Genomic DNA, 136,411 nt, shown 5'->3' on the forward strand with positions numbered 1-136,411 from the left:
GGAGCCGCCGGGCGCGTAGGAGCAGGGGGCCGGGAGGGAGCCGCCGGGCGCGTAGGAGCAGGGGGCCGGGAGGGAGCCGCCGGGCGCGTAGGAGCAGGGGCCGGGAGGGAGCCGCCGGGCGCGTAGGAGCAGGGGGCCGGGAGGGAGCCGCCAGGTGCGTAGGAGCAGGGGCCGGGAGGGAGCCGCGTGGCGCGTAGGAGCAGGGGCCGGGAGGGAGCCGCCGGGCGCGTAGGAGCAGGGGCCGGGAGGGAGCCGCCAGGTGCGTAGGAGCAGGGGCCGGGAGGGAGCCGCGTGGCGCGTAGGAGCAGGGGCCGGGAGGGAGCCGCCGGGCGCGTAGGAGCAGGGGCCGGGAGGGAGCCGCCGGGTGCGTAGGAGCAGGGGCCGGGAGGGAGCCGCCGGGCACGTAGGAGCAGGGGCCGGGAGGGAGCCGCCGGGTGCGTAGGAGCAGGGGCCGGGAGGGAGCCGCCGGGTGCGTAGGAGCAGGGGCCGGGAGGGAGCCGCTGGGCGCGTAGGAGCAGGGGCCGGGAGGGAGCCGCCGGGTGCGTAGGAGCAGGGGCCGGGAGGGAGCCGCCGGGCGCGTAGGAGCAGGGGGCCGGGAGGGAGCCGCTGGGCACGTAGGAGCAGGGGCCGGGAGGGAGCCGCTGGGCACGTAGGAGCAGGGGCCGGGAGGGAGCCGCCGGGCGCGTAGGAGCAGGGGCCGGGAGGGAGCCGCCGGGCGCGTAGGAGCAGGGGGCCGGGAGGGAGCCGCGTGGCGCGTAGGAGCAGGGGCCAGGAGGAGCTTCCAGGTGGACCCAGCCAGGAAGACCCTGGCAGAGCCCAAGGGCAGTGGCAGGGCTGGTGCGACCGCAGACAGGGGGCCCTCGCTGGCCCCCCACAGTCGTCCAGCTGAAGAGGGCGGAGCCGGCTCCTGCAGGGCACCGCTGTGGCTGGCCCAAGCCAAGGGGGGGCCAGTGTCACGGCTGCGGCTGTACCCGGCAGGGGGCCGACTTCCCCAGGTCACAGGCGGAGTGACCCTGCTGAGCTCGCTCTCGGAGGGGGGGGAGATGGAGCGGAGGGGGGGGCTGTCCACTCCGCTGGGCAGTGGCTGGTGCTGCGTGGGCTGGGGGTGACCCCTGCTGGCTGGTGTCTGTAGCACTGACCGGGGGGGGGCCCTGAGCACCAGCACTAGGCCATGGCCAGCGGCTTCTCCCCTGGCCGGGGGGAGGGGTCTGACAGAGGGGGGGCTGCCGGGGGGAGGGGTCTGACAGAGGGGGAGCTGCCGGGGGGAGGGGTCTGACAGAGGGGGGGCTGCCGGGGGGAGGGGTCTGACGGGGGGGCTGCCGGGGGGAGGGGTCTGACAGAGGGGGAGCTGCCGGGGGGAGGGGTCTGACAGAGGGGGGGGCTGCCGGGGGAGGGGTCTGACAGAGGGGGAGCTGCCGGGGGGAGGGGTCTGACAAAGGGGGCTGCCGGAGGAGGAGTCTGACAGGGGGGGGCTGCCGGGGGGAGGGGTCTGACAGAGGGGGGGCTGCCGGGGGGAGGGGTCTGACAGGGGGGGCTGCTGGAGGAGGGGTCTGACAGAGGGGGGGCTGCCGGGGGGAGGGGTCTGACAAAGGGGGGGCTGCTGGAGGAGGGGTCTGACAGAGGGGGGCTGCTGGAGGAGGGGTCTGACAAAGGGGGAGCTGCCGGGGGGAGGGGTCTGACAAAGGGGGGGCTGCTGGAGGAGGGGTCTGACAGAGGGGGCGCTGCCGGGGGAGAGGTCTGACAGAGGGGGGCTGCCGGGGGAAGGGGTCTGACAGAGGGGGCGCTGCCGGGGGGAGGGGTCTGACAGAGGGGGGCTGCCGGGGGGAGGGGTCTGACAGGGGGGGAGCTGCCGGAGGAGGGGTCTGACAGAGGGGGGGGTGCCGGGGGGAGGGGTCTGACAGAGGGGGGGCTGCCGGGGGAAGGGGTCTGACAGAGGGGGCGCTGCCGGGGGGAGGGGTCTGACAAAGGGGGAGCTGCCGGGGGGAGGGGTCTGACAGAGGGGGGGCTGCCGGGGGAAGGGGTCTGACAGAGGGGGAGCTGCCGGAGGAGGGGTCTGACAGAGGGGGGGCTGCCGGAGGAGGGGTCTGACAGAGGGGGGGCTGCCCGGGGGAGGGGTCTGACAAAGGGGGAGCTGCCGGGGGGAGGGGTCTGACAGAGGGGGGGCTGCCGGGGGAAGGGGTCTGACAGAGGGGGCGCTGCCCGGGGGAGGGGTCTGACAAAGGGGGAGCTGCCGGGGGGAGGGGTCTGACAGAGGGGGGGCTGCCGGGGGAAGGGGTCTGACAGAGGGGGCGCTGCCGGGGGGAGGGGTCTGACAAAGGGGGAGCTGCCGGGGGGAGGGGTCTGACAGAGGGGGGGCTGCCGGGGGAAGGGGTCTGACAGAGGGGGAGCTGCCGGAGGAGGGGTCTGACAGAGGGGGGGCTGCCGGGGGAAGGGGTCTGACAGAGGGGGAGCTGCCGGAGGAGGGGTCTGACAGAGGGGGCGCTGCCGGGGGGAGGGGTCTGACAGAGGGGGGCTGCTGGAGGAGGGGTCTGACAAAGGGGGGGCTGCCGGGGGGAGGGGTCTGACAGAGGGGGGGCTGCCGGGGGGAGGGGTCTGACAGGGGGGGCTGCCGGGGGGAGGGTCTGACAGGGGGGGCTGCCGGGGGGAGGGGTCTGACAGAGGGGGGGCTGCCGGGGGGAGGGGTCTGACAGAGGGGGGGCTGCCGGGGGGAGGAGTGCTCTGGGGAAGGGGCAGACTGGGCTGGAAATCGTGAAGCGAAGGGATTGAGCCGGGTGCTGGGGGTTGGGGCAGGGCCGGCCCACGACATTTTGGCACCTGAGGCGGGGAGCTCAGATGTCGCCCCCCTGCCCCTCGCTTGGGGCAAAGCTTTAAAGGCCTCTGGTGCCCCCCCTCCAGCGCCGCACCCCCAGCTCTGCATGCGCAGCAGAGAGCGTCCATCCGCGCCAGAGAGATGCAGGTTTCTACACTCGGGGTCCTAGTGGAACCCCCCAAAGTCTGGCACCGGAGGCGGCCGCCTCAGTTTGCCTCATGGTAGGGCCGGCCCTGGGTTCAGGGGCCTGTGGACCCTGCCCCGAGGGGTCTGAGGCTGCCTCTGCCCTCAGTCCAATGCCCACATCCAGCCTGGGCTGTACCTCGGAGCAGCAATAACCCCTCCCTGTTCCACTCCCCGGTGGAGTCACATCTGGCTGCAGACGGGGTGCAGGGTCAGGGGGCTCCCAACGCGCCATCACAGGGGCCTTGTCCTGTGGGCCGGGGCGAGGTGCCAGGCCTGTGCCGTGGGGCAGGAGCAGCGCAGGGAGGGGAGGGGAGGATGAGGGCTCTGGGGGAGCCCTCCAGGGCAGGGCAGAGCTGGGGAAGGGGAGGGACGGGGCAGTGGGGTGCAGAAGTGACAGCAGCAGGTTGCCTGGGGTCTGTACGGCCCATGGTTAGTGGGGGGAATATTCAGGGGGGCCCATGAAGGACTCAGCCCTGCTCAGGCATCTGGCACTGCCCAGCAAGGCAGATCCCAGTTCCCCGGCATCCGCACAGCACGCACCTTGCTGCACTCGTGGGCCCGATGCCTGTGCTGCCCATGCTGTGAGCCTGATCCCTCTGGCACTGGGACACCCCCGAGGGGCACAGGGAGAGGCCGAGGGGTGCTGGGGATGCTGAGGGGCACAGGGAGAGGCCGAGGGGTGCTGGGGATGCTGAGGGGCACAGGGAGAGGCCGAGGGGTACTGGGGATGCTGAGGGGCACAGGGAGAGGCCGAGGGGTGCTGGGGATGCTGAGGGGCACAGGGAGAGGCCGAGGGGTGCTGGGGAGGCTGAGGGGCACAGGGAGAGGCCGAGGGGTGCTGGGGAAGCTGAGGGGCACAGGGAGAGGCCGAGGGGTGCTGGGGAAGCTGAGGGGCACAGGGAGAGGCCGAGGGGTACTGGGGATGCTGAGGGGCACAGGGAGAGGCCGAGGGGTACTGGGGATGCTGAGGGGCACAGGGAGAGGCCGAGGGGTGCTGGGGAGGCTGAGGGGCACAGGGAGACGCCGAGGGGTGCTGGGGAAGCTGAGGGGCACAGGGAGAGGCCGAGGGGTGCTGGGGAGGCTGAGGGGCACAGGGAGAGGCCGAGGGGTGCTGGGGAGGCTGAGGGGCACAGGGAGAGGCCGAGAGGTGCTGGGGAAGCTGAGGGGCACAGGGAGAGGCTGAGGGGTGCTGGGGAAGCTGAGGGGCACAGGGAGAGGCCGAGGGGTGCTGGGGAGGCTGAGGGGCACAGGGAGAGGCCGAGGGGTGCTGGGGAAGCTGAGGGGCACAGGGAGAGGCCGAGGGGTGCTGGGGAGGCTGAGGGGCACAGGGAGAGGCCGAGGGGTGCTGGGGAGGCTGAGGGGCACAGGGAGAGGCCGAGGGGTGCTGGGGATGCTGAGGGGCACAGGGAGAGGCCGAGGGGTGCTGGGGATGCTGAGGGGCACAGGGAGAGGCCGAGGGGTGCTGGGGAGGCTGAGGGGCACAGGGAGAGGCCGAGGGGTGCTGGGGAAGCTGAGGGGCACAGGGAGAGGCCGAGGGGTGTTGGGAAGGCTGAGGGGCACAGGGAGAGGCCGAGGGGTGCTGGGGATGCTGAGGGGCACAGGGAGAGGCTGAGGGGTACTAGGGATGCTGAGGGGCACAGGGAGAGGCCGAGGGGTGCTGGGGAGGCTGAGGGGCACAGGGAAAGGCCGAGGGGTGCTGGGGAGGCTGAGGGGCACAGGGAGAGGCCGAGGGGTGCTGGGGAAGCTGAGGGGCACAGGGAGAGGCCGAGGGGTGTTGGGAAGGCTGAGGGGCACAGGGAGAGGCCGAGGGGTGCTGGGGATGCTGAGGGGCACAGGGAGAGGCCGAGGGGTACTAGGGATGCTGAGGGGCACAGGGAGAGGCCGAGGGGTGCTGGGGAGGCTGAGGGGCACAGGGTGAGGCCGAGGGGTGCTGGGGAGGCTGAGGGGCACAGGGAGAGGCCGAGGGGTGCTGGGGAAGCTGAGGGGCACAGGGAGAGGCCGAGGGGTGCTGGGGATGCTGAGGGGCGCAGGGGACAAAGGGATGAGGTGAGGCAGGCTGGGGACAGCATCCCGTGAAGGAGGAAGGAGAGCAGCGGTGAAGTGACCAGGCGGGGCAGAGAGGGGGACAGCAGGGGCACACAGAGGGATCCAACAGCATCTCCCCCAGGGCCAGGCGGGGGCCTCTCCTCCAGCAGGGAGGCTGCCCTGCAGGCTGCAAGGCCGCACACCAGAGCTGGCTGCAGGAGGTGGCTCCATGCTAGAGGGGCCGGTCAGAGCATCACCAGGGTTGGCGGCTGGGGCTGGGGCTGGTGCTCTGGGGTGGGGACAGGCCCTGGGAATGGAGAGTGCCAGGTCCAGGGGGTGACAGGCTGCACTTGGCACCATGCATGGCCCAGGGGGCAGCTAAGCGCAGGGGCCATGTGGCAAGGGGGCTGTGTCCCCAGAGCCAGGCTGGGGCATCTCCCTGTAGCATGTCTGGCAACTGCCCCGGGGTCGTGCTCGAGTCGGACACAGGCCCTGGGATCCCTGGTTGGCGGGTCAGGTGGGTCCTGCCTCAGCACCATGGGGGTTGGGGCTGGACTGAGCCGGGCAGTGGGTGCCCCTGAGCAGAGTGACAGCAGCACTAGCCTGAGATGGTCTGAGATCAATAGGATGAAGTTTAATAAGGACAAATGCAAAGTGCCCCACTTAGGAAGGAACAATCAGTTTCACACACACAGAATGGGAAGTGATGGTCTGGGAAGGAGTACGGCAGAAAGGGATCTAGGGGTCATAGTGGACCACAAGTTGAATATGAGTCAGCAGTGTGATGCTGTTGCAAAGAAAGCAAACATGATTCTGAGATGCATTAACAGGTGTGTTGTGAGCAAGACATGAGAAGTTGTTCTTCCGCTCTACTCTGCACTGGTTAGGCTTCAGTTGGAGTATTGTGTCCAGTTCTGGGCACCACATTTCAAGAAAGATGTGGAGAAATTGGAGAGGATCCAGAGAAGAGCAACGAGAATGATTAAAGGTCTAGAGAACATGACGTATGAAGGAAGGCTGAAGGAATTGGGTTTGTTTAGTTTAGAAAAGAGAAGATTGTGGGTGGACATGATAGCAGTTTTCAGGTATCTAAAAGGGTGTCACAAGGAGGAAGGAGAAAACTTGTTCATCTTGGCCTCTGAGGATAGAACAAGAAGCAATGGGCTTAAACTGCAGCAAGGGAGGTTTAGGTTGGACATTAGGAAAAACTTCCTACCTGCCAGGATGGTGAAACACTGGAATAAATTGCCCAGGGAGGTTGCGGAATCCCCATTTCTGGAGATATTGAAGAGTAGGTTAGATAAATGTCTCTCAGGGATGGTCTAGACAGTATTTGGTCCTGCCATGGGGCAGGGGACTGGACTCGATGACTCTCGAGGTCCCTTCCAGTCCTAGTATTCTATGATTCTATTATTCACCCTGAGATGGGGTGAGTCATGTTCTCTCAACCTCTCATCATTCTTGTTGCTCTTCTCTGGACCCTCTTCAATTTCTACCCATATTTCTTGAAATGTGGTGCCCAGAGTGGGACACAATATGCCAAGTGAGGCTGTCATGCTCATGAGGGTTAGCCAGCAGCCTGGGGACTAAGGGGTTAACTATGTCCCTTACCTAGCCAGGTGGCGTGGCCAATAGGAATGTCAGTAGGAATTTCAAACTGGGAGAAAGGAGTTTTGGGTTTTCCCTCCTTTGTCTCTGGACAGTTCTCTCCAGCTATTGAGGGGGACAGACACTGTGTCTCCCTCCAAGGAAAGACTCTTGCTTCACTTTCTGTAGGTAGGGTCAAGTTTACATAAAGTGTCAGGTTTCATTGTTTTATGGTTGGGGAAGGGGATCTGCTGTCTGGGCACTTTTTAAGAAATGTTTTGGCTTTTCTTTGTAACTAAGTTCTAGGCCCATGGAGTTCTCCATGGCTGCATCTAGACTGGCAAGTTTTTCCACAAAAGCAGCTGCTTTTGCGGAAAAACTTGCCAGCTGTCTACACTGTCCGCTTGAATTTCCGCAAAACGAGGTGTACCGGTAGTTCGGAATAGGAATCCTAGTCCGAACTACCTAGTTCGTGCCCCGTGTAGCCGCGGGGTTCGGACCAGCAGGGTTTTAAAAATGGCGGCTCCCCGCTTATGCAAATGAAGCCTGGGAAATTCAAATCCCGGGCTTCATTTGCAAGTGCAGTATGCCTACATTACCCTCCTAGTTCGAACTAGGAGGGTAGTATAGACATACCCTGACTTCTTACTGTCTGAAATCAGTGCTTCTTGTGGAAATACTATGCTGCTCCCGTTTGGGCAAAAGTTCCTTTTGCACAAAGCTTTTGCACAAAAGGGCCAGTGTAGACAGCTCAGATTTGTTTTGCGCAAAAAAGCCCCGATCGCGAAAATGACAATCAGGGCTTTTTTGTGCAAAAGCACGTCTAGATTGGCACAGACGCTTTTCCCATGGCAATGTAATTTACACAAGAGCCTTTGGTGAGGGACCTTGCCAAAGGCTTTCTGAAAATCCAAGTATACTATATCTACTGGATCCCCCTTGGCCGCAAGTTTGTTAACCCCTTCAAAAAACTCTAAGCGTATGTCTACACTACAAAGTTAATTCGAACTAACAGACGTTAGTTCGAATTAACTTTGCTAGGCGCTACACTAGCGCTCTGCTAGTTCGAACTTAATTGGAACTAGCGGAGCGCTTAGTTCGAACTAGGTAAAACACATTCTACGAGGATTAAGCCTAGTTCGAACTTACTAGTTCGAATTAAGGGGTGTGTAGCCCCTTAATTCGAACTAGTGGGAGGCTAGCCCTCCCCAGGTTTCCCTGGTGGCCACTCTGGCCAACACCAGGGAAACTCGTCTGCCCCCCTCCCAGCCCCGGACCCATTAAAGGGGCACGGGCTGGCTATGGTGCCCGTGCTAGGTGCAAGCCTGCCAGCACCCAGCCAGCAGACCCTGCACCTGGCACGGCTAGAGCCAGCCACCCGATGCCCCCCAGCCCTTCCCCTCTTCCCGGGACCAGGCTGGCAGCTCTCAGGAGCTTGCCCAGGACCGCAAGAGGCGGGCACCCGCCTGGTCTAGTGCGGACATCGTGGACCTTGTCCACGATCTCCGCACTAGGCACAGGAAAGTGGCCATCTAGGGCAGGAGAGCTGCCAGCCTGGCCACCCAAGAGCAGGTGTGCATGAAAATCAAGGGGGTCCACTGAGACCCCCGACCCTGAGCCCTGAGCTTACAATGGCTGTACTGGGTCAGACCAAAGGTCCATCTAGCCCAGTAGCTTGTCTGCTGACAGCAGCCAACCCTAGGGACCCTGGAGGGGATGGACCGAAGAGAGTGACCAAGCCATTTGTCTCGTGCTATCCCTCTCTAGCCTTCCCCAAACTTTGGCAGGGACACCACTCCTACCCCCTGGCTAATACCACTCCATGGACCCAACCTTCATCACTTTATCTCACTTCTCTTTAAACTCTGTTCTAGTTGTAGCCTTCACAGCCTCCTGCAGCAAGGAGTTCCACAGGTTGACTCTTTGCTTTGTGAAGAAGAACTTTCTGTTTCTAGTTTGAAGCCTGCTACCCATTCCTTTCCTTTGGTGTCCTCTAGTCCTTCTATTATGGGAACTAATGAAGAACTTTTCTGTATGCACCCTCTCCACCCCACTCATGCTTTTAGAGACCTCTATCATATCCCCCCTCCATCTCCTCTTTTCTAAGCTGAAAAGTCCCAGTCTCTTTAGCCTCTCTTCATATGGGACCTGTTCCAAACCCCTCATCATTGTAGTTGCCCTCCCCTCTCCCACCCTCTCTCGTCCTCTCTCCCACCTCCTTTTCCCAGTCTCCCCCAGTTTTGTTCAATAAAGAGAGATTCTATTTTTGAACACAATTGTCCTTTATTTTGTACATCAGGAAGGGGGGCTAGGGAGGGGTAAGTGGAAGGAGGTGAGGGAGGAATGGGGTACAAGCCCCCGATGGGGAGGACTAGGCTGGCTCTGTGGGCTTCTGGGTGTGGAAGCTCTCCTGCAGCCCCCTAATTGCCCCCTCTCCCCAGATGGCAGCCTGTGGCAAGTGCAGCCGGTCTGATGGCCGAGTGCTGTGATGTGCCCAGTGTGGGTACTCCGGGCACTCCAAGCCAGGACTGCTTTGCAAGCGGGGCACCCCTGAGAACTGTCTGTCCGGGGTGGGGGTCGGGTCCCTTTAAGTACAGCCCTCGGCTAGCCTGAGACAGCAGCTCCACGCTCTAAGTCCTCATCTGATGCCCTGCCGGCACTGCTGCTGGTCATCCTTAAGCCCTGTTCAGGGTCCACTTAATGTGGACATGCTAGTTCGAATTAGGAAAATGCTAATTCGAACTAGTTTTTTAGTCTGGATGTGTTAGTTCGAATTAGCTTAGTTCGAATTAACTAATTCGAACTAAGTTAGTTCGAATTAGCGCTGTAGTGTAGACATATCCTAATAGACATAATTTCCCTTTACAGAACCATGTTGACTTTTGTCAAACAAATTATGTTCTTTTACAAGCCTAATTTGCCTGGCACTGAAGTTAGACTTACCGGTCTGTAATTGCCAGAATTGCCTCTAGAGCCCTTTTTAAATATTGGTGTCACGTTGGCTACCTTCCAGTCATTAGGTACGGAAGCTGATTTAAAGGATAGGTTGCAAATCACAGATAATAGTTCAGCAATTTCCCATTTGAGTTCTTTTAGAACCCTTGGATGAATGCCATCTGGTCCCGGAGATTTTGTAACATTAAGTTTTTCTATTTGTTCCAAAACCTCCTCTAATGACACTTCAATCCGGGACAGTTCCTCAGATTCATCACCCACAAAGGATGGTGCAGATTTGGGAATCTCCCTAACGTCCTCAGCCATGAAGACTGAAGCAAAGAAATCATTTAGTTTCTCCGCAATGGCTTTATTGTCCTTGATTGCTCCTTTTATATCTCGATCATCTAGGGTGCCCACTGGTTTTTTAGCTGGCTTCCTGCTTCTAATGTACTTAAAAAACATTTTGCTATTTCTTTATGAGTTTTTGGCTAGCTGTTCCTCAAAATCTTTTTTTGCTTTTCTTATTACTTTTTGACACTTGATTTGACAGTGTTTATGTTCCTTTCTATTTATCTCACTAGGATTGGACTTCAACTTCTTGAAAGATGCCTTTTTGTCCCTCACTGCTTCTTTTACATGGTGGTTAAGCCACGATGACTCTTTTTTAGGTATCTTACAATGTTTTTTAATTTGGGGTATACATTTAAGTTGGGCCTCTGTTATGGTGTCTTTAAACGTTTCCATGCAGCTTGCATTGATTTGGCTCTAGTCACTGTGCCTTTTAATTTCTGTTTAACTAACCTCCTCATTTTTGTGTAATTCCCCTTTTTGAAATTAAATGCCAGAGTGCTGGACTGCTGGGCTACGTCTACATTGGCATCCCTTTCCGGAAAAGGGATGCTAATGAGACGAGTCGGAATTGCAAATCCGCGGGGGATTTAAAAATCCCCCGCGGCATTTGTATTTACATGGCTGCCGCTTTTTTTTGGCTTGGGGATAAGCCGGAGAAAAGCGCCAATCTAGACGCGATTCTCCAGAAAATAAGCCCTTTTCCGGAGGATTTCTTATTCCTACTTTCAAGCCTTTGACAAGGTCCCTCACCAAACGCTCTTGCGGACTCCGTGCCCGCAACTACACGTGGCGCGGACTCTGTGCCCGCAACTACACGTGGCACGGAGTAGGTAATTCGAATTAGGCTTTCTAATTCAAACTACCGTTACTCCTCGTGGAACGAGAAAGTCTAATTCGAACTACCTACTCCGTGCTGCGTGTAGCCGTGGGCACGGAGTCCGCACTAATGGGGATTTAAAAATGGCAGTGCCCGGCAAGATGCAAATGAAGCCCGTGATATTTAAATCCCGGGCTTCATTTGCAACTTCGAATGACTATATTAACCACCCTAGTTCGAAGTAGGGTGGTAGTGTAGACATACCTGAGGGACTCCAAAAAGATCTCACCAAACTGAGTGATTGGACAACAAAATGGCAAATGAAATTTAATGTGGATAAGTGTAAAGTAATGCACATTGGAAAAAAATAACCCCAACTATACGTACAGTATGATGGGGGCTAATTTGGCTACGACAAATCAGGAAAGAAATCTTGGAGTTATCGTGGATAGTTCTCTGAAAATGTCCACGCAGTGTGCAGCGGCGGTCAGAAAGGCTAATAGGATGCTAGGAATTATTAAGAAATGGATAGAAAATAAGACCCAGAATATCTTACTGCCCCTGTATAATACTATGGTACGCCCACACCTTGAATACTGTGTACAGATGTGGTCTCCTCACCTCAAAAAAGATATTTTGGCCTTGGAAAGGGTTCAGAAAAGGGCAACTAAAATGATTAGGGGTTTGGAACGGGTCCCACATGAAGAGAGGTTAAAGCGACTGGGCTTTTCAGTTTAGAAAAGAGGAGACTAAGGGGGGATAGGATAGAGGTCTATAAGAACATAAGAAAGGCCGTACTGGGTCAGACCAAAGGTCCATCTAGCCCAGTACCCTGTCTACCGACAGTGGCCAGCACCAGGTGCCCCAGAGAGGGTGGACCGAAGACAATGATCAAACGATTTGTCTCCTGCCATCCCTCTCCAGCCTCTGACAAACAGAGGCCAGGGACCCCATTTTATCCCCTGGCTAATAGCCTTTTATGGACCTAACCTCCATGAAATTATCTAGCTTCTCTTTAAACTCTGTTCTAGTCCTAGCCTTCACAGCCTCCTCTGGCAAGGAGTTCCACAGATTGATTACACGCTGTGTGAAGAAGAACTTTCTTTTATTAGTTTTAAACCTGCTCCCCGTTAATTTCATTTGGTGTCCTCTAGTTCTTTTATTATGGGAACTAATAAATAACTTTTCTTTATCCGCCCGCTCCACACCACTCATGATTTTATATACCTCTATATAAGGATGGCAGGAGAGAAATTGCTTGATCATTGTCTTCAGTCCACCCCCTCCGGGGCACCTGGTATTGGCCACTGTGGGCAGACAGGCTACTGGGCTAGATGGACCTTTGGTCTGACCCAGTACAGCCGTTCTTATGTTTCACTGTAACACAAGGGACTTACAAGCCACATCCTGTATAGTAAGCAGAAGCAAAACTATCATGCATGTGCCTGGGACCTTTCACCTAGAGAGAAAGGTCAATGCTCATATATTTGGGACCTTTCACCTTGACAAAGCAACCGTCAATGGCACTGGGGTCCCACGAATACCCGCAACCTTGGAAACCCCGAATATCCAGTTTAGACCAGACTGAGGGACTGGGAGGGACAGAAATAACAAAAGGCCGCTGGTGACGAATTGACAGGCAGGCGGATAAACTGAGATCAGTGATCTATTGACCTAGAGGACAAAGGCATTTCCCCATTGGTAAGCAGTCCTGTGGCACTCAGAGACCAGCGCAAGGATATCTCTAGTATCTCCCGCTCTTATGGGCCAACCCACTTCCTCTGATGAGAGGCTCTTGAGTGAAGCAGGCTTGGCCCGCAAGCGCTCATGGTACTAGCTGCATCTTTTTCTTAGGCTCTGAGGGGCCACACGACTTCTGGCTGGTTTTCAATTTGCAGACTAACACGGCTCCCCTGAGACCATCGGCATGTGCAAGGGAGGAGAAAAGGAAACACCCCTTGCCGGATGTGCATCAGACCCACCAGTGGCGGCTCAGCATGGTGCACCAGGGCCATCCCAGCCACGGGGCAGGGGCAGGGGCAGGAGCAGGAGGCGATGGTCCCGGCGATGATGAGGAAGGCGAGGGGGATGGAGAAGATGAGCAGAGTGAGTACGTGGGGGTGGGACTCTGGCCATACATTCCCTCACTAGCTTATGAGACCGGGGTGTTGGGACTGAGCTACCTGTATTAATCAGCCAGATCTGTAGGGGACCCTACATGTGAGTGTTGCAACTGTGCACCCCAGGGCACCCAGCCATCAACGATTAAACACATGTGCAGCCATGTAGCTGCAATGGAGTGTTATGCCTGGAGCCTCAGTGCACCCTGCCAGCCACCCTCCCTGAAAGCAGGAAGCGCCTTTGCCTGGCTGTCGCTCAGCAGCGCCAGAACGCTGTGGCTGAAGCGGATTCCGAGGCAGGGATGGCGTCTTTGCTCTCAGTTTTCACATTCGTGCTGTGAGATCAGGCCCGGGGGGGTGGTTCTTTCCTTTGCACTGTAACGTGATGCTCCTGCTTCCATATTGCTGTTGTGCCTGTGGCACAAGGAAATCCCTTCTGGTCTGTGTGTAAGTGAGCCGTGTGTGTAGGGAGAGACGTGTGTATTGCCCCTTTTTCTCCGAAATAACTACTACGGATACAGACACGCGAGAGGTGCAGTTTTATATTCTTTCCTCAGGCACAACATTAGCTAGTTACAGCACTGCCAAGGCCTGCACCGCCGTTGGGTATCCCAGGCCTGCACTGCCGTTGGGTATCCCAGGCCTGCACTGCCGTTGGGTATCCCAGGCCTGCACCGCCGTTGGGTATCCCAGGCCTGCACCGCCGTTGGGTATCCCAGGCCTGCACTGCCGTTGGGTATCCCAGGCCTGCACAGCCGTTGGGTATCCCAGGCCTGCACTGCCGTTGGGTATCCCAGGCCTGCACTGCCGTTGGGTATCCCAGGCCTGCACAGCCGTTGGGTATCCCAGGCCTGCACCGCCGTTGGGTATCCCAGGCCTGCACCGCTGTTGGGTATCCCAGACCTGCACTGCCGTTGGGTATCCCAGACCTGCACCGCCGTTGGGTATCCCAGGCCTGCACTGCCGTTGGGTATCCCAGGCCTGCACTGCCGTTGGGTATCCCAGACCTGCACCGCCGTTGGGTATCCCAGGCCTGCACTGCCGTTGGGTATCCCAGGCCTGCACTGCCGTAGGGTATCCCAGACCTGCACCGCCGTTGGGTATCCCAGGCCTGCACCGCCGTTGGGTATCCCAGGCCTGCACCGCCGTTGGGTATCCCAGGCCTGCACCGCCGTTGGGTATCCCAGGCCTGCATGGCGCGTTGGGTATCCCAGGCCTGCACCGCCGTTGGGTATCTCAGGCCTGCACTGCCGTTGGGTATCCCAGGCCTGCACTGCCGTTGGGTATCCCAGGCCTAGATGGCGCGTTGGGTATCCCAGACCTGCACTGCCGTTGGGTATCCCAGGCCTGCACTGCCGTTGGGTATCCCAGGCCTGCATGGCGCGTTGGGTATCCCAAGCCTGCACTGCCGTAGGGTATCCCAGACCTGCACTGCCGTTGGGTATCCCAGGCCTGCACCGCCGTTGGGTATCCAAGGCCTGCACCGCCGTTGGGTATCCCAGGCTGCTCTGCCGTTGGGTATCCCAGACCTGCACCGCCGTTGGGTATCCCAGACCTGCACCGCCGTTGGGTATCCCAGGCCTGCACTGCCGTTGGGTATCCCAGGCCTGCACTGCCGTTGGGTATCCCAGGCCTGCATGGCGCGTTGGGTATCCCAGGCCTGCACTGCCGTTGGGTATCCCAGGCCTGCACTGCCGTTGGGTATCCCAGGCCTGCATGGCGCGTTGGGTATCCCAGGCCTGCACTGCCGTTGGGTATCCCAGACCTGCACTGCCGGTGGGTATCCCAGACCTGCACTGCCGGTGGGTATCCCAGGCCTGCATGGCGCGTTGGGTATCCCAGGCCTGCACTGCCGTTGGGTATCCACGGCCTGCACTGCCGTTGGGTATCCCAGACCTGCACCGCCGTCGGGTATCCCAGGCCTGCACCGCCTTCGGGTATCCCAGGCCTGCACCGCCGTTGGGTATCCCAGGCCTGCACTGCCGTTGGGTATCCCAGATCTGCACCGCCGTTGGGTATCCCAGGCCTGCACCGCCGTTGGGTATCCCAGGCCTGCATGGCGCGTTGGGTATCCCAGGCCTGCATGGCGCGTTGGATATCCCAGGCCTGCACCGCCGTTGGGTATCCCAGGCCTGCACCGCCGTTGGGTATCCAAGGCCTGCACCGCCGTCGGGTGTCCCAGGCCTGCACTGCCGTCGGGTATCCCAGGCCTGGACTGCCGTCGGGTATCCCAGGCCTGCACCGCCGTCGGGTATCACAGGCCTGCACCGCCGTCGGGTATCCCAGGCCTGCATGGCGCTTTGGGTATCCCAGACCTGCACTGCCGTTGGGTATCCCAGACCTGCACTGCCGGTGGGTATCCCAGGCCTGCATGGTGCGTTGGGTATCCCAGGCCTCCACTGCCGTTGGGTATCCACGGCCTGCACTGCCGTTGGGTATCCCAGACCTGCACCGCCGTCGGGTATCCCAGGCCTGCACCGTCTTCGGGTATCCCAGGCCTGCACCGCCGTTGGGTATCCCAGGCCTGCACTGCCGTTGGGTATCCCAGATCTGCACCGCCGTTGGGTATCCCAGGCCTGAACCGCCGTTGGGTATCCCAGGCCTGCACTGCCGTTGGGTATCCCAGGCCTGCATGGCGCGTTGGGTATCCCAGGCCTGCATGGCGCGTTGGGTATCCCAGACCTGCACCGCCGTTGGGTATCCCAGGCCTGCACCGCCGTTGGGTATCCAAGGCCTGCACCGCCGTCGGGTATCCCAGGCCTGCACTGCCGTCGGGTATCCCAGGCCTGGACTGCCGTCGGGTATCCCAGGCCTGCACCGCCGTCGGGTATCCCAGGCCTGCACCGCCGTCGGGTATCCCAGGCCTGCACCGCCGTCGGGTATCCCAGACCTGCACTGCCGTCGGGTATCCCAGGCCTGCACTGCCGTCGGGTATCCCAGGCCTGCATGGCGCATTGGGTATCCCAGACCTGCACTGCCGTTGGGTATCCCAGACCTGCACTGCTGGTGGGTATCCCAGGCCTGCATGGCGCGTTGGGTATCCCAGACCTGCACCGCCGTCGGGTATCCCAGGCCTGCACCGCCGTCGGGTATCCCAGGCCTGCACTGCCGTTGGGTATCCCAGGCCTGCATGGCGCGTTGGGTATCCCAGGCCTGCATGGCGCGTTGGGTATCCCAGACCTGCACCGCCGTTGGGTATCCCAGGCCTGCACCGCCGTCGGGTATCCCAGGCCTGCACCGCCATCGGGTATCCCAGGCCTGCACCGCCGTCGGGTATCCCAGGCCTGCACCGCCGTCGGGTATCCCAGGCCTGCACCGCCGTCGGGTATCCCAGGCCTGCACTGCCGTTGGGTATCCCAGGCCTGCATGGCGCGTTGGGTATCCCAGGCCTGCACTGCTGTTGGGTATCCCAGGCCTGCACCGCCGTCGGGTATCCCAGGCCTGCACCGCCATCGGGTATCCCAGGCCTGCACCGCCGTCGGGTATCCCAGGCCTGGACTGCCGTCGGGTATCCCAGGCCTGCACCGCCGTCGGGTATCCCAGGCCTGCACCGCCGTCGGGTATCCCAGGCCTGCACCGCCGTCGGGTATCCCAGGCCTGCACCGCCGTCGGGTATCACAGGCCTGCACTGCCGTTGGGTATCCCAGGCCTGGACTGCCGTCGGGTATCCCAGGCCTGCACCGCCGTCGGGTATCCCAGGCCTGCACCGCCGTCGGGTATCCCAGGCCTGCACCGCCGTCGGGTATCCCAGGCCTGCACCGCCGTCGGGTATCACAGGCCTGCACCGCCGTTGGGTATCCCAGACCTGCATGGCGCGTTGGGTATCCCAGGCCTGCACTGCCGTTGGGTATCCCAGGCCTGCATGGCGCGTTGGGTATCCCAGGCCTGCACTGCTGTTGGGTATCCCAGGCCTGCACCGCCGTTGGGTATCCCAGACCTGCATGGCGCGTTGGGTATCCCAGGCCTGCACTGCCGTCGGGTATCCCAGGCCTGGACTGCCGTCGGGTATCCCAGGCCTGCACCGCCGTCGGGTATCACAGGCCTGCACCGCCGTCGGGTATCCCAGGCCTGCATGGCGCTTTGGGTATCCCAGACCTGCACTGCCGTTGGGTATCCCAGACCTGCACTGCCGTTGGGTATCCCAGGCCTGCACTGCCGTTGGGTATCCCAGGCCTGCATGGCACGTTGGATATCCCAGGCCTGCACTGCCGTTGGGTATCCCAGGCCTGCATGGTGCGTTGGGTATCCCAGGCCTGCACTGCCGTTGGGTATCCCAGGCCTGCATGGCGCATTGGGTATCCCAGGCCTGCACTGCCGTTGGGTATCCCAGGCCTGCACTGCCGTTGGGTATCCCAGGCCTGCACGGCGCGTTGGGGATCCCCGACCCTGCACCCCTGTCCACAGCCAGATGTGACTCAGTCAGCCAGAAGAGTAGAGAGTTTTATTGCTTCTCAGAGCTATAGAGCAGCATAGGAGCAATGTTAACACCGGAGCCAGGGTCAGCAGCCCATAGTCCCTTGGGGGGAGGGTTCACCCATCCTAGCCCAGCCGAGACTAACATCTCCCAGGCTCTACCCCCCAGCCTGGGGACAGTCCCTGCCTCCCTCCCTTTGTCTCTCCCCGGGGAAGAGCCTTGTTCTCTGCTCAGGCTGAGACTTGAATGTCTATGGCTAATACAGATGTGGGGTGAGCCAGTGGGAACCCGCCTCCCAGCACAGCCGGGGGGGGGACAGTGGGGTATGTCTACACTGGCGCTTCTTGCACAAGAACACGTCCACACTGCCATGTGGGAGCTGTGCTTTTGTGCCAGAGGGCCCATGGCAGTGTGGATGCTTTCTTGCGCAAGAAACCCCTGCCTCGCGGCCACACTGCCCTCTTGTGCAAGAGCTCCTGCGCTAGAGGGCTTACACCTGTTAGAAAAGAGCACAGCGCTTGTGCAAGAAGCCCTCTCTTCCCACGCTGTACTGTAAGTTTCCTTGCGCAAGAGCAGGCTGGCTGTGGATGCTCTGCGGACTGTACTTGCACAAGAAGCCGCGGGTGTAGACATAGCCCGGGGGTATGTCTAGACCACATGCCTCTGCGACAGAGGGGTGTAAATGAGACATACCGACATAGTCAATGAAGCAGGGATTCAAATATCCCACGCTTCATTCGAATAAAAATGGCGGCCGCGTTTTGCTGACTCAGCAGTTTGTCGGCAAAAAGCGGCAGTCAAGATGAGGAAAGCCTTTGTCGGCCACTCCTGTGAGCCTCGTTGCACATTGCAGAGGGATGTAGTCTACACATACCCGGGGTTACAAGGCACACAGCCCCCCGCGACGCCACATCTCTCCTGCCACGGCGCTGCCCTGCAGGAGCCGGCTCCGCCCTGTTTGGCTGCTGCACGGCTTTGTGGGGCCGGTGCAGGCCCCCTCTCTGCGGCCGTACCAGCCCTTCCGCTCCCTCGGGCTCTGCCCAGGGGCTCTCTGGCCCGGCCCATGAGTTCCGCGAGCCTTTCCCAGAAAGCCAGGATGTCCCCCACCCCCGACGCTCCATTGGGGGGCGTCTCCCCCTTTCTCAGAATCCCCAGGGGGCCCTTCCCCCTTCTGCACCAGGCCTCGGTCAGGAGGAACCTGGCAGGCCCTTGGTGCACCTCCCTGTGTGCAGACAGCAGGTGGGGCAGGAACACATCCCAGTCCTGCAGGTGCTGGTGCATAAAAGCCTCCAGCATCTCCTACAGGATCTCCTGCAGTTAGGTCAGCTGCACGGGGCCCACAGAGTTACCCAGCGAGCGGCAGCCCTGGACTCCGTTCCACAGGGACTTGCCCATCGCTGCCCAGGTCACACGCCCCTTTTCACTTTCTCTTTCTGGGAAATTAATCTTAAGCAAACACGGCATCTAGGTCTGTGACGAGCGAGTCAGCGAGGATCTGGCTCAGGTCCCAGCCCCGCCTCTCTCACGGGCTATAGACAGGGACCTGACTGGGAGACCCAGACACCAGACCCTGCAGGAGATCCCTCTGCCACCCACACGCGGCTTCCACTCCCAGTAACAATGGGGGGAATCGGCGTCTCTCTGTCCATTGTCCTGGCTCTGGTGACCCTGAGCGTTTCTCTAGAGAGAAAGGTACCGGGTGGGATGAGGGGCTGACAGGCTCGGGGCTGGTCTGGGGCAGGGCGAGGGACCGAGGGGGCTGGGCGCTGGCTCTGGGGCAGGGCGAGGGACCGAGGGGGCTGGGCGCTGGCTCTGGGGCAGGGCGAGTGATGAGGGGGCTGGGTGCTGGCTCTGGGGCAGGGCGAGGGACCGAGGGGGCTGGGTGCTGGCTCTGGAGTAGGGCGAGGGACCGAGGGGGCTGGGTGCTGGCTCTGGGGCAGGCGAGGGACCGAGGGGGCTGGGTGCTGGCTCTGGGGCAGGGCGAGTGATGAGGGGGCTGGGTGCTGGCTCTGGGGCAGGGCGAGGGACCGAGGGGGCTGGGCGCTGGCTCTGGGGCAGGGCGAGTGATGAGGGGGCTGGGTGCTGGCTCTGGGGCAGGGCGAGGGACCGAGGGGGCTGGGTGCTGGCTCTGGGGTAGGGCGAGGGACCGAGGGGGCTGGGTGCTGGCTCTGGGGCAGGCGAGGGACCGAGGGGGCTGGGTGCTGGCTCTGGGGCAGGGCGAGTGATGAGGGGGCTGGGTGCTGGCTCTGGGGCAGGGCGAGGGACCGAGGGGGCTGGGCGCTGGCTCTGGGGCAGGGCGAGGGACCGAGGGGGCTGGGCGCTGGCTCTGGGGCAGGGCGAGGGACCGAGGGGGCTGGGCGCTGGCTCTGGGGCAGGGCGAGGGACCGAGGGGGCTGGGCGCTGGCTCTGGGGCAGGGCGAGGGACCGAGGGGGCTGGGTGCTGGCTCTGGGGCAGGGCGAGGGACCGAGGGGGCTGGGCGCTGGCTCTGGGGCAGGGCGAGGGACCGAGGGGGCTGGGCGCTGGCTCTGGGGCAGGGCGAGTGATGAGGGGGCTGGGGGCTGGCTCTGGGGCAGGGCGAGGGACCGAGGGGGCTGGGTGCTGGCTCTGGGGCAGGGCGAGGGACCGAGGGGGCTGGGCGCTGGCTCTGGGGCAGGGCGAGTGATGAGGGGGCTGGGGGCTGGCTCTGGGGCAGGGCGAGGGACCGAGGGGGCTGGGTGCTGGCTCTGGGGCTGGGCGAGGGACCGAGGGGGCTGGGTGCTGGCTCTGGGGCTGGGCGAGGGACCGAGGGGGCTGGGCGCTGGCTCTGGGGCAGGGCGAGGGACCGAGGGGGCTGGGTGCTGGCTCTGGGGCAGGGCGAGGGACCGAGGGGGCTGGGCGCTGGCTCTGGGGCTGGGCGAGGGACCGAGGGGGCTGGGTGCTGGCTCTGGGGCAGGGCGAGGGACCGAGGGGGCTGGGCGCTGGCTCTGGGGCTGGGCGAGGGACCGAGGGGGCTGGGTGCTGGCTCTGGGGCAGGGCGAGGGACCGAGGGGGCTGGGTGCTGGCTCTGGGGCAGGGCGAGGGACCAAGGGGGCTGCGTGTTGGCTCCGGGGTAGGGCGAGGGACCAAGGGGGCTGGGGGCTGGCTCTGGGGCAGGGCGACGGACCGAGGGGGCTGGGCGCTGGCTCTGGGGCAGGGCGACGGACCGAGGGGGCTGGGCGCTGGCTCTGGGGCTGGGCGAGGGACCGAGGGGGCTGGGCGCTGGCTCTGGGGCAGGGCGAGGGACCGAGGGGGCTGGGTGCTGGCTCTGGGGCAGGGCGAAGGACCGAGGGGGCTGGGTGCTGGCTCTGGGGCAGGGCGAGGGACCGAGGGGGCTGGGCGCTGGCTCTGGGGCAGGGCGAGGGACCGAGGGGGCTGGGTGCTGGCTCTGGGGCAGGGCGAGGGACCGAGGGGGCTGGGTGCTGGCTCTGGGGTAGGGCGAGGGACCGAGGGGGCTGGGTGCTGGCTCTGGGGCAGGGCGAGGGACCGAGGGGGCTGGGCGCTGGCTCTGGGGCTGGGCGAGGGACCGAGGGGGCTGGGCGCTGGCTCTGGGGCTGGGCGAGGGACCGAGGGGGCTGGGCGCTGGCTCTGGGGCAGGGCGAGGGACCGAGGGGGCTGGGCGCTGGCTCTGGGGCTGGGCGAGGGACCGAGGGGGCTGGGCGCTGGCTCTGGGGCAGGGCGAAGGACCGAGGGGGCTGGGCGCTGGCTCTGGGGCTGGGCGAGGGACCGAGGGGGCTGGGTGCTGGCTCTGGGGCAGGGCGAGTGATGAGGGGGCTGGGCGCTGGCTCTGGGGCAGGGCGAGGGACCGAGGGGGCTGGGTGCTGGCTCTGGGGCAGGGCGAGGGACCGAGGGGGCTGGGCGCTGGCTCTGGGGCAGAGCGAGGGACCGAGGGGGCTGGGTGCTGGCTCTGGGGCTGGGCGAGGGACCGAGGGGGCTGGGTGCTGGCTCTGGGGCAGGCGAGGGTCTGAGGGGTCTGGGCCATCCCAGGTTTGTGCCGGCCGAGGGGGCAGGACCATGTTCCAGGGACCATGTCTGCAGCGGGGCCAGAGCTCCCTTGCTGTGTCGATGTGCTGACGGTGGCAGGCAGGGGCCCTGCAGGTGCTGGGGGGCCCAAGTGGGGCGTGTCCCGTGTCGAGGAGACCAGGCGCTAAGGATCCCACCGGTAATGGGGTCGTGACAAGCCAGGAACAGGCTGCTCCCCCTGCCCAGTGCAGGAGACGAGGGGATCCAGCCCAGTGGAACCCAGGGGACGTGGGTCAGACACTGGGGGCAGCAGCTATGTCCAGGGGCCCAGCTGATCAGCCCTCCCCCCCACGGGGAATGTGCAGGAAGCATTAGAAAGGGGCGTGGAGTGGGGCTGGGGCTGGGTCAGAAAGAGGCAGGGAGGAAGGGGACGGGGAGGGGTGGGGGCAGAAAGAGGTGGGGCGAGGGGGGCAGGGGCAGAGTGGGAGGCAGGAAGAGGCGGGGTGAGGGGTGAAGAGTGGGGGCAGGAAGAGGCGGGGTGAGGGGGGCAGAGTGGGGGGCAGGAAGAGGCAGGGTGAGGGGGGCAGGGGCAGAGTGGGGGGCAGGAAGAGGCGGGGTGTGGGGGGAAGAGTGGGGGGCAGGAAGAGGCAGGGTGAGGGTGTAGGGGAGGCATAGGGGGCAGGAAGAGGCACGGTGAGGGGGGCAGGGGCAGAGTGGGGGGAGGAAGAAGCAGGGTGAGGAGGGCAGAGTGGGGGCAGGAAGAGGCAGGGTGAGGGGGGCAGGGGCAGAGTGGGGGGCAGGAAGAGGCAGGGTGAGGGGGGCAGGGGCAGAGTGGGGGGCAGGAAGAGGCAGGGTGAGGGGGGCAGGGGCAGAGTGGGGGGCAGGAAGACGCAGGGTGAAGGGGCAGGGGCAGAGTGGGGGGCAGGAAGAGGCAGGGTGAGGGGGGCAGGGGCAGAGTGGGGGGCAGGAAGAGGCAGGGTGAGGGGGCAGGGGCGGAGTGGGGGGCAGGAAGAGGCAGGGTGAGAGGGCAGGGGCGGAGTGGGGGGCAGGAAGTGGCGGGGTGAGGGGGCAGGGGCGGAGTGGGGGGCAGGAAGTGGCGGGGTGAGGGGGCAGGGGCGGAGTGGGGGGCAGGAAGTGGCGGGGTGAGGGGGCAGGGGCGGAGTGGGGGGCAGGAAGTGGCGGGGTGAGGGGGCAGGGGCGGAGTGGGGGGCAGGAAGTGGCGGGGTGAGGGGGCAGGGGCGGAGTGGGGGGCAGGAAGTGGCGGGGTGAGGGGGCAGGGGCGGAGTGGGGGACAGGAAGTGGCGGGGTGAGGGGGCAGGGGCGGAGTGGGGGGCAGGAAGTGGCGGGGTGAGGGGGCAGGGGCGGAGTGGGGGGCAGGAAGACGCAGGGTGAGGGGGGCAGGAGCAGAGTGGGGGGCAGGAAGAGGCAGGGTGAGGGGGCAGGGGCGGAGTGGGGGGCAGGAAGACGCAGGGTGAAGGGGCAGGGGCAGAGTGGGGGGCAGGAAGAGGCAGGGTGAGGGGGACAGGGGCAGAGTGGGGGGCAGGAAGAGGCAGGGTGAGGGGGCAGGGGCGGAGTGGGGGGCAGGAAGTGGCAGGGTGAGGGGGCAGGGGCGGAGTGGGGGGCAGGAAGAGGCAGGGTGAGGGTGGGGTCTTGGGGCTCAGTGGGGGATGTGGAGTCTGTAAAATATTGAATCAAGACGGGCGCTCGGGCTGCCGGACCCTGGGGGCCACAGGTCTCGGTGTCACGTCACCGGCCGCAGGCCAAGAGGCTTCGCCAGGCCCCCTGCCCCAATGTCTCTGGTCTGGGGGCCTGTGACGTAGTGGGGGTATCTGGCTGGTTTCTATGCTGCTGGCTCTGGGGTGGCCCCACTGGCTGCCATGGGTACCAGGACCCAGCAAAACAGGATGAGTCACTATGCAAACCAGTGGCCAGACACCCCCCATGGAGCGGAACAAAGGAAGGTGAATGCTGCCCTGGCTGGGGGGCAGGGCTGGAAGAGGGTGAGTTTAGTTGGTGTCTGGGAGCATGGAGGAGACAGCCTAAGGAAAGGGGCTGGAGTTTAGGGGCCCAGTCTCCCCCATCTCAAGGGGGCCTGAGGCATCCTAGCCCAGCTCTGTGACCAGATTCCATCTGTGCTGTGCTGTATCCTGGAGAGGCAATAAACTTCCTCTATTCCACCGGCTGGTGCAGTCTGTTTGTGCCATTTCGGGGTGCAGGAGACGGGGGACCCCCCAACGCGCCGTCACAGGGCCAATTCCCATTCTGACGTCTCTGGGCGTCTCTGCTTCCCGCCCTGTGAGGTCGGACTCCGGCTCCTCCTGTCCGCTCAGGCTGCCTGGCGCGGGAGCGGGCGGGGACCCAGGCCTGGGTGTCAGTAACGGCGCACGCGCCCCACGGCGAGACCAGGGGCTCTGCAAAGTCCCCCCCACGGACCGGGCACGGGGCCCCTGCCAGCCAGCTGGTGCCAGACAAGGCCAGGGGCTCGCCGCTCACCTCAGAGCACAGGGCCGGGGGTTCGTCTGACGCCCGCAGCTCCCCGGGGTTCCAGGACCCAGGCCAGGCCCGTTGGCTCTGTTGGGGTCCTGGGGCCCCGGCCTCACGCCGTGCGTGGGAACACGTCTGCTCCCCTTTCAGTGTGACCTGTCCGGCCTGTGGCGGAACGAGCTGGGCTCGCTGATGGAGATACATGACGTTAACGAGGCGGGAGAATTCTCCGGCGAGTACCTCACAGCCGTGACGGCCACCAGCAACTGTATCCGCATCTCGCCCCTGAAGGGAGCCCAGCATCACACGAAGGCAGAGACGTCTCCGGTCTTCAGCTTCACTGTGAACTGGGAGTTCTCAAGTACGTGCCATGCGCTGCGCTGGGCTGGGGGTTCCCGTCGGCGTGAGCGGGGCACGCGGAGCGATGGTTTCTTTTCTTGTCGGGACAGAAATCCTGGTGGGGAGGGTGTGGCTGGCTGCAGCCAGTGGGTTGAGGGGTAAAATCGCCTGCACACGGCCTGACGCGCCCCTCACTGGCGCCTGTGCCCGGGTCCACTCGCCCCCTTTCCGAGGGGCAGTAGCATCTTGGCAGGGCTCAGCAAACAGCCACAAGGAAGGTCCCAGCCCCAGGAACGCAGCCTCTCAGGCAGGGCGGGAGCAGCTCAGAGGGGGGCAGTGTTCGCCCATGGGCTCCGTATGCGTTTGCCTGTGGTCTCTGGGCACCTTCGCTCAAGGGCTCTGGGTGCTCTTGAGAGTGGGCTCTGTGTGTGTTCGCTTATGGGCTCTGTGTGTGTTCGCTTATGGGCTCCAGGTATGTACATGTGGGTCTGTCTACACTACAAAGTTAGCTCGAACTAACTTTCCTAGGCGCTACACTAGCGCTCCGCTAGTTCGAACTTAATTTGAACTAGTGGAGCGCTTAGTTCGAACTAGGAAAACCTCATTTTACGAGGATTAAGCCTAGTTCGAACTAGCTAGTTCGAATTAAGGGCTGTGTAGCCCCTTAATTCGAACTAGTGGGAGGCTAAGGCTTCCCAGGTTTCCCTGGTGGCCACTCTGGCCAACACCAGGGAAACTCTATGCCCCCCTCCCGGCCCCGGACCCCTTAAAGGGGCACGGGCTGGCTACGGTGCCCGTGCCAGGTGCAAGCCTGCCAGCACCCAGCCAGCAGACCCTGCACCTGGCACGGCACAGAGCCACCCACCCGATGCCCCCCAGCCCTCAGCCTCTTCCCGGGACCAGGCTGGCGGCTCCCAGGAGCTTGCCCGGGACCGCAAGAGGCGGGCACCCTCCTGGGCTAGTGCGGACATCGTGGACCTTGTCCACGACCTCCGCACTAGGCACAGGAAAGTGGCCGTCTAGGGCAGGAGAGCTGCCAGCCTGGCCACCCATGAGCAGGTTTGCATGAAAATCAAGGGGGTCCACTGAGACCCCCAACCCTGAGCCCTGAGCTTACAATGGCCGTCCTGGGTCAGACCAAAGGTCCATCTAGGCCAGTAGCCTGTCTGACCCAGTAGCAGGGTCTGCTGGCTGGGTGCTGGCAGGCTTGCACCTGGCATGGGCACCATAGCCAGCCCGTGCCCCTTTAAGAGGTCCGGGGCCGGGAGGGGGGCAGACGAGTTTCCCTGGTGTTGGCCAGAGTGGCCACCAGGGAAAGCTGGGGAGGGCTAGCCTCCCACTAGTTCGAATTAAGGGGTTACACAGCCCTTAATTCGAACTAGTAAGTTCGAACTAGGCTTAATCCTCGTAGAATGAGGTTTACCTAGTTCGAACTAAGCGCTCCGCTAGTTCCAATTAAATTCGAACTAACGCAGCGCTAGTGTAGCGCCTAGGAATGTTAGTTCGAACTAACTTTGTAGTGTAGACATACCCCTGGAGAGCTTTATCCATGGAGGGACCCGGGGGCAGTGAGACCGGCGAGGGGCCTGGCGTGTGCGGGGGGTGGAATGAGGCCCGAGGGGGCTGCCCCTGGGCAGGGCAGAACCGCGCCGAGCTGGCTATGGTCAGTGTTAGAAAAGAAGAGGTGGCCCAGAGGCGGGTGGGGTAACAGGGCCCCCGTGTTGCTGATACTTGTTCCACCTCAGATTTCACCCACATGGGATGCGAGTGAGCAGGAATGTGCCGGAGTGCATCTTTTATCTCCGCTAGTATGTGTGATGGGCCGGGCCAGGTCTGGGCACAGCTGAGGGCGTCTGCTCAGGGCGAATTGCTCAAACTCAGGGCTCCCTACAGCCCCTGACTGGAGACCTTCCCGATAGGCCACACCAGTCACACCGAGCGCTCCAGCTGCCAATCCGGCCAGCAGGAAGCCTCACGAGCAAAACCCCTCGGACATCCCAGCTCTCCCAGTGCCATAGTCAGCCCCGGGCCTAACACAGGTGAGGGGTTACAGAACCCATCGCACCTACCCCGAACAGGTTCTTCAGGTCCCAAGAAACCAGCCACAGATCCCAGGTCAATTTACCCTCTGGATCTTACCCACAAGGTCACACTGGGCCAGTCCTTTAGAATCTACCATCTAAAGGTTCATTACTAAAAGAAAGAAAAGCCTGAGAGTGAGGTTGTTAAAGTATCCTCCGTTACATGCAGCGAATCTCCCAGTCCTCGATGCAGGCTCTAGCAGAGATGTTACAGCTGCTGGCTTAAAAGTCTCTGGTTACATCCTATGTCAGGACGGGTCCACAGTTCTTCCTGGCTCGTTGTTACCTGCAAGGCTGCTTCTGGGGTCAGGAGCTGAATTCAAGACCAATGGAGGGTGCCTGGGAACATGCCCTCCCAGGCAACACTGCTGTCACCGGCACACAGTACCCTGCACCCCCGGATCCCTGGGGCCACATGGAGTGTCCCTCCTTCTGACTCCTGCCTGCTCCCTCGCAGACTCCACCACCGTCTTCGTGGGCCAGTGCTTCGTGGATGAGAAAAGGAAGGAAATTCTGAAGGTTACATGGCTGCTGCGTGAGAAGGTCGGGTCCCCAGGAGACAGCTGGGGGGCCACCAGGTGGGTGCTGGGCACAGCCTGGCTGGGAGCCAAGGTGCTGCCTATGGAGCGGGACGGCAGGGCCTGGCCCCGTCACACCCCAGAGCGGTGTCGAATCCCCCAGCGGGTTAGGCTGGGACTAGGCCCACGTCTGCCCACAGCTCTTCTCCCCTAGGGTCGGGGGTAGGAGGAGGGAGCGTGGGGAGCCGGGTCAGAGCGCAGGGACCCGGAAGAGGGCTCTTTTATGTGAGGAGGGCTTTAAACTAGGTTTGACGGGGGCAGGTGAGCAAAGCCCACAGGTAAGTGCTGAATGTGTGGGACTGGGAGATGGGTTGGAAATGGGGGGGACTACGGCCTATAATGGCAAGGAGAAAGGAGGGTCAGGGCACAACAGGGAGGCAAGATCAAATCAGTATCTTAGATGCCTATATACAAATGCGAGAAGTATGGGTAATAAGCAGGAAGAACTGGAATTGCTAACCAATAAATACAACTATGATATCATTGGTAATAAAGCCGTAGAGCAGTTTTTAAACTAAGAGATGGGGGAAAGCCGATTGGTGCGGAGATGCACGTAAATCGGAGAGACTTCTCTTAGAGGAGAATCCGTTGATAGAGATTCTCTAAGCTGTAGTCGGAAAGAGAGGAAGGGAGAGGGCAAACCATTGGCCAGAGCTGACAAACAACCGCATAGAAAGGAATCCAATGCATCAGGGAAGGGCAGACAAATAAGCAGTGGCAAATTTTTAAAGTGCTTGTACACAAATGCTAGGAGTCTGACTAATAAGATGGGTGAACTAGAGTACCTCGTATTAAATGAGGAGATTGACATCATAGGCATCACTGAAACCTGGTGGAATGAGGAAAACCTGTGGGACACAATCATACCGGGGTATAAAATATATTGAAAGGATAGAGCAGGCCGGGTGGGTGGCGGAGTGGCACTGTATGTGAAAGATAATGTAGAATCAAATGAAATAAAAATATTAAGTGAATCAACATGTTCCATAGAATCGCTATGGATAGTAATTCCATGCTCCAATAACAAGAAATTAGCAGTAGGGATATATTACCGACCACCTGACCAGGACAGCAATACTGACATTGAAATGCTGAGGGAGATTAGAGAGGCTACCAAAATAGAGAATTCTATAATAATGGGGGGTTTTAATTACCCCCATATTGACTGGATACATGTCACCTCAGGAAGAGAAGCGGAGATAAAATTTCTCAATGGCTTAAATGACTGCTTCTTGGAGCAGCTAGTGCAGGAACCCACAAGGGGAGAGGCAATTCTCGATTTAGTCCTGAGTGGAGTGAAGGATCAGGTCCAGGATATAACCGTTACAGGACCGCTTGGGAATAGTGACCATAATATAATAACATTCAACATTCCTGTGGTGGGAAGAACACCTCAGCAGTCCAGCACCCTGGCATTTAATTTCAAAAAGGGGAATTACACAAAAATGAGGAGGTTTGTTAAACAGAAATTAAAAGGCACAGTGACTAGAGCCAAATCCCTGAAAGCTGCATGGAAACTTTTTAAAGACACCATAATAGAGGCCCAACTGAAATGTATACCCCAAATTAAAAAACATAGCAAGAGACCTAAAAAAGAGTCACCGTGGCTTAACCACCATGTAAAAGAAGCGGTGAGGGACAAAAAGGTATCTTTTAAGAAGTGGAAGTCCAATCCTAGTAAGATAAATAGAAAGAACATAAACACTGTCAAATCAAGTGTAAACATGTAATAAGAAAAGCAAAAAAAGATTTTGAGGAACAGCTAGCCAAAAACTCAAAAAGAAATAAAATGTTTTTTAAGTACATTAGAAGCAGGAAGCCTGCTAAAAAGCCTGTGGGTCCCCTAGATGATCGAGCTATAAAAGGAGCAATCAAGGACGATAAAGCCATTGCGGAGAAACTAAATGATTTCTTTGCTTCAGTCTTCACAGCTGAGGATGTTGGGGAGATTCCTGAATCTGCACCGTCCTTTGTGGGTGATGAATCTGAGGAACTGTCCCGGATTGAAGTGTCATTAGAGGAGGTTTTGGAACAAATAGAAAAACTTAATGTTAACAAATCTCCGGGACGGATGGCATTCATCCAAGGGTTCTAAAAGAACTTAAATGGGAAATTGCTGAGCTATTATCTGTGGTTTGTAACCTATCCTTTAAATCGGCTTCCGTACCTAATGACTGGAAGGTAGCCAACGTGACACCAATATTTAAAAAGGGCTCTAGAGGCGATCCTAGCAATTACAGACTGGTAAGTCTAACTTCAGTACCGGGCAAATTAGTCGAAACAATAGTAAAGAATAAAATTGTGAATCATGTAGAAGAACATAATTTGTTGGACAAAAGTCAACATGGTTTCTGTAAAGGGAAATCCTGTCTTACTAATCTATTAGAGTTCTTTGAAGGGGTTAACAAACATGCGGACAAGGGGGATCCAGTAGATATAGTATACTTGGATTTTCAGAAAGCCTTTGACAAGGTCCCTCACCAAAGGCTCTTGTGTAAATTACATGGCCATGGGATAAGAGGGATGGTCCTTTCCTGGATTGAGAACTGGCTAAAAGACAGGAAACAAAGGGTAGGAATAAATGGTAAATTTTCAGATTGGAGAGGGGTAACTAGTGGTGTCCCCCAAGGGTCAGTCCTGGGACCAATCCTTTTCAACTTATTCATAAATGATCTGGAGAAAGGGGTAAGCAGTGAGGTAGTAAAGTTTGCAGATTATACCAAACTGTTTAGGATAGTCAAGACAGAAGCAGACTGTGAGGGACTCCAAGAAGATCTCACCAAACTGAGTGATTGGGCAACAAAATGGCAAATGAAATTGAATGTGGATAAGTGTAAAGTAATGCACATCGGGAAAAATAACCCCAACTATATGTACAGTATGATGGGGGCTAATTTGGCTACGACAAATCAGGAAAGAGATCTTGGAGTTATCGTGGACAGTTCTCTGAAAACTTCCACACAGTGTGCAGTGGCGGTCAAAAAGGCAAATAGGATGCTAGGAATTATTAGGAAAGGGATAGAAAATAAGACCCAGAACATCTTACTGCCCCTGTATAAAACTATGGTACGCCCACATCTTGAATACTGTGTACAGATGTGGTCTCCTCACCTCAAAAAAGATATTTTGGTTTTGAAAAGGGTTCAGAAAAGGGCAACTAAAATGATTAGGGGTTTGGAACGGGTCCCATATGAGGAGAGGCTAAAGAGACTGGGACTTTTCAGTTTAGAAAAGAGGAGACTGAGGGGAGATATGATAGAGGTCTATAAAATCATGAGTGGTGTGGAGAGGGCTGATAAAGAAAAGTTATTTATTAGTTCCCATAATAGAAGAACTAGAGGACACCAAATGAAATTAATGGGTAGCAGGTTTAAAACTAATAAAAGGAAGTTCTTCTTCACACAGCGTGTTGTCAACCTGTGGAGCTCCTTGCCAGAGGAGGCGGTGAAGGCTAGGACTATAATAGAGTTTAAAGAGAAGCTGGATAAATTCATGGAGGTTAGGTCCATAAAAGGCTATTAGCCAGGGGATAAAATGGTGTCCTTGGCCTCTGTTTGACAGAGGCTGGAGAGGGATGGCAGGAGACAAATCGCTTGATCATTGTCTTCGGTCAACCCTCTCTGGGGTACCTGGTGCTGGCCACTGTCGGCAGACAGGCTACTGGGCTAGATGAACCTTTGGTCTGACCCAGTACGGCCGTTCTTATGTTCTTATGTTCTTATGGTATTACAGAAACCTGGTGGGATGGGACGCATGATTGGAATGTTGGTATGGAAGGGTACGGCTTGCTCAGGACGGACAGACAGGGAAAAAAGGGAGGAGGGGTTGCCTTGTATATTAAAAATGTACACACTTGGACTGAAGTGGAGATGAACGTAGGAGATAGCTGTGTAGAGAGTCTCTGGGTTAAGCTTAATGGGGTAAAAAATGAGGGTGATGTCATGCTAGGAGTCTACTACAGGCCACCTAGCCAGGTGGAAGAGGTGGATGAGGCCTTTTTTAAACAATTAACAAAACTATCCAAAGCCCAAGATTTGGTGGTGATGGGGGACTTCAACTATCCAGACATATGTTGGGAAACTAACACAGCGAGGCACAGGCTATCCAATAAGTTTCTGGACTGCATTGGAGACAACTTTCTGTTTCAGAAGATTGAAAAAGCTACCAGAGGAGAAGCTGTTCTGGATTTGATTTTAACAAATAGGGAGGAACTAGTTGAGAACTTGAAAGTGGAAGACAGTATAGGGGACAGTGATCACGAAATAATAGAGTTCATGATCTTAAGGAAAGGTAGAAGGGAGACCAGCACAATTGAGGTAATGGATTTCAGGAAGGCAGATTTTGATAAGCTCAGAGAACTTGGGAAGCAAGACTGAAAGGAAAAACAACTGAGGAGAGTTGGAAGTATTTCAAAGGGACATTGTTAAGGGCCCAAAAGCAAACAATTCCGCTGTGTAGGAAAGATAGAAAATACGGCAAAAGACCAGCTTGGCTTAACAAGGAGATCTTGCATGATCTCAAAATAAAAAAGGAGTCGTATAAAAAATGGAAACTAGGACAAATAACAAAGGATGAATATAGGCAAGCAACACGGGAATGCAGGGGCAAGATTAGAAAGGCAAAGGCACAAAATGAGATCAAACTAGCTACAGGCATAAAGGGAAACAAGAAGACCTTTTATAAATACATTAGAAGCAAGAGGAAGACCAAGGACAGGGTAGGCCCACTGCTTAGTGAGGAGGGAGAAGCAGTAACAGGGAACTTGGAAATGGCGGAGATGCTCAATGACTTCTTTGTTTCGGTCTTCACCGAGAAGTCTGGAGGTGTGCCTAACGTAGTGAATACAAGCAGAGAGAGGGTAAGTTTAGAAGATAGGATACACAAAGAACAAGTTAAAAATCACTTAGGAAAGTTAGATGTCAGCAAGTCACCAGGTCCTGATGAAATGCATCCCAGGATACTCAAGGAGCTGATAGAGGAGGTATCTGAGCCTTTAGCTATGATCTTTGAAAAATCATGGCAGACAGGGGAGATTCCAGAAGACTGGAAAAGGGCAAATATTGTGCCCATCTATAAAAAGGGGAATAAGAACAACCCAGGAAACTACAGACCGGTCAGTTTAACGTCTGTCCCAGGGAAGGTAATGGAGCAGGTAATTAAGGAAATCATATGAAAACACTTGGAAGGTAATAAAGTGATAGGGAATAGCCAGCATGGGTTTGTGAAGAACAAGTCATGCCAAACTAATCTGATAGCTTTCTTTGATAGGATAACGAGCCTTGTGGATAAGGGAGAAGCGGTGGATGTCATATACCTAGACTTTAGTAAGGCATTTGATACGGTCTCACATGATATTCTTATTGATAAACTAGGCAAATATAACTTAGATAGGGCCACGATAAGGTGGGTGCATAATTGGCTGGATAACCGTAGTCAGAGAGTTGTTGTTAACGGTTCTAAATCCTGCTGGAAAGGGATAACAAGTGGAGTTCCGCAAGGGTCTGTTTTGGGACCCGTACTATTCAATATCTTCATCAATGATGTAGATATTGGGATAGAGAGTACGCTTATTAAGTTTGCAGATGATACCAAACTGGGTGGGGTTGCAACTTCTTTGGAGGATAGGGACATAATTCAAAATGACCTTAGCAAGTTAGAGAAATGGTCAGAGGTAAACAGGATGAGGTTTAATAAAGAGAAATGCAAAGTGCTCCACTTAGGAAGGAACAATCAGTTCCATACATACAAGATGGGAAGCGACTGTCTAGGAAGGAGCATGGCGGAAAGGGATCTAGGGGTCATTGTGGACCACAAGTTGAATATGAGTCAACAGTGTGACGCTGTTGCAAAAAAAGCAAATATGATTCTAGGTTGTATCAACAGGTGTGTTGTAAGCAAAACTCGTGAAGTCATTCTGCCGCTCTACTCTGCACTAGTTAGGCCTCAGCTGGAGTACTGTGTCCAGTTCTGGGCGCCACATTTCAAGAAAGATGTGGAGAAATTGGAAAGGGTACAGAGAAGAGCGACAAGAATGATTAAAGGTTTAGAGAACATGACCTATGAAGCCAGGCTTCATGAACTGGGCTTGTTTAGTTTGGAAAAAAGAAGATTAAGGGGGGACATGATAGCGGTTTTCAAATATCTAAAAGGGTGTCACAAGGAGGAAGGAGAAAATTTGTTCCTCTTGGTTTCTGAGGACAGGACAAGGAGTAATGGGCTTAAAGTGCAGCAGGGGAGGTTTAGATTGGACATTAGGAAAAAATTCCTAACTGTCAGGGTGGTCAAATATTGGAATAAATTGCCAAGGGAGGTGGTGGAATCTCCCTCTCTGGAGATATTTAAGAACAGGTTAGATAGACATCTGTCAGGGATGGTGTAGACGGAGCTTGGTCCTGCCTTGAGGGCGGGGGGCTGGACTCGATGACCTCTCGAGGTCCCTTCCAGTTCTATGATTCTATGATTCTATGACAAGCACAAAGCATGGCCTTGCTGGCCTTCCCAGGAGGGGGCGGCTGGATGTGCAGCCCCCAGGGTGCCTCTGGGTGAAAGTGGGGCCAGGCCAGGGTGGGACACTCACAGCCACTCTGCGTCCCTGGGCAGCTGGGCCCCCCCAAATGAAGCACTGCTAGGAATTGCCTGCTGCCCCTCCCTGCCCTCCATGCTCCTGCTGAGGCCCTGTGAGGTGTAGACTACAGGAGGGGAATTCCCGGATGGGGGGCCCAGGCAATGGGGGGACAAATGCTAAGTTCTGCACGTAGGAAGGACCTATCCATGTCACACACACAGAATGGGACGCGACTGTCTAGGAGGAGTTCTGCAGAAAGGGATCTAGGGGTCAGAGTGGACCACAAGCTAAATCTGAGTCAGCAGTGTGATGCTGATACAAAGAAAGCAAACCTGATCTGGGCTGTATTAACAGGAGTGTTGTGAGCAAGACACAAGAAGTCATTCTTCTGCTCTACTCTGCGCTGGTTAGGCCTGAGTTGGAGTCTTGTGTCCAGTTCTTGGCACCGCATTTCAAGAATGATGTAGAGCAGGGGTGTCCAAACTTTTTTCAAAGAGGGCCAGATTTGAAGAAGTGAACATGCGTGAGGGCCGTCCCCGCACTCTCAGCCCCAAGGCGGAGGGCCCGCGGGGTGGGAGGCGGGCGGAGAGCGCAGGGCACGCCAGCCTCACGGCGGCCCGGGAGCAGGGCGAACCCGCAGCCGAGCGGGGGAGCGGGGCTGCGGATGTGCCCTACAGGGCAGGCTCTAGGACCGTGGAGGCCATGGGCGGCGGCGGCGCGGCCGGAAGCGGCGCACTGGGCGCGCCAGTTCAAAAGAGCGCCAGGGAGCCAGGAGAGGGGGAGGAAGCGGGGGCCATATTAAATCGGAACACGGGCCGCAATTGGCCCGCGGGCCGGACTTTGGACATGCCTGATGTAGAGGAATTGGAGAAGGTCCAGAGAAGAGCAATGAGAATGATGAAAGGTCTAGAGAACGTGACCTATGAAGGGAGGCTGAAAGAACTGGGCTTGTTTAGTTTAGAAAGGAGCAGACCGAGAGGGCACATGACAGCGTCTTTCAAGCATCTAAAAGGGTGTCACAAGGAGGAGGGGGAAAAATTGTTCCCCTTGGCCTCTGAGGACAGGACAAGAAGCAATGGGCTTAAACTGCAGCAAGGGAGGTTTAGGTTGGACATTAGGAAAAAGTTCCTACCTGTCAGGGGGGTTAAACACTGGGATATCCCTGGAGATATTGAAGATCAGGTTGGACAGACACCGGTCAGGGATGGTCTAGACAGTATTTGGTCCTGCCGTGAGGGCCGGGGACTGGACTCGATGACTCTCGAGGTCCCTTCCAGTCCTATGATTTTATGAATTGTCACGTCTGGCCCTTATCTTCATGACTCCCTTGATGCTCCTGGTTCTCCTTGTATGAGGGTTCCCCAAGCGCAGGCCCTGGGCCAGTAACCCCAGCTCTGTGCTTCTCCACAGGGTCGGCACAAATGATTTCACCCGGAAACAAAATCGAGAGCGGGGGAAAATCCTTCAGAGTCATTCTCCACAGTGTGACACTCCTGCTCCACTATCACCGTGAATATGCTGTCTGCCCCACGGCTCCTGTGCCCGCCCCACAACTCCTGTGCCCGCCCCACGGCTCCTGTGCCCGCCTGGTCTCGACTGGATCTGGCTCTCTGGAGAGCGTCTCGCCCGGCTGTTTGCTGGGCTGCAGTCGCCGTCTGTCTCCATCTCCCCTCACTCTCCAGCTGCCCTGTCCCCCACGGCAGTTCAGCTCCTTTCCCCATAAAGCTCTAGCGAGGGAGGCAAACGAATCTCTTGTGTTTTATCGTCCTCGGCTCTTTCAGGCGTGACCTGACCTGCCCCTCGCCAGCTCCTGGCAGCTGCTGGAATCTCTCCCAGGAGCTGTGGCCTTTCGGGGACACCCTGGCAGCTTGGTTGCCCCGGCTCTTGCTGTTCCTCCCTCTCTGATGGCTGGGGGCAGAAAAGGCACCGACCGGGGCAGGAAGATTGTGGAGGCTGTTCCACATTCTGGCATGATAAATGCACAAGCCCCCCCAAAACCTGATCTCTCCAGGCTTTGGTACAAAAACTTCCCCCAAAATCCTAATGCCCGGACTTTGGAGAATAAGACCGGGTGCCACCATCCAAGCATTCCAAGAGAAACCAGGGAAGAGATGACTTGGGAAACCTCCTCCCTAAAGACCTCAGGGGGACCTCAAGCTCGTTTCCCCCAAAGCGCTTGACAAAGAAAAGAGCAAATACAGCTCCCGTCTGTGGGAGCTGCCCCCTAGTCGGAGGCCTGCAGATCCCACTGACCGATTTCCCAGGACACAGAACTGAACCAATACCAGGTTAATTCAAAAAAAAGAAACAAACTTTTATCATCAAAACAAAACCATAGTTGCAAGCGTGAGAACGTCACTAGGTGGAAAAAAGCCACTAATTAATCGAGCCTCACGGGAATCCGCGGGCCCAGGACTTGGTTCAAAGGAGAGGAACCCACTTTCAGCAGCACACTCACCATTTCCACAGTCCCAAACCGGGAAAACAATGACGCCTGACGGGTTAACTAGCTGTAGCCTACCTACCTATTGTGAAAAGACTTTTCTTGGCGAGAGACACCTCCCATCTCCGTTACCTGGAGGGAAACCGCCCTGGCTCACACAAAGGAGGGAAAAGTTAAAAATTCCTTTGTCCCAGTTTGAAAGCCCTGCCTGCATTCCTATTGGCTGTCCAGATACCTGGCTAGAGACAGGAGACAGTTAACCCCTTAGTCCCCAGGTGCTGGCCAACCCTCCTGGTTATGACAGATGCTGCTGCCCTTCTCCATGGCCTCTGGGCGAGCCCAGGCCTAGCCCCGCCCGGCACCCCCAGCCCCAGGCTCACTTCTCTGGGCGTCGCTCCCTGGTGAGCCTGGTGTCCGGGTACCAAACACACGTTCTGGGGGGAATGTCCCACCCTCTGGTTTGCAAATAGCTCTCAGGCCCCACGTGCAGACAGGTCCATGCTCCCCAGTGACCCGGCCAGGCAAGCGATGGGAGCGGCCCCAGGCATCGGCCGTGAGGGCTGCCCAGCGAATAGATCCCCCGCTGTGGCTCAGCAAGTCAGCGCCCCCCCCCCCCCCGCCTGCCGCGCTGCCTGCCCACCCCCGGCTCGCCCGGCTGCTTTGCTGTGCCCAGAGCCAGACACAAAGGCCAGGAGGGCCCTTGGCAGGTCACTTAGTCCAGTGCCCTGCGGTCATTGCTCCTCATTCTGCCACCCGCCCCCACGGAGAACAGCCTCTTTGGAACCCCCTGCAGGGAGGTGCAGGCTGCTCTCAGATCCCCCCTCGCTCTGCTGCACTGCAGACTAAACAAACCCCAATCCCTCAGCCTCTCCTCTAGGCCATGTGCTCCAGCCCCGAACCATCTTCGTCGCCCCCACACTCAACTCTCCATTGCGCCCACGTCCTCTCTAGAGTGGGGGGCCCAGAACTGGACAGAGTAGGCCAGATGTGGCCTCACCAGAGCCGAATAAAGGGGAATGATCACTGCTCTGGATCGGCTGCCAATGCTCCTTACCCAGCCTGTACCAATGCCTGGGATTCTTCCGACCCAAGGGCAGGACCCTGCGCTTGTCCTTGTTGAGCCTCAGCTGGTCTGGCCCTGGGACTGAGAGTGTCAGATCAGAGCAAATGGCTCGGAGCCAGGGCTACTTACTGCCCAAGTCTGGGGTCCTCATCCATAAACTACTGAATGGGTCACAAAAGCCACTATGCCAGCACGGAGCCTCCCAAGCAAATCCCCTCACACACCCCAGTGCTCCCTGTGCCCCCTAACCCCCCCTTACACAGGGGAGAGGTTATAACCCATCCCCCACCTCCCCTCACACACCCCAGTGCTCCCTGTGCCCCCCAGCCCCCCTTACACAGGGGAGAGGTTATAACCCATCCCCCACCTGCCCTCACACACCCCAGTGCTCCCTGTGCCCCCTAACCCCCCCCCTTACACAGGGGAGAGGTTATAGCCCATCCCCCACCTCCCCTCACACACCCCAGTGCTCCCTGTGCCCCCTACCCCCCCCTTACACAGGGGAGAGGTTATAACCCATCCCCCCCTCCCCTCAGACACCCCAGTGCTCCCTGTGCCCCCTAACCCCCCCTTACACAGGGGAGAGGTTATAACCCATCCCCCACCTCCCCTCACACACCCCAGTGCTCCCTGTGCCCCCCAGCCCCCCTTACACAGGGGAGAGGTTATAACCCATCCCCCACCTCCCCTCACACACCCCAGTGCTCCCTGTGCCCCCCAGCCCCCCTTACACAGGGGAGAGGTTATAGCCCATCCCCCACCTCCCCTCACACACCCCAGTGCTCCCTGTGCCCCCCAGCCCCCCTTACACAGGGGAGAGGTTATAGCCCATCCCCCACCTCCCTCAGACACCCCAGTGCTCCCTGTGCCCCCCAGCCCCCCTTACACAGGGGAGAGGTTCTAACCTATCCCCCACCTCTCCTCAGACACCCCAGTGCTCCCTGTGCCCCCCAGCCCCCCTCACACAGGGGAGAGGTTCTAACCCATCCCCCACCTCCCCTCACACACCCCAGTGCTCCCTGTGCCCCCCAGCCCCCTCACACAGGGAAGAGGTTATAACCCATCCCCCACCTCCCCTCAGGCACCCCAGTGCTCCCTGTGCCCCCCCAGCCCCTCTTACACAGGGGAGAGGTTATAACCCATCCCCCACCCCCCTCACACACCTCAGTGCTCCCTGTGCCCCCCCCAACCCCCTCACACAGGGGAGAGGTTATAACCCATCCCCCACCCCCCTCACACACCTCAGTGCTCCCTGTGCCCCCCCCAACCCCCTCACACAGGGGAGAGGTTATATCCCACCCCCCACCTCCCAAGAGGCTCTTCCAGTCCCAAAGGCCGAGCCCCAGTCCCAGGGCAATTTACACCTTGGATCCCACCCAACCGAGCAGCCAGCGGACCACAGGAGCAACACAAAGGTGTCCTAGCCTCTGGCTCAAGGGGCTACGTCTACACTGGCAGCTTCTTGCGCAAGAACTCTTCTGGCTACGTCTACACTGGCATGTGCTTTTGCCCAAGAGCATCTATGGCAGTGTGGACACTCTCTTGCCCAAGAACGTGCCGATGGCCATTTTAGCCACAGGGCTTTCTTGCTCAAGAAATTCCTGTTGCCTGTCTACACTGGCCTCTTGCACAAGAACAGTTGCTCAAAAGGGCTTATCCCTGAGCGGGAGCATCGTCATTCTTGCGGAAGAAGCCCTGATTTCATACATGAGAACGTCAGTGCACTTGGCAAGAACACACGGCCAATGGAGACAGGCAGCACATTTCTGCGCAAGAGCGGCCGCTTTGGCGCGAGATCACGCCAGTGTAGGCACAGTCAAGAGGAGGGGTCATCAGGATGCTGTGTCAGGGTCTGCACTGACTGGCCAGAGCTGTAAGTGGGGCGTTTGACATGGGGTACCGAGAAAGTTTGGGTAAGTGAACCTGTTGGACTAGTGAGCCTGAGAGGCAAAAGACATTGCTCAGTCCTTTTGACGCGTGGGGAGAGGGGGCTATGAACTCTGTTGTGGTACATGTGACCTCTCTCTCTCTCTCTCTCGTTAAATGTTTCTTTCCTACACTCAGACTCAGTGCGGGCCTGTGGCGGAACGAGCTGGGCTCGCTGATGGAGATACATGATGTTAACGAGGCGGGAGAATTCTCCAGCGAGTACCTCACAGCCGTGACGGCCACCAGCAACTGTGTCCGCAGGTCGCCCCTGAAGGGAGCCCAGCATCACACGAAGCTGAGGGCCCAGCCAACCTTCGGCTTCACTGTGAACTGGGAGAAGTTCTCAAGTACGTGCCGTGCGCCGCGCTGGGCTGGGGGTTCCCGTCGGCGTGAGCGGGGCACGCGGAGCGATGGTTTCTTTTCTTGTCGGGACAGAAATCCTGGTGGGGAGGGTGTGGCTGGCTGCAGCCAGTGGGTTGAGGGGTAAAATCGCCTGCACACGGCCTGGCGCGCCCCTCACTGGCGCCTGTGCCCGGGTCCGCTCGCCCCCTTTCCGAGGGGCAGTAGCATCTTGGCAGGGCTCAGCAAACAGCCACAAGGAAGGTCCCAGCCCCAGGAAGGCAGCCTCCCGGGGGGGCGGGAGGAGGTTGGGAGAGGTGCGGGGTGGGGGGGCGGGTTTTCGCCTGTGGGGTCCAGGTGAGCTCACCCAAAGTTGACATTGGGCCACACACTCATGTGGAGTTGCCATGTGGGGCAGGGAGATGGAGGAGCCCAGTGTCCCCTGGCCTGCAGGCCTCTCGCCTGGCCCTGCTGCGTGTCTCCTCTCACCAACCAGAAAATGGTGTCACTGTGCTGAGCCCTGTGCACCATGTCCTCCCAGCCCCCCCTCACACAGGGGAGAGGTCATAACCCATCCCCCACCTCCCCTCAGACACCCCAGTGCTCCCTGTGCCCCCCAGCCTCCCTCACACAGGGGAGAGGTCATAACCCATCCCCCACCTCCCCTCAGACACCCCAGTGCTCCCTGTGCCCCCCAGCCCCCCTTACACAGGGGAGAGGTTATAACCCATCCCCCACCTCCCCTCAGACACCCCAGTGCTCCCTGTGCCCCCCAGCCCCCCTTACACAGGGGAGAGGTTATAACCCATCCCCCACCTCCCCTCACACACCCCAGTGCTCCCTGTGCCCCCCAGCCCCCCTTACACAGGGGAGAGGTTATAACCCATCCCCCACCTCCCCTCACACACCCCAGTGCTCCCTGTGCCCCCCAGCCCCCCTTACACAGGGGAGAGGTTATAACCCATCCCCCACCTCCCCTCACACACCCCAGTGCTCCCTGTGCCCCCCAGACCCCCTTACACAGGGGAGAGGTTCTAACCCATCCCCCACCTCCCCTCAGACACCCCAGTGTTCCCTGTGCCCCCCAGCCCCCCTTACACAGGGGAGAGGTTCTAACCCATCCCCCACCTCCCCTCAGACACCCCAGCGTTCCCTGTGCCCCCCAGCCCTCCTCACACAGGGGAGAGGTCATAACCCATCCCCCACCTCCCCTCACACATCCCAGTGCTCCCTGTGCCCCCCAGCCCTCCTCACACAGGGGAGAGGTCATAACCCATCCCCCACCTCCCCTCACACACCCCAGCGCTCCCTGTGCCCCCCAGCCCCCCTTACACAGGGGAGAGGTTATAACCCATCCCCCACCTCCCCTCACACACCCCAGTGCTCCCTGTGCCCCCCAGCCCCCCTTACACAGGGGAGAGGTTATAACCCATCCCCCACCTCCCCTCACACACCCCAGTGCTCCCTGTGCCCCCCAGCCCCCCTTACACAGGGGAGAGGTTCTAACCCATCCCCCACCTCCCCTCACACACCCCAGTGCTCCCTGTGCCCCCCAGACCCCCTTACACAGGGGAGAGGTTCTAACCCATCCCCCACCTCCCCTCAGACACCCCAGTGTTCCCTGTGCCCCCCAGCCCCCCTTACACAGGGGAGAGGTTCTAACCCATCCCCCACCTCCCCTCAGACACCCCAGCGTTCCCTGTGCCCCCCAGCCCTCCTCACACAGGGGAGAGGTCATAACCCATCCCCCACCTCCCCTCACACACCCCAGTGCTCCCTGTGCCCCCCAGCCCTCCTCACACAGGGGAGAGGTCATAACCCATCCCCCACCTCCCCTCACACACCCCAGCGCTCCCTGTGCCCCCCAGCCCTCCTCACACAGGGGAGAGGTCATAACCCATCCCCCACCTCCCCTCAGACACCCCAGTGTTCCCTGTGCCCCCCAGCCCTCCTTACACAGGGGAGAGGTTATAACCCATCCCCCACCTCCCCTCACACCCCAGTGCTCCCTGTGCCCCCCAGCCCCCCTTACACAGGGGAGAGGTTATAACCCATCCCCCACCTCCCCTCAGACACCCCAGTGTTCCCTGTGCCCCCCAGCCCTCCTCACACAGGGGAGAGGTCATAACCCATCCCCCACCTCCCCTCACACCCCAGTGCTCCCTGTGCCCCCCAGCCCCCCTTACACAGGGGAGAGGTTATAACCCATCCCCCACCTCCCCTCAGACGCCCCAGTGCTCCCTGTACCCCCCAGCCCCCCTCACACAGGGGAGAGGTTATAACCCATCCCCCACCTCCCCTCAGACACCCCAGTGCTCCCTGTGCCCCCCAGCCCCCCTCTCACAGGGGAGAGGTTATAACCCATCCCCACCTCCCCTCAGACGCCCCAGTGCTCCCTGTGCCCCCCAGCCCCCCTTACACAGGGGAGAGGTCATAACCCATCCCCCACCTCCCCTCAGACGCCCCAGTGCTCCCTGTGCCCCCCAGCCCCCCTTACACAGGGGAGAGGTCATAACCCATCCCCCACCTCCCCTCAGATGCCCCAGTGCTCCCTGTGCCCCCCAGCCCCCCTTACACAGGGGAGAGGTTATAACCCATCCCCCACCTCCCCTCAGACGCCCCAGTGCTCCCTGTGCCCCCCAGACCCCCCTGACACAGGGGAGAGGTTCTAACCCATCCCCCACCTCCCCTCAGACACCCCAGTGCTCCCTGTGCCCCCCAACCCGCCTCACACAGGGGAGAGGTTATAACCCATCCCCCACCTCCCCTCACACACCCCAGTGCTCCCTGTGCCCCCCAGCTCCCTTACACAGGGGAGAGGTTATAACCCATCCCCCACCTCCCCTCACACACCCCAGTGCTCCCTGTGCCCCCCAGCCCCCCTTACACAGGGGAGAGGTTATAACCCATCCCCCACCTCCCCTCCCACACCCCAGTGCTCCCTGTGCCCCCCCAGCCCCCCTTACACAGGGGAGAGGTCATAACCCATCCCCCACCTCCCCTCAGACACCCCAGTGCTCCCTGTGCCCCCCAGCCCCCCTCACACAGGGGAGAGGTCATAACCCATCCCCCACCTCCCCTCAGACACCCCAGTGCTCCCTGTGCCCCCCAGCCCCCCTTACACAGGGGAGAGGTCATAACCCATCCCCCACCTCCCCTCAGACACCCCAGTGCTCCCTGTGCCCCCCAGTCTCCCTCACACAGGGGAGAGGTCATAACCCATCCCCCACCTCCCCTCAGACACCCCAGTGCTCCCTGTGCCCCCCCAGCCCTCCTTACGCAGGGGGGAGGTTATAACCCATCCCCCACCTCCCCTCAGACACCCCAGTGCTCCCTGTGCGCCCCAGCCCCCCTTACACAGGGGAGAGGTCATAACCCATCCCCCGCCTCCCCTCAGACACCCCAGTGCTCCCTGTGCCCCCCAGCCCCCCTTACACAGGGGAGAGGTTCTAACCCATCCCCCACCTCCCCTCAGACACCCCAGTGCGCCCTGTGCCCCCCAGCTCCGCCTTACACAGGGGAGAGGTTCTAACCCATCCCCCGCCTCCCCTCAGACACCCCAGTGCTCCCTGTGCCCCCCAGCCCCCCCTTACACAGGGGAGAGGTTCTAACCCATCCCCCACCTCCCAGCAGGCTCTCCCAGTCCCAAGGGCCCAGCCCCAGTTCCAGGTCAGATCCCACCCCACCGAGCTCGCTGGGCCCGTCCTGTAGCATCTGCCAGGGGACGGTTCATTAACAGAGAGAAAAGGCTGAGAGGGGGCCGGCTGCAGAAAGCCCCCCCCCTCCGCCGTGATGGCGCGTCGTGGGCCCCGCCCTGCATCCCGTCCACAGCCAGAGGGGCTCCCAGCCTGGCTGGAGAGCTGAAGGTTTGTTGCTTCTCCAAGATCCAGCGCAGCGCGGCTCCACGTTGCCACAGGGGCCAGGGCACAAGAGTGGACAGCCCCACTCCCCCCCCCCCCCCCGTCCCCAAGGGCTTGGGGCAGGCGCTGAGTGGAGAGGAACAAGCTGCCGGGGTCACAGCCCCTGGGGCCCGTCCCGACTCAGGCTGGTCAGCAAACCCCTCCCGGCTCTGTCCTGCGAGGCTGCTGGAGCAGAGGGCAGGGAGACGAGAGGGAGGGGCCCCCAGGACCCTGTTGCCCCTGGGCCATGCGGAGGGGAATCCTCTGCTCTCCTGGCACTTCCCAAACTGGAGCCGGTCACGTGATCAAGTGCCCTGTCCGTGCCCCGTAGGGGAGCAGCCCTGGGGTCCCTGCTGGCTGGCGGGGTCCCAGCCGCGTCCCCAGGTGTGTGCTGGCCACGCTTAAGGGCCCTGGTCCGGGCAGGTCGCTGGTCACTGGGGACCCGCCCCTCTCGCTAGGTGGGCGACACCTGCCGCTGCCCCCAGACACGATATTCCAATAGCAGCCAAGAGCCGGTAGCTGCAGCACGCACGCACACACACACACGCGCGCCTGAGCAATGCACATAGAACCAGCCCCCGGCTACACGTGGCAGTTTAATGTTAATCCAAACTAAATCCTTGGTTCGGATCTACTTTTACTCCTCGTGGAATCATTTAGTTCGGATTAACTTTAAACTGCCGCCTGTAGCTGTGGGCAGTTCGTTCGAACTAAGGGGGATTTTAAAAGGTGGCCAGACGGGAACATGCAAATAAAGCCCGGGATATTTAACTCCCGGGTTTCATTTGCAAATCCGGTTGCCTGATTTCCCTACCTAGCTCAAATTAATGAGCTAGTGTAGACATACCCTTAAAAAGTATCATAAAGAGGAGGAAGAAAAATTGTTCTCCTTGGCCTCTGAGGTTAGGAGGAGAAGCAATGGGCTTAAATTGCAGCAAGGGAGGTTTAGGTTGGACATTAGGAAAAACTTCCTGCCTGTCAGAGTGGTTAAACATTGGAATAAGTTGCCTAGGAAGATTGCAGAATCTCCATCGCTGGAGATATTTAAGACCAGGTTAGACAGACACCTGCCAGGGATGAGCTAGGGTAACTCAACTGTGGAAGCCCCAGGGGCCACACTGATACGTACAGAACATGCTGAGGGCCTCAACGTAAGCGTGGTTGCATATGCAAGCAAATATACACAAATAGCTTCTCTCACACTGGCAGGCACGAATACAAAGATTAAGACAAGACTACACAACACACAGACCCCATTTCTGTCAGTTCTGCTGATATTAATACAATGCAATATTTACCCCATTTCTACCCATGTGGCAGCACTTTTCATGAGCAATGACAGTCCAAGAATTTCACTACTAAAACACATCTCAAGAGAAGATCAATACACTGACGACTTTTTTGTTTTGGCTCCCACTCGCCAGCCACGTGTTGATCCCCACAGAAACCCAAACTGCACCGCGGGGCGCAAACAAACTGGCCGTGGGCAGCATACCAAGCTATTAATAAATATTTTATAACCCTCTACCTTTTCTCTCTGCTGCCATGTCTCCTCCCCTTGCTCCATCAGCTCCCCTCACCCTCCTTTGCTGGCCTGACTCCTGCCCTTCTCATTGCCCTCAGCCCCCCCTCCACCAGCCCTTCTCTCCCCCCTGTGCCCACTCCTCCAGTAGCCCCACTCTGATCGTGTGAGCTACCCTCCTCATCCCCTCTCCTAACATCTCCCTCTGCAAACCTGCCCTGCCTCTCTCCTCTGGTGCTGGTCCCTCCCCTGAAGGTGTCTGCCCTTCTGCTTCACCCCAGAATCCCCTGGCACCTGCACCTTCCCTTACCCCTGCACCCTCCTGGTGCCTCCCCCTTCCCTCACTATCCCTGCCCCCTTTGCCCTCTTTTTCCCTGATGCCCACCCCCTCACCACTCTCTGCCCCATTCCCACATATTGCTGGAGCAGGGCCTCTGGCTCTGTAACTCTCCGGCACTTCTGGGTTCAGGGGCCCCCCTTAGGTGTGGGGCCCGATTCAGCTGAATCGGCCGAATTGGCTTAAGGCCGGCCCTGCCCCTAAGTAACTTCTTCCAGTGTTTCACCACCCTGACAGGCAGGAAGTGTTTCCTAATGTCCAACCTAAACCTCCCTTGCTGCAGTTTAAGCCCCTTGCTGCTTGTCCTAGTTGGAGACTGGAGGAGGAGTGTTCCCCAAAGAGGAGTGTGACGGCGTGTCGGGCACCCCCGATCCTGCAACCCCGTCTGCAGCCAGATGTGACTCTGCCAGCCAGGAGAATACGGAGGGTTTATTGCTTCTCCGAGGTTTGATGTGGACATCGGAGTGAGGGCCCAGGCAGCCTCAGACCCCTTGGGGTGGGGTCCACAGGCCCCTGAGCCCCCAGTGCCCGATTTAGTCTCTTCGCTTCATGTTTCCCAGCCCATCCTGCCCGGTCTCCAAACCACCGAACACACCTCCCCCAGGCAGCCCCCCCTCCCTTTGTCAAACTCCTTCCTCTGGCCAGGTGAGAACCGGTTGGGCCATGGTCTATGTGACATGAGGCAGTGCTTACAGACACCGGCCAGTAGTTTTGGGTCACCCACAGGCCACAGCCCAAGCATAGTGACCAGTGAATGCCCAACCAGCCTGAACAGCACCCCCACTACAGCACAGGGGCCCTGGCAATGGGGGGCCCCTCGCTGGGTTGACCCCAAGGCTGAGGCACTCATATGGGCTCTGTGCGACTAGTTTGTGGTCTATTTGGGAAGGGCCACCAGTCAGGGGCTAGAGAGAGCCCCGAGTTTGAGCAATAAGCCCTGAGCGGACACCCTCAGCAGTGCCCAGACCCAACCCATCCGTCACCCCGCCCCCAACCCAATGTTAGAGGCATCGGTGCACAACCAAAAGGGCTTGTTGAAATCTGGGCTGGCCAGCTCGGGTTCCCTGGCCAAGGCATCCTTTATGCTCTGGAACCCTCCTCATGGGCTGTGACGACGCGTCGGGATTTTCCCATCTCCTGCACCCCGAAATGGCATGAACAGACTTCACCAGCCAGTAGAATGGAGGTTGTTTATTGCTCCTCCAGCACAGCGCAGCACAGATGTAATCTGGTTATAGGAACTGGGGCTAAGAGGCCTCAGTGCCCCCCTTGAGATAGGGGAGTCCCAGCCCCCTCCCCAGCTCCTTCTTCCCTGCCTTCCAGCCAGGAACTAACTCCCCCTCTTCCAGCCCTGCCCACAGCCAGGGCAGCATCCACCTCCCTTTGTTCCTCCCCATGGGGGGCCGCAGGTCAGACAGGTTTTTGAGTCACCTTTGCATAGTGAGGTTTTCCCTGCTGGGTCTTGCTCCAGACAGCAGAGGTCACCACAGCCCAGCAAGTACCCCCACTACGTCACCACAGCCCAGCAAGTACCCCCACTATGTCACACGGGCCTCTGACCACACCACCCGGTCCGGCCTCTCCTTAGTGAGGTCCGTGATCAGACCTACGACCTCACTGAACCCCTCACAAACCTCCTGTAGTAGTTGGCCAGGCCCACAAACGCCTGGACCTGCTTCTTTGTTTGGGGAACCGGCCAGTTGTTAATGGTGCCCACCTTCAGGGGCTCGGGGCGCACCGCCCCACTGCCCACCCTGTGCCCAGATAGGTCACCTCAGCGGCCCCCATCCTGCATTTGGACACCTTGACAGTCAGGCTGGCCTCCCCGAGCCGCCACCGCACTGCCCCTATGTGATTGAGGTGTCCCACCAGGAGTCGCTGGAAACAGCCAGGTCGTCAATATAGGCCATGGCGAAACCCCCCAGCCCTTGCAGGACCGCGTGGATCAGCCGCATGAAGGTGGCCCCAGAATTCCGCATGCTGAAGGGCAGCACCTTGAACTCATACAGGCCAGACTCCACTACGAACGCAGACTTCTCCTGCGCATCCGCATCCAGGGGGATCTGCCAGTACCCCCAGTCAGATCCAGAGTACTTATGAACTCCCCCCTCCCCCCAGCGTGTCTAACAGATCCCTGGGGGTGGGGAATGGGTCAGGCTGTGTGATAGCATTCAGCTTCCTGTAGTCCACGCAGAACCTCATGGTCCTGTCCTTGTTAGGCACCATCACAGTAGGGGATGCCCAGGGGCTCCGGGATCTGGTGATTACACCCATGGCCAGCATGCTCTCCACCTCCTCCTGAATCTGCCTCTGCATCTCCCCCTTGGCCCTATAGACTCTGCTGGGTGCCAGGCGGGGCCCCGTTGTGTGGATTGAATGTGACATCCTGTTGTGACGGCACGTTGGGGGTCCCCCGTCTCCTGCACCCCGAAATGGCACAAACAGACTTCGCCAGCCAGTAGAATAGAGGTGGTTTATTGCTCCTCCAGGATACAGCACAGCACAGATGTAATCTGGTTACAGGAACTGGGGCTAAGAGGCTTCAGTGCCCCCTTGAGATGGGGGGAGTCCCAGCCCCCCTCCCCAGTTCCTTCTTCCCTGCTTTCCAGCCAGGAACCAACTCCCTCTCCTCTTCCAGCCCTGCCCCCCAGCCAGGGCAGCATCCACCTTCCTTTGTTCCTCTCCATGGGGGGTGACTGGTCAGACAGGTTGAGCCCTTCTTTGCATAATGACTCATGGCCTGTCCTTCTGGGCCGTGGTACCCACGGCAGCCAGTGGGGGTTACCCCAGAGCCAGCAGCATAGAAACCAGCCAGGTACCCCCACTACGTCACACCTGTCTGTGAGCCCCGGCCTGTTGGAGAATGTTCGCCGGTGGTGCTTTAGCAGCGCCAGCAACTGCTCCCTCTGCAGGGAAGTCAAGCCCTCCCCCATCTCTGTGCTCTCGAGGGGCGTCTCTTCCTGACCCTCAGCCACCATATCCACCAAAGGGACTGAGGGTACGTCTACACTACCCCGTTAGTTCGAACTAGCGGGGTAATGTATGCATACCGAACTTGCTAATGAAGCCCGGGATTTGAATTTCCCGGGCTTCATTAGCATAAAGCCGGCGCCGCCATTTTTAAAAGCCGACTAGTGCGAACCCCGTGCCGCGCGGCTACACGCGGCACGGGCTAGATAGTTCGAACTACGTAGCCATTCCGAACTATCTGTACTCCTCGTTCCACGTAGGCTACGTAGTTCGAACTATCTAGCCTGTGCCGCGTGTAGCCGCGCGGCACGGGGTTCGCACTAGCCGGCTTTTAAAAATGGCGGCGCCGGCTTTATGCTAATGAAGCCCGGGAAATTCAAATCCCGGGCTTCATTAGCAAGTTCGGTATGCATACATTACCCCGCTCGAACTAGCGGGGTAGTGTAGACATACCCTGACATGGCTTCCTCCATAGCGCAACAGATCATGGTCATGTTCACCTTCCTTTCCAGGTACGCCTTCATCCTGTTCACGTGCACCCTCTGCACCCCGCCCCGTCCACCGGCCTTCCTCACGTCATAGGTCACTTCATTCACCCTCTCCACTACCTCATAGGGCCCGTTCCAAAGGTTCTGCATCTTATTCCTCCTCACCAGGTCCAGCACCAACACCAAGTCCCCTATCTCGAATGCCCTCTCCACGGCATCCCTGTCATACCAGGCCCTCTGGGCTGTCACTCAAATTCTCCTGAACTATTCCCATCATCTCCTTCAGCCTGTCCTTGAACTGAGTCTCATACTCAGTCACTGGCTGCCCTGCCACTTTGATATTGCTCTCCCAGGCATCCTGAATCAAGTCCAGAGGCCCCCGGACCTGTCTCCTATAGAGCAGCTCGAAGGGAGCAAACCCCGTGGAGTCCTGGGCCACACTCCTGTAGGCATACAACAGATACAGCAGCAGCACATCCCAGTCGTTCTGGCGCCGGTCCACATACATCTTCAGCATGGACTTCAGAGTCCCGTTGAACCTCTCTACTAGCCTGTTCGTCTGCGGGTGGTAGGGGGCAGCCTTCAGGTGCTTGACCCCGCACAATTCCCACAACTGCCTGAACACCACGGACATGAAATTCGACCCACGGTCAGACAGGATTTCCTTGGGGAAGCCCACCCTGCTGAATACAGTGAACAAGGCTGTCGCCACCGTCTCTGCCTCCATGTTGGACAGAGCCACGGCCTCCGGGTACCTTGTAGCAAAGTCTACCACTACCAGGATGTACTTCTTCCCATTCCTGGAGGGCCTCAGGAGCGGGCCCACAATATCTACTGACACTCGGGCAAAGGCCTCCCTAATTATGGGCAGAGGCTGCAGGGGCGCCTTGCGGGGCCCCCTGGATCTCTTCTGCTTCTGGCACAATTCACAGCTTCGGCAATACTCCCTCAGGGTATGTCTACACTACCACCCTAGTTCGAACGAGGCATACAGATAGTTCGGAATAGGAAGCCTAGTCCGAACTATCTAGTCCGTGCCGCGTGTAGCCGCGGGCACGGAGTCCGCACTAGCGGACATTTAAAAATGGCGGCGCCCGACAACATGCAAATGAAGCCCGGGAAATTCAAATCCCGGGCTTCATTTGCAAGTTCGTATGACTACATTAACCACCCTAGTTCGAACTGAACATGTGCCTGTCACACGTCTTGCCCACATCCAGATGCCCTGCGAATGGACCGTCATGGGCCAACCTCAACAATTCCTCATGATACGCCTCAGGCACCACCAGCTGCCTGCGAGTCGCTGCCTGGGACCCCTTCTTCCCCGGGAGGGGCTCCCTGTGTAGAAGCCCCTCTTGTATGAGAAACCTGCCCCTCTCCTCAGTAGCAGGGGCCTGGTTCTGTGCATCCCTCCTGGCTCTCTCCAGGGACTCATCACTCTGCTGGGCCTTAACGAACTCCTGCTGCGTGTCACTCAGCACCAGAGCTACATCCGCCCCTTCGGACAACCACTCGTTGTCCTCCGCTTGGGACACACCCTGGGCCTGCTTACCTTCCCCCCTGCTACCCACCAGGGTGTCTGCTGTGCCCCCATATTCCTTCTGTGACCTGGTCACCACGTTAACCTGGCTATGCACATCCACTATGTCGTTCCCCACCAAAACATCCAAAGAATCAAGTCCCGGCAGCCACCATCACCTGCCCTCTAAATTTCCCCCACTTGAGGTGGACCTTAGTCACGGGCAGGCTCACCGAGTACTCAGACAAAGCCATTATCGGTACACTTTTCCCAGGTTCTATGTCCTCCGGTCTCACCAGGTGCCCCTTACCTAGTGTGATGTCAGAGCCTGTGTCCCGCCAGCCCCTACATTCAACCCCATTGACTTTCGCCTCCCCCATAAACTTCTTGCTGCCCTTCCACGCCATAGTCCTGACATACCAGGTAAGCTCACTGCCCCCCCCCCCCCCCCCACCACCACTACAGGTAACTGGGTTAACATTGGCCACTGCAGTGCTCACATCTGGACTCAGGGTGGCATCAGAGGCCTCGCAGGGGTCTGTGTGACCTGCTTGTGTGCGCACCGTGACAGAGTTGGTGCTTATGGAGCGGCCGGGAGCTGCCGGCCTCGGGCTGCTCTTTAGGTCTGGATAGTCAGGCCTTATTCGGCCAGACCTGCCACAGTGATAGCACTTGGCCTGCTTATCCCTGGGGAGGGCACCCCTGCTCTCGGGGCTTCTCTGAGTCCCCTTGGATTCAGGGCTGGGTCTGCTCCTGAACCCCTCCCTACGTCTAAACCAGTGGTCCCCAACCTTTCGTGGCTGCCGGGTGCCCAGGGGTGGGGCCGTTCATGCGCCCTGAGCCCAGGGCCGGCACCATGCATGTGCCGCGCACCGGGGGCGGGGCCAGCCCAGATGTTTCAGTGGGCATGTTACGCCTCTATCCTTAAGGCAGGGGAAAAAGGGGGGGTAGTCCCCCCCTTTCTATCTAGCTATACGCCGGACACAATCCGTTTTCTCAATTGCCAACTTTTAATTTCCAATACACGCACCGCGTTGCCGATCCCGAACAACACGACCGTGGTGCCAATGACCACCCTCTCGGGGAAGGGTGAGAGGGAGGGGGTCCAGGCCCGCCCTCACTCCGGACCCCGACCCAGGGCCCTAAAGCCCGGACACTAGTCCCAGCCAATGACGGGGGGGGGGGTGTTTGCGACCCTAAACTCCCCCGTACTCGGGTTCCACAGCCCAGCCCTGGGTCACTTCTCCCTCTTCCCCCAAGTCCCCCTGTTACGCCTCACTGGCCCCCGGGGTTGTACCTCACCCAGGGGCGCCAGTATCCGCTGCCCTCCGGTCCCCCGGTGTTCTCCCCGTCTCCCGGGCCGCCCCTCTGGACGGGCGCCCCGGCGTTTAAATCTCCCGCCCGGCGCCGGGGAATGACGCCCCCCCCGACGTCCATCGTGTGCGCCGCCTGGTCCCGTCGCGGGGGTGACGTCACGCCCCGCGTAGAATTGAACAGACGCCGCTCCCCTGGGCGGCGTCCGCCGGCCGCCCCGAACCGCGTCTCACGGTGGTCGGGGTGAGCTCGTGCCGCGGTCGGCTCCGAGAGTGGCGGGGTGGCCCCGCCACACACCTTCCCCCTCAAGACCGAGTCTCTCCTTACCGGCCCGCCCTCTAATGTTTCGTCTATACGTGACAGGCAGTCCGCGTTCCCGTTCGCGGCTCCTGCCCGGTGTGTCACCTGGAATTGGTACGGTTGCAGGCTCAGGTACCACCTTAATACTCGTGGGTTGGTCTCCTTCATCATCTGCATCCACTGCAGTGGCGCGTGGTCCGTTACCACGGTAAATTTCCCCCCTACAAGAAAATACCGCAGTGAGTCAATTGCCCATTTCAGAGCCAGGGCCTCCTTCTCTATCGTTGCATACGCCTTCTCCCGGGGAAATAACTTGCGGCTCAAATATAAAATAGGATGACCCTCGCCCCCCTCCTCCTGGGTCAAGACAGCCCCTAAACCGGCTTCTGACGCGTCAGTCTGTAATACGAAGGGTTTATCAAAGTTTGGCTGTGCCAGCACTGGCGCGCATACCAACCGTCCTTTTAGCTCTTGGAAGGCTGTCTCACACTCTGGGGTCCATCTTACCCGGTCGGGTTGTCCTTTTCGGGTGAGGTCTGTGAGAGGGGCGGCTATCGATGCGAAATTAGGTATAAATCGTCTATAATACCCTGCCAAGCCGAGAAATTGCCTTACCCGTCTTTTCGTAGTTGGGGTGGGGTATTCGCGTACGGCCTGAACTTTGTCTATCAGGGGTCTGAGCTTCCCCTTCCCTACTGTATATCCTAGGTACGAGACCTCGGACTTCCCAAACTGACATTTTTTTGGGTTGGCAGTTAGGCCTGCCTGTTGTAGGGTTGTCAATATCGCCCTCAGGTGTTCCAGATGTTCTTCCCAGGAATTGCTGTACACGATAATATCGTCGATATAGGCGGCTGCGTAGTTCTGGTGATCTTTCAAGACGCGGTTCATCAGTCTCTGAAATGTCGCTGCGGCCCCGTGTAGTCCGAACGGCATTTTCGTAAACTGATATAATCCGAAGGGGGTGGCGAACGCCGTCTTCACCTGTGCTTCTGCTTCCAGGGGGATCTGCCAGTAGCCTTTTGTCAGGTCTAATGTTGACAGGTATATGGCCCCTCCCAGGCGGTCCAGCAGCTCATCTATCCACGGCATGGGGTAGGCATCAAAACGGGATATGGCATTTACTTTTCTGAAATCTATACAAAACCTAACGGACCCATCGGGTTTAGGCACCAGGACAATGGGGCTCCGCCACTCGCTATGGGATTCTCGTATCACTCCCCATTCTAGCATAGCTTGTAGCTCCTCCTTTACCGTACCCCACAGTTTCCGGGGAAGCGGGCGCATATTGTCCCGTACCACCTTCCCAGGCTCCGTCCTAATTTCGTGTTGCACTAGTGTCGTTTGCCCGGGGCGGCTGGTCAGCACCTCCTTGAACCCCTCGAGGAGGCCTCGTAGCTGTTCTCGCTGTGTGCGGGAGAGGTCTTCGCCGACCTGTATCCCGTCTAGCCTGATCTCGGGTTCTCCCCAGGGCCCGAACTCGATGTCGGTTGACCGGGGTTCTACTAGGAGGGCCTCTCGGGGGTTCCATTTCTTTAACAAGTTAACGTGGTAGATTTGTGCCTCTACCCGGTTTCTATTCACCCGGACCTCATAGTCGACAGGCCCCACCCTCCTCAATACTCGGAAGGGTCCCTGCCAGTGGGCTAACAATTTCGACTCCCCGCTGGGCAGTAATAAGAGGACTTGGTCTCCGGGCTCGAACTCCCGTATCTGGGCCTTCCTATCATAGTTCTCTTTCTGTCGGTCTTGTGACTTTTTCAGGTTCCCTTGGGCCCACTCTGCCAACTCGTGCAGGGTCCTCTTTAACTTGCCTACATATTGGGCTGTCCCCAGCGCGGTGGAGTTATCGGCCTCCCAGCCTTCCCTTACCAAGTCCAGGATGCCTCGAGGTCGTCGCCCGTACAGTAACTCGAACGGAGAATATCCCAAGGATGACTGGGGAACCTCTCGCACCGCGAACATCAGAGCTGGGAGAAGTTTGTCCCATTCGCGGGGGTCGTCCTGCGCAAATTTCCTCAACATCCCCTTCAGGGTGCGGTTAAAACGTTCCACCAGGCCATCGGTCTGCGGGTGGTATACCGAGGTCCGAATCTTCCGTATCTGCAACACCTTACATAACTCCATCATTACTTTGGACGTCAAATTCGTCCCTTGGTCCGTTAGCAGTTCTTTGGGTAAACCAACCCATGAGAACAGCTTTACTAACGCCTCAGCTATTACGGGGGCTGTGGCCCGTTTTAGGGGTATGGCCTCCGGCCAGCGGGTCGCATAGTCCACGATGACCAAAATGAAACTATGCCCCCGTGCGGATTTCTCAAGAGGCCCTACCAAGTCTAGTGCGACCCGCTCAAAGGGGGTCCCTACCACGGGGAGGGGGACTAACGGCGCTGGGGGTACCCGATTGGTGGACGTCTTTTGGCACTGGGGACACGAGCCACAGAAGTCCTTAATTTCCTGGTAGACCCCGGGCCAATAAAATCGTTGCAATACCCTCTGCTGGGTCTTTTCCGCCCCTAAGTGTCCGGACCACGGGTGCTCGTGGGCTAGCTCTAAGACCTTCCACCGATAAGGTCGCGGTACCAGGAGCTGCCACCGTTCCTCCCCGGGGAGCTCCCCTTCTGCTACCCGGTATAAACGGTCCCCCTTCACCTCAAAGCGCGGTCCTCTGGGTTGGCGTGTGGGTCCGCCCGGCTGGGGGTCCTCCGTTGTTTGAATCTGGGCCCAGGCCGCCTGCAGGGTGGGGTCTTCCCGTTGCTGTACCAGGAAGTCTCCCTCCTCCACCTCCAGGCGGACGATCGTCGGGGTCCCCTCCGCTCTCTTTGCGTGCCCCGGATCCGCCTGTTCCTCGTCCCCTTGGGCTACCAGTGTCCCACGTTCGTCCTCCCCTCCTTGTCCGGCTGGCACGGCCTCGCCCCACTGGCTCAAGAGTCTTTTTAGTCCCGGCCAATCCCGCCCCACCAGTAGCGGGTAGGCCAACTTGGGGCCTACCGCCACTATACAGTCCTCCTCCAACACCCCATCCCCGATCCGTACTCGTACGGTGGGGTAGTGGTGGACGTCCCCGTGGACACACCGGAGCGCTATGGTGGGGCCCTTAGCCTGCTTGGGGTATATTACATCCTTCCGGACTATGGTCTGCCCGCACCCGGAGTCTAATATTGCCTCTACCGGGCGTCCCTCGACCCACAGTTCCCTGATTACCTGTGCGGTGCTTGGGGCTCCACGCCTCTGGCCGAAGGTACAGTCCATCATAGGGCAGTCCCATTTGTAATGGCCCTCTTGGCCGCATTGGTAACACGCCCCTCTGGGCGCCCCCTCCGGTGGTGGAACCCCTGGTCCGGTCTCGGTTGCCCGGTCGACCTTCGGCTCCGTTAGGGGTCGGCTCCATCGTGGCGCCAGTCTCCTCTCCGGTAGGGGTCCTAAGGGGCCTCTCCGGCCCTCTCCACTCCGTAAGGGTGTGGTTGGTTTCGCCGGGGGTGGTTCACCCTTTCTGGGTTCTCGTGGCGGCCCGCTGGTGGGTTTCCCCTCTATTCCCTCCGCGGCCAAAAAGTGCTCCATTAGAGTCACGGCTTCGTCTAGGGTTTCGGGGAGATGGCGACGCACCCACCGCTGCCCTTCCGTGGGGAGTATCCGCATGTATTGTTCTAGGATGACCATGTCGGCCACCTGTGTCCCCGTCTTATTTTCGGGCTCCAGCCACCGCATGCCCGCCTCCTTCACCCTTTGGGCCACCGCTCGCGGCCGCTCCAGTGGGTCATACCTGGCCTCCCGGAACCTCCGTCGGTGGGTCTCTGGGGTTACGCCCAACTGGTCGAGGACTGCTTCTTTTACTTTATAGTAACATAAGGCGTCTCGTGCCGACATCCCGCGGTAGGCCAGCTGGGCGGGTCCGGACAGGTAGGGTGCTAACAAGGTTGCCCAATGTTCCTGTGGCCACCTAGCCGCTGTGGCTACCCGCTCGAAGGTGACCAAGAAGGCTTCCGGGTCGTCGTCCGGTCCCAGCTTTGTCAATCGTATGGGTAGTCGGGCTCCACTGTCCTCGTCCGCTCCCGGCGTACCGGCCACAGTCCCCATGGCAGCTCCCCGCGGCTCCCTGGCCGCCTGCTCCTGACGTTCTTGCAACTGGTTCAGCAGCTGCTGCAGGGCCTGCATCTGCTGTTGCTGCTGGACCTTTTGCGTCTCAGTCCACCATTCTATGATCCGGTTGGGTTCCATTTCGGCTAAGAGTTAAACCTTCGTTAATATCGCTTACCGTCCCCCCTAGGCCCCTGTTTCGGGGCCCCGTGCCCACATTCTCCACCACGTGTTACGCCTCTATCCTTAAGGCAGGGGAAAAAGGGGGGGGAGTCCCCCCCTTTCTATCTAGCTATACGCTGGACACAATCCGTTTTCTCAATTGCCAACTTTTAATTTCCAATACACGCACCGCGTTGCCGATCCCGAACAACACGACCGTGGTGCCAATGACCACCCTCTCGGGGAAGGGTGAGAGGGAGGGGGTCCGGGCCCGCCCTCACTCCGGACCCCGACCCAGGGCCCTAAAGCCCGGACACTAGTCCCAGTCAATGACGGGGGGAGGTGTTTGCGACCCTAAACTCCCCCGTACTCGGGTTCCACAGCCCAGCCCTGGGTCACTTCTCCCTCTTCCCCCAAGTCCCCCTGTTACGCCTCACTGGCCCCCGGGGTTGTACCTCACCCAGGGGCGCCAGTATCCGCTGCCCTCCGGTCCCCCGGTGTTCTCCCCGTCTCCCGGGCCGCCCCTCTGGACGGGCGCCCCGGCGTTTAAATCTCCCGCCCGGCGCCGGGGAATGACGCCCCCCCCGACGTCCATCGTGTGCGCCGCCTGGTCCCGTCGCGGGGGTGACGTCACGCCCCGCGTAGAATTGAACAGACGCCGCTCCCCTGGGCGGCGTCCGCCGGCCGCCCCGAACCGCGTCTCACGGTGGTCGGGGTGAGCTCGTGCCGCGGTCGGCTCCGAGAGTGGCGGGGTGGCCCCGCCACAGGGCACACAAATGCTCCGGTGGGCGCCATGGTGCCTGCGGGCACCGCATTGGGGACCAGTGGTCTAAACTGTGGGGAAAGGTTCTGAGTCTTCCCCAGGGGTCTGTGCCCATCCTGCGCCCTGTTCTGGGTGTGGGCGTCTGCAATCTCTGCAGCCCGTAGGACCGACTCCGGCTCCCGGTCACACACGGCCGCCCTGACCTGGTCAGGCACCACATTCAGAAACTGCTCCAGGGTGAGCAAATCCAGCAGTTGCTCATAATTCCCATTTACTTTTGCCCCCGTCACCCACCTTTTAACAAAGCCCATCAGCTTATGGGCACATTCCACGTATGTACAATCACTGGACATTTTGAAGCTCCGAAATTTAACCCAGTGGGACTCAGGGGTAACCCTGAACCGTTTCAGTGCATAGTCTTTAAACTGCCCATAGTCTAAAGCTTCCTCCTCCCCCATTTCATTGAATACCTCCCTAGCCTTGCCAGTCAGTCTGGTCATCAGGACAGGCATGCGCCACTCGTCTGGGATCCAGTTCACACTGCAAATGCACTTGAAGGTGGCCAGAAACTCCTCAATGTCCTCGTTATCTTTGTAGATGGCATAGACCCTTTCCCACCTCTTGCTGGCAAGTGGAGATGGGCTCTCAGGTTGCTGAACCTTTTGTTGAGCCTCAGGTATCTGGAGTTGGAGCTGCTTGGAACTTTCCGCCGCCGCCAGCTCTTGCATTCACCGTGCGTAGTCCGCCTCCTTCACCTTTTGCTCCCTTTCGACATCCGCCTCCTTCACCTTTCGACGCAGCTCCGCAAGGGTGCTCTCCTGTTCCAGCTCCATTTTCTTCAAGGTCTGCTGCTTTCTAATTTCTTCTGCAACAACATCTGTAGCATCGGGTGGGAACTGCTCTCTTGCCCGCTGGTCATTCCGCATCAGCAAGGTCGTCAGCTGCTGCTTATTAGCCTTCTTCATAAAGTCAATGCCTCTCTCTGAGCACAAACCCTTCAGAGCCTCTCTGTCCAGACCCTCATACTGCGGCTGACTCTTTGCAGTGGCTCTTTAACCAACCAAATTCTCAATACCCAAAAATCAAATTTAGACAGCGCGGGGTCCTGATCCAAAGCTCAATTGACCAAGATCTGTGGATCCTGCTGACTACGCCACTGTAACGGACCGGGCTGGGTCTGGGCCCCACTGAGATCATCCGCTCAGGGCGAATTGCTCAAATTCGGGACTCCTTATAGCCCTTGACTGGAGACCCTTCCCAAATAGGCCACAAACCAGTCACACAGAGCACTTCAGCTGCCTGCCTGGCCAGCCTGAAGCCTCACAAGCAAAATCCCTCTGACACCCCAGCTCTCTCCGTGCCCCAATCAACCCCGGCCTAGCACACAGGTGAGAAGTTTTAGAACCCCATCTCACCTCCCCCAAACGGGTTCGTCTGGTTCTAAGCAGCTAGCCAATTTACACTCTGGATCTTACCCACAAGACCATGCTGAGCCAATCCTTTAGAATCTACAATCTAAAGGTCTATTACTAAAAGAAAGAAAAGCCTGAGAGTGAGGTTGTTAAAGTATCATACATTACATGCAGCGAATCTCCCAGTTCTCGATGCAGGCTTGTAGCAGAGATGTTATAACTGCTGGCTTAAAAGTCTCTGGTTACATCCTATGTCAGGACGGGTCCACGGTTCTTCCCGGCTCACTGTTCCCTGAAAGGCTGCCTCTGGGACCAGGAGCTGAACTCAAGACCAATGGAGGTTGCCACATGGCACTTGTATACCTCTCCTGGCATCTTCCTGGCAGGAGAAGGTCACATGGTTCATCGACCAATCCTTGTGTCCCAAGTCAGCAACCATTATCCTTGCTGGCTCAGACATTTAGACATTCCTCAGGGGTGGATCGGCACCTAGAGATTCATTGTCTCTGGGCCTTGCTAATGAGCATAGCCACTGGCTGAGCATTCCTTGCCCATTGCTCTGCCTCAGACATTACTTTCCAGCACCCATACCGAGCACATGTTTCTAACTCCACACACAGACATTATGCAGGTACATGACTGGCATCTACAGAATCAGTAGAACAGAAGCTTTCATGTGACACCTCACATAGCCCCCTTTCTACTAATTTTCGGGGTAAATGCCGCCCCCATGGGTGCAGCAGTGATCTGTCTGCTTCCCATAAAAGCCAGTAATGTGACACCCTACAAAGGGGGCTGGGGCGGGTCCCTCACCTCCCCCTTGCTGGGCTGCTCACCTCTCCCAGCCCTGACTATCCGGCAAATCGGCGCAAACCTGCTGCACTGACAGACACCAGGTCTCTCCCCGCCCATCCAGCTGTCAGGGAGCTGCCTTCAGCCTCTGCTCATGCCCACATGCACATCATGTGCCACCTGGTGCCATTGCACCCCAAGGGCTCCGCTGGGGCAGGGAGAGGGGCCATCGCTGCCAGGGGCTGGCCACTGAGCGAGAGACAGGCCTGTGAGCGGTAGCAGAGCTCGTCTCCAGCCCCGTTAGCTGCATTTCGGGTGGTGCCCCCCGTCAGGAAGGGGAGGCGTGGGGGGGAGGGGCACTTTCCGGGAGCTCAGGAAGCAGAGACCAGCCAACACTTTGTGGCTCCTCTCCGGCTCTGTGGTCTGGGCTCGCGGGTCCCAGGCTCGGCTGAGCACCTGACCCGGCCATGTGTGGGCTGACCAGGCGCCTCCCTTTCCAGTGCGTCCTGTCCGGCTCCTGGAAGAGCAGCCTGGGCTGCAAGATGATCATCTCTGGGCTCAGCGAGACTGGGGAGTTCTCAGGCTCCTACCTCCCTGCCACCATGGCCCCCAGGGTGGGCGTCTTGTTCCTGTTCCTGGGTGTGACCCGGCGGAGGCGGAGGGGGGGCTAGAATTGCTTAGCTGACCGTGTTACAATATGTCGGGGGTGGCTAGTTGAATGTCAGTAGGACGATCGGTTAAGGTGCCGGAAAACACCAGTATGGACACTGGGGACACACGCGGGGGCGGGGGAATAACCCAAGGAAAACAAGACCAGGAAAAGGATGAAAGGAACAGAAAGGAGGGAAGACCTGGGGGCAGATCTCACCTCCACGACCCAGGACTCGTCTGCGCGGCCGTGAGAGCAGCCCCGCGGGATCCAGACCACACTGACCTTGCCTGGCCAAAGGGGAAGTTCACCTGCCTGATCGGGAGGGGTGAGCAGGGTCCTGTGTGCTTAGCGTGTGTTTTCCGTGTGCCTGGCAACTGTTAAGAAACAGAGCAGGGTCAGCAGCGTAGGGCACATGTGCCATAAGTGGCACGTAAGCCAATTCTGAGTGGCATGAAGCAGAGTTGTTGACTCGTGTCCCACGACTTGAACTCGAGTCCGACTTATGTCGCCTAGGTGACTCGACTCGAGACTCGACTCGGGTTCATTGTTTGTGATTTGAGACTCGACTTGAGACTCGCTAATTTTGTTAAATGGACTTGGTGGAAAAAATTGTCCAAAAATGCCGATATTGATGGCTTGTACAAAAGTGACTTGACATTTTTTGAATTAATACTCGAGACTCGACTTGAGACTTGACTTGGACTTGACAATGACGACTTGAAGACAACACTGGCATGAGGCAGGAGCTCAGTGCTCCCCCCAAGCAGCAGGACTGGACCTGGACTGCGTAGCCATGGCAACAGCTCCTCCAGTGACCAGGGCAGGTCCGGGACTGCGTAGCCATGGCAACAGCTCCTCCAGTGACCAGGGCTGGTCCGGGACTGTGTAGCCATGACAACAGCTCCTCCAGTGACCAGGGCCGGTCCGGGACTGTGTAGCCATGACAACAGCTCCTCCAGTGACCAGGGCTGGTCCGGGACTGTGTAGCCATGGCAACAGCTTCTCCAGTGACCAGAGCTGGTCCGGGACTGTGTAGCCATGGCAACAGCTCCTCCAGTGACCAGGGCTGGTCCAGGACTGTGTAGCCATGGCAACAGCTCCTCCAGTGACCAGGGCTGGTCCGGGACTGTGTAGCCATGACAACAGCTCCTCCAGTGACCAGGGCTGGTCCGGGACTGTGTAGCCATGGCAACAGCTCCTCCAGTGACCAGAGCTGGTCCGGGACTGTGTAGCCATGGCAACAGCTCCTCCAGTGACCAGGGCCGGCCCGGGACTGTGTAGCCATGGCAACAGCTCCTCCAGTGACCAGGGCTGGTCCGGGACTGTGTAGCCATGGCAACAGCTCCTCCAGTGACCAGGGCCGGCCCGGGACTGTGTAGCCATGGCAACAGCTCCTCCAGTGACCAGGGCTGGTCCGGGACTGTGTAGCCATGGCAACAGCTCCTCCAGTGACCAGAGCTGGTCCGGGACTGTGTAGCCATGGCAACAGCTCCTCCAGTGACCAGGGCTGGCCTGGGACCGTGTGGCTGTGGCAGCAACTCTCCGGTGGCGGGGCCCACCAAGCAGGACAGCTGGGAAGTCACCCCATGGTTGTGGGCGCAGCTTCAGCCCTGGGCTGGAGCTGGGCTAGGGCTGCATGGTAGCTGCTCCTGGGGCAGGCTGCAGGCCGGCTGCTGCGGCTGGGGCTGGGGCTGTGGCGTAGCCTGGGCGTGCCGGGCAGCTGCTGTGGGGGGGTGGATCAGGCTGCCGTTCTGCCACCATCACTGGTGGAGGGCGCTGGAGACGGAGGCTTGGGTGCTGCCGTGAGTATCAAGCGCCGAGCTCGAGGCGGGAGAGCCCAGCCAGGAAGAGCCAGGCCTAGGAGCACCCTGCACGGTGAGATCCACGTCCTAGCGCATTTCTTAACGAGGCTGCTAAGCGTAAGTAGGACTATTACTGACTTCCAAAGCATCGCCAGCCCCAGCCCCATACCCGTAAGGGAGCACGTTACATCTCGGCACGCCACTCCCGAGAGGTCGCCGACCCCTCAAACAGAGAGTGAGGGAATTGCCGCGTGAGGCTCCTTCACAGGGAAAAGATCTTTAAACCCACAGGAAGTTAGGCCCCCTGAGCCCTAGGCACCGGCTCGGGGGGGGGGGGGGGATTTGCATTCACAAGGCACTGGGTGAGGGTGCGTGTCCCTCGCATGCGGAAGTGGCAGGGAAATCTGTGTGGGTAACAACATCCTGTGCGTTAAGGTTTTGGATCCCAGAGCCCTGTGAAGTTAAGCTGGGGAAGACAAAACTCTGAGGGTGTGTCTACACAGCAGGGCTAAAGTCGGACTAAGCTACCAACGTGAGCTATGTCAATTGCATAGCTGAGGTTGAAATCGCTGAACTTGGCTTCTGGCGCTGTCTCACAGCAGGAAGTGGAAGGAAGAGCGCTCTTCTCCGGCTTCCCTTGCTCCTCGTGCAATGAGGGCTATAGGAGTCGGAGTGAGGTGTCCTCCAGCTCGACGTTATTCCGAAGTGACGCTGCTGTGTGGACACAGCCTATGGCCGCAGGCTACACGGCCCCAGGTGTGAGCTGTCAGGCTGGTCAACCTGTTCCTCCCCCTGTTTCAAGGCAGAGCTAAAGGAGTCTCTTGTAGGGTTAAATGGATTCCAGCGGACACTGGATTTGCTGGGGCTGGATTGTGCTTCGGGCCAAGAGCCAAATCCACCTGGAGCTGGCGGAGCAGCCCTGCAGGCAGCGGGGTGGCGATGGAGAGGCAGCCTGGCCAGCGCACACCAGAGAGCAGGCAGATGGTGAGTGACCAGCAGAATAAGAGAGAAGCCCCTTTGCCTCCTTTCCCCCTCCCCCCCCAGCTGGGAGGTGAGCTCTGCAGCTCCCCTTGGAGCCCTGGGTCTGCCCTGGCAGCGGGGGGCAGAGAAGGGCTGAGCACGTGGAGGGACAGTGACATGGCAGGACCCAAGACCTGAGAGGAAGAGGAAGAGGACATGGCCCTGCCTACGGGGCTGGGGCTGTTACTCACGGGTTTGGTTATGAGCCCAGGGCAAGACGTTCCCAACTTAACGCTACCTTCCGCCCCCCCGTTTATTAACAGTCTCTTCCTACACTCAGGCTCTGTGCTGTGAAGGGGGGCTATTACCTCTCCGCGGCTCCCAGGGGTGGGGTGTGCATTTCCCAGGTTGCAGGGCAGGTGCTGAGCCAGGTCTGTGTTGGGTGGATGGAGAGGAGCCTCCACAGACCGGCTCCGTCTGGCAGAAGGGTAACACACCATGCAATATGATGTGCAATGTCAAGTTGTAATTGTACCAACGGGCAGCCCAGAGGTGCAGGAAAAGCTCATTCCCCATAAACTACCTTGTTAGTCTCTACAGTGCTACAGCATTTTTCCCTTTTGTTTTACAAGACCAGAGTAACACAGCTACCTCTCTACTACTCTGCAGTACAGGAGGAGCGAGGCGCACAGACGGGAAGGTTAAAACCCTGTGCCCTCAGGTGGCTAGTGATCAGGCTGTGGCTCTAATGAAAGGACATGAAAACTCGAAACAACCAAACCAAGCCCCACTGTAATATGCTTCTTAAGCCACTGGCCGTAAATAAATAGGAAGCTTAGCTCAGCAGAAACACTCCAACAAGCCTGATCTGCTGAAGAAGAAGGGAAACTGAGATACCCCACCTCATAAAGTTAAGAACTGAACAATGGGATCATTTATCCTCAACCCCTTAAAGGTGTATAACCCCCTTTTCCTCCCCGGGTTACTGGGGAGCAGGTCACACTCACAGGCGTGCCAGGGCGCCTGATGGTTTTAACCCAAAAGGAGATCCTGAGCACCCCAGTGGGGATGTGTTTAGCTGGGGAAAGCCCTATCCACCCCCTTGCTCATAAAGAACAGACAATGGCGGTGCCTCCACCTGGCTGGCCCTGTACACACCGGTGTGCCTTGAGAGCCGCCAGGAATAAAGTCATTCCAGCAGTAATCTGGATCTAGCTCCAGAACAACCCATATACATCTCCTAGATTACATTGGAATGAACAACCTTTACTCAACCACTTCAAGAAACAGGGTTTAACAGATTAACCAGGAATAACATTAACAACGTACACAGAAATAATAGGAACCTTATCTGGCCTGTGCGCTGCCTGTTTACCCCACTCCTCGGAACGCACAGTACCATACAGTTGCTTGAAGATTTGGCAGCTGGGGTGGATGGTTCTAGTCTCCTTTTGTGCGCTGGGTGCAGAGTAGTACTAGCCCCAGGTACAGCTGAAGGGCAATCAGAAGCAGCCTGCTAGGTTCCAGACCCAAAGGCAACTTAGCAGCTCCTGGACTGGATAAAGCTCCTCCACAGCAGCCTGGCTCCTTTTTTCCCCAAAACAAAGGGAAGAGTCCCCAGACTGCTGAGGGTCTCTCCATACAGTGGAGAGCCCAGCACACAAACCAGGAGTCACCTCCTTCCTGGTTTCCTCCAGGGCTCATGGGAATTGTAGTCTCTGGGGCTAGACTGCAGCACACAGGGTCTTCCCAGAAAATAAGCAGTGGCACCTTTTGTAAGGGGACTACAGGTAGAAGCCATTGAAACATGATCAGCCTACGAAACACAGACACAAGAGTCTGGAGTAACTCGTGGTTTGTCTGTGATCAGCAAGAACATTTGCAGAAGAAAAGAAACATTTTAAGCAATAATTTGCCCCCCCTCCCAAAAGGGGGTAGAAAAATGTTTTTCTTGTGTTTCAGAACTTCGGGGGAAACACACTGGTACTAGCTGATGAGCAAGTGAGAATGCCTTAAACCGACTGTCGTGACAAGAATTGGTTTGTGTTTGTGTTTGTGTTGGTTGTATTGTGTGTGTTTTGTTACTAAGATTGTCGTGTACTGGATTTTAAAAAAGCTCACAGATGTTTCAGAATTAAAATTACCAAAAAAAAGTGCAGTATGTAAAAATAGTTTCTGAAAACAAAATCAGTAGCAATTGGCAAATCTTACTCAGCTTCCTGTCTCCAAGCCCAGCGAAGTGCACCTGGGTCTAGGATGCAGAAGAGGAGCAGGCAAGCAGACCAGGGAAAAGCCAAAGCGCAGCCAGAGCAGAGCTCTGCCCTGAGTCCTTTAAAGCCCCGGCTCCAGTTTACCCTTTCCCACCCAGTCAAGGACAGTTGTTATCTGGCTGGCTGCTAACCACGTAGCGCTATCTGCTTCTCTGCTGGCAAACTGGGGCGAGTGGCCTATGGTTAAAACACCTGCAGGGCACAGCGTTAAACTGTGATCCCCGTGAGCGCAAAACCAATGTCAGGAAAAGTTCCTAACGCCCATATGGCTCAGGGGACCCTCATTGCAGCCAACAAGCCGAACGGCGCCCACGTGGACACGCCAGCACACGCGTTAGCTAAAGAGGGAACAACATGAGTGCTGCAAATCTCTTGGGAACAAAGAATTGCCTGGGCGCAAGCAGCCCCTTGGAGAGTTAGACACCGTGGCCAGGAAGAAGAGTGCTGGATGGAAGCCATCAACCTGGAGGAAAAGGGTTTCCGGGTACCTGGGACCGTGGGTCAGCACTGCAGGCTGAACAGGCCAGATAGCCCATGCAAAGCAGCATAACAACCACGCCCCCATATTGATACAGATGCTGAAGGTTGAGGAAGCAGCTGCTCATAAGAATATTGCCTCTTCGGGGAAGGCGCGCGGCTCTGTCCTCAGCAGGGAGCTGCTGCTGTCGCTATGGGGGTGCCCCTCCCCTAGCCAGTGAGCTCTGCGCGCAGCACCCTGAGCCTCTGGGCAGGGCTTGTTAAGCAGCAGCAGGGTCATGCTGCCGCACAGCTTAGAGAGAACGTGGCAGCTGTGGCTCCCTGGGATGCCCAGGCAGCAGCGACTCTAGTGAGGCTTCCCGGCTGCTGCCCAGCTCAGCCATGACCCTGGGAGCTGCAGCCCCCATGGAGGCAGCATGGACGCATCCTCAGCTCGTGCCTTCGTGCACCAGAGCGGAGCCCCCGTTCCTCCACCAGTTCTGTATAGTAACTCTTATCATCCCTCCATTGGCCTACTTACCACTGATAGTGAAAGGTCAATTAATTACCAAGATCGTGTTATCCCATCAAACCATCCCCTTCATAAACCCATGTAGCTTAATCTTGACGCCAGCTAGATCTTTTGCCCCCACTACTTCCCTTGGAAGGCCGTTCCAGAACCTCACTCCTCTAATGGTTAGAAACCTTCGTCTAATCTCAAGTCTAAACTTCCTACTAGCCAGCTTATATCCATTTGTTCTTGAGTCCACATTGGCATTAAGCTTAAATAATTCCTCTCCCTCCCTGGTATTTATCTCTCTAAGGGTATGTCTACACTACCCTCCTAGTTCGAACTAGCGGGGTAATGTAGGCATACCGCACTTGCAAATGAAGCACGGGATTTGAATTTCCCGGGCTTCATTTGCATAAGCCGAGCGCCGCCATTTTTAAATCCCGGCTGGTTCGAACCTGTGCCGCGCGGCTACACGTGGCACGAACTAGGTAGTTCGAACTAGGCTTCCTATTCCGAACTACCGTTACTCCTCATTCCACGAGGAGTTCGAACCAGCCGGGATTTAAAAATGGCGGCGCTCGGCTTATGCAAATGAAGCCCAGGAAATTCAAATCCCGGGCTTCATTTGCAAGTGCGGTATGCCTACATTACCCCGCTAGTTCGAACTAGGAGGGTAGTGTAGACATACCCTAATATATTTAAAGAGTGCAATCATGTCCCCCCTCAGCCTTCTGTTGGTTAAAGTAAACAAGCCAAGCTCCTTGAGTCTCCTTTCATAAGACAGGTTTTCCATTCCTCGGATCATCCTAGTGGCCCTTCTTTGTACCTGTTCCAGTTTGAATTCATCCTTCTTAAACATGGGAGACCAGAACTGCCCACAGTATTCCAACTGGGGTCTCACCAATGCCGTGTATAAAGGCATTTAACCAAACAACAAAACAAAGAAAATAACTTCACATCTAACTAGACTTTCCCTATCTACTAAATGATCCGTATGTCATGGTCCAGTCCATTCCCTTACCCAGCATTCCTTGCAGCCAGGGGAGTTCTGCCCAGTTCAATTCATCTTGTGCCCCCAGCTCCTGGCTTAATTTCACCCAAGGGAAGAAACCAAGTAGGCAGGATTCCTTCCCATTCAGATCTCAGCACCTTCTCCATTGGCTCTCCTGGCTCCCTGCCGACACCCCATCCCCTGAGTTTAACCCTTAGGTCACTGAATGCTGGGAGGTTCGGAAAAGGCCAGCACTCCTCGTTGCCATGGCAGCAGTAGGGCTGTCGGGGAAAGGCCGGACAGGGGTTTGATCGGTGTGGTCAATGCACCTCTCTGAGCCACGGGATGCTGGGAGTGCAGCAGCCACGGTCTATGAGAGAGACACTTCCACGGCCAGCGGGGTTCAGCGCCAGGGCTTGTCTGACTGGACACTTAGCCTGTGCTCCCAGCTGTGGCTCTGCTGCCCATCACAAAATGCCTCCCAGTGTGCTCTAGTCTGCTCCCATCTCCGGGGGCTCACAGCACGCTGGGGCACGTCAGTCAGTGCATCGCAGCCGAGCCGCACGGACAGCGAATGCCTGGCGCCCCAGTGCCGGGACACTCCCAAAGGGCTGCTGGCAGCAGGCCATGTGGAAGGAGCCCACAAGACTCCGTTACCACCCAGAGAGCCAGGAGCAGGGGACTCTCCATTCGCCCCATGTGGGCTGGTCCATGCTGCAGTCATGTCAGCCTCACAGAGACTCACACAGTCACTAGGGTTACCCAGCGAGCAGCAGCCCTGGACTCCATTCCACAGGGACTTGCCCATCGCTGCCCAGGTCTCACGCCCCTTTTCACTTTCTATTTCTGAGAAATTAATCTTAAGCAAACACGGCATCTAGGTCTGTGACGAGCTGGCCAGTGAGAAAACGGCTCAGGTCCCAGCCCCGCCTCTCTCACGGGCTATAAATAGGGACCCAACTGGGAGACCCGGACACCAGACCCTGCAGGAGATCCCTCTGCCACCCACACGCGGCTTCCACTCCCAGTAACAATGGGGGGAATCGGCGTCTCTCTGTCCATTGTCCTGGCTCTGGTGACCCTCAGTTCTAGTGATGCTGGTTCTGGTGACCCTCAAAAGACAAAGGTACTAGTCAAGATGAGTGGCTGGCAGGCCCAGCACTGGTCTGGGGCCGGATGAGGGGCTGAGGGGCTCTGTGCTGGCTCTGGGGCAGGGTGAGGGGCCATGGGAGTTGGGCGCTAGCTCTAGGGCAGGAGGAGGTCACAAGGGGGCTGGACACTGGCTCTGGGGCAGGGTGAGGGGCTGAAGGGGCTGGGTGCTGGCTCTGGGGCAGGATTGGGTGTTGGGGGGCTGGATTCTGGCTCTCGGGCAGAGCGAGGGGCTGAGGAGGCTGGGCTCTGGCTCTAGGGCAGAGTAGGGGGCTGGGCACTGGCTCTGGGGCAGGAGGAGGATTGAGGGGGCTGGGCACTGGCTCTGGGGCAGAAGGAGGATTGAGGGGGCTGAGCACTGGCTTTGGCCTCAGAGCGCACGGCTGGGGGTTCGTCTGGCGCCCGCAGCTCCCCGGGGTTCCAGGACCCAGGCCAGGCCCGTTGGCTCTCTTGGGGTCCTGGGGCCCCGGCCTCACGCCATGCGTGGGAACACGTCTGCTCCCCTTTCAGTGTGACCTGTCCGGCCTGTGGCGGAACGAGCTGGGCTCGCTGATGGAGATACATGACGTTAACGAGGCGGGAGAATTCTCCGGCGAGTACCTCACAGCCGTGACGGCCACCAGCAACTGTATCCAGAACTCGCCCCTGAAGGGAGCCCAGCATCATACAAAGGCAGAGACGTCTCCGGTCTTCGGCTTCACTGTGAACTGGGAGTTCTCAAGTACGTGCCGTGCGCCGCGCTGGGCTGGGGGTTCCCGTCGGCGTGAGCGGGGCACGCGGAGCGATGGTTTCTTTTCTTGTCGGGACAGAAATCCTGGTGGGGAGGGTGTGGCTGGCTGCAGCCAGTGGGTTGAGGGGTAAAATCGCCTGCACACGGCCTGGCGCGCCCCTCACTGGCGCCTGTGCCCGGGTCCACTCGCCCCCTTTCCGAGGGGCAGTAGCATCTTGGCAGGGCTCAGCAAACAGCCACAAGGAAGGTCCCAGCCCCAGGAACGCAGCCTCTCAGGCAGGGCAGGAGCAGCTTGGAGGGTGGGGTAGTGTTCGCCCATGGGCTCCGGGTGCGTTTGCTCGAGGGCTCTGGGTGCGTTTGCCAGTGGGCTTTTGGTGCGTTCACTCGTGGGCTTGGGGTGTGTTCAGCACAGCGAGCTCACCCCAAACTTAACAGCTGGACACACACACACGTGCCCAGCTGACGTTTCCTTGTGCCCTAATTCAAGGGAGCTGGCCCCCGGGGACAGAGGCTGAGGCTCTCGCAATGCCCAGGGCTCTGCCCAAAGCTCCAGTTACACCCACTCACCAGCGGCTAATCTAGTGGGTCCTGGAGAGCCGAGGGGGAGAGGTTCCCAGACGGCGGCTGGTCACTGGGCAGCCCATGACAGACCCGGGGGCAGTGAGACCGGCGAGGGGCCTGGCGTGTGCGGGGGGTGGAATGAGGCCCGAGGGGGCTGCCCCAGGGCAGGGCAGAACCGTGCCGAGCTGGCTATGGTCAGTGTTAGAAAAGAAGAGGTGGCCCAGAGGCAGATGGGGTAACAGGGCCCCCGTGTTGCTGATACTCGTTCCGCCTCAGATTTCACCCACATGAGAAGCGAGTGAGCAGGAATGTGCCGGAGTGCACCCTTTATGTAAATACACTGGTCAGTTACATCCCTCATTTTTTGAGGATTAATATTAGTTCAGACTAACGCGTCCCGGCGCACACTTCCTGGTTTGAATCAGCTGTGATTCGAACTAGCGCGCCAGCGAGATCATGTTAATTAAGCGCGGGATATTTAAATCCCCGCTTCATTAACTACTTCGGTCGTCTCCATTTGCATCCTACTCCGAACTCGGGATGCAGTGTAGACGTACCCTAGTTTAGTAGCGTGGATACCCATCTAATGTGTGATAGTCACCGGGGCACTATAACTACACCCACCCCTGCTTACTGTCTACAGCTGTTCAGCTGACATCTGCTGGTTTCACATCACGAAACTCCTGGCATCCGCCGCTTCCACGGGGTGCAGGGTCTGTGACACTGACTGTAATTCACAGCGGGGAAGGGGGGTGGGTAACACACAGGCCGTTGGTTAAAAAGTTGCATCGTGGGTACAGATCCTATGCACGCAGGAAAAGAAAACTCCAGCAAGGCCATGACTCAGTAGAAGCAGGGTCTGCCCGCACCAGGCCCCCCATAGTCACAGGGACTCAGACCCATTGAACTCTGACATGCCCCAACACTGAGGGGAAGGCAGCAGACTTTGGCCCGGGCGTCGAGATGTGGGGCAGGGAGACGGAGGAGCCCGTGTTCCCTGGCCTGCAGGCCTCTCCCCTTCCTGGCCCTGCCGCGTCTCTGGAAAACAGTGTCATTGTGCTGAGCCGCCGTCTGGGTCAGTGCCTGGGAAAATGCCACCCCGGGCAGCACTGCTGTCACCCCACACAGCGCCCAGCACCCCCGGATCCCTGGGGCCACACGGCGTGTCCCTCCCTCTGACTTCTGCTTGCTCCCTCGCAGACTCCACCACCGTCTTTGTGGGCCAGTGCTTCGTGGATGCTCGTGGGAATGAAACTCTGAAGACCACGTGGCTCCTGCGTGAGGAGGTCGGATCTCTTGGAGATGACTGGGGGGCCACCAGGTGGGTGTTGGGCACAGCCTGGCTGGGAGCCAAGGTGCTTCCTCTGGAGCGGGACGGCAGATTCTGGCCCTGTCACGCCCCAGAGCTGTGTCGGATCCCCCGGTGGGTCAGGCTGGGGCTGGACGCACGTCCACCTACAGCCCTTCTCCAGGAACTAACTAATGGGGACCACCCCTGGGGGGGGGCCCTGGGGAGCCAGGTCAGTGGGCAGGGACAAGCACAAAGCATGGCCTTGCTGGCCCACCAGGAGGGGGTGGCTGGATGTGCAGCCCCCAGGGTGCTTCTGGGTGAAAGTGGGGCCAGGCCAGGGTGGAGCACTTGCAGCCACTCTGCATACCATGGCATCTGGGCCCCCCCAAATGAAGCACTGGAAGGAATTGCCTGCTGCCCCTCCCTGCCCTCCGTGGGTCTACTGAGTCCCCGTGAGGTGTAGACTGAAGGAGGGGAGCCCTGGCAACTGGGGGACAAATGCAAAGTACTGTCCGTAAGAAGGAACTATTCATGTCACACACACAGAATGGGAAGCATCTCTCTAGGAAGGAGAACGGCAGAAAGGGATCTAGGGGTCATAGTGGACTACAAGCTGAATATGAGTCAGCAGTGTGATGCTGTTGCAAAGAAAGCAAATATGATTCTGGGAGGCATTAACAGGTGTGTTGTGAGCAAGACAGGAGGAGTCATTCTTCCACTCTGCTCTGTGCTGATTAGGCCTCAGCTTGAGTATCGTGTCCAGTTCTGGGCACCACATTTCAAGAACGATGTGGAGAAATTGGAGAGGGTCCAGAGAGGAGCAATGAGAATGATGGACGGTCTAGAGAACATGAGCGATGCGGGAAGGCTGATAGAACTGGGCTTCTTTAGTTTGGAAAGGAGCAGACTGAGAGGGGACATGATAGCAGCTTTCAAGTATCTAACAGGGTGTCACAGGGAGGAGGGAGAAAACTTGTTCATCTAGGCCTCTGAGGACAGGACAAGAAGCAAGGGGCTGAAACTGCAGCAGGGGAGGTTTAGGGAAAATTCCTGCCTGCCAGGGGGGTGAAACACGGGAATAAGTTGCCAGGGGAGGTTGTGGAATCTCTGCCCCTGGAGACGGTGTCTGGCCCTGTGGGGAGGGCAGGGGGCTGGACTTGATGCCTCTCAGGGTCCCTTCCTGTTCTGTGATTCTGTGATTTTATGAATTGTCACTTCTGGTCCCTGAACTTCATGGCTCACTTGGTGTGACGGCGCGTTGGGGGTCCCCCGTCTCCTGCACCCCGAAATGGCACAAACAGACTGCACCAGCCGGTGGAATTGAGGAAGTTTATTGCCTCTCCAGGGTACAGCACAGCACAGATGTAATCTGGTCACAGAGCTGGGCTAGGATGCCTCAGGCCCCCTTGAGATGGGGGAGACTGGGCCCCTAAACTCCAGCCCCTTCTCCTAGGCTGTCTCCTCCATGCTCTCAGACAGCAACTAACTAACCCTCTTCCAGCCCTGCCCCCCAGCCAGGGCAGCATTCACCTTCCTTTGTTCCTCTCCATGGGGGGTGTCTGGCCACTGGTTTGCATAGTGACTCATCCTGTTTTGCTGGGTCGTGGTACCCACGGCAGCCAGTGGGGGTTACCCCAGAGCCAGCAGCATAGAAACCAGCCAGATACCCCCACTACGTCACACTTGGTGCTCCTGGTTCTCCTTGTATGAGGGTTCCCCAAGCGCAGGCCCTGGGCCAGTAACCCCAGCTCTGTGCTTCTCCACAGGGTCGGCACAAATGATTTCACACGGGAACTAAAGCTGGTGCAAATCCCTCAGAATCACTCTCCACAGTGTGGGACTCCTGCTCCACTATCACCGTGAATATGCTGTCTGCCCCATGGCTCCTTTGTCTGCCCCACAACTCCTATGCCTGCCCCATGGATCCTGTACCTGCCCCACAGCTCCTGTACCTGTCCCACGGCTCCTGCACCCACCCCACGGCTCCTGTGCCTGCCCCACAGCTCCTGCGCCCGCCCCATGGCTCCTGTGCCTGCCCCACAGCTCCTGTACCTGCCCCACGGCTCCTGCACCCACCCCACGGCTCCTGTGCCTGCCCCACGGCTCCTGTGCCTGCCCCACAGCTCCTGCACCCACCCCACGGCTCCTGTGCCTGCCCCACAGCTCCTGTACCTGTCCCACGGCTCCTGTGACCGCCCCACGGCTCCTGTGACCGCCCCACGGCTCCTGTGACCGCCCCATGGCTCCTGTGCCTGCCCCACAGCTCCTGTACCTGTCCCACGGCTCCTGCACCCACCCCACGGCTCCTGCACCCACCCCACGGCTCCTGTGCCTGCCCCACAGCTCCTGTGCCCGCCCCATGGCTCCTGAGCCTACCCCACGGCTCCTGTGCCCGCCTGGTCTGGACTGGATCTGGCTCTCTGGAGAGCGTCTCGCCCGGCTGTTTGCTGGGCTGCAGTCGCCGTCTGTCTCCATCTCCCCTCGCTCTCCGGCTGCCCTGCCCCCCACGGCAGTTCAGCTCCTTTCCCCATAAAGCTCTAGCGAGGGAGGCAAACGAGTCTCCTGTGTTTTATTGCCTCGGCTCATTTGGGCGTGACCCTGCCTGCCCCTCGCTGGCTCCTGGCAGCTGCTGGAATCTCTCCCAGGGCATTTCGGGGACACCCTGGTGGCTCGGTTGCCCCGGCTCTCGCCATTCGTTCCTCTCTGTGGACCAGGGGCAGAGAGGGCACTGAGCTGGGCAGGGAGATGCTGCTGCCCTTCTCCATGGCCTCTGGGCGAGCCCAGGCCTAGCCCCGCCCGGCACCCCCAGCCCCAGGCTCACTTCTCTGGGCGTCGCTCCCTGGTGAGCCTGGTGTCCGGGTACCAAACACACGTTGTTCTGGGGGGAATGTCCCACCCTCTGGGAGCTGGTTTGCAAATAGCTCTCAGGCCCCACGTGCAGACGGGTCCATGCTCCCCAGCGACCCGGCCAGGCAAGCGATGGGAATGGCCCCAGGCATCGGCCGTGAGGGCTGCCCAGTGAATAGGTCCCCCCTCTCTGGCTCAGCAAGTCAGCGCCCCCCCTTCCCCGCTTGTCCCCTGCCCACCCCTGGCTCACCAGGCTGCTTTGCTGTGCCTGGGGACAGACACAAAGGCCGGCAGGGCCCTTGGCAGGTCACTTAGTCCAGTGCCCTGCAGTCATTGCTCCTCGTTCTGCCACCCGCCCCCACGGAGAACAGCCTCTCGCTGGCCTCTCTGCAGGGAGCTGCAGGCTGCTCTCAAATCCCCCCCCACTCTGCTCTTCTGCAGACTGAACAAACCCCAATCCCTCAGCCTCTCTGCGTAGGCCATGTGCTCCAGCCCCGAATCATTCTGGTCACCTCCGCTGGACCCTCTCCAATGCGTCCACGTCCTTTTTGTAGTGGGGGGCCCAGAACTGGACACACACTCCAGATGAGGCCTCCCCAGAGCCAAATAAAGGGGAATAGTCACTTCTCTAGATCTGCTGGCCATGCTCCCATCAAAGCAAAAGATTTCTCTGTGTTTAGATGGCTAACAAAAAGCTTTATTGATCAATAAGTGTGACAGGGCGCCTGCCCTGCACTGGGCCTTTAAGCCCAAGGCTCAGGCCCCGAGCCTGAGGGAAGCTGGAAGACCAGCTGAGATGGTTAGGCTAATGAGCCCAGCTGCCAGCTATAAAAAGAGAGGCCCAGTTGCTGGAGAGGGGGAGGGCTGACTGCAGAGGCAGCAGGAGCTCCAGGGAGGGATACAGCTGCAGGAGAGGGACTGGAGAGAGAAGTTCTCCCTCAGCAGTTGCCGGGGGCTCCAGGAGAGGCCGGGAGGAAAGCAGAGGCGAGTTGGTGTCACCTGGAGACTACCTGCCGAGGGGACGCCGGCCTGGAGATCGCAGCCAGCTGGGCAAGGCCAGGTAGGAAGTGGCCCAGGGCAGGAGCGGGAGCCGCCCCTCCTGGCCCGAGAGACTTGGTGGGTTTTGGCTAGCTAGCCCCACCGAGGGAGTGACCCTATACCTGGTTGCTCACAGGGCCCTGGGACGGGACCCGGTGGAGTAGGGTGGGCCCGGGTCCCCCTACCGGGGGGTGCCCAGCTACGACGAGAATCTGTTTGTAGACTCGGCCTGTTTAAAGGGCCAGTATAAACTGCTGTGAAGCCGATGATGAGCAACCCATACAGACTGTAACTCGCCCTGAGATGGGCCATGTGAAGACAGTCGGGGGCACTGAGGCTACTGGGGGGGCGTGCGCCCCATGACAATAAGGCACAAAGTGAGCCAAACGTGATCCCAGCAGCGCCCGGCCCAGTAAGGCTGTTCAACACAATCAATCCTAGTATTTTATACCCTTAACCAAACAAGTCTGCCATCAGGGCAAGAAATCAAAGTGAACTTCAAAGAGAAACTACTATCAGCAAAGAAAGAAACAGGTTTTAGGGTGTAGGAACTTCAGTTCAAAATAGTTCATTAATTCATTCCAACAGCTCATCCTTTCTGAAGCATACGTGCAGAAGCGAGAAACTTAAATGGCTTCTGTTATATGAAGTGGCTTTTAGCTAAATAGGAAATGGTTTCCAGAACTCCCCCCTTTTAGCCTTTTAAAGGCTAACTTTGAAGACATTTCATTAATTTATTTCCATCAAAGTATTTACGTACATCTCTTGTTCCTTTCTTTGCTCATCATGTTTTAACATCATAAGTTCCACATTCTTTTTGGCAAGGGTCTGTCCCGTGTTTTTCAGAATATAAGAAATACAGCATTTGATTAACAAGAAACAGAAATACAGGCAGTCCCCGGGTTACATACAAGATAGGGACTGTAGGTTTGCTCTTAAGTTGAATTTGTATGTAAGTCGGAACTGGTACATATTGTAGGGGAAACTCTAGCCAAATATTTCTCCAGAGCTCAGTTTTATTCTCCCACACCTCACTTCCCTCAGTCCTTTATTCTCAAGCTGAGGTGTCTACTGAGGGAGTTGGCAAATGTCATTGAGGAGCCTTTGGCTATTCTCTTTGAAAAGTCGTGGAGATTGGGAGAAATCCCGGATGACTGGAAAAAGGCAAATGTAGGGCCCAGCTTCAAAAAAGGGAAGAAGGATGATCCAGGGAACTATAGGCCGGTCAGTCTTACCTCAGTCCCTGGAAAAATCATGGAAGGGATCCTTAAGGAATCCATATTGAGGCACTTGGATGAGAGGAAAGTGATTAGGAATAGTCAGCATGGATTCACAAAGGGCAAGTCGTGCCTGACCAATCTGATTAGCTTCTATGATGAGGTAACTGGCTCGGTGGACATGGGGAAGTCAGTGGATGTGATAGACCTTGACTTTAGCAAGGCTTTTGATACGGTCTCCCACAATATTCTTGCCAGCAAGTTAAGGGAATGTGGATTGGATAAATGGACGGTAAGATGGATAGAAAGATGGCTAGAAGGCCGGGCCCAGCGGGTAGTGATCAACGGTTCGATGTCAGGATGGCGGTCGGTTTCTAGCAGAGTGCCCCAAGGTTCGGTTCTAGGACCGGTTTTGTTCAATATCTTTATTAATGACCTGGAGGAGGGGATGGATTGCACCCTCAGCAAGTTTGCGGATGACACTAAGCTAGGGGGAGAGGTCGATACGCTTAAGGGCAGAGATAGGGTACAGAATGACTTAGACAAATTGGAGGATTGGGCCACAAGAAATCTGATGAGGTTGAACAAGGACAAGTGTAGAGTCCTGCCCTTGGGACGGAAGAATCCCAAGCATTGGTACAGGCTGGGGACCGACTGGCTAAGTAGCAGTTCTGCAGAAAAGGACCTGGGGGTTACAGTGGATGAGAAGCTGGAGATGAGTCAACTGTGCCCTTGTAGCCAAGAAGGCTAATGGCATATTAGGTTGCATTAAGAGGAGCATTGTCAGCAGATCCAGAGATGTCATCATTCCCCTTTATTCGGCTTTGGTGAGGCCGCATCTGGAGTATTGTGTCCAGTTCTGGGCCCCCCACTACAGAAAGGATGTGGACGCATTGGAGAGGGTCCAGCGGAGGGCAACCAAAATGATTAGGGGGCTGGAGCATATGACTTACGAGGAGAGGCTGAGGGAGTTGGGTCTGTTTAGTCTGCAGAAGCAAAGAGTGAGGGGGGATTTGAGAGCAGCCTTCAGCTTCCTGAAGGGAGGTTCCAAAGAGGCTGGAGAGAGGCTGTTCTCAGTAGTGACAGGTGGCACAACAAGGAGCAATGGGCTCAAGTTGTGGTGGGAGAGGTCCAGGTTGGATATTAGGAAAAACTATTTCCCTAGGAGGGTGGGGAAGCACTGGGCTGGGTTCCCTAGGGAAGTAGTGGAGTCTCCATCCCTAGAGGTGTTTAAGTCTCGGCTTGACAAAGCCCTGGCCGGGTTGATTTGGTTGGGTTGGTCCTGCCTAGCGCAGGGGGCTGGACTTGACTCGTGGGTCTCTTCCAGCTCTGTGGTTCTGATTCTAGGAGCGGAGCTGTCTGAGTCTAGCCCCAGGGGGGAGCCTGGCTCGGGCTGGCTGAGGCACCACAGGTTGGGGTCCCTGCCATGACCACTGGGCCGGCAGGTGGGAAGGGCAGCTGGGGCCATGGTGCTGGGGCTGGCGACAAAGCAGGAGAACTGGAGAGCGAGCCCAGCCAGGGCCAGCAAACGTGGGGGCACTGGCCCCTCAGCACCCCAGCTGGCCTCCCTCCCCTGCATCAGGCCTGGCCAAGGCGTCTGCACATGGCCCTGTCACTCCCCGCCCACGTGCTGGCTCTATCTATAGCCGCTGGCTGGCACGGCCTCGCCTCGCGGCTGGGTCACCCAGCCCTGGAGACGGAAATAACAGCGGGACGGCAGCGGGGGTCACGTTGCAGCCTGGCTGCGGCCAGGGGCTATAAAGGCAGGGCTGGCGGGCGCCCCAGACAGTGGGGCGGGTGGCTTCGGCTCCAAGCGACAATGGGGAACTTCAGCCTCCCCCTGTTCCTCGCCCTGGCCCTCATGACTGCGGGCAGCACGTCAGAGAGAAAGCAGCAGAGCAAGGTGAGGGGCCGAGGGGCTGGGCACCGGTTCTGGAGCAAGGCAAGGGATGAGGGGACAAGGGGGCCGGCTCTGGGGCAGGGCGAGGGGGCCGGGGGCCGGCTCTGGGGCAGGGCGAGGGGGCCGGGGGCCGGCTCTGGGGCAGGGCGAGGGGGCCGGGGGCCGGCTCTGGGGCAGGGCAAAGGGGGCCGGGGGCCGGCTCTGGGGCAGGGCAAAGGGGGCCGGGGGCCGGCTCTGGGGCAGGGCAAAGGGGGCCGGGGGCCGGCTCTGGGGCAGGGCAAAGGGGGCCGGGGGCCGGCTCTGGGGCAGGGCAAAGGGGGCCGGGGGCCGGCTCTGGGGCAGGGCAAAGGGGGCCGGGGGCCGGCTCTGGGGCAGGGCAAAGGGGGCCGGGGGCCGGCTCTGGGGCAGTGCGAGGGGGCCAGGGGCCGGCTCTGGGGCAGGGCGCGGGGCGAGGGGGCCGGGGGCTGGCTCTGGGGCAGGGCGCGGGGCGAGGTGGCCGGCTCTGGGGCAGGGCGAGGGGGCCGGGGGCCAGCTCTGGAGCAAAGCGCGGGGCGAGGGGGCCGGCTCTGGGGCAGGGCAAGGGGGCCGGGGGCCAGCTCCGGGGCAGAGCGCGGGGCGAGGGAGCCGGGGGCCGGCTCTGGGGCAGGGCGCGGGGCGAGGTGGCCGGCTCTGGGGCAGGGCGAGGGGGCCGGGGGCCAGCTCTGGAGCAAAGCGCGGGGCGAGGGGGCCGGGGGCCGGCTCTGGGGCAGGGCGCGGGGCGAGGGGGCCTGTTCTGGGGCAGGGCGCGGGGCGAGGGGGCCGGGGGCCTGTTCTGGGGCAGAGCGCGGGGCGAGGGGGCCGGGGGCCGGCTCTGGGGCAGAGCGCGGGGCGCGGGGGCCGGCTCTGGGGCAGGGCGCGGGGGCCGGGGGCCGGCTCTGGGGCAGGGCGCGGGGCGAGGGGGCCGGCTCTGGGGCAGGGCGAGGGGGCCGGGGGCCGGCTCTGGGCCAGGGGTCTCCATCAATGTGCTGATGGCAGCCGATGGGGGTCTGACTGGAGGATGGGGGGACAGGGGCAGAGTGGGGGGCAGGAAGAGGCAGGGTGAGGGGGCAGGGGCGGAGTGGGGGGCAGGAAGAGGCAGGGTGAGGGGGGCAGGGGCGGAGTGGGGGGCAGGAAGAGGCAGGGTGAGGGGGCAGGGGCGGAGTGGGGGGCAGGAAGAGGCAGGGTGAGGGGGGCAGGGGCGGAGTGGGGGGCAGGAAGAGGCAGGGTGAGGGGGGCAGGGGCAGAGTGGGGGGCAGGAAGAGGCAGGGTGAGGGGGGCAGGGGCAGAGTGGGGGGCAGGAAGAGGCAGGGTGAGGGGGGCAGGGGCAGAGTGGGGGGCAGGAAGAGGCAGGGTGAGGGGGGCAGGGGCAGAGTGGGGGGCAGGAAGAGGCAGGGTGAGGGGGGCAGGGGCAGAGTGGGGGGCAGGAAGAGGCAGGGTGAGGGGGGCAGGGGCAGAGTGGGGGGCAGGAAGAGGCAGGGTGAGGGGGGCAGGGGCAGAGTGGGGGGCAGGAAGAGGCAGGGTGAGGGGGGCAGGGGCGGAGTGGGGGGCAGGAAGAGGCAGGGTGAGGGGGGCAGGGGCGGAGTGGGGGGCAGGAAGAGGCAGGGTGAGGGGGGCAGGGGCGGAGTGGGGGGCAGGAAGAGGCAGGGTGAGGGGGGCAGGGGCAGAGTGGGGGGCAGGAAGAGGCAGGGTGAGGGGGCAGGGGCGGAGTGGGGGGCAGGAAGAGGCAGGGTGAGGGTGGGGTCTTGGGGCTCAGTGGGGGATGTGGAGTCTGTAAAATATTGAATCAAGACGGGCGCTCGGGCTGCCGGACCCTGGGGTCCGCAGGTCTCGGTGTCACGTCACCGGCCGCAGGCCCAGAGGCCTCGCCAGGCCCCCTGCCCCAATGTCTCTGGTCTGGGGGTGATTCCCATTCTGACGTCTCTGGGCGTCTCTGCTTCCCGCCCTGTGAGGTCGGACTCCGGCTCCTCCCGTCCGCTCAGGCTGCCTGGCGCGGGAGCGGGCGGGGACCCAGGCCTGGGTGTCAGTAACGGCGCACGTGCCCCACAGCGAGACCAGGGGCTCTGCAAAGTCCCCCCCCCCACGGACCGGGCACGGGGCACCTGCCAGCCAGCTGGTGCCAGACAAGGCCAGGGGCTCGCCGCTCGCCTCAGAGCGCAGGGCCGGGGGTTCATCTGACGCCCGCAGCTCCCCGGGGTTCCAGGACCCAGGCCAGGCCCGTTGGCTCTGTTGGGGTCCTGGGGCCGCAGCCTCACGCCGTGCGTGGGAACACGTCTGCTCCCCTTTCAGTGTGACCTGTCCGGCCTGTGGCGGAACGAGCTGGACTCGCTGATGGAGATACATGACGTTAACGAGGCGGGAGAATTCTCCGGCGAGTACCTCACAGCCGTGACGGCCACCAGCAACTGTGTCCGCAGGTCGCCCCTGAAGGGAGCCCAGCATCACACGAAGCTGAGGGCCCAGCCAACCTTCGGCTTCACTGTGAACTGGGAGAAGTTCTCAAGTACGTGCCGTGCGCCACGCTGGGCTGGGGGTTCCCGTCGGCGTGAGCGGGGCACGCGGAGCGATGGTTTCTTTTCTTGTCGGGACAGAAATCCTGGTGGGGAGGGTGTGGCTGGCTGCAGCCAGTGGGTTGAGGGGTAAAATCGCCTGCACACGGCCTGGCACGCCCCTCACTGGTGCCTGTGCCCGGGTCCGCTCGCCCCCTTTCCGAGGGGCAGTAGCATCTTGGCAGGGCTCAGCAAACAGCCACAAGGAAGGTCCCAGCCCCAGGAAGGCAGCCTCCCGGGGGGGCGGGAGCAGCGTGTGGCACAGCAAGTGCAGATCCCCACTGGAATTACCCCAAACATGACAGTGGCCGCTCACGTGTCTAGCTGACATGGTGCCGAGCCCTGCGTTGGAGGGGCGGAGGCTGGGTTGAGGCAGAGTGATGCTGAGGCTCTAGCAGTGCAGGGGAAGGGTGGTGTGGAACAGCTCAGGTTACAGCAACTCAGTAGTGCTCATCCCGCCCCGGTGCGGTCGCTCCCAGCCCAGCGAGGCCAGTGCCGTAACGCAGAGGCCTGCCAACACCCACCTGTGCAGAGCGTCCTGGCAGCCAGAGCCTCTGACCCAGCCGAGGCAGAACAAGACCTGGGCTCTGGAAGAGCGTTTTACGTCACGGGTCATGACCACTGGAGAGGCTGGGCTGGGCATGCGGGGCATCCTCCATCGCTTCGAATCCTTAACTCAAGACGAGTCTCCCTCAGTGGGGGCCAGACCTAGGGACTGGATTCTGGAGAGCTGGGCAGTTTCCCGGGGCTGGAGGCTGGAGAGCCGGGGAGTTTCCCGGGGCTGGAGGCTGGAGAGCCGGGGAGTTTCCCGGGGCTGGAGGCTGGAGAGCCGGGGAGTTTCCCGGGGCTGGAGGCTGGAGAGCCGGGGAGTTTCCCGGGGCTGGAGGCTGGAGAGCCGGGGAGTTTCCCGGGGCTGGAGGCTGGAGAGCCGGGGAGGATCCCGGGGCTGGAGGCTGGAGAGCCGGGGAGGATCCCGGGGCTGGAGGCTGGAGAGCCGGGGAGTTTCCCGGGGCTGGAGGCTGGGGAGCCGGGGAGTTTCCCGGGGCTGGAGGCTGGGGAGCCGGGGAGTTTCCCGGGGCTGGAGGCTGGGGAGCCGGGGAGGATCCCGGGGCTGGAGGCTGGGGAGCCGGGGAGCTTCCCGGGGCTGGATGCTGCAGAGTCGAGGAGTTTCCCGGGGTTGGATGCTGCAGAGCAGGGGAGTTTCCCATGGTTGGATGCTGGAGACCTGGGGAGGATCCCGGGGCTGCATGCTGGAGAGCCGGGGAGGATCCCGGGGCTGCATGCTGGAGAGCCGGGGAGAATCCCGGGGCTGGAGGCTGGAGAGCCGGGAAGGATCCCGGGGCTGGAGGCTGGAGAGCCGGGGAGGATCCCGGGGCTGGAGGCTGGAGAGCCGGGGAGGATCCCGGGGCTGGAGGCTGGAGAGCCGGGGAGGATCCCGGGGCTGGAGGCTGGGGAGCCGGGGAGGATCCCGGGGCTGGAGGCTGGGGAGCCGGGGAGGATCCCGGGGCTGGATGCTGCAGAGTCGAGGAGTTTCCCGGGGTTGGATGCTGGAGAGTCGAGGAGGTTCCCGGGGCTGGATGCTGCAGAGCAGGGGAGTTTCCCATGGTTGGATGCTGGGGAGCCGGGGAGCTTCCCGGGGCTGGATGCTGCAGAGTCGAGGAGCTTCCCGGGGTTGGATGCTGGAGAGTCGAGGAGGTTCCCGGGGCTGGATGCTGCAGAGCAGGGGAGTTTCCCGGGGCTGGAGGCTGGAGAGCCGGGGAGTTTCCCGGGGCTGGAGGCTGGAGAGCCGGGGAGTTTCCCGGGGCTGGAGGCTGGAGAGCCGGGGAGGATCCCGGGGCTGGAGGCTGGAGAGCCGGGGAGGATCCCGGGGCTGGAGGCTGGGGAGCCGGGGAGTTTCCCGGGGCTGGAGGCTGGGGAGCCGGGGAGTTTCCCGGGGTTGCATGCTGGAGAGCCGGGGAGTTTCCCGGGGTTGGATGCTGGAGAGCCGGGGAGAATCCCGGGGTTGGATGCTGGAGAGCCGGGGAGTTTCCCGGGGCTGGATGCTGGAGAGCCGGGAAGGATCCCGGGGCTGGATGCTGGAGAGCCGGGAAGGATCCCGGGGCTGGATGCTGGAGAGCCGGGAAGGATCCCGGGGCTGGATGCTGGAGAGCCGGGAAGGACCCCGGGGCTGGATGCTGGAGAGCCGGGAAGGACCCCGGGGCTGGATGCTGGAGAGCCGGGAAGGACCCCGGGGCTGGATGCTGGAGAGCCGGGAAGGACCCCGGGGTTGGATGCTGGAGAGTCGAGGAGGTTCCCGGGGCTGGATGCTGCAGAGCAGGGGAGTTTCCCATGGTTGGATGCTGGAGACCTGGGGAGTTTCCCGGGGCTGGAGGCTGGGGAGCCGGGGAGTTTCCCGGGGCTGGAGGCTGGGGAGCCGGGGAGTTTCCCGGGGCTGGAGGCTGGGGAGCCGGGGAGTTTCCCGGGGCTGGAGGCTGGGGAGCCGGGGAGTTTCCCGGGGCTGGAGGCTGGGGAGCCGGGGAGCTTCCCGGGGCTGGATGCTGGAGAGTCGAGGAGGTTCCCGGGGCTGGATGCTGCAGAGCAGGGGAGTTTCCCATGGTTGGATGCTGCAGAGCAGGGGAGTTTCCCATGGTTGGATGCTGGAGACCTGGGGAGGATCCCGGGGCTGGATGCTGGAGGGACAGGGAGTTTCCCGGGGTTGGATGCTGGAGGGACAGGGAGTTTCCCGGGGTTGGATGCTGGAGGGACAGGGAGTTTCCCGGGGTTGGATGCTGGAGAGCCGGGGAGGATCCTGGGGCTGCATGCTGGAGAGCCGGGGAGTTTCCCGGGGTTGGATGCTGGAGAGCCGGGGAGAATCCCGGGGTTGGATGCTGGAGAGCCGGGGAGTTTCCCGGGGTTGGATGCTGGAGAGCCGGGAAGGATCCCGGGGCTGGATGCTGGAGAGCCGGGAAGGATCCCGGGGCGGGATGCTGGAGAGCCGGGAAGGATCCCGGGGCGGGATGCTGGAGAGCCGGGAAGGACCCCGGGGCGGGATGCTGGAGAGCCGGGAAGGACCCCGGGGCTGGATGCTGGAGAGCCGGGGAGGACCCCGGGGCTGGATGCTGGAGAGCCGGGGAGGACCCCGGGGCTGGATGCTGGAGAGCCGGGGAGGACCCCGGGGCTGGATGCTGGAGAGCCGGGGAGGACCCCGGAGCTGGATGCTGGAGAGCCGGGAAGGATCCCGAGGTTGGATGCTGGAGAGCCGGGGAGTTTCCCGAGGTTGGATGCTGGAGGGCCGGGGAGGACCCTGGAGCTGGATGCTGGAGAGCCGGGGAGTTTCCCGGGGCTGGATGCTGGAGAGCCGGGGAGTTTCCCGGGGCTGGATGCTGGAGAGCCGGGGAGTTTCCCGGGGCTGGATGCTGGAGAGCCGGGGAGTTTCCCGGGGCTGGATGCTGGAGGGCCGGGGAGTTTCCCGGGGCTGGATGCTGGAGAGCCGGGGAGTTTCCCGGGGCTGGATGCTGGAGGGCCGGGGAGTTTCCCGGGGCTGGAGGCTGGGGAGCCGGGGAGTTTCCCGGGGCTGGAGGCTGGGGAGCCGGGGAGTTTCCCGGGGCTGGAGGCTGGGGAGCCGGGGAGGATCCCGGGGCTGGAGGCTGGGGAGTCGAGGAGGTTCCCGGGGCTGGATGCTGCAGAGCAGGGGAGTTTCCCATGGTTGGATGCTGGAGACCTGGGGAGGATCCCGGGGCTGGATGCTGGAGAGCCGGGGAGGATCCCGGGGTTGGATGCTGGAGGGACAGGGAGTTTCCCGGGGTTGGATGCTGGAGGGACAGGGAGTTTCCCGGGGTTGGATGCTGGAGAGCCGGGGAGGATCCTGGGGCTGCATGCTGGAGAGCCGGGGAGTTTCCCGGGGTTGGATGCTGGAGAGCCGGGGAGAATCCCGGGGTTGGATGCTGGAGAGCCGGGGAGTTTCCCGGGGTTGGATGCTGGAGAGCCGGGAAGGATCCCGGGGCTGGATGCTGGAGAGCCGGGAAGGACCCCGGGGCTGGATGCTGGAGAGCCGGGAAGGACCCCGGGGCTGGATGCTGGAGAGCCGGGAAGGACCCCGGGGCTGGATGCTGGAGAGCCGGGAAGGACCCCGGGGCTGGATGCTGGAGAGCCGGGAAGGACCCCGGGGCTGGATGCTGGAGAGCCGGGAAGGACCCCGGGGCTGGATGCTGGAGAGCCGGGGAGGACCCCGGGGCTGGATGCTGGAGAGCCGGGGAGGACCCCGGAGCTGGATGCTGGAGAGCCGGGGAGTTTCCCGAGGTTGGATGCTGGAGGGCCGGGGAGGACCCTGGAGCTGGATGCTGGAGAGCCGGGGAGTTTCCCGGGGCTGGATGCTGGAGAGCCGGGGAGTTTCCCGGGGCTGGATGCTGGAGAGCCGGGGAGTTTCCCGGGGCTGGATGCTGGAGAGCCGGGGAGTTTCCCGGGGCTGGATGCTGGAGGGCCGGGGAGTTTCCCGGGGCTGGATGCTGGAGAGCCGGGGAGTTTCCCGGGGCTGGATGCTGGAGAGCCGGGGAGTTTCCCGGGGCTGGATGCTGGAGGGCCGGGGAGTTTCCCGGGGCTGGATGCTGGAGGGCCGGGGAGTTTCCCGGGGCTGGATGCTGGAGAGCCGGGGAGTTTCCCGGGGCTGGATGCTGGAGAGCAGGGGAGTTTCCCATGGTTGGATGCTGGAGACCTGGGGAGGATCCCGGGGCTGGATGCTGGAGAGCCGGGGAGGATCCCGGGGCTGGATGCTGGAGGGACAGGGAGTTTCCCGGGGTTGGATGCTGGAGGGACAGGGAGTTTCCCGGGGTTGGATGCTGGAGAGCCGGGGAGGATCCCGGGGCTGCATGCTGGAGAGCCGGGGAGAATCCCGGGGTTGGATGCTGGAGAGCCGGGGAGAATCCCGGGGTTGGATGCTGGAGAGCCGGGGAGAATCCCGGGGTTGGATGCTGGAGAGCCGGGGAGTTTCCCGGCGCTGGATGCTGGAGAGCCGGGGAGGATCCCGGGGCTGGATGCTGGAGAGCCGGGGAGAATCCCGGGGTTGGATGCTGGAGATTCGGGGAGTTTCCCGGGGTTGGATGCTGGAGAGCCGGGGAGTTTCCCGGCGCTGGATGCTGGAGAGCCGGGAAGGATCCCGGCGCTGGATGCTGGAGAGCCGGGAAGGATCCCGGCGCTGGATGCTGGAGAGCCGGGAAGGACCCCGGGGCTGGATGCTGGAGAGCCGGGAAGGACCCCGGGGCTGGATGCTGGAGAGCCGGGAAGGACCCCGGGGCTGGATGCTGGAGAGCCGGGGAGGACCCCGGGGCTGGATGCTGGAGAGCCGGGGAGGACCCCGGGGCTGGATGCTGGAGAGCCGGGGAGGACCCCGGGGCTGGATGCTGGAGAGCCGGGGAGGACCCCGGGGCTGGATGCTGGAGAGCCGGGGAGGACCCCGGGGCTGGATGCTGGAGGGCCGGGGAGGACCCCGAGGTTGGATGCTGGAGAGCCGGGGAGTTTCCCGGGGCTGGATGCTGGAGGGCCGGGGAGTTTCCCGGGGCTGGATGCTGGAGGGCCGGGGAGTTTCCCGGGGCTGGATGCTGGAGGGCCGGGGAGTTTCCCGGGGCTGGATGCTGGAGGGCCGGGGAGTTTCCCGGGGCTGGATGCTGGAGGGCCGGGGAGTTTCCCGGGGCTGGATGCTGGAGGGCCGGGGAGTTTCCCGGGGCTGGATGCTGGAGAGCCGGGGAGTTTCCCGGGGCTGGATGCTGGAGGGCCGGGGAGTTTCCCGGGGCTGGATGCTGGAGAGCCGGGGAGGATCCCGGGGTTCGATGCTGGAGAGCCGGGGAATTTCCCGGGGTTCGATGCTGGAGAGCCGGGGAATTTCCCGGGGCTGGAGGCTGGGGAGCCGGGGAGTTTCCCGGGGTTGGATGCTGGAGAGCCGGGGAGTTTCCCGGGGCTGGATGCTGGGGAGCCGGGGAGTTTCCCGGGGCTGGATGCTGGAGAGCCGGGGAGTTTCCCGGGGTTGGATGCTGGAGAGCCGGGGAGTTTCCCGGGGCTGGATGCTGGAGGCCCGGGGAGTTTCCCGGGGCTGGATGCTGGAGAGCCGGGGAGTTTCCCGGGGCTGGATGCTGGAGAGCCGGGGAGGATCCCGGGGTTCGATGCTGGAGAGCCGGGGAATTTCCCGGGGTTCGATGCTGGAGAGCCGGGGAGTTTCCCGGGGCTGGAGGCTGGGGAGCCGGGGAGTTTCCCGGGGCTGGAGGCTGGGGAGCCGGGGAGTTTCCCGGGGCTGGAGGCTGGGGAGCCGGGGAGTTTCCCGGGGCTGGATGCTGGGGAGCCGGGGAGTTTCCCGGGGCTGGATGCTGGAGAGCCGGGGAGTTTCCCGGGGTTGGATGCTGGAGAGCCGGGGAATTTCCCGGGGTTCGATGCTGGAGAGCCGGGGAGTTTCCCGGGGCTGGAGGCTGGGGAGCCGGGGAGTTTCCCGGGGCTGGATGCTGGGGAGCCGGGGAGTTTCCCGGGGCTGGATGCTGGAGAGCCGGGGAGTTTCCCGGGGCTGGATGCTGGAGAGCCGGGGAGTTTCCCGGGGCTGGATGCTGGAGGGCCGGGGAGGATCCCGGGGCTGGATGCTGGAGGGCCGGGGAGGATCCCGGGGCTGGATGCTGGAGGGCCGGGGAGGATCCCGGGGCTGGATGCTGGAGGGCCGGGGAGGATCCCGGGGCTGGATGCTGGAGAGCCGGGGAGGATCCCGGGGCTGGATGCTGGAGAGCCGGGGAGGATCCCGGGGCTGGATGCTGGAGGGCCGGGGAGTTTCCCGGGGCTGGATGCTGGAGGGCCGGGGAGTTTCCCGGGGCTGGATGCTGGAGGGCCGGGGAGTTTCCCGGGGCTGGATGCTGGAGGGCCGGGGAGTTTCCCGGGGCTGGATGCTGGAGGGCCGGGGAGGATCCCGGGGCTGGATGCTGGAGAGCCGGGGAGGATCCCGGGGCTGGATGCTGGAGGGCCGGGGAGTTTCCCGGGGCTGGATGCTGGAGGCCCGGGGAGTTTCCCGGGGCTGGATGCTGGAGGGCCGGGGAGTTTCCCGGGGCTGGATGCTGGAGGGCCGGAGAGGATCCCGGGGCTGGATGCTGGAGAGCCGGGGAGTTTCCCGGGGCTGGATGCTGGAGAGCCGGGGAGTTTCCCGGGGCTGGATGCTGGAGAGCCGGGGAGGATCCCGGGGCTGGATGCTGGAGAGCCGGGGAGTTTCCCGGGGCTGGATGCTGGAGGGCCGGGGAGGATCCCGAGGTTGGATGCTGGAGGGCCGGGGAGGACCCCGGGGCTGGATGCTGGAGAGCCGGGGAGGACCCCGGGGCTGGATGCTGGAGAGCCGGGGAGGACCCCGGGGCTGGATGCTGGAGAGCCGGGGAGGACCCCGGAGCTGGATGCTGGAGAGCCGGGAAGGATCCCAGGCTGGATGCTGGAGAGCCGGGGAGTTTCCCGAGGTTGGATGCTGGAGAGCCGGGGAGGACCCTGGAGCTGGATGCTGGAGAGCCGGGGAGTTTCCCGGGGCTGGATGCTGGAGGGCCGGGGAGTTTCCCGGGGCTGGATGCTGGAGAGCCGGGGAGTTTCCCGGGGCTGGATGCTGGAGAGCCGGGGAGTTTCCCGGGGCTGGAGGCTGGAGGGCCGGGGAGTTTCCCGGGGCTGGAGGCTGGAGGGCCGGGGAGTTTCCCGGGGCTGGATGCTGGAGAGCCGGGGAGTTTCCCGGGGCTGGATGCTGGAGGGCCGGGGAGTTTCCCGGGGCTGGATGCTGGAGGGCCGGGGAGTTTCCCGGGGCTGGATGCTGGAGAGCCGGGGAGGATCCCGGGGTTCGATGCTGGAGAGCCGGGGAGTTTCCCGAGGTTGGATGCTGGAGAGCCGGGGAGGACCCTGGAGCTGGATGCTGGAGAGCCGGGGAGTTTCCCGGGGCTGGATGCTGGAGGGCCGGGGAGTTTCCCGGGGCTGGATGCTGGAGAGCCGGGGAGTTTCCCGGGGCTGGATGCTGGAGGGCCGGGGAGTTTCCCGGGGCTGGATGCTGGAGGGCCGGGGAGTTTCCCGGGGCTGGATGCTGGAGAGCCGGGGAGTTTCCCGGGGCTGGATGCTGGAGAGCCGGGGAGTTTCCCGGGGCTGGATGCTGGAGAGCCGGGGAGTTTCCCGGGGCTGGATGCTGGAGGGCCGGGGAGTTTCCCGGGGCTGGATGCTGGAGAGCCGGGGAGGATCCCGGGGTTCGATGCTGGAGAGCCGGGGAATTTCCCGGGGTTCGAGGCTGGAGAGCCGGGGAGTTTCCCGGGGCTGGAGGCTGGGGAGCCGGGGAGTTTCCCGGGGTTGGATGCTGGAGAGCCGGGGAGTTTCCCGGGGCTGGATGCTGGGGAGCCGGGAAGGATCCCGGGGCTGGATGCTGGAGAGCCGGGGAGTTTCCCGGGGCTGGATGCTGGAGAGCCGGGGAGTTTCCCGGGGCTGGATGCTGGAGAGCCGGGGAGTTTCCCGGGGCTGGATGCTGGGGAGCCGGGAAGGATCCCGGGGCTGGATGCTGGAGAGCCGGGGAGTTTCCCGGGGCTGGATGCTGGAGAGCCGGGGAGTTTCCCGGGGCTGGATGCTGGAGGGCCGGGGAGTTTCCCGGGGCTGGATGCTGGAGGGCCGGGGAGTTTCCCGGGGCTGGATGCTGGAGAGCCGGGGAGTTTCCCGGGGCTGGATGCTGGAGAGCCGGGGAGTTTCCCGGGGCTGGATGCTCGAGGGCCGGGGAGTTTCCCGGGGCTGGATGCTGGAGAGCCGGGGAGGATCCCGGGGTTCGATGCTGGAGAGCCGGGGAATTTCCCGGGGTTCGAGGCTGGAGAGCCGGGGAGTTTCCCGGGGCTGGAGGCTGGGGAGCCGGGGAGTTTCCCGGGGTTGGATGCTGGAGAGCCGGGGAGTTTCCCGGGGCTGGATGCTGGGGAGCCGGGAAGGATCCCGGGGCTGGATGCTGGAGAGCCGGGGAGTTTCCCGGGGCTGGATGCTGGAGAGCCGGGGAGTTTCCCGGGGCTGGATGCTGGAGAGCCGGGGAGTTTCCCGGGGCTGGATGCTGGAGAGCCGGGGAGTTTCCCGGGGCTGGATGCTGGAGAGCCGGGGAGTTTCCCGGGGCTGGATGCTGGAGGGCTGGGGAGTTTCCCGGGGCTGGATGCTGGAGGGCCGGGGAGTTTCCCGGGGCTGGATGCTGGAGGGCCGGGGAGGATCCCGGGGCTGGATGCTGGAGGGCCGGGGAGGATCCCGGGGCTGGATGCTGGAGGGCCGGGGAGGATCCCGGGGCTGGATGCTGGAGGGCCGGGGAGGATCCCGGGGCTGGATGCTGGAGGGCCGGGGAGGATCCCGGGGCTGGATGCTGGAGGGCCGGGGAGGATCCCGGGGCTGGATGCTGGAGAGCCGGGGAGGATCCCGGGGCTGGATGCTGGAGAGCCGGGGAGTTTCCCGGGGCTGGATGCTGGAGAGCCGGGGAGTTTCCCGGGGCTGGATGCTGGAGGGCCGGGGAGTTTCCCGGGGCTGGATGCTGGAGGGCCGGGGAGTTTCCCGGGGCTGGATGCTGGAGGGCCGGGGAGGATCCCGGGGCTGGATGCTGGAGGGCCGGGGAGGATCCCGGGGCTGGATGCTGGAGAGCCGGAGAGGATCCCGGGGCTGGATGCTGGAGGGCCGGGGAGTTTCCCGGGGCTGGATGCTGGAGGGCCGGGGAGTTTCCCGGGGCTGGATGCTGGAGAGCCGGGGAGGATCCCGGGGCTGGATGCTGGAGAGCCGGGGAGGATCCCGGGGCTGGATGCTGGAGAGCCGGGGAGGATCCCGGGGCTGGATGCTGGAGAGCCGGGGAGGATCCCGGGGCTGGATGCTGGAGAGCCGGGGAGTTTCCCGGGGCTGGATGCTGGAGAGCCGGAGAGGATCCCGGGGCTGGATGCTGGAGAGCCGGAGAGGATCCCGGGGCTGGATGCTGGAGAGCCGGGGAGTTTCCCGGGGTTGGATGCTGGAGAGCCGGGGAGGATCCCGGGGCTGGATGCTGGAGAGCCGGGGAGGATCCCGGGGCTGGATGCTGGAGAGCCAGATAGGATCCCGGGGCTGGATGCTGGAGAGCCGGGGAGGATCCCGGGGCTGGTTCCTGGGTCCCGTGGGGGGCCAGGCAGTGGCTGGTCCCTGGGCAGCCCATGACGTGATCATGCGGCCAGGAAGGGAGGCGTCTTTCCCAGCTGCACTTCGTGTGGCCCTTGGAGGGCCCGGGTGGGTTGAGCCTGGCGAGGAGCCTGGCGCCGAGGGGGGTGGAATGAGGCCCAAGGAGGCCCTGGGGGCAGGGCATGCTGACTTCAGTGAGAGCCTGGAGACAAGACAGTGTCTGATGGGAACTGAGTGGGCAGGGAAGTGATTGTTTAATGTTATATGTAACAGAAAGGTAGATATATTGGCTTTGAATTGTTTTGTATTTGAAGTTCCGCTTATGGACATCTTCCCTTGCAATATTGCTCGAATAAACTGCCTCTGGCTACTTGTTGCTTAAACACAACGCAGAGTGAAGGCTCCTTTTCTTCCACAATTTGGTGCCGTGACTCGGATGGCAGCGCCCGGGTGAGGGCAGCGGCAGCTGCTGCGGGCCGTCTCCCCTGCTAACCCCAAGGCGCCTTGCGAGAGGTAAGAGGGGGTCAGAGGGAGGACTGCCCGTGGAGCCGTCTGCCTCGCTGGGCTCACGCCATCCGAACATCTTGAATCTGCAACAAGGTCAGACGCAAATCGGTTAGGGGGAGGTTGTTTTGTTACCCCCGAGTAGGCCTACGTTTACGCAGTGCTGGGAACTGCTGTGGTATTGGTGGTGCCGCCCCGGGTACGGGAGGAAATTGTATTGCGTCTGGACATAAGGCACCTAGGTTTATGCAGTGCTGGGAACTGCTGTGGTTCTGGGGGGAAACGTGTTGTTTGCTGCCCCTGGGGGGAACAGTGTTGGTTGCCGCCCCAAATGTGGACGAGGTCCACAAAGAATGATGCATCTAAATGTTTAAGAAGTTTCTGTGTAAAAAGCATGCTGAGTGTAAATGTAATGAGTGTGAATGCCGCTGCCCAGGTCTCTGAGAAGTGAGCTGATTCCAGCCGCACCAGGGCTCTCCCACGAGGGAGTTCTGAAAGCAAGGGGGGTCAGCCGAACCTCGAGACCGAGCTGATATATGAGAGAGTGACGACTCCCCTTATTTCATGAACTGCTGCTAAAGTCTAAATCTTAAGTACTAGGATGGGGGAGGTCAGTCTAAGCAAGGTTCTTCGCCTTCGAAAGGCACCCCTGCGCATTATATGTACATGCATTGCAATTCAAACACTTGCAGGTACGTGAAAGATTGGAATCTTTTCACAAGTGGTAATCCATCTAAACAGTTTCCAGTCCAGGGTACTTTTGATTATGATAAGATTCTATACCTCAGAGAAACCCTTAGTTCACCAAAAATCCCAAATGAGCAGTGGGGACCATTTGTCTATTGGTGGGAGGAAGCCACAAAGAGACTCCATGAGTCCCGAATGCGGAGTCTAAAGGAATCTCAGGAAAAACTAAAAACACAAGTACAGGATTTAAAATTAAAATGTAAGGCATCTGGATGTCTTCCCATCCAATCCACCTCCTTAGCTCCCTTGGCTCCTTTGTATCCCCAGTTAATTAAGGCTAAGAGGGAGGAAGAGACAGCTGAAGATATAGTGGATTTCTTTAGCATTGCTCAAAGGCCGCCGCCGCCGGTCCATCCCCCTCCAACTTTCTCTTGGCAGGCTGTGTCTCCCGAGCAGTTGGCTGTAGCATCAAACTCATCAGCCCAGGCTTCACCCCCACAGATTAATCTTTCTGGAGAGAGTTTTTCTTCACCAACACTGCCTAGCAGTCAGCAAACCGGGGGGTTTGATTCTGACCAGTACCCCGGTTCGTTTAATTCTACCGGGTCCTACATCCCAATTGCAGCACACACTAGAAATCAAATAGCCACAACAGTCCAGGGTACCCCTTTAGTCATGGCTCCCTTACGACAATTACCTGGTGCTGGAGATGTCCTAGTTACTGTACATGCCCCTTGGACACCAGGGGACCTTAAAAATCTAGCTCAGGGATTTCCAAAATTCAGGGAGGAACCTGGGGAATTTAAAGAAGAACTCGAGATAGTATTGTGACGTAGTGGGGGTACTTGCTGGGCTGTGGTGACCCCTGCTGTCTGGAGCAAGACCCAGCAGGGAAAACCTCGCTAGGCAGAGGTAATGCCAAACTTGTTGAGCCAGGGGCCAGACACCCCCCATGGAGAGGAACAAAGGAAGGTGAATGCTGCCCTGGCTGGGGGGCAGGGCTGGAAGTTGGTTAGTTGGTTGGTGGCTGTCTGGGAGGATGGATGAGACAGCCTAGGGAGAGGAGCTGGAGTTTAGGGGCCCAGTCTCCCCCATCTCAAGGGGGCCTGAGGCATCCTAGCCCAGTTCCTGTAACCAGATTCCATCTGTGCTGCGCTGTGCTGGAGGAGCAATAAACCACCCTCAATTCCACTGGCTGGTGCAGTCTGTTTGTGCCATTTCGGGGTGCAGGAGACGGGGAACCCCCAACGTGCCGTCACAAGTATTCCAATGTTATGATCCTTCATAGGCTGACGTTAACCAGCTCTTACGAGTCATATTGCCACCTGAAGCCCAAAAACGGCTCACAGCTCAGGCAAACTGGCCAAATGCTGACCCTGGAAATGGGCAACCCCTGGCTGACGCTAAAGGCCGTCTGTTGGATGCCATTTCAGAGGTTTGCCCGAAGAAAACTGATAGGACAAAAATCAGTGGCTGTAAGCAAGACAAAGGCGAACTCCCTGCCGATTATTTAGATAGGCTAACAAGGGTATTTGAGCAACATTCCGGGATCGCCCAACCAGCTGAGAATGCCAAAGAGGCAGTGGGGGCTGCTTTTGTACAGGGACTTTTGCCAAAGGTTCAGCAACAGCTAAAGACAATTTGCATTGGCTGGCAAGCCAAGCCCCTTTCTGAATTGGTAGGAGTTGCAAACCATTGTGCAGCTTGCTTAGAGCAGAAGGAAAATGCTGAATCAAAGCTTATGGCTTTACGGTTACAGACCTATGGAGCAAGGGGGGAAGAGCCCTGGGTGGAGCACGGAGGCGAGGAAGAGTTTCCTCATGCCCTCCCCAGCTAAGGAGTGTCGAAGCAAACGCCTCACTCAGTTTACGCGGCTAAACAGACAGTTTTATTGGCCAATAAAAGCAAAGTGAGCCAAACGTGGTCTCAGCAAAGCCGGGCCCAGTAAGGCTGCTTAATACAATCAATCCTAGTATTTTATACCCTTAACCAAACAAGTCTGACGTCAGGGCAAGAAATCAAAGAGAACTTCAAAGAGGAATTATTATCAGCATAGAAAGAAACAGGTTAAAAGGGAGTTCGAGCTTCAGCTCAAAATAGTTCATTAACACATTCCAACAGCGCATCCCTCTGGTCTCTCCCCACCTCGGTGAAGGCCAGCTCACTCCCTCGTGCAGACACAAGAAACTGAAATGGCTTCTAGCTAAATATGAAATAGCTTCTACAGGAGTACGGCATGTCATTACTGTGGCCAGGAGGGTCAGTGGAGAAATGAGTGCCCGAACCGACCATCTCCACACCCCTCGTTGCCTCTTCCCCCTCCTCCTTTCCCAAACCCTGTTGCACCTGCCTTTCCTCCGCAAGTGAATTCTTACTAGGACAGCCTGAGGGAACGTAACTGCATCATGAATCCTTTGCTCCCCATTTCTCAAGCAGGGCCATATGATAATTGTGAGTCTGTACCTTGTCTTGTAGATACTGGTGCCAGCAGATCAGCTTTAAGGTCTGCGGATTTCCCCTGTTCCCTTGTCATGCTCGTCTGTCACTGCTGTTGGTATTTCGAACCAACCCGTTCCTCACCCCGTCACAAAATCCCTTTCTGTTTCCTTGGGGCCCATTTCAGATCAGCCTTTTACTTAGTGCATCCTCCCCGTGAATATACTGGGACAAGAGCTTTTGTGCAAATTGGGCTGCACTATCTACTGTACTCCAGATGGAGTCTTCTTAAATGTCCCTGCTGAGAATCCCAGTCAAGTGCTGGCTACCTGCAAACCGGGGAACCAGCCCAGCAGGGTTTGCCTCTCAGTAACGATCTTGTTGAGTTACTATCACAAGTCCCCTCTTACGTGTGGTCCAAACATGTGAATGAGGCGGGGCAGAGTGGGACAGCTAAACCGGTTAAAATTCTTGTTGATCCTTCGAAGCCTCTTCCCAGAGTGCCACAGTATCCGCTGCGCCCTGAAGCGGAAGAAGGGATTGCTCCAGTAATAGACTCGTTAACAGCACAGGGTATAATTGTTCCTGTTTCTAGCCTTTGTAATACTCCTATCTTCCCTGTGAAAAACCAGGAAAGAACACCTATCGTTTTGTGCAGGATCCCCGTGCAGTTAATGCTGCTGTCCTGCCATCGTTTCCAGTGGTTCCAAACCAGCTACCATTCTCTCTTGTATACCCTCTACAGCCACTTGCTTTACTGCTGTGGACCTTTGTTCAGCCTTCTTTTCTATTCCTATTGAGCAAGATAGCCAATATTTGTTTGCTTTCACCTATAGGGAACGTCAATACACTTGGACCCGGTTGCCTCAAGGGTATACTGAATCCCCATCTCTATTTTCTCAAATCTTCAAGAAAGACCTCGATGACATAGTCTTTCCAGAAAAATCTGTACTCATATGATCTTTTGTTAGCTTCCCCTTCTTTTGAATCCTGCAAAATTGATCCTCTGGTTCTTTTGAAAGCATTGGCTACAAAAGGCCATAAGGCCTCCCGAGAAAAGCTTCAGTTGTGCCAGCCTAGGGTTCATTATCTGGGTCATGATATTTCACTTGGTACTCGACATTTATCAGACGCTCGCATGGCAGCCATTTTAAGAATGCCTAAACCTGTCACTATCTCGCAGATGAGAACCTTCCTGGGCATGGCTGGGTACTGCAGACAATGGATTGTAAGTTATGCAGCAATAATTAAGCCGTTACAACTGCTTATTAACACAGGTACCCCTGAACCCTGCCATGGTCCCAAGAGGCTGAACAAGCCTTTGTGGCCATTAAACAAGCCCGTTCTAGTGCCCCTGCTTTAGGCCTCCCTGACTACGCTCAGCCATTTATTCTTTTCTGTCATGAACGTGATGGATTTGCTTTGGCTGTGTTGACCCAGAAACACGGCGATAAACACCGGCCACTTGCCTACTACAGCTCTGCTCTGCATGCTGTGCAATTGGCTAACCCCCTTGTCCTCGGGCTGTGGCCGCAGCAGCCTTGGCCGTACAATTACCTGAAGCTATAGTTTTAAGTTCACCTTTAACGCTTGCTGGGCCTCATGCAGTGGAAGCTAAGAACCAAACACAGCATCCGTCTACTTCTCGTCTCCTTAAGTAGGAACTTATTTTGTTAACCTCGTCTCGTATTCCTCTGCCTCGCTGTCCTGTCTTAAACCGGCTTCCCTTCTGCCACCTTCCATCACTTTGATAAGCTGACGCAGCAGGCCACTGACCCGCGGCCATTTCTCGTCTGCTGCGTGGCTGTGTCCCACCACGACCCGAGGGCAGGAACTGCAGGGCCAGCGGGACATCCCGCCCACAGGCCACATGCGCAGTGATGGGACCCGGCTCCCCGTCACACACCCCCAGCCCCCCCTTACACAGGGGAGAGGTTATAACCCATCCCCCGCCTCCCCTCAGACACCCCAGTGCTCCCTATGCCCCCCAGCCCCCCTTACACAGGGGAGAGGTTATAACCCATCCCCCACCTCCCTCAGACACCCCAGTGTTCCCTGTGCCCCCCAGCCCCCCTCACACAGGGGAGAGGTTATAACCCATCCCCCACCTCCCCTCAGACACCCCAGTGCTCCCTGTGCCCCCCCAGCCTCCCTTACACAGGGGAGAGGTTCTAACCCATCCCCCACCTCCCCTCAGACACCCCAGTGCTCCCTGTGCCCCCCAGTCCCCCTTACACAGGGGAGAGGTTATAACCCATCCCCCGCCTCCCCTCAGACACCCCAGTGCTCCCTGTGCCCCCCAGCCCGCCTCACACAGGGGAGAGGTTATAACCCATCCCCGCCTCCCCTCAGACACCCCAGTGCTCCCTGTGCCCCCCAGCCCCCCTCACACAGGGGAGAGGTTATAACCCATCCCCCGCCTCCCCTCAGACACCCCAGTGCTCCCTGTGCCCCCCAGCCCCCCTCACACAGGGGAGAGGTTATAACCCATCCCCCGCCTCCCCTCAGACACCCCAGTGCTCCCTGTGCCCCCCAGCCCCCTTACACAGGGGAGAGGTTCTAACCCATCTGCCACCTCCCCTCAGACACCCCAGTGCTCCCTGTGCCCCCCAGCCCCCTCACACAGGGGAAAGGTTATAACCCATCCCCCCGCCTCCCCTCAGACACCCCAGTGCTCCCTGTGCCCCCCAGCCCCCCTCACACAGGGGAGAGGTTATAGCCCATCCCCCGCCTCCCCTCACACCCCAGTGCTCCCTGTGCCCCCCAGTCCCCCTCACACAGGGGAGAGGTTCTAACCCATCCCCACCTCCCAGCAGGCTCTCCCAGTCCCAAGGGCCCAGCCCCAGTTCCAGGTCGGATCCCACCCCACCGAGCTCGCTGGGCCCGTCCTGTAGCATCTGCCAGGGGACAGTTCATTAACAGAGAGAAAAGGCTGCGGGGGGGCCGGCTGCAGAAAGCGCCCCCCCCCCCCCCCGCAAGGCTTGGGGCAGGCGCTGAGTGGAGAGGAACAAGCTGCCGGGGTCACAGCCCCTGGGGCCCGTCCCGACTCAGGCTGGTCAGCAAACCCCTCCCGGCTCTGTCCTGCGAGGCTGCTGGAGCGGAGGGCAGGGAGACGAGAGGGAGGGGCCCCCAGGACCTTGTTGCCCCTGGGCCGTGCGGAGGGGAATCCTCTGCTCTCCTGGCACTTCCCAAACCGGAGCCGGTCACGTGATCAAGTGCCCTGTCCGTGCCCCGTAGGGGAGCAGCCCTGGGGTCCCTGCTGGCTGGCGGGGTCCCAGCCGCGTCCACAGGTGTGTGCTGGCCACGCTTAAGGGCCCTGGTCCAGGCAGGTCGCTGGTCACTGGGGACCCGCCCCTCTCGCTAGGTGGGCGACACCTGCCGCTGCCCCCAGACACGACATTCCAATAGTAGCCAAGAGCTGGTAGCTACAGCATGCACACACACACATGCACACACGCACATGCACACACACACACAGACACGCACACACGCACATGCACACGCACATGCACACACACGCACTTGCACGCGCACACGCACACACACATACTCCAACACGCACACAGACACACACACATGCACACGCACATGCACACGCACATGCATACACACATACACCAACACGCGCACACACACACACGCGCCTGAGCAGCGCACATAGAAGCAGCCAAGCCTCAGCTCTCACCAGGCCCCCCACACAGACACTGTGCCCGGGATTTGGGGCGTATGCTCCCCACCGGGTGCAGCAGGGAGCTGCATTTTCCTGTTAAGATCCAGTAATGTGACCCCGGTGCCTGGGAACCTGCCCCCCGGGCAGCACTGCTCCAGGGGCAGGGGGTGCTCCTGTCGTGCCTGGGGCGCAGAAGAGCCGTCGCCGCCACACAGCACCCTGCACCCCGGGATCCCTGGGGCCACACGGCGTGTCCCTCCCTCTGACTCCTGCCTGCTCCCTCGCAGACTCCACCACCGTCTTCGTGGGCCAGTGCTTCGCGGATGCTCATGGGAAGGAGACTCTGAAGACCGTGTGGCTGCTGCGTGAGGAGGTCGGGGCCCCAGGAGCCAGCTGGAGAGCCACCAGGTGGGTGCTGGGCACACCTGGCCGGGTGCTGCCTGCGGAGCGGGACGGCAGGGCCTGGCCCCGTCACTGCTCAGGGCTGTGTCCTGGCTGGGATCCCGACCCCGGCTCCGAGCTGGGCCGCTGCTGGGGGTACGGGACCCCCGAGTGGGATGGGGCAGGCCCAGACTCACACGCTCTTGGGGATGCCCCGGGCCCGTGATGGAGGAGGGGTGCTGGGAATGTGACCCAGTCCTGCTGCCTCCCTGGGCCCTGTCACGCCCCAGAGCGGTGTCGGATTCCCCGGCGGGTCAGGCTGGGGCTAGGCCCATGTCCGCCCACAGCTCCTCTGCGGGGAACAGCTAATGGGGAGCACCCCGGGGGGGCTGGGGAGCCGGGTCAGTGGGCAGGGACGAGCACAAAGCGGGGCCTTGCTGGCCCACCCAGGAGGAGGCCGCTGGAGGTGAAGCCCCTGCCGCTCCTCAGGGTGCTGCTGGATGGACCAGGGGCCATGCCAGGGGGCGCTCGCAGCCCCTCCGTGTCCCTGGGCCCCCCAGACGAAGCACCGCGGGAATTGCCTGCTGCCCCACCTGCCCGCCTGGTCCTGCTGACGCCCCGTGAGTGAGAATCCTCGAACTGGCAGGGACCTCGCGAGGGAGGGCACCGAGTCCAGTCCCCTGCCCCACGGCAGGACCCAGCGCTGTCCAGTGTCTGTCCAACCTGCTCTGCAATGCCCTGGGGGCAGGGGACTGACTCCCGAGGGCCCTTCCAGTCCCAGTGCGCGGGGATGCTCTGGAATATCTCCAGGGATGGAGACGCCACAACCCCCTAAGCAACGTCCTCCAGCCATTCACCCCCCGGACAGGTGGGAAGTGTTTCCTAATGGCCGACCCCAACCTCCCTTGCTGCAGTGGAAGCCCCTTGCTGCTGGGAGACTGGAGGAGTGTTCCCAGACGGGGGGGCTGACGGTGCGTCGGGCACCCCCTACCCTGCACCCCCATCCGCAGCCCGATGGGACTCCGCCAGCCAGGAGAATACGGAGAGTTTCTTGCTTCTCAGACATACAGCGCGGCCCGAGGGAGTGGGGACATCCCCTTGGGATAGGGGTCCACAGGCCCCTGCCCCCCAGTACGCAACTTAGTCTGTTCCAGGCCGTGCTTACAGACACCGGCCAGTAGGGGTCACCCACAGGCCACAGCCTGAGCATAGTGACCAGTGAATGCCCAGCCAGCCTGTACAGCACCCCCACTACAGCACAGGGGCCCTGGCGATGGGGGGCCCTGGCGATGGGGCCCCTTGCTGAGCTGCCCCCAAGGCGGATGCACTCGTGTGGGCTGGGCCAGGGGCTGGACGCATCCAGCTTGCAAACACATAGAATCATAGGACTGGAAGGGACCTCAAGAGGTCATCGAGTCCAGCCCCCCACCCTCAAGGCAGGACCAAGCTCCGTCTACACCATCCCTGACAGATGTCTATCCAACCTGTTCTTAAATATCTCCAGAGAGGGAGATTCCACCACCTCCCTTGGCAATTTATTCCAATATTTGACCACCCTGACAGTTAGGAATTTTTTCCTAATGTCCAATCTAAACCTCCCCTGCTGCACTTTAAGCCCATTACTCCTTGTCCTGTCCTCAGAAACCAAGAGGAACAAATTTTCTCCTTCCTCCTTGTGACACCCTTTTAGATATTTGAAAACCGCTATCATGTCCCCCCTTAATCTTCTTTTTTCCAAACTAAACAAGCCCAGTTCATGAAGCCTGGCTTCATAGGTCATGTTCTCTAAACCTTTAATCATTCTTGTCGCTCTTCTCTGCACCCTTTCCAATTTCTCCACATCTTTCTTGAAATGTGGTGCCCAGAACTGGACACAGTACTCCAGCTGAGGCCTAACTAGTGCAGAGTAGAGCGGCAGAATGACTTCACGAGTTTTGCTTACAACACACCTGTTGATACAACCTAGAATCATATTTGCTTTTTTTGCAACAGCATCACACTGTTGACTCATATTCAACTTGTGGTCCACTATGACCCCTAGATCCCTTTCTGCCATGCTCCTTCCTAGACAGTCGCTTCCCATCTTGTATGTATGGAACTGATTGTTCCTTCCTAAGTGGAGCACTTTGCATTTCTCTTTATTAAACCTCATCCTGTTTACCTCTGACCATTTCTCTAACTTGCTAAGGTCATTTTGAATTATGTCCCTATCCTCCAAAGAAGTTGCAACCCCACCCAGTTTGGTATCATCTGCAAACTTACTAAGCGTACTCTCTATCCCAATATCTACATCATTGATGAAGATATTGAACAATACGGGTCCCAGAACAGACCCTTGCGGAACTCCACTTGTTATCCCTTTCCAGCAGAATGTAGAACCGTTAACAACAACTCTCTGACTACGGTTATCCAGCCAATTATGCACCCACCTTATCGTGGCCCTATCTAAGTTATATTTGCCTAGTTTATCAATAAGAATATCATGTGAGACCGTATCAAATGCCTTACTCAAGTCTAGGTATATGACATCCACCGCTTCTCCCTTATCCACAAGGCTCGTTATCTTATCAAAGAAAGCTATCAGATTAGTTTGGCATGACTTGTTCTTCACAAACCCATGCTGGCTATTCCCTATCACTTTATTACCTTCCAAGTGTTTGCATAGGATTTCCTTAATTACCTGCTCCATTATCTTCCCTGGGACAGACGTTAAACTGACCGGTCTGTAGTTTCCTGGGTTGTTCTTATTCCCCTTTTTATAGATGGGCACAATATTTGCCCTTTTCCAGTCTTCTGGAATCTCCCCTGTCTGCCATGATTTTTCAAAGATCATAGCTAAAGGCTCAGATACCTCCTCTATCAGCTCCTTGAGTATCCTGGGATGCATTTCATCAGGACCTGGTGACTTGCTGACATCTAACTTTCCTAAGTGATTTTTAACTTGTTCTTTGTGTATCCTATCTTCTAAACTTACCCTCTCTCTGCTTGTATTCACTACGTTAGGCACACCTCCAGACATCTCAGTCTGCGAGCACCGGGGGCCCCACTGGCCCAGCCCGGCGAGAGCCGGGGGCTTCCCCCCACTGGCCCAGCCCGGCGAGAGCCGGGGGCTTCCCCCCACTGGCCCAGCCTGGCGAGTGTCAGACCGAGGGGATGTTTCTCCACAGGATTCGCTTTGCTCCACTCCCCGCGGCTGGGCGTGATGCTTGTATTAACTGGGCAACTCCTGTCCTGTGCCGGGCAGGGGGTCAGACCATATGATCACACTGTTGCTTCCAGCCTTGTGGGGGGTACCTTGCTGGTTGCTATGCTGGGCAGTGGGTTGTGGGTGACCTCTGCTGGCTGCAGCACTGCCCAGCAGGGCAGGGGATGAGTCATTATGCAAGGGGGCTAAGAACCTGTCTGACGAGTTATCACCCAGGCCGTGTCCAGACTCAGGGGTTTTTTTGGGAAAAGTAGCCTGCAGTCTAGATGCGATCTTTCGAAAGAAGCCTGCAGTCTAGACATAGCCCCAGGGAGCGGAACAATGGGAAGAAGGGGAGTGGAGCCCTGGCTGGGGGCAGGGCTGGAAGTGAGTTGGTTAGTTTGGGTCTGGGAAGCAGAGGAGAAGGAGCTAGGGAGGGGGCTGGGATTGTAGGGCCCAGCCACCCCCCATCTCAAGGGGGGGCACTGAGGCCTCCTAGGCCCTGTTCCTGGAACCAGATGACATCTGTGCTGTGCTGTATCCTGGAGAAGCAATACACTCCCTCTGTTCTACTGGCTGGGGGAGTCTGTTCGTGCCATTACGGGGGTGCAGGAGATGGGAAAACCCCAACGCGCCGTCACACCTTGGAATTCATAACTCACCCAATGCTCCTGCCTCTCTCATTTATTTATTTATTTAAATATTTTTATCTGCCTAAAATATTCGAGGCAGCTTGCAAACATTTGAACCCCAATGCAAACACATCTAAACATTTGAAATACGAGACCCCAGAAGGGCACACAGCCTGCTAAACCAGATGGAGAAGAGCAACGTACACACACAGCCCCAACCATTAAGAAAAGCAGGACTGAGAAGGGTGGCTTGCCTCTGTATGAATCCCTGGGACGCCCACACCTTGAATCCTGCGCACAGACGCGGTCACCTCATCTCAAAACAGAGCTCTTGGCATCATATGTAGAGTAGCCCAATGTCTGAGGGTCTGTCTGCACTACCCCCCGAGTTCGAACTAGGGTGGTAATGTCGGCAACCGGAGTTGCAAATGAAGCCCAGGATTTGAATTTCCCAGGCTTCATTTGCATCTCGCCGGGCGCCGCCATTTTTAAATGTCCGCTAGTTCGGACTCCGTGCCCGCGGCTACACGCGGCACGAACTAGGTAGTTCAGACTAGGCTTCCTATTCCGAACTACCTAGTCCGTGCCGCGTGTAGCCGTGGGCAGTCAGTTCAAACTAGGGTGATAGTGTAGACATGCCCTGAGAGTCTGTAACGCTGTAGCGTTACGTCTTGCCTCTGGGGGGCGCTGTTGCCTCCCGCCATGGCGCTCGGCTGACTTCTGCGCCGCTCCGCCGGGCCACCGCGGGGGAGCAAGCGGCCGTTTGGGCTCTGCGGTCCCCCTAGTGAGCGGCAGGAGGGGGAGGAGAGCTGAGCGAGGGAGAGGCAGTAGTAGGAGGAGAGTAACATCTCATTGCAGGAGGAGTAACAGTTAATCCGAACTAAGGACTTAGTTCGGATTAACTTCTGACTGCCGCGTGGAGCCGTGGGCAGTCAGTTCGAACTAAGGGGGTTTAAAAATGGCGACGCCCAGGAAGATGCAAATGAAGCCCAGGATATTTAAATCCATCCCTAGAGGTGTTTAAGTCTCGGCTTGACGAGGCCCTGGCCGGGTTGATTTAGTTGGGATTGGTCCTGCCTAGAGCAGGGGGCTGGACTTGATGGCTCCTGAGGGCTCTTCCAGCTCTGTGGTTCTATGATTCTATAAAATCATGACCGGTGTGGAAAACGTGAATAAGGAAAGTTAATTGCTTGTTCCAATAACACAAGCGTTGCACTTAAAGAACAGCGCGGGCTCTTCCTCGGGGGATGATACACAATGCCACATTCTGATTCTCTACCAATGCTGTAGTGTGTACATGTGATATATTGCACGCGTGCGCGTGCACACGCACACACGCGCACACGCACACGCGCACACACACGCACACACACATGCACGCACGCGCGCACACACACACACACGCACACACACATGCGCACACACACACACACTCTCTCCATCTTGGTCTTGTTACTAACTTGTCGCTCCCCCTAACGGCACTGGCCAGGTGAGCTAGATGGGGGAGGGGAGGAGCCGGGCTTTTGCCGATCCGGATCGAAGCGCCCATGCTCACAAGACGAGCCCCAGGGTCCCCTTGGCTTTAGAGTAGCTCCTCCCTCCTGCAGATCTCTGCACTCCAGGGCACGTCTACGTTGCGGGGTTTCTGGGGTACCGGAGGTATCCCGGGAACACTCCGGTGCACCCAAGGAACGTGTTTGCGCCTCTGCTTTTTTTTGCAGCAGAGGAAACGCGCTCTGGCGGGGAGCCCTGTGTGTCCCGTTCTACGAGGGGTAAGGGCTCCGCCTGTCGACACGGGGCCAAATGGCGGAAAAGTGATCGGAGAAAGCTGTGCAACTTGTGTCGCTTTTCCCGACAAAGGACTGTAGCCTACACCTAGCCTAGCTGTGTCAGTCAGTCCTTGGTGGGGGCTGTCCTCAGTGCGGCCATGGGACGGCGCATCGGGGAGCCCCCGACCCTGCACTCCGTCTGCAGCAAGATGAGACTCCGCCCACCAGGAGAGCACAAATGGGCTTATTGCTTCTCCAGGATCCAGCCCAGCGCAGGCACAGGATAGGCCGACGGCCCTAGTGCCCTGGGGGGCGGGGTCACAGGTCCCTGAACCCCGTACTGGCTTTTAGTCTCCTTCCTCCGTGCTTCCCCACGCTCCGACTGCCCCGCCCCAGGCCCCGCCCCCAGCCAGGTGGCATCTCCGCCTCCCTCCCTTTGTCTCTCCCCCGGGAAGAGCCGTGTTCCCTGCCCAGGCTGGGACTAGGTGTCTGGGCCAACCCACAGGTGGGTGAGTCCGTGGGAATCACACCCCACCGCACAACCAGATGAGGACAGCGGGTTACAGAGCAGACAGCCCCCCCCACCATGTCACAGGCCACGTTCACCGTCAAAGAGGGGTTGCACTTTGCTTCCCAAGGTGCCGGCTTCTGACTCCCTGGGCCATCCACACGTCTGATCCCTTCTCAGTGAGCCACCTGACAGACCTCAGCAGCCGCAGGTTTGGCTCCTGTTCTCCCGGTTCCAATGGTTGCAGCTGTTGATCCTCAGAGGTGCTGGCCAGCCACACCTCATTCATTCAGCAGGACCTCAGTCAAGTCAAAGGAGACAGATCTGTTCTACATCTAGCACAAGTTGCTTTACCTTGATTATTCCTAAGGACGCTAACGTTAGCAAAAGACTTCATACAAAGCTATATGAAAAGGCTTAATACAAAGTTAAAAAGACTTGAGATGCTATAAAATGACTAATACAAAGATTTACCTGCTCAAGAACTAGTGGTCACCTGATGAAATGAATAGGCAGCAGGTTTAAAACAAACAAACGGAAATGTTTCTTCATGTGTCACACAGGCAACCTGTGGAACTCCCTGCCAGAGGAGGTTGTGAAGACCAAGACTATAACAGGGTTCAAGCAAGAGCTAGACAGATTCATGGCGGGTCGGTCCATCAATGGCTGTTAGCCGGCCTGGGCAGGGAGCGTGTCCTTAGCTTCTGTTTGCCAGAGGCTGGAAATGGGTGACAGGGGATGTCTCACTTGCTGATTCCCTGTTCTGTTCAATCCCTCCGGGGCACCCAGCATTGGCCGCTGTCAGAAGCCGGGACACTGGGCTGGATGGGCCTTTGGTGGGATCGAGTGGCCGTTCTGATGTTGTCTCCTTGTATGGGGCAGCCCCACGCGCAGGCCCACCCTGGCCACTAACCCCAGCTCTGTACTTCTCCACAGGGTCGGCACCAACATCTTCACCCGGAAACGAAATCTAGCACAGGGGAAAATCATTCAGGCTCAGTCTCCAGACTGCACGACTCCTGCTCCACCAGCCCAGTGAACACGGGTCCTGTGCCTGCCCCTCAACTGATGTGCCTGTCCCATGGCTCCTGTACCCGCCCCACGGCTCCTGCACCCGCCTGATCTGGACTGGATCTGGCTCTCTGGAGAGCGTCTCGCCCGGCTGTTTGCTGGGCTGCAGTCGCCGTCTGTCTCCATCTCCCCTCGCTCTCCGGCTGCCCTGCCCCCCACGGCAGTGCAGCTCCTTTCCCCATAGCGAGGCCGGCTCCCGGCAGCTGCTGGAATCTCTCCCAGGAGCTGGGGCCTTTCGAGGACACCCTGGTGGCTCGGTTGCCCCGGCTCTCGCCGTTCCTCCCTCTCTGAGGGCCAGGGGCAGAGAGGGCACCGAGCTGGGCGGGGAGATGCTGCTGCCCTTCTCCATGGCCTCTGGGCGAGCCCAGGACTAGCCCCACCTGGCGCCCCCAGCCCCAGGCTCACTTCTCGTAGGTCATGTGCTCCAGCCCCCTCATCATTTCGGGTGCCCTCCCTCTGGCCACAGTGACTACTCAGTGGAGCACACAGCCAGTGCCACCTGGAAGGGGACGGGGCGGGCCCTGCTGGCCAAGAGCCAATACGCAGCAGGGACTTGCAGACCAGCAGGGGAAGCAGCCGACCCCTCCCCCCCACGGCCGTTGGGGACTCCATTCACTCTGCCTCGTGGGGTGTCTGGGAGTCTGCTGTTCTGTAATAAAGCCAGGTGTGCGCGCGCCTCAGTTTCCCAGGCCACGGTAATGGGAAGGGGGGGTTGACTCCAGGCTGGGGACTAGGGCCTGGGGGATGAGTCAGTCTTGGCTGGTTTCAGGATGAGAGCGGGTTTAGCGCCCGAAGGGGGGAACAGGGCCAGAGACCCATCTTGGCAGGAAAAATCATACTGACTGCTCCTGGGTCTCGTGTGAACAATGACCCTGGCTACGCTCTGAGCCAATAAAGCTTTTGTTCTACCTGCTGGCTGAGCGTCACGTCTGGCTGTGGAGGGAGGTGCAGGGCCCAGTGACTCCCCCCACCCTGTGACACTGGTGGCAGCGGTGGGATGGGCTGCACCACGTGGATGGAACATCCAGCAGTAAGTGCCTGGGGCGCAGTGAAGGAGGGGGGCTTGCAAGCGCCAGGGGGCTGGAGGCCGTGAGAAGCTGTTCCAGGAAGCGGAGGGGCCTGCAGGCTAACCCGAGTATGGTCTTCAAGAGTGGGTGTTCCCCAGAGGAGGGGTTCCCCGCGGGCAGTGGGAAGTGGTCCCAGGGGGCACAGGGGCCTAGGATCTAACCCTCCGGGGGCTGTGACACCGAAGGAGGCTGGCGCACTGAAGGGGTCTCCCTGGGAATCGTGAGGTGCTGCAGCACGGGCCTGTGAGTCTGCGCCCCTGGGGACAGCAGGGAGGGGGGTTCCAACTGACTCCTTACGGTGGGCATTGCGGAGCTGTGCAAGGAGGCGGGGCGACCCATCACCTAGGGCGCCTTCCATTGACGGCCCTGCAGGCGGGGGCGCCGATCGCGGGTTCTGCTGGGGCGCCCGATGATGACGTCACTCCATTGCCGGCCCTGCAGGCGGGGGCGCCGATCGCGGGTTCTGCCTGGGGCGCCCGATGATGACGTCACTCCATTGACGGCCCTGCAGGCGGGGGCGCCGATCGCGGGTTCTGCCTGGGGTGCCCAATGATGACGTCACTCCATTGACGGCCCTGCAGGCGGGGGCGCCGATCGCGCGTTCTGCTGGGGCGCCCGATGATGACGTCACTCCATTGACGGCCCTGCAGGCGGGGGCGCCGATCGCACGTTCTGCCTGGGGCGCCCGATGATGACGTCACTCCATTGCCGGCCCTGCAGGCGGGGGCGCCGATCGCGGGTTCTGCTGGGGCACCCGATGATGACGTCACTCCATTGCCGGCCCTGCAGGCGGGGGCGCCGATCGCGGGTTCTGCCTGGGGCGCCCGATGATGACGTCACTCCATTGCCGGCCCCTGCAGGCGGGGGCGCCGATCGCGCGTTCTGCTGGGGCACCCGATGATGACGTCACTCCATTGACGGCCCTGCAGGCGGGGGCGCCGATCGCGGGTTCTGCCTGGGGCGCCCGATGATGACGTCACCCCATTGACGGCCCTGCAGGCGGGGGCGCCGATCGCGCGTTCTGCCTGGGGCACCCGATGATGACGTCACTCCACTGACGGCCCTGCAGGCGGGGGCGCCGATCGCGCGTTCTGCCTGGGGCACCCGATGATGACGTCACTCCATTGCCGGCCCTGCAGGCGGGGGCGCCGATCGCGGGTTCTGCCTGGGGCGCCCGATGATGACGTCACTCCATTGCCGGCCCTGCAGGCGGGGGCGCCGATCGCGCGTTCTACCTGGGGCGCCCGATGATGACGTCACTCCACTGACGGCCCTGCAGGCGGGGGCGCCGATCGCACGTTCTACCTGGGGCGCCCGATGATGACGTCACTCCACTGACGGCCCTGCAGGCGGGGGCGCCGATCGCGCGTTCTGCCTGGGGCACCCGATGATGACGTCACTCCATTGCCGGCCCTGCAGGCGGGGGCGCCGATCGCGGGTTCTGCCTGGGGCGCCCGATGATGACGTCACTCCATTGCCGGCCCTGCAGGCGGGGGCGCCGATCGCGCGTTCTGCTGGGGTGCCCGATGATGACGTCACTCCATTGACGGCCCTGCAGGCGGGGGCGCCGATCGCACGTTCTGCCTGGGGCGCCCGATGATGACGTCACTCCACTGACGGCCCTGCAGGCGGGGGCGCCGATCGCGCGTTCTGCCTGGGGTGCCCGATGATGACGTCACTCCATTGACGGCCCTGCAGGCGGGGGCGCCGATCGCGCGTTCTGCTGGGGTGCCCGATGATGACGTCACTCCATTGACGGCCCTGCAGGCGGGGGCGCCGATCGCGCGTTCTGCCTGGGGCGCCCGATGATGACGTCACCCCATTGACGGCCCTGCAGGCGGGGGCGCCGATCGCGCGTTCTACCTGGGGTGCCCGATGATGACGTCACTCCATTGACGGCCCTGCAGGCGGGGGCGCCGATCGCGCGTTCTGCCTGGGGCGCCCGATGATGACGTCACCCCATTGACGGCCCTGCAGGCGGGGGCGCCGATCGCGGGTTCTGCTGGGGCGCCCGATGATGACGTCACTCCACTGACGGCCCTGCAGGCGGGGGCGCCGATCGCGCGTTCTGCCTGGGGTGCCCGATGATGACGTCACTCCATTGACGGCCCTGCAGGCGGGGGCGCCGATCGCGCGTTCTGCCTGGGGCGCCCGATGATGACGTCACTCCATTGATGGCCCTGCAGGCGGGGGCGCCGATCGCGCGTTCTGCCTGGGGCGCCCGATGATGACGTCACTCCATTGACGGCCCTGCAGGCGGGGGCGCCGATCGCGCGTTCTGCCTGGGGCGCCCGATGATGACGTCACTCCATTGACGGCCCTGCAGGCGGGGGCACCGATTGTGCGTTCTACCTGGGGCGCCCGATGATGACGTCACTCCATTGACGGCCCTGCAGGCGGGGGCGCCGATCGCGGGTTCTGCTGGGGTGCCCGATGATGACGTCACTCCACTGACGGCCCTGCAGGCGGGGGCGCCGATCGCGGGTTCTGCTGGGGCGCCCGATGATGATGTCACTCCACTGACGGCCGTGCAGGCGGGGGCGCCGATCGCACGTTCTGCCTGGGGTGCCCGATGATGACGTCACTCCATTGACGGCCCTGCAGGCGGGGGCGCCGATCGCGGGTTCTGCCCGGGGCGCCCGATGATGACGTCACTCCACTGACGGCCCTGCAGGCGGGGGCGCCGATCGCACGTTCTACCTGGGGCGCCCGATGATGACGTCACTCCACTGACGGCCCTGCAGGCGGGGGCGCCGATCGCGCGTTCTGCTGGGGCGCCCGATGATGACGTCACTCTATTGACGGCCCTGCAGGCGGGGGCGCCGATCGCGGGTTCTGCTGGGGCGCCCGATGATGACGTCACTCCATTGACGGCCCTGCAGGCGGGGGCGCCGATCGCGCGTTCTGCCTGGGGCGCCCGATGATGACGTCACTCCATTGACGGCCCTGCAGGCGGGGGCGCCGATCGCGGGTTCTGCTGGGGCGCCCGATGATGACGTCACTCCATTGACGGCCCTGCAGGCGGGGGCGCCGATCGCGCGTTCTGCCTGGGGCACCCGATGATGACGTCACTCCATTGACGGCCCTGCAGGCGGGGGCGCCGATCGCGGGTTCTGCCTGGGGCGCCCGATGATGACGTCACTCCATTGACGGCCCTGCAGGCGGGGGCGCCGATCGCGCGTTCTGCCTGGGGCGCCCGATGATGACGTCACTCCATTGACGGCCCTGCAGGCGGGGGCGCCGATCGCGCGTTCTGCCTGGGGCGCCCGATGATGACGTCACTCCATTGACGGCCCTGCAGGCGGGGGCGCCGATCGCGGGTTCTGCTGGGGCGCCCGATGATGACGTCACTCCATTGACGGCCCTGCAGGCGGGGGCGCCGATCGCGCGTTCTGCCTGGGGCACCCGATGATGACGTCACTCCATTGACGGCCCTGCAGGCGGGGGCGCCGATCGCGCGTTCTGCTGGGGCGCCCAATGATGACGTCACTCCATTGACGGCCCTGCAGGTGGGGGCGCCGATCGCGCGTTCTGCCCGGGGTGCCAGCTGCCGCAGCCCGCCTCAGGCCACTGCTGCGAGGAGGGAGGGCTGGAGACCAACAGACAGACATGCTGCCCACCAGGCCATGCTCGGCCAGCAGCGGTTCATCCCAGGCGGGGATCTCGGGGGATCTCTGACTGCTGGCGATCAAGCTGCGGCTAAAGAAGTTGGTGATAGAAATGTAGCCGTGTTAGTCTGGGGTAGTTGAAGCAAATTGCAGGACAATGTAGCACTTTAAAGACTAACAAGATGGTTTATTAGATGATGAGCTTTCGTGGGCCAGACCCACTTCCTCAGATCAAATAGTGGAAGAAAGTAGTCACAACCATATATATGGTATATATGGTATATATGGTTTGTGACTATATATGGTATATATATGGTTTGGTATATATGGTTGTGACTACTTTCTTCCACTATTTGATCTGAGGAAGTGGGTCTGGCCCACGAAAGCTCATCATCTAATAAACCATCTTGTTAGTCTTTAAAGTGCTACATTGTCCTGCATTTTGCTAAAGAAGTTGGAGGATCGTAGGGAAGAGCCCCAGACCCGAGAGAGACAGCGGCAGGCACAGGAGAGACAGCGGCAGGAACAGGAGAGACAGCGCCAGGCACAGGAGAGACAGCGCCAGGCACAGGAGAGACAGCGGCAGGAACAGGAGAGACAGCGCCAGGCACAGGAGAGACAGCGCCAGGCACAGGAGAGACAGCGCCAGGCACAGGAGAGACAGCGCCAGGAACAGGAGAGACAGAGGCAGGAACAGGAGAGACAGCACCAGGCACAGGAGAGACAGAGGCAGGCACAGGAGAGACAGCGCCAGGCACAGGAGAGACAGCGCCAGGCACAGGAGAGACAGAGGCAGGAACAGGAGAGACAGAGGCAGGCACAGGAGAGACAGCGCCAGGAACAGGAGAGACAGAGGCAGGAACAGGAGAGACAGCACCAGGCACAGGAGAGACAGAGGCAGGAACAGGAGAGACAGCGCCAGGCACAGGAGAGACAGCGCCAGGAACAGGAGAGACAGCGCCAGGAACAGGAGAGACAGCGCCAGGCACAGGAGAGACAGCGCCAGGAACAGGAGAGACAGAGGCAGGAACAGGAGAGACAGCGCCAGGCACAGGAGAGACAGCGCCAGGAACAGGAGAGAGAGCGCCAGGCACAGGAGAGACAGCGCCAGGCACAGGAGAGACAGCACCAGGCACAGGAGAGACAGAGGCAGGAACAGGAGAGAGAGCGCCAGGCACAGGAGAGACAGCGCCAGGCACAGGAGAGACAGAGGCAGGAACAGGAGAGACAGCGCCAGACACAGGAGAGACAGCGCCAGGCACAGGAGAGACAGCGCCAGGAACAGGAGAGACAGAGGCAGGAACAGGAGAGACAGCGCCAGGCACAGGAGAGACAGCGCCAGGAACAGGAGAGAGAGCGGCAGCATGAGCAGGGCCATGGCGGAGCTGAGAAGCCGGGCGGCTGTAGCTGCGGTGAGCGGGGAGGACCCGGGGGGCCCAGGCATGCAGGTCACTTTGAGAGGTTCTTGCTGTCCCAGTGGAAGGGCGTGGGGGACTTGGACGGATTCCTTAATTCCTTTGAGCGAGCCTGAGAGCTGCACCAGGCCCCCAGCCGACCGGCTCCAGCCGCTCACCCCCTTACCGGGTCAGGAGGCCGCAGGGGTGCTCGGCCAGCTGGAGGGGCTGCAGCCGGGCGACGATGAACGGGTCAAACAGGCCCTGCAGCACAAGTCCGGGCTGACCCCTGGGACGTGCAGGGAAAAGTTCCAGGGGGCACAGAAGGACCCTACGGAGGCCTACGTGGCCCTGGCCCACCTGGCGCAATACTGCCGCAAGTGGGTGTTTGGGGCCGGGGCCCAGACCGCAGGGGACCTGGTTAAGTGGATGGGCGTGGGCCGGTTCTATACAGCGTGCTCAGCCGCCGGTGGCTGAAGGACAGGAAGCCGGAGGACCCACAGGGCGCGGGGAAGCTGGCTGACAGCCGGTCCGGGTGTGAGAGGGAGGGCTGGAGAGACCGGTTCTTGGCTGTGCGACTGGGGGAAGCGCCTATGGGGCGAACCCAGGAAGGGGGGCCCAGCAGTTCTCCCCCAGAGGGCCAGCCAGTACCTGGGCAGAGCAGCCGGCCTGAAGGGACCCAAAGGACCTGACCTGCCATCGCTGCGGGCAAAGGGGCCACAAACGGGCTCAGTGCCCCAAGCCCCTGGACAGGCCCCACAACCAGGGTTAACTGGCTGGGGCTCGGGGAGGAGCAGGCTGCCCTGGGGGCGGGGGCTGGCAGGCCACCCTCAGCTCAGGGGTGGGAGGCTGCTCAGGCCAGCTCCCCTGGGAGACCTGACACTCCGGAGGTGGGTCTCTCCGAGTACCGGGTGGGGCAGGGCGGCCCCTGCGGAGCACGAGCCTCCTGCCCCTGGAGGTGGAGGGCAAGGAAGTGATGGGCTACTGGGACATGGGGGTGGAGGTGACGCTGGCCCAGCCAGACCACACGGTGCCCGACACCCACGTGACCCTGACAGGCATAGACCCCGTTCAAGGTGCCTGTGGCTCAAGTGCATCTGAAATGGGGGGGGTAAAGAGGGCCCCAAGGAAGGGGGTGCACCGGGACCTTGCGGATTGGCCGGAAGGACCCCACAGTGCCCAGAACCAGCGAGGGGCCCGTGTCCCTGCCCATGGGGCCGGCTCCTTGCAAGGGGCGCAGGGCCCCATCCCAACAGACACAGGGGCCCCAGGGACACAGCCCTTGGACCCAGGCAGTGAGGGGGAACAGGTCCCCGTCCCTGCCCCAGCGGCTGAACTCCAGGCCGAGGGGCAGGCAGACCCCTCCTTGCAGAGGCTGAGGGACCGGATGGGCCTCGGCACAGCTCAGCCCTGGGGGCGGCTGCTGGGAGAGGTTCCTTGGGAGAGGGGATTCCTGCACTGGGAATGGCTCCCCCAGGGAAAGTGGGGTCACGGGGGGTCCAGTGGCAGCTGGTGGGTCTCCAAAGGTACCGCACAGGCTGCTGCACCTGGCCCATGAGGTCCCGCCATGGGATCCCGCGCACCCAACAGAACTGTTACTGGCCGGGGATCTTCGCGGCCGTGCAGCGATACTGCCAGAGCTGGGGAGACCCGGGAGAGGAGGAAAGCTTCTTTGAGGCTCTGCCCATCATAGAGGAGCCTTTCCAGAGGTGGCGATGGCTCTAGCAGGTCCCCTCAGCAAGGCGACCCGGACGGGGAAGAAATACATCCCGGTAGTGGTGGATTACGCTACCTGCCACCCCAAGGTCGTGGCTCTACCATTTTCAGCAGGGGGGTCCCCCAGGAGTCCTCACGGACCAGGGGTCCCACTTCATGTCGGCCCCGCTCCGGTGCTGGTGGGAGACGCACGGGGCCCGGCTCACCTGGACCCCAGCGTATCATCCCCAGACCAACGGGCTGGTGGGGAGGTTCCAGGGGACCCTGAAGAGGATGCTGGAGGCCTTTATGCTCCGGCACCCGCAGGACTGGGACAAGTATCTGCCCCACCCGCTGTCTGCACACAGGGAGATGCCCCAAGAGGCCACCGGGTTCTCCCTGTGTGAGCCATGGTGCAGAAGGGGGAGGGGACCCCTGGGCTTGCTGAGAGAGTTCTGGGAGGGGGAGGCCTACCTGGATGGAGCGTCGGGGGTGGGGGACGTCCTGGCTTTCCGGGAAAGGCTCGCGGAGCTCGTGGGCCCGGCCAGGAAGACCCTGGCAGAGCCCGAGGGCAGCAGAAGGGCTGGTACGACCACAGCACAAGGGCCCATGCCAGCACCAGTGGGGCCAGGAGATGGGTGTGATGGCGCGTTGGGGTTCCCCCCGATCCTGCAGCCCCATAGCAGCCAGAACAGACTCCACCAGCCAGTAGAACAGGGGGGCTATTGCTTCTCCAGGACACGGCCCAGCACAGCCGTGAGGTGGCTACAGGAGTCAGGGCCAGGATGCCTCAGCCCCCTTGGGTTATGGGTCCATCGCCCCTAGACCCTCAGTCCTCAGCTTAGGCTGCTCCCTTCATGTTCCCAGCCAGCTCCTGCTCCTTCCCTGAAACCTCCCTGCCTTTGTTCCCGCCCTGCCCTCAACTGGTCGGACGGGTCGGGTCTTTGCCTACCTGACCTTCCGCAGCCGTCCTGCTGGGCCGTGCTCCAGATGCCGGTCAGTAGGGGTCAGCCCCAGGCCCAGCGTGTATGGCCTGCCCACTACATCGCAGCAGGTCTCAGCCCCGTGCAGAAGAACAAGCTGCAAGCAGCCTGGGCCGGCCCCTTGCAGGTCACCAAGCAGGTGAATCCTGTGGTGGAGCTGTCCGGCCGGATGCGCAGCCAGCGGGGGCACCATGGCCGTACTGGGGCAGGGAGAATGTGGTGCTGGCCGTGTGCAGGAAGACGCCCCCCTCGTGGCTGTTCTCTGGGACCAGAGCGGCCTCTGTGCTGGAGTCAATTGCCCTCTCGGGCCAGCTCACCCCGGCCCAGCAGGCCGAGACCCGGGAGGTGCTGCGCTCCCGCCAGCAGCTGTTCTCCGACACTCCTGGTCTCACCAACCTGGCTGTCCACCGGGTGGAGACAGGCACCCTCTGGTGCGCTGCTCCCCGCTCGGAGCCACGGAGAAGACGGCCCAGGACCTGGAGAGAGAGGTCCAGGACATGCTGGCGCTAGGGCAGATCCAACCGTCCTCCAGCCCCTGGGCCTCTCCCGTGGGGCTGGTCCCCAAGAAGGATGGACACTGGGCTGGGGTGGGGCTGATGCAAACTGATCCCAAGTGGAACAAAAGGCAGGACGATGCAGCACTTTAAAGACTAACCAGCTGGCGCCGAGCGGCTGCCCTGGGAGCTGAGCGACATGGCCAGAGAGCAGGCGGCCTGGCCCTGGGGTGGGCCTGGGGAAAGCTGCAGCCGTGTCTGTCTGGGCGGCGTGTCACCGTGCCCCTCCCACCAGCCTGGCTGCACCAGATGACGGGCCAGCGCCAAGCCGCTGAGATGGAGCCAGCTCTGGCAGGACGAGGGCACGGAGTGTCCATGCGAAGGAGAGCACCGATGTCACAGCCGACACCTTCGCCTGGAGTGGGGCGTGGGACTTCCCCAGGCCACCAGCTGAGTGATCCTGCTCGGATCGGTCTCAAAGGGGGGAGAGCTGTGCGGAAGCAGGGGCTGCAGTCACTGTTTGCCTTGCGGGGTGTCTGTGATTCTGCTGTCCTGGGCTGTTCTGTAATAATGCCAGTTGTGTGCGCGCCTCAGTTTCCCTGGGCATGGCAACACTATCTGGACAGGGAGGGGTTGGCAGGGCTGACCCCAGGCTGGGGACTAGAGCCTGGGGGAGGAGTCACTCTCGGCTGGTTTTAGGGTGAGAGAGGGGGTATAGAGCTGGAAGGGGGGGAACAGGGCCAGTGCTCCTCCCCTCCCCCCGGGAGGAATAGCACAGACGTCTCCTGGTTCCTGTGTTAACAGCGATCCCAGGCTGTGCTGGGTCCCTGGGAACCAATAAACCTTCTGCACTCCCTGCCGGCTGAGCGTCCCCTCTGGGGGACTCCCCCCCACTCCATGACACCCCCCCGCCATTGCTGGCCACTGGTCCCCACTCCCCCGGTGGGCAGGCGCATGGCCAGTGCGGATCCTGCAGCTGCACGTCCTGAGGGGGCGCAGGCGGCGCGGGACAATTTACCCGGTTTAAGAAAACGCTGCCGCACCTGCTGGACTGTCCCTTGTGAACCGGGACATCTGCTGGCCCGCCCGTGCCCAGGCCCCCCGCCTGGCACAGGGAGACGCTGCCCCCGGCGGCGCAGGGCAACGTGGCCTCGCAGTCCCCCATGGTCATGGCAGGACGCAGCTCTCGGAGCGGGGCGCCGTCCCACCTGGCACCGCCGGTCACTGGGCTCTATCTATAGCCGGGCTCTCGGCTCACCGCTGGGTCACACGCCTCAGCTCGCTGCCAGAGAGTCACAGGGCGGCAGAGCCTCAGGAGCCAGCGAATGCAGCCCCCTGCCCCACTCACTCACCCCGCAGGCTGCCACGGGCACAGCGCAAACAGCTGAGGCGCCTGTTTCTGGGAGGGGCGCGCAGCTCGGGTTGCAGCCTGGCGGCCCTGGGGGATATAAGGGCAGGACCTGGCGGGTGCCCCAGACATCGGCCTGGCCACAGGCTCAGCTGGGTTCTGCCTGCACAATGGGGAAAACCCTGGTCGCTCTGCTCCTCGCCCTGGCTCTGGTGACCCCTGGTGCCGCCGTGACGCTTGGCACCACTGCGCCGAGAAAGGTACCGGCAGGCGCGGCTGGGCAAGGGGAGCTGGGGGGCTGGCTCCAGGGCTGAGTCTCCCAGTGATTTCAGCTCCCAGCCAGCGGGGGAGAAACCCAGCTCCAGCCCCACTGGTGCAGGGAAGAGGCTCCTCATGAAGCCTGTTTAGCCCTGTTCATTGGGCAAGTCCCCTACAAAGGGGGCTGGGGCGGGTCCCTCACCTCCCCCTTGCTGGGCTGCTCACCTCTCCCAGCCCTGACTATCCGGCAAATCGGCGCAAACCAGGCACCTGCTGCACTGACAGACGCCAGGTCTCTCCCCGCCCAGCCAGCCTCCGGACGCTGCCTGCAGCCCCTGCTCACGTCACGATTACCCAGGGTGTGAACCCAGGGCTGTTGCACCCCGAGGGCTCCGCTGGGGCAGGGAGAGGGGCCATCGCTGCCAGGGGCTGGCCACTGAGCGAGAGACAGGCCTGTGAGCGGTAGCAGAGCTCGGCTCCAGCCCCGTTAGCTGCATTTCGGGTGGCACCCCCGCCGGGAAGAGCCCGAGATAAGTGGGGAGGCGTGGGGGGGAGGGGCGCTTTCCGGGAGCTCAGGAAGCAGAGACCAGCCAACACTTTGTGGCTCCTCTCCGGCTCTGTGGTCTGGGCTCGCGGGTCCCAGGCTCGGCTGAGCACCTGACCCGGCCATGTGTGGGCTGACCAGGCGCCTCCCTTTCCAGTGCGTCCTGTCCGGCTCCTGGAAGAGCAGCCTGGGCTGCAAGATGATCATCTCTGGGCTCAGCGAGACTGGGGAGTTCTCAGGCTCCTACCTCCCTGCCACCATGGCCCCCAGGGCGGGCGTCTTGCTCTCGCCCCTGCACGGAGTCCAGCACGACGCCAACCGGCAAGAGCAGCCCACCTTCGGCTTCACTGTGAAGTGGCGGTTTAGGGGTGTGTGGCCTGTGGGGGTGGGCAGGCATGAGGGGAGGGTCGGCAGGCAGACCCTGGGCTCTCATTCCCCACTGTGGGGCAGGGCTGGTCTCCAGGGGTGTGTGGCCTGTGGGGGGTGGGCAGGCATGAGGGGAGGGCCAGCTGGCAGACCCTGGGCTCTCATTCCCCACTGTGGGGCAGGGCTGGTCTCCAGGGGTGTGTGGCCTGTGGCGGGTGGGCAGGCATGAGGGGAGGGTCGGCAGGCAGACCCTGGGCTCTCATTCCCCACTGTGGGGCAGGGCTGGTCTCCAGGGGTGTGTGGCCTGTGGGGGGGTGGGCAGGCATGAGGGGAGGGCCAGCTGGCAGACCCTGGGCTCTCATTCCCCACTGTGGGGCAGGGCTGGTCTCCAGGGGTGTGTGGCCTGTGGGGGGTGGGCAGGCATGAGGGGAGGGCCAGCTGGCAGACCCTGGGCTCTCATTCCCCACTGTGGGGCAGGGCTGGTCTCCAGGGGTGTGTGGCCTGTGGGGGGTGGGCAGGCATGAGGGGAGGGTCGGCAGGCAGACCCTGGGCTCTCATTCCCCACTGTGGGGCAGGGCTGGTCTCCAGGGGTGTGTGGCCTGTGGGGGGTGGGCAGGCATGAGGGGAGGGTCGGCTGGCAGACTCTGGGCTCTCATTCCCCACTGTGGGGCAGGGCTGGTCTCCAGGGGTGTGTGGCCTGTGGGGGGTGGGCAGGCATGAGGGGAGGGTCGGCAGGCAGACCCTGGGCTCTCATTCCCCACTGTGGGGCAGGGCTGGTCTCCAGGGGTGTGTGGCCTGTGGGGGGTGGGCAGGCATGAGGGGAGGGCCAGCTGGCAGACTCTGGGCTCTCATTCCCCACTGTGGGGCAGGGCTGGTCTCCAGGGGTGTGTGGCCTGTGGGGGGTGGGCAGGCATGAGGGGAGGGCCAGCTGGCAGACCCTGGGCTCTCATTCCCCACTGTGGGGCAGGGCTGGTCTCCAGGGGTGTGTGGCCTGTGGGGGGTGGGCAGGCATGAGGGGAGGGTCGGCTGGCAGACTCTGGGCTCTCATTCCCCACTGTGGGGAAGGGCTGGTCTCCAGGGGTGTGTGGCCTGTGGGGGTGGGCAGGCATGAGGGGAGGGCCAGCTGGCAGACTCTGGGCTCTCATTCCCCACTGTGGGGCAGGGCTGGTCTCCAGGGGTGTGTGGCCTGTGGGGGTGGGCAGGCATGAGGGGAGGGTCGGCTGGCAGACTCTGGGCTCTCATTCCCCACTGTGGGGAAGGGCTGGTCTCCAGGGGTGTGTGGCCTGTGGGGGGTGGGCAGGCATGAGGGGAGGGTCGGCTGGCAGACTCTGGGCTCTCATTCCCCACTGTGGGGCAGGGCTGGTCTCCAGGGGTGTGTGGCCTGTGGGGGGTGGGCAGGCATGAGGGGAGGGCCGGCCGGCAGACCCTGGGCTCTCATTCCCCACTGTGGGGCAGGGCTGGTCTCCAGGGGTGTGTGGCCTGTGGGGGGTGGGCAGGCATGAGGGGAGGGCCGGCCGACAGACCCTGGGCTCTCATTCCCCACTGTGGGGCAGGGCTGGTCTCCAGGGGTGTGTGGCCTGTGGCGGGTGGGCAGGCATGAGGGGAGGGCCGGCTGTCAGACCCTGGGCTCTCATTCCCCACTGTGGGGCAGGGCTGGTCTCCAGGGGTGTGTGGCCTGTGGGGGTGGGCAGGCATGAGGGGAGGGCCGGCCGGCAGACCCTGGGCTCTCATTCCCCACTGTGGGGAAGGGCTGGTCTCCAGGGGTGTGTGGCCTGTGGCGGGTGGGCAGGCATGAGGGGAGGGCCGGCTGTCAGACCCTGGGCTCTCATTCCCCACTGTGGGGCAGGGCTGGTCTCCAGGGGTGTGTGGCCTGTGGGGGTGGGCAGGCATGAGGGGAGGGCCGGCCGGCAGACCCTGGGCTCTCATTCCCCACTGTGGGGCAGGGCTGGTCTCCAGGGGTGTGTGGCCTGTGGCGGGTGGGCAGGCATGAGGGGAGGGCCGGCTGTCAGACCCTGGGCTCTCATTCCCCACTGTGGGGCAGGGCTGGTCTCCAGGGGTGTGTGGCCTGTGGGGGGTGGGCAGGCATGAGGGGAGGGCCGGCCGGCAGACCCTGGGCTCTCATTCCCCACTGTGGGGAAGGGCTGGTCTCCAGGGGTGTGTGGCCTGTGGCGGGTGGGCAGGCATGAGGGGAGGGCCGGCTGTCAGACCCTGGGCTCTCATTCCCCACTGTGGGGCAGGGCTGGTCTCCAGGGGTGTGTGGCCTGTGGGGGGTGGGCAGGCATGAGGGGAGGGCCGGCTGTCAGACCCTGGGCTCTCATTCCCCACTGTGGGGCAGGGCTGGTCTCCAGGGGTGTGTGGCCTGTGGCGGGTGGGCAGGCATGAGGGGAGGGCCGGCTGTCAGACCCTGGGCTCTCATTCCCCACTGTGGGGCAGGGCTGGTCTCCAGGGGTGTGTGGCCTGTGGGGGGTGGGCAGGCATGAGGGGAGGGCCGGCTGTCAGACCCTGGGCTCTCATTCCCCACTGTGGGGCAGGGCTGGTCTCCAGGGGTGTGTGGCCTGTGGGGGGTGGGCAGGCATGAGGGGAGGGCCAGCTGGCAGACCCTGGGCTCTCATTCCCCACTGTGGGGCAGGGCTGGTCTCCAGGGGTGTGTGGCCTGTGGGGGGTGGGCAGGCATGAGGGGAGGGCCGGCCGGCAGACCCTGGGCTCTCATTCCCCACTGTGGGGCAGGGATGGTCTCCAGGAGTGTGGAGGGGGTCAGGCGTGAGGGGAGGGCCAGCAGGACAGGGCTGTCTGCCCCGTGAGGCAATGGACTGCTAGGGGCTGGTGTCCAGGCAGTTGGGCGACTCGGGCTCAGCTGGGAGCAGGGCAGTGGACAGAGCAAGCCTGAACCTCGGCCAGCGAGAGGCCTTGTCAGGGCTGCTCCCACTCTGGCACTCCGAGTGCAGAAGGTGGGGGCCTGCACGAGACCGTAAAAGCCTCGTCTCTAGAGACTTCTGCTTTAAATAGCTCCCCAAGGTCACAGGCCCCTGGCCCTGGGAGACCAGCAGCCACCACTGAGTGTGAAAGACCCTTCTTCTTAGACCCAGGGAGAAGCACTTGAACTTCATCCAGAGGCAGACACCCCCTCCCCCCCCCCCCCCACAAGGGAGCTTGAAGACAGAGAGAGAAAACAAGCGGCAGTCCCAGCTAGCAGCCTCCCCGTGTTCGGCAGACACACAGCCCTCCTGCCACCTTCCCAGGCACAAGAATCAAATCATGGCCTTAGAAAGATGATTTTATTGCCAAAACAAAAGGGAGACCGGTAACGCAGACTCGGTTGCTGGGTGTCACAGAGAGAAGAACGGATTAAAATGGGGTCTCTGGGCGCAGCTTAGATACAGTGAAGGGAGGCTCATGGATTAGCACAGGGACATTTAACCAAACAACAAAACAAAGACAAGAACCTGATCACAACTAACTAGGCATTTCCCTCTCTACTCACGCGCCGTACGTCAGGGTCCGGTCCATGCCCGGCATGGCTTGGAGTTCTGCCTGGTTCAATTCATCTTGTTCCCCCATCTCCTGCCTTAGAAACCTCACCCAAAGGAAACAGCCGGCAGCTTTATCCTCCCATTCAAATCTCGGCACCTTCCCCCATTGGCTCTCCTGGGCCCCACCAACACCCCCTAGCTCCCTGAGTTTAACCCTTTAGTCACCGAACGCTGGCCAGCCCTCCCTTCTCCTTCCCAGGCCTGGAGCCATTGGGGTCACGGGGCAGCCCCGGCAGGCGCGGTGCACGGCAGACAGGAGGTGATGGTGAAGCCAAACGTTGCATGAAGCATAGAGGCTGGAAGCAGATGGGTCTGGGGGAAGGAGCCGCAGGGGAAGGCTCAGTGAGGGGGATCTCTAAGTGCGTGGAACCCCTCCCAGCCAGCCAGCCCGGCAACAGTGCACACTGGGAACGTGCTGATGCTCCTGCAATGCCCTGGCCAGTGGGGTACATGTCCTTGGGCTGTGGCAGACGTGAGTGTGACAGACACGAGCTCTGTCGCTCACACTGCAAGGCCAGGACGTGCCTGGGGCAGGGCCCAGGTGGCAGCTGTCACACTTTCCACAGTGACGTGGACGTGGCCTTCGTGGCCCAACTCGGAGTCCCCTTCCACCAGCCCTGAAACCAGGTAACTCCTGAGGGGCAGGCAGACGCTGCAGGCGGCCAGTAGCACAACAGGGAATTGCCATGGCGAAAGGATCGACGGCTGCAAAGCCGGGGGGCGGGGGAGACCCTGACAGGACTGGGATGGGCCCAGCACCCAGCGGCGCTGCTGGGGGTTCAAAGTTCCCACTTCCAGCCACAGGGCTGGAGGCCGATTTTACCAGCTAGCGGGCCCGTCACTGGGAGCCAGGGGGACCCAGCTCGGAACCGTGGCAGGCAGGTGGGGCTGCTCTGAGACCAGGTTTGAAAGTCACCTCTTCAACGTCCCTTAGTGCCCAGCCTGCCACCGCCGCCCCTGGCCAGGACGCTGCCGCGGCGCAGCCCACAGGCCCCAGCGCCCGGCTCAGCACAGCTGCGGGGGGCTGGTCGCACTGCTCAGAGACGCTGTCTCATTGCTGCTCTTGCCAGCGCCCGCGGTGTGTCTGCAGGTGCGAGGCCTGCAGGGCAGGTGCTGCTTCCTGTCTGGGCAGCGGTTGGGGGAAGGGGAGCACCAGGTCATCTGTTTGCCCTGCAGGCAAAAGTGGGTTTTAATGGGGTCTGAAATGTGGTGAGTGTGGGGCAGGGGGCTGTGTGGATTAGTGTGGGGAAGAGGGCGTCGGGCCCAGGGGGCCACGTGTGTGTGGGGCTGGGAGCCACAGACCCAGGGGCATGACGGTTAGTATGGGGCAGGGGGCTTCGGGACCAGGAGGTGGTGGGAATGAGTGTAGAGCAGGGAGCGGTGAGTGTGGGGCAGGAGGCGGTGGGGGTGAGTGTGGGGCAGGAAGTAGTGGGGGTGAGAGTGGGGATGAGTGTGGGGCAGGGGGAGGTGGGGGTGAGTGTGGGGCAGGAAGTGGTGGGGGTGAGAGTGGGGGTGAGTGTGGGGCAGGGGGAGGTGGGGGTGAGAGTGGGGATGAGTGTGGGGCAGGGGGAGGTGGGGGTGAGTGTGGGGCAGGAAGTGGTGGGGGTGAGAGTGGGGATGAGTGTGGGGCAGGGGGAGGTGGGGGTGAGTGTGGGGCAGGAAGTGGTGGGGGTGAGCGTGGGGGTGAGTGTGGGGCAGGGGGCAGTGGTGGTGAGTGTGGGGCAGGGAGCAGTGGGCTGAGTGTGGGGCAGGGGGAGGTGGGGGTGAGTGTGGGACGGGGTGGTGGGGGTGAGAGTGGGGGTGAGTGTGGGGCAGGGAGCAGTGGAGTGAGTGTGGGGCAGGGGGAGGTGGGGGTGAGTGTGCGACGGGGTGGTGGGGGTGAGAGTGGGGGTGAGTGTGGGGCAGGGAGCAGTGGAGTGAGTGTGGGGCAGGGGGAGGTGGGGGTGAGTGTGCGACGGGGTGGTGGGGGTGAGAGTGGGGGTGAGTGTGGGGCAGGGGGCAGTGGGGGTGAGTGTGGGGCAGGGGGCAGTGGGCTGAGTGTGGGGCAGGGTGCTGTGCTCTGTCCTGTTCCCTGCCCCCTCCCTCAGTGCCCTCGCGCCCTCGGGGTGGGTCACTGCCCTGAGCCCCCGGACTGGCTCCAGCAGTGGGGCGCCCGCAGCGGGCCCAGCGGGAGGGGTCAGTGCCGTGCCTCGGGCGCTGAGCCGGTTGCTCCCGCCCACCAGAGTCTCCGCCGGACTCGGTGACCGTCTTCGTGGGCCAGTGCTTCCAGGGCGAGCAGGGCGCGGAGACGCTGCACACGGCCTGGCTGCTGCGCGAGGAGGTCAGAGACTCACGCAGCGACTGGAGAGCCACCAGGTGGGTGCTGGGCACACCTGGCCGGGTGCTGCCTGCGGAGCGGGACGGCAGGGCCTGGCCCCGTCACTGCTCAGGGCTGTGGCCTGGCTGGGATCCCGACCCCGGCTCCGAGCTGGGCCACTGCTGGGGGTACGGGACCCCCGAGTGGGATGGGGCAGGGCCGGGCCGGGCTCCCAGCCCAGACTCACCAGCATCTGGAAGATAATAAGGTGACAGGTGACAGCCAGCATGGATTGGTAAAGAACAAATCACGTCAAACCAACCTGATCGCTTCTTCGATAGGATAACGAGTCCCAGGAGGTTTACCTGGGTGGTCGACAAATACCTTTGATGTCGCCACCCGCGCGTCCAGACCATCGCGCTGAGCCGGCAAACAGCTGATCAGCTCAGCGCGGCAGCCAGGTAAATTTAAATGAAGCGGTGATTATTTAAATCACCGCTTCATTTTCCTATGTCTGGTAGCCTCATCTACATGCCTCTGGCGCCAGAGCCATGTAGTCTAGACGTACCCTAAGGCATGACTGGTCTCTCATGACCTTCTATCAATAAACTAGGGAACTGCAACCGAGATGGGGCTACTGTAAGGTGGGTGCAGAACTGGCTGGATAACTGGTCTCAGAGAGGAGCTATTAACAGTTCCCAGTCAGGCTGGAAAGGCATAACAAGTGGGGTTCCCCAGGGTCTGTTCTGGGACCGGCTCTGTTCAATATCTTCATCAACAATTTAGATATCAGCATAGAGAGGACTCTTATTAAGTTTTCAGATGATGCCAACCTGGGAGGGGTTGCGACTGCTCTGGAGGAGAAGGTCAGAATTCAAAATGATCTGGACAAATTGGAGAAATGGTCTGAGATCAATAGAATCATAGAATAATAGGACTGGAAGGGACCTCGAGAGGTCATCGAGTCCAGCCCCCCGCCCTCAAGGCAGGACCAAGCTCCGTCTACACCATCCCTGACAGATGTCTATCTAACCTGTTCTTAAATATCTCCAGAGAGGGAGATTCCACCACCTCCCTTGGCAATTTATTCCAATATTTGACCACCCTGACAGTTAGGAATTTTTTCCTAATGTCCAATCTAAACCTCCCCTGCTGCACTTTAAGCCCATTACTCCTTGTCCTGTCCTCAGAAACCAAGAGGAACAAATTTTCTCCTTCCTCCTTGTGACACCCTTTTAGATATTTGAAAACCGCTCTCATGTCCCCCCTTAATCTTCTTTTTTCCAAACTAAACAAGCCCAGTTCATGAAGCCTGGCTTCATAGGTCATGTTCTCTAGACCTTTAATCATTCTTGTCGCTCTTCTCTGTACCCTTTCCAATTTCTCCACATCTTTCTTGAGATGTGGTGCCCAGAACTGGACACAGTACTCCAGCTGAGGCCTAACTAGTGCAGAGTAGAGCGGCAGAATGACTTCACGAGTTTTGCTTACAACACACCTGTTGATACAACCTAGAATCATATTTGCTTTTTTTGCAACAGCATCACACTGTTGACTCATATTCAACTTGTGGTCCACTATGACCCCTAGATCCCTTTCCGCCATGCTCCTTCCTAGACAGTCGCTTCCCATCTTGTATGTATGGAACTGATTGTTCCTTCCTAAGTGGAGCACTTTGCATTTCTCTTTATTAAACCTCATCCTGTTTACCTCCGACCATTTCTCTAACTTGCTAAGGTCATTTTGAATTATGTCCCTATCCTCCAAAGAAGTTGCAACCCCACCCAGTTTGGTATCATCTGCAAACTTACTAAGCGTACTCTCTATCCCAATATCTACATCATTGATGAAGATATTGAACAGTACGGGTCCCAGAACAGACCCTTGCGGAACTCCACTTGTTATCCTTTCCAGCAGGATTTAGCACCGTTAACAACAACTCTCTGACTACGGTTATCCAGCCAATTATGCACCCACCTTATCGTGGCCCTATCTAAGTTATATTTGCCTAGTTTATCAATAAGAATATCATGCGACTAATAGGATGAAGTTTAATAAGGACAAATGCAAAGTGCTCCACTTAGGAAGGAACAATCAGTTTCACACACACAGAATGGGAAGTGATGGTCTGGGAAGGGGTACGGCAGAAAGGGATCTAGGGGTCATAGTGGACCACAAGCTAAATATGAGTCGTCAGTGTGATGCTGTTGCAAAGAAAGCAAACATGATTCTAGGCTGCGTTAACAGGAGTGTTGTGAGCAAGACACGAGAAGTCATTCTTCCGCTCTACTCTGCACTAGTTAGGCCTCAGCTGGAGTACTGTGTCCCGTTCTGGGCACCACATTTCAAGAAAGATGTGGAGAAATTGGAAAGGGTACAGAGAAGAGCAACGAGAATGATGAGAGGTCGAGAGAACATGGGCTGTGGGGGGAGGCTGAAAGAACTGGGCTTGTTTAGTTTGGAAAGGAGCAGACTGAGGGGGGACATGATAGCGGCTTTCAAGTACCCAAAAGGGCGTCACAAGGAGGAGGGAAAACAACTTGTTCATCTTGGCCTCTGAGGACAGGACAAGCAGCAAGGGGCTGAAACTGCAGCAGGGGAGGTTTAGGCTGGACATTGGGAAATTTTCCTGCCTGGCAGGGGGTCAAACACTGGAATGAGTCGCCCGGGGGGTTGTGGAATCCCCGTCTCTGGAGAGACTGAAGAGCAGGCTGGACACACCGGCCAGGGACGGTCTAGACCAGTCTCTCTCAACCTTTTTTTAAAGTACCCATTTTTTCAACAGTTACAAGTACCCCCAGCCCCTACAGTTTTCAGACACACTCACATTTTTTTCTACCATTGCAACACATTTGTGTAAACAGCATAATCGTAGCCGGGCAGGTGGTGACATTTGTGGGTGTAAAAAATACAAAAATAATGAAGTGCTGTAACACTTAAAAGAAACATTCATCATCACTGACACTTCTCCGACTTTGTGTGTTGACGTCCCCCCCGACCTCTCTCGGGCACCCCGGGGGACTCGGACCCTGCTCTAGACGGTGCTTGGTGCTGCCGTGACTCCAGGGGACTGGACTTGACCTCTCGAGGTTCCTGGGCTCTAGGAACTGGGGGAAGCTCTAGGGCCTGTGCCATGCAGGAAGGTCGGACCAGTCCCAGGGCCTGTGTTGTGCAGGGGAGGGGGGTGACGGCAGGTCAGGGAGCCCCCGACCCTGCACCCCGTCTGCAGCCAGATGTGACTCCGCCCACCAGGAGAGCACAAATGGGCTTATTGCTTCTCCAGGATCCAGCCCAGCGCAGGCACAGGATAGGCCGACGGCCCTAGTGCCCTTGGGGGGCGGGGTCACAGGCCCCTGAACCCCCGTACTGGCTTTTAGTCTCCTCCGTGCTTCCCCACGCTCCGACTGCCCCGCCCCAGGCCCCGCCCCCAGCCAGGTGGCATCTCCGCCTCCCTCCCTTTGTCTCTCCCCCGGGAAGAGCCGTGTTCCCTGCCCAGGCTGGGACTAGGTGTCTGGGCCAACCCACAGGTGGGTGAGTCCGTGGGAATCCCACAGCGCAGCCAGGCGGGGTACGGAGCAGACAGCCCCCCCCCCCGTCACAGGGTGTCATCCACACACAAGGGTCTCCACTGGCCTGGGAACGGATGCGTGTCTCTTGCTGGGGGGCAGGGTTTGCTGCGGTCCCTGGGCCTGGCACACCCCAGAGCTGCCAGTGATCCCTGGTGGGTCAGGCAGGGGCCAGGCGCATGTCCTGCCACAGCCGTTCCCAGAGAGAGAGCCACCCAGGGTGGGGGCACCGCTGGGAGCCAAGGCAGAGGGCAGGGAAGGGCCTTTCCGCAGAGCCCTGCCCCCACGGCGGTGCGGCTGGGTGGTTCTGAGGCCACGGAGGCGCGGCTGGGTGGTCCTGAGGCCACGGCGGCGCGGCTGTGTGGTTCTGAGGCCACGGCGGCGCGGCTGGGTGGTTCTGAGGCCACGGCGGCGCGGCTGGGTGGTTCTGAGGCCACGGCGATGCGGCTGGGTGGTTCTGAGGCCACGGCGGCGCGGCTGGGTGGTTCTGAGGCCACGGCGGTGCGGCTGGGTGGTTGAGGCCACGGCGGTGCGGCTGGGTGGTTCTGAGGCCACGGCGGTGCGGCTGGGTGGTCCTGAGGCCACGGCGGTGCGGCTGCTCCCACCCTGGGCTGGGCGTCTGGGCGGCCCCTGAGATGGAGGCTGAAGCTGGAGGAGGTGCCTCTTTAGGCCTCTCTCAGTCTTCATGGCCCTGCCTCCTGCCCCCCAAGTAAGGGCAGCCCTGGGCGCAGGCCCCGCACGCAGTAACCCAGGCGCTGCGCTTCCCTACAGGGTCGGCACCAGCATTTTCACCCGGGTCAAATGATGGAGCGGGGGCCAATCCGCGAGGAGCGACGGCGCCCGGTGACCCAGCAGCCCCAGGACCACGCTCTGCAGCCCCGGCTCCGGCCCCGCCCTGCCGGGATTGTCTGGGCCCCCAGGGAGCAGCTCGCTGGGCTGGTCGCCCGTTTCTGGCTCCATCTCCCCGGGCTGCCCATAAAGCTCTAGCGCAGGAGGCACAGGAGTCTCTGGTGTTTTATCGCTCTCAGCCCTGGGGAGTCGCTGTCGCGGAGCCGTCTGTCCCGCCCGCCCCGCCTGGGCTCCCCGGGGGTGCCGGAGTCTCCCCGTGAGCCCGGCCCAAGGAGACGCCCGTTTGCTAAACCGCCTCCAGGCTCGTCCCGGACGCTCCTTTCCCTCAAGCAGGCGCCACCCCGGGAGGTTCTGGGCGCCAGGAGCCAAATAAACCTGTTCCCCTGGAAACCAGAGCCCAGGTCTGTGGCCTTCTCCCTGGGACCCGCCCCTCAGACCTCGCCCTGCCCGGGTGGCGGGACGCTCTGGAGGAACCCGGGGTGGACCCAAGCCAGGGAGGGTAGAGCCACAATCCAGAGTTAGAGAGGCCCTTAGGCCTGGGTCTGAGCCGCCCCCCAGTGGCTGCTTCCCTGGGCCCTCGCACGCTCTGTCCCCCCACGTGGCTGCTTCCCTCGGCCCTCGCACGCTCTGTCCCCCCACGTGGCTGCTTCCCTGGGCCCTCGCACGCTCTGTCCCCCCACGTGGCTGCTTCCCTCGGCCCTCGCACGCTCTGTCCCCCCCCACGTGGCTGCTTCCCTCGGCCCTCGCACGCTCTGTCCCCCCCACGTGGCTGCTTCCCTCGGCCCTCGCACGCTCTGTCCCCCCACGTGGCTGCTTCCCTCGGCCCTCGCACGCTCTGTCCCCCCCACGTGGCTGCTTCCCTGGGCCCTCGCACGCTCTGTCCCTCCCACGTGGCTGCTTCCCTCGGCCCTCGCACGCTCTGTCCCCCCCACGTGGCTGCTTCCCTCGGCCCTCGCACGCTCTGTCCCCCCCACGTGGCTGCTTCCCTCGGCCCTCGCACGCTGTCCCCCCCACGTGGCTGCTTCCCTGGGCCCTCGCACGCTCTGTCCCCCCCACGTGGCTGCTTCCCTCGGCCCTCGCACGCTCTGTCCCCCCCCACGTGGCTGCTTCCCTCGGCCCTCGCACGCTCTGTCCCCCCCCACGTGGCTGCTTCCCTGGGCCCTCGCACGCTCTGTCCCCCCCACGTGGCTGCTTCCCTCGGCCCTCGCACGCTCTGTCCCCCCCCACGTGGCTGCTTCCCTGGGCCCTCGCACGCTCTGTCCCCCCCGCGTGGCTGCTTCCCTCGGCCCTCGCACGCTCTGTCCCCCCCCACGTGGCTGCTTCCCTGGGCCCTCGCACGCTCTGTCCCCCCCGCGTGGCTGCTTCCCTCGGCCCTCGCACGCTCTGTCCCCCCCGCGTGGCTGCTTCCCTCGGCCCTCGCACGCTCTGTCCCCCCCCACGTGGCTGCTTCCCTCGGCCCTCGCACGCTCTGTCCCCCCCACGTGGCTGCTTCCCTTGGCCTTCGCACGCTCTGCCCCCCCCACGTGGCTGCTTCCCTCGGCCCTCGCACGCTCTGCCCCCCCACGTGGCTGCTTCCCTCGGCCCTCGTACGCTCTGTCCCCCCCCACGTGGCTGCTTCCCTCGGCCCTCGCACTCTCTGCCCCCCCCACGTGGCTGCTTCCCTCGGCCCTCGCACGCTCTGTCCCCCCCACGTGGCTGCTTCCCTTGGCCTTCGCACGCTCTGCCCCCCCCACGTGGCTGCTTCCCTCGGCCCTCGCACGCTCTGCCCCCCCCACGTGGCTGCTTCCCTCGGCCCTCGCACGCTCTGCCCCCCCCACGTGGCTGCTTCCCTCGGCCCTCGTACGCTCTGTCCCCCCCCACGTGGCTGCTTCCCTCGGCCCTCGTACGCTCTGTCCCCCCCCACGTGGCTGCTTCCCTCGGCCCTCGCACGCTCTGCCCCCCCCACGTGGCTGCTTCCCTCGGCCCTCGCACGCTCTGCCCCCCCCACGTGGCTGCTTCCCTCGGCCCTCGCACGCTCTGTCCCCCCCCACGTGGCTGCTTCCCTCGGCCCTCGCACTCTCTGCCCCCCCCACGTGGCTGCTTCCCTCGGCCCTCGCACGCTCTGTCCCCCCCCACGTGGCTGCTTACCTCGGCCCTCGCACGCTCTGCCCCCCCACGTGGCTGCTTCCCTCGGCCTTCGCACGCTCTGTTCCCCCCCCCACGTGGCTGCTTCCCTTGGCCTTCGCACGCTCTGCCCCCCCCACATGCTGCTTCCCTCGGCCCTCGCACGCTCTGCCCCCCCCACATGGCTGCTTCCCTCGGCCCTCGCACGCTCTGTCCCCCCCCACGTGGCTGCTTCCCTCGGCCCTCGCACGCTCTGTCCCCCCCCACGTGGCTGCTTCCCTCGGCCCTCGCACGCTCTGTCCCCCCCCACGTGGCTGCTTCCCTCGGCCCTCGCACGCTCTGCCCCCCCACATGGCTGCTTCCCTCGGCCCTCGCACGCTCTGCCCCCCCCCCACGTGGCTGCTTCCCTTGGCCTTCGCACGCTCTGCCCCCCCCACGTGGCTGCTTCCCTCGGCCCTCGCACGCTCTGCCCCCCCCCGTGGCTGCTTCCCTCGGTCCTCGCAGCTCAGCCCCGCTCCTGGCAGCCGCCAGCTCCCAGTGGGCACTAACCCCCAGGGGAGCAGGGGCAGCTGCCACCCCCAAGGCAGGCCCAGGGCGAAGGGCAGAGGCCTGGGGATGCTGCGGCACCGCTCAGACTCCCCTGAACCCGCCCCCCCAGCAGTAAGTGGGCCCAGGGGTGCCCCATGCACTGTCACCGTGGGGGAAGGGCCTCTCCTGCCCCCCGCCCAGGGACTAGGACACTCAGGCGCCTCTTTGCCCACTGCCAGGGCCTTCTTGGGGACAAGCTTCCGGGCAGCGTCCTCGGCTTCACCCCTCACCCAGCGCAGCCCAGGCCACGCGCCGGCTGGGCCTGGCTTCCTGGGACTGTGCAGATGCCACAGGTGGGGGGGGGAGAAGAGGGGGTAGGGCCAGGGCCCTCTGCCTGCAGGAGGCCGGTCGGGGGCAGGGCAGTTACCGGGGGGGGCAGGGGGAGGCTGGACCCCCTTGCACGGGGGCAGCTTGGGGGGCTAGCGGGGCCCCTGCACACAAGGGACAGCGCCACAGGGGCCCAGTTTATTTACACTTTATTGCACAAGCCACGGTGCCCCCCACCATGGGCACCAGCCCTCAGGGCTCTGTGCATCCCCACAGCAGGGCAGGCCCCGCGCTGGTGACAGCCCTGGGCAGAGAACTGTGCCTGTCACCCCCCCGCTGGGGTGGGGGGCGCGGCCTGGCCTGTGGGAGCGTGGGGGCTGGGCAATCCGCGCCTGGAGCTGCAGGAATTGCTCAGGGGCCTGGACCCCGGGGCCCAGCCCAGTGGGGCCCAGCCCAGTGAGGCCCAGCCCGGCTGCAGAGCTGGCCCAGAGTGCTGGGGGGCTGGGAGGGGCTGCAGCCCCCTCCCCACTACAGGCAGCTGCCCCAGCTCAGGTCTGGGGGCGGACGGCAGACCCCGCGCCGGGGCCGTTTGAGGAACTGAGTCAATAAGGGGTGAGTAGCCCCGGCCCTCACATCTCGTCTACTCGGTGCTGCTGGATCACCACGCTGGGGGTGCGCGCCACCCACTCCTGCCTCTCCGGCTCCCAGGCTGCCGCCTCGGCTGAGTGCAGGGGGCCCCTCGCAGGCAGCTGCTGGGCAGGACCCGGCTCCGAGCCAGCCCCTGCCGGAGGGTCGGAGGAGGAGTTGCTCTTGACGGCCGCGCTGTGCTCTGGCCGGGGCGGGCTCCGGCCCCCCTCCCGGGAGCCATTGAGGCTGCCTGGCAGCGAGGCCTTCTCGGCTTCCAGGGTCAGCCCTTCCAGCGTGGGCCCCTCCCGCTGCGGGGCGGCTCCTGCCTGAAACCGGGGCCCCTGACTGGGGTACTCGCGGATCTGCCGAGACAGCACTGCAAGAGAGAGGCGAGTCGGTCCGGCGCCAGGACACGGCCGGGCTGGGGGCTGCCCTGGCCCTGCTCGCACGGGGCAGCCGCTGGCAACGGCACAGGACAGCCGAGCAACCACGACAGCACCAAGCCCGGGACCCACGGGGAGCCCAGGAACCCACAGAACGCCTGCCTCTCCCCTGGCCCCACTCACCCCCTCGGAGCTCCTCCGGCTGCACCCTGGCTCCCAGCGGGTAGAGGCTGGGGGAGAGAATGAGGCAGAAGGACAGGAGCAGGACCTGGGGAGAGAGCACTGAGCCGTGAGCACGGGCGCGACGCCAGCCCCGCCAGCCCCGGGGGCGGCCCAGCCACTCACCACGATGCAGGTGCTGGCGGTGGTGGTCTTGGTTGAGGACTGTCGCACCAGGGCCTGGAGCTTCCGCAGCTGCTCGAGCAGAGACCTGGGGCCGAGTGTGAAACACGAGTGAGCACCCCCATCCCAGGCTGCCCCCACCCGCACGGGCCCCGTGGCCCCCTCTCGGGGCAGGGCGGGGGTGCTGCCTGGAGGGGCCATGTCACGGGAAGCCAAGCGCTCCCCTTCCCCCGGGGCTGCCCCCTTCCCAGTCTCCATGCGGGGGGGGGGGGGGGACGACTCACATGTTCTCCTTCTGCAGCAGCTGCACCTTCTTCTGGAGCTGGTGGTTCTGCGCCGTGCAGGCCACCACCCTGCCGAGTGGCAACAGGGAGAGGAAAGTGTCAGACGGGGCAGGGGTTTGCACCGCTGGCTCTCTGGGCAGGGTTGAGGGTGCCCTATGCCAGGTGGGGGTGTCCCCATCTCCCCCTGCACTGCCACATGCTGGGGCGCAGAGCCCAACTGCTCCCACACAGATGGGGGGAACTGGGCTACCACCGATTTGCAGGCAGACCGGGCCAGCGGGGATGTACCCTGGGACTGAGCCCGGCCCTTGGCGTCCCAGGGCGGGTGACACCCACCCCCCACACCTGAGCTGGCAGCCCCGTGACACAGGGCTGCGCTGGCCCCAAGGCGGCTCACAGGAGGGGCCGGTCTCAGCCCGCGATCAGAGCTGGCCACTTTGCCAGCGCACGGAACGTGAGAGCAGCCAGGCCGGGTCAGACCAAGCCCGACCAGCCCAGCGTCCTGTGCCGGCAGGGCCAGTGCGGGGGCCCCAGCGGGCATGAACAGAACAGGGAACCCCCCAGGGAATGTCGCCCGTTCCCAGCCCTGACACACACAGGCCAGGGACCCCGGCCCGGCTAACAGCCACTGGCGGGAATGCATCTCGCAGCCCTGGCCTGGCGCTCCCCGGGGTGCAAACCCACCGCTTGCCCCGGTACCTGCTCTCCAAGCCGTCCATATAGACCTTCTTCCTGCGCCGACTGTCCTGGGCCGACTGCTTGTTCCGGATCTTTCGACGGACTCTCTTCAGGAGCCGCTCCTCAGCCTGGAAGAGCCAGCTCCAGTTCCAGCCACGCTCCCAGGCCAGAGCCGCCCCAGCCACGCCCGCCCCCGCCCGAGCTCAGGAGCTGGCAGGTGCCTGCCAGGGGGCCGGGTGCAGGCAGCGCCCATGTGCTGGGAACCCTGCTGCAAGCCCTGGCCCAGACGGCAAGGCCTCCTGGGGCTGCCGAGACCTGCTGCCCCCAGGGCGCCAGGAAACGGGGGAGCCACCAGGCAGAGCCTCAGCTCCAACAGCACTTTCTGCTCTCCCAGTCTGCATGTGCATGCACCCCCGCCCTGAGCTCGCGCCACCTCACCATGACCAGGCCGCAGAGGGGAGGGGTGAGCTATGGGCGCCGGGGGAGCAGGCTGAGGACTATCAAGACGCACCTCACTGGCCCTCCAGCTCTCCGCAGCACCCCCATCCCGTCCCTCCACAGCAGCGGACGGGCCCCCAGCAGCTAGTGCTGCACTGGCTGGAGGGCCTAGCTCCATTCGGGGAGCAATTCGCCGGCTCCAGAGTGTGGGGAAGGGCCCCCCTCAGCGCTACGATCAGTCTCTGGCCTGGCCCTCCCAGCCGGGCTGGTGGGGACTCACCTTGGTCAGGGGCAGGTGGGCTGGCAAGGAGACACCCTCCTTCTGCAGAAGCCGTTTCTCCTCTTCGGTCAGGGTGAGCTCTGGGAAGCCAGACTGGAAGACAAAGGACTCGCTGCTGAGACTGGAGACCCTGGGCGCGGGGAGCCTGCCCTGAGCCGGAGTTTGGGGGCCTGGAAAGGCAGGGAGCAGGTGGGGCTTGTCCCTGGGGCATGGGCCTCAGTACCTGCACGGGGGACCCAGGCCCCAAGTCATCCACAGGCACCGCAATGTCTCCTGGCGTCTCCTCTGCACTTCCAGAGTCCCCTGGGTCCCCCCACGCATCTGGGAGAGGAACAAGAGTCAGGCTCCACCCACGGCACCCCCATAGCAGCCAGCCACCCCGCCCCCGCAGGCAGCCTCCGGCCGCGGGGCCGGCCCTCACCGAGGTCAATGAAGATGTCTCCTTCTGCCATCTCCGCTCTCGCGCGCTGCAGCACCGCCCCGTCGCGATGGAGGGAGTAGCTGTGGTCCACCTGCACCACGGCCGAGCTGGAAGGGCTGCTGGCCAGGTCGCTGGCCGGGGACCAGGGCATGGGGACTGCGGTCTGGTCCTCGGAGAAGCTGCTGTCGCTGTCGGGGGGCGAGTGGCCCTGCCCAAAGGGGCTCAGCAGGGCGCTGAGGAAGTCCTCCACCTCCTTCTCATCCAGGAGCTGCGCAGGAGAGTGGCTGTTCAACAGGCCTGCAAGCCCCCTCCCACGGCTCAGCTCTGCCCACCCCAGGCACCAGGCTCACCTCGGGCTCCAGCAGCCCCCAGTCTCCCGGCAGCTTGGCGTCGGCCCCTGGGAACGCCGCACAGGGGGAATCGCCCGCTAGGAGGAAGCTGAGCAGCTCTTCCTCTGCCAAGGCAGCCACCTCTGCTGGACACGACATCTGAGCGAGACAGACAGGCCACCCAGGGGCTGGGGGAGAGCGCCACCTCCCGCCTGCCCCTCCGGTGCACCACAGGCAACGCGAGGCCTGGAGCGTGCTGCTGCGGGAGGCCGGGCGCCCTGAGCCCTGCGGCCCACGAGCAGGCGGCCGGGCCGGGCCGGGCCCAGGGAAGTAGCCAAGACTCTGCCCCGGCCTGACGCCACCGAGGCCCCGATCCGGCCGACAGGTGCAGCAGCTTCGCTTGTGGGGCAGCCCTGCTGATCGCTGTGTGGGGCGCCGAGGAGCAGGAAGGAGGGGCCTGCTGGCAGTCCAGGTCAGGCAGGGCCCCGCTGCTCCAGGGAGCGCCTGGCTGGAACGGGCCCAGCAGGGAGGAAGGGTCGCGAAAGCTGCTCCGCACACGCAGCGTCTCTCCCCGCGAGGGGCCCACGCCAGGGCACCGCGGTTCGGACAGCGCCGAAGGGGCCGTGCTCAGCCCCACGCGGCCGGCTGCGCCATGGGAAGGCTGAGAGCACAGGGCTGAGCGGCAGAAGGGCCCCTCGACCTCCTTACTGCCTTGGGCCCCAAACGCTCCCCTTTGCTGGGCAGGCCTCCGGCTAGTTCTCCACAGGCACCCAGGCTCGTGGCCAGGAACCGCTGCCCCAGGGCAATGGCCAGGGGCACCAGGCGCATTCTCCCTCCTTCCCTCTGCAACCGAGCCCCAGCCAGCGGGCTCTGGGTGTGGAGCTGCACCCCGCCTGCCCCATGGCCCCAATGCCCTCAGGCGGGCTCCTGTCTGCGGGGGCAGGACCCCAGGGCTCTATCAGGAGGGGCAAGGCGCAGGGGCTGGGGTTCTCTCCGCAGGGGGAGGGAACGGGGGGCAGGACCCCAGGGCTCTATTTGGAGGGGCAAGGCGCAGGGGCTGGGGTTCTCTCCGCAGGGGGAGGGAACGGGGGGCAGGACCCCAGGGCTCTATCAGGAGGGGCAAGGCGCAGGGGCTGGGGTTCTCTCCGCAGGGGGAGGGAACGGGGGGCAGGACCCCAGGGCTCTATTTGGAGGGGCAAGGCGCAGGGGCTGGGGTTCTCTCCGCAGGGAGAGGGAACGGGGGGCAGGACCCCAGGGCTCTATCAGGAGGGGCGGGGCGGGATTCTATCCATGGGGGGAGGGGATGACAGGATGCCGGGGTTCTATCCGGGGGGAGGGGCGGGGGACCAGACGGCGGGGTTCTATCTGGTGGGGGGGGCGGGGCGCCGGGGTTCTATCCGGGAGGAGGGGCGGGGGGTGCAAGAGCCCGGGGTTCTCTCCGGGGGGGGAGGGGCGGGGGGCAGGGCGCCGGGGTTCTCTCCGGGGGGGGGGAGGGGCGGGGGGGGAGGGCGCCGGGGGTCTCTCCGGGGGGGGAGGGGCGGGGGGGGCAGGGCGCCGGGGTTCTATCCGGGGGGGAGGGGCAGGGGCAGGGCGCCGGGGTTCTCTCCGGGGGGGGAGGGGCGGGGGGCAGGGCGCCGGGGTTCTCTCCGGGGGGGGAGGGGCGGGGGGGCAGGGCGCCGGGGTTCTCTCCGGGGGGGAGGGGCGGGGGGGCAGGGCGCCGGGGTTCTATCCGGGGGGGGGAGGGGCGGGGGCAGGGCGCCGGGGTTCTATCCGGGGGGGGGGGGGAGGGGCTGGGGGCAGGGCGCCGGGGTTCTCTCCGGGGGGGGAGGGGCGGGGGGGCAGGGCGCCGGGGTTCTCTCCGGGGGGGGAGGGGCGGGGGGGGAGGGCGCCGGGGGTCTCTCCGGGGGGGGAGGGGCGGGGGGGGAGGGCGCCAGGGGTCTCTCCGGGGGGGGAGGGGCGGGGGGTGCAAGGGCGCCGGGGTTCTCTCCGGGGGGGGGGGCGGGGGCAGGGCGCCGGGGTTCTCTCCGGGGGGGGAGGGGCGGGGGGTGCAAGGGCGCCGGGGTTCTCTCCGGGGGGGAGGGGCGGGGGGAGCAAGGGCCCGGGGGTCTCTCCGGGGGGGGGAAGGGGCGGGGGGCAGGGCGCCGGGGTTCTCTCCGGGGGGGAGGGGCGGGGGGCAGGGCGCCGGGGTTCTCTCCGGGGGGGGGGGGAGGGGCAGGGCGCCGGGGTTCTCTCCGGGGGGGGAGGGGGGGGGGCAGGGCGCCGGGGTTCTCTCCGGGGGGGGAGGGGCGGGAGGTGCAAGGGCGCCGGGGGTCTCTCCGGGGGGGGAGGGGCGGGGGGGCAGGGCGCCGGGGTTCTCTCCGGGGGGGAGGGGCGGGGGCAGGGCGCCGGGGTTCTCTCCGGGGGGGAGGGGCGGGGGGCAGGGCGCCGGGGTTCTCTCCGGGGGGGAGGGGCGGAGGGGAGGGCGCCGGGGGTCTCTCCGGGGGGGGGGAGGGGCGGGGGCAGGGCGCCGGGGTTCTCTCCGGGGGGGAGGGGCGGGAGGTGCAAGGGCGCCGGGGTTCTCTCCGGGGGGGAGGGGCGGGGGGGCAGGGCGCCGGGGTTCTCTCCGGGGGGGAGGGGCGGGGGCAGGGCGCCGGGGTTCTCTCCGGGGGGAGGGGCGGGGGGCAGGGCGCCGGGGTTCTCTCCGGGGGGGAGGGGCGGGGGCAGGGCGCCGGGGTTCTCTCCGGGGGGGGAGGGGCGGGGGGAGGGCGCCGGGGGTCTCTCCGGGGGGGGGGCGCGGGGGGGCTGCGCAGACCCCGGTACCTCGTTCGGCAGCTTCCGCCCCGCAACACCGCTTCCAACACACCACGGATGACGTCACCTGGCCCAGCAGCCCGTGCGCACCCCCTCCCTCTACGTTGCGCGGGGCGGGCCCGATCCCTATTGGCCAGCAGCAATGTCACCCAGACACGCTGAGAGCCCGCCCCCAGCTACGCATGATTGACAGGGCGCAGGGGGGCCGAGGGGTGGGAGCCGGGCACGGGGGCGTGGCTCCGCCCCGCCCCGCAGCGGTGCCCATGCAGCCGGGGCAGTCTCACCGGGCCCGGCAGAGCCCCAGCGCTTCCAGGGTCTGGACTCGGGCTGTGCCGGACCCCCGGGGCTCTGCCCCTCCCCCAGGGCCTGGGGCAAAGCGCTGGGGGACTGAGCC

The 136,411-nt window shown here is 61.4% G+C and overlaps 6 protein-coding genes across 10 annotated transcripts; 5 read left to right on the forward strand and 1 right to left on the reverse strand.

Moving 5' to 3' along the window:
• The first annotated feature begins 12,433 nt into the window (after positions 1-12,433).
• On the forward strand, positions 12,434-35,016 carry LOC102452053 (avidin-like). Of its 2 annotated transcripts, none has more exons than XM_075917095.2 (4): positions 12,434-12,818; positions 23,860-24,070; positions 26,587-26,707; positions 34,683-35,016. In XM_075917095.2, exons 1-4 carry the CDS (start codon positions 12,678-12,680, stop codon positions 34,783-34,785), a joined length of 576 nt encoding a protein of 191 aa, XP_075773210.2. In that variant the 5' UTR covers positions 12,434-12,677; the 3' UTR covers positions 34,786-35,016. The 2 variants fall into 2 exon arrangements, with proteins under 2 accessions (XP_075773210.2, XP_075773211.1); XM_075917096.2 differs by lacking the exon at positions 12,434-12,818 and adding an exon at positions 18,768-18,938.
• A 3,065-nt stretch (positions 35,017-38,081) lies between these two features.
• Positions 38,082-73,253, forward strand: LOC102455010 (avidin-like). 3 transcript variants are annotated; one of them, XM_089779519.1, is made up of 6 exons: positions 59,268-61,172; positions 61,655-62,039; positions 63,978-64,016; positions 67,906-68,116; positions 69,887-70,007; positions 71,744-73,252. In XM_089779519.1, exons 2-6 carry the CDS (start codon positions 61,995-61,997, stop codon positions 71,838-71,840), a joined length of 513 nt encoding a protein of 170 aa, XP_089635645.1. In that variant the 5' UTR covers positions 59,268-61,172; positions 61,655-61,994; the 3' UTR covers positions 71,841-73,252. The 3 variants fall into 3 exon arrangements, with proteins under 3 accessions (XP_089635646.1, XP_089635645.1, XP_025045737.3); XM_025189952.3 differs by lacking the exons at positions 59,268-61,172; positions 61,655-62,039; positions 63,978-64,016 and adding an exon at positions 65,897-67,372 and having other exon boundaries at positions 71,744-73,253; XM_089779520.1 differs by lacking the exons at positions 59,268-61,172; positions 61,655-62,039; positions 63,978-64,016; positions 67,906-68,116 and adding an exon at positions 38,082-39,054 and having other exon boundaries at positions 71,744-73,234.
• Positions 73,254-76,822: 3,569 nt separating this feature from the next.
• Positions 76,823-105,397, forward strand: LOC149524261 (avidin-like). Its single transcript, XM_089779518.1, has 4 exons — positions 76,823-76,982; positions 79,284-79,497; positions 97,232-97,352; positions 104,355-105,397. Exons 1-4 carry the CDS (start codon positions 76,899-76,901, stop codon positions 104,455-104,457), a joined length of 522 nt encoding a protein of 173 aa, XP_089635644.1. The 5' UTR covers positions 76,823-76,898; the 3' UTR covers positions 104,458-105,397.
• A 3,785-nt stretch (positions 105,398-109,182) lies between these two features.
• Positions 109,183-110,695, forward strand: LOC142825269 (uncharacterized). Its single transcript, XM_075917103.2, has 2 exons — positions 109,183-109,286; positions 109,588-110,695. Exons 1-2 carry the CDS (start codon positions 109,183-109,185, stop codon positions 110,693-110,695), a joined length of 1,212 nt encoding a protein of 403 aa, XP_075773218.2.
• A 4,392-nt stretch (positions 110,696-115,087) lies between these two features.
• On the forward strand, positions 115,088-126,632 carry LOC102461030 (avidin-like). The gene is made up of 4 exons (XM_075917093.2): positions 115,088-115,338; positions 116,038-116,248; positions 121,999-122,131; positions 126,410-126,632. The coding sequence occupies exons 1-4, from the start codon at positions 115,249-115,251 to the stop codon at positions 126,441-126,443; spliced, it is 468 nt and encodes a 155-aa protein (XP_075773208.2). The 5' UTR covers positions 115,088-115,248; the 3' UTR covers positions 126,444-126,632.
• A 3,005-nt stretch (positions 126,633-129,637) lies between these two features.
• Positions 129,638-136,393, reverse strand: CREB3 (cAMP responsive element binding protein 3). Of its 2 annotated transcripts, none has more exons than XM_075917101.2 (10): positions 136,027-136,393; positions 133,249-133,386; positions 132,899-133,166; positions 132,701-132,798; positions 132,478-132,570; positions 131,766-131,887; positions 131,082-131,150; positions 130,801-130,885; positions 130,639-130,723; positions 129,638-130,448 (listed from the first exon to the last, which is right to left on the reverse strand). In XM_075917101.2, the coding sequence occupies exons 2-10, from the start codon at positions 133,384-133,386 to the stop codon at positions 130,075-130,077; spliced, it is 1,332 nt and encodes a 443-aa protein (XP_075773216.2). In that variant the 5' UTR covers positions 136,027-136,393; the 3' UTR covers positions 129,638-130,074. The 2 variants fall into 2 exon arrangements, with proteins under 2 accessions (XP_075773216.2, XP_075773217.2); XM_075917102.2 differs by having other exon boundaries at positions 131,781-131,887; positions 136,027-136,390.
• Between the last annotated feature and the right edge of the window lie 18 nt (positions 136,394-136,411).

Source organism: Pelodiscus sinensis, chromosome 6 (assembly GCF_052426305.1).
Source record: "Pelodiscus sinensis isolate ZL-2025 chromosome 6, ASM5242630v1, whole genome shotgun sequence".
Taxonomy (NCBI): Eukaryota; Metazoa; Chordata; order Testudines; family Trionychidae; genus Pelodiscus; species Pelodiscus sinensis.

Bases quoted from the DNA above. Each gene is read 5' to 3' on its own strand.
- LOC149524261 (XM_089779518.1), top strand. From the start codon at position 76,899: ATGGGGAACTTCAGCCTCCCCCTGTTCCTCGCCCTGGCCCTCATGACT. The intron at 79,498-97,231 runs GTACGTGCCGTG...GCTCCCTCGCAG, and splicing joins GAACTGGGAGAAGTTCTCAA to ACTCCACCACCGTCTTCGTG. The intron at 97,353-104,354 runs GTGGGTGCTGGG...ACTTCTCCACAG, and splicing joins GCCAGCTGGAGAGCCACCAG to GGTCGGCACCAACATCTTCA.
- CREB3 (XM_075917101.2), bottom strand. From the start codon at position 133,386: ATGTCGTGTCCAGCAGAGGTGGCTGCCTTGGCAGAGGAAGAGCTGCTC. The intron at 131,888-132,477 runs GTGAGTCCCCAC...TGGCTCTTCCAG, and splicing joins CCCACCTGCCCCTGACCAAG to GCTGAGGAGCGGCTCCTGAA. The intron at 130,886-131,081 runs GTGAGTCGTCCC...ACTCGGCCCCAG, and splicing joins CTGCTGCAGAAGGAGAACAT to GTCTCTGCTCGAGCAGCTGC.
- LOC142825269 (XM_075917103.2), top strand. From the start codon at position 109,183: ATGCTCGGCCAGCAGCGGTTCATCCCAGGCGGGGATCTCGGGGGATCT. The intron at 109,287-109,587 runs GTTAGTCTGGGG...TAGTCTTTAAAG, and splicing joins GGTGATAGAAATGTAGCCGT to TGCTACATTGTCCTGCATTT.
- LOC102455010 (XM_025189952.3), top strand. From the start codon at position 67,280: ATGGGGGGAATCGGCGTCTCTCTGTCCATTGTCCTGGCTCTGGTGACC. The intron at 67,373-67,905 runs GTACTAGTCAAG...CTCCCCTTTCAG, and splicing joins GTGACCCTCAAAAGACAAAG to TGTGACCTGTCCGGCCTGTG. The intron at 68,117-69,886 runs GTACGTGCCGTG...GCTCCCTCGCAG, and splicing joins TGTGAACTGGGAGTTCTCAA to ACTCCACCACCGTCTTTGTG.
- LOC102461030 (XM_075917093.2), top strand. From the start codon at position 115,249: ATGGGGAAAACCCTGGTCGCTCTGCTCCTCGCCCTGGCTCTGGTGACC. The intron at 115,339-116,037 runs GTACCGGCAGGC...CTCCCTTTCCAG, and splicing joins GCACCACTGCGCCGAGAAAG to TGCGTCCTGTCCGGCTCCTG. The intron at 116,249-121,998 runs GTGTGTGGCCTG...CCCGCCCACCAG, and splicing joins TGTGAAGTGGCGGTTTAGGG to AGTCTCCGCCGGACTCGGTG.
- LOC102452053 (XM_075917095.2), top strand. From the start codon at position 12,678: ATGTGCATCAGACCCACCAGTGGCGGCTCAGCATGGTGCACCAGGGCC. The intron at 12,819-23,859 runs GTGAGTACGTGG...CTCCCCTTTCAG, and splicing joins GGATGGAGAAGATGAGCAGA to TGTGACCTGTCCGGCCTGTG. The intron at 26,708-34,682 runs GTGGGTGCTGGG...GCTTCTCCACAG, and splicing joins GACAGCTGGGGGGCCACCAG to GGTCGGCACAAATGATTTCA.